This window comes from Ornithorhynchus anatinus, chromosome 9 (assembly GCF_004115215.2).
Source record: "Ornithorhynchus anatinus isolate Pmale09 chromosome 9, mOrnAna1.pri.v4, whole genome shotgun sequence".
NCBI classification, from domain to species: domain Eukaryota; kingdom Metazoa; phylum Chordata; class Mammalia; order Monotremata; family Ornithorhynchidae; genus Ornithorhynchus; species Ornithorhynchus anatinus.
In genome coordinates this window covers 15453718-15590862 of record NC_041736.1, presented here as the reverse complement: position 1 = coordinate 15590862, position 137145 = coordinate 15453718, and the positions used below count along the sequence as shown (strand labels likewise).

Here is a 137145-nt window from a genome sequence, read left to right as displayed (position 1 = left end):
GCTTAATTTATATATTACAGGAGGGAGTAATAGGTTTAGATTAAGATCCAGTTATCCCTGAATTGGGTGCCCCCTGAAGTATAGAAGCAGCAGCAGCACGGCCTAGTGGATAGAGCATGGACCTGGGAATCAGAAGGACCTGGGTTCTGATCTTGGCTCTGCCACTTGTCTGCTGTGTGACCCTTGGGAAGTCACATCACTTCTCTGTGCCTCTTAGCTCATCTATAAAATGATTAAAACTGTGAGCTCCATGTGAGGTACACGCTGTGTCCAACCTGATCAAGTTGTATCTGTCCCAACACTTAGTACAATGTCTGGCACTTAGTAAGCACTTAACAAATACCACAAAAACAAAACAAAACTGTAAGGGAGTTTTATATAGCCCACAGATTCTGGCCCTTGGAGTTGCATTTTAGTTTGGTGGAGCGCTGATGGAAAGTAGTTCATTCTGGGAATGTGGCATGCCGCGGGAAGGGGGCCGCGACTGTGGGCATTATACTGATTATTTTGGCTTATGAGACTTTTTCTAAACACCACTGGCTGGCTGTTCCAGTCTGAGTAGCTCTCAAAGTGGAATATATTTACTTTTTTCCCCATTGATTTTGGTATAAAGCACGAATTGGTCAAATTCCAGTTTATGGCTATTTGGGGAGCGTGTTGGTCTATTACTCTAAGTAGCACTTTGGCTGGGCAATCTATACAGTGACTCATCACTCTCACAATAATAACCTAGAAAAATTGGGTTATAATGAAACTAGAAAACCCTAAGTTTGAAAGCAAAGAATGATTTCCAAGTGCTTCAGCCTAGGGCTCCCCTTCATGTGCCCCTGAGAATGAAAAAGGTTTTGCTAGATATTAGAAACTGGCAGGGCTGATGATTTCTAAAGGCCACGTAGGCCCATTAATAGATTGTAAGGTTATAATTGCCTCCAATTAGTAACCCCTCACGTGGCCATGCCGCTAGTTGCTGGTAGCAAATTGGATCTTTTTATTCCCCTGGCAAAACTGTTCCCTTTCTAACAGGAATTTGTTGCGGTGATTAGGAGAAATAAGAAATCAGATGCTGAATTCAATTCTTGGCTCTGCCACTCCATTTCTCTGAAGTCCCCCAACTATCTATACGCAGGCAGAAAAGCAAGAAACAGGGGTCATGAGAAGAAAGTCATCCACATGGCAGATTTGAAAGTTGACTATACTTAGCATGGTAGTGAATAATCTCACCTAGTGTTAAACTGTATGTTAGTTGGTAAGACACTGGAGTGCATCGTTTACTGATACAGAAAATGTAACTTTAATTCTGAGTTAAAAAAATAGCATATTCAGATCTGCCAGATTGCATGTCTTCACTACACCCTTTAGGGTAGAATGTGGTGAGAATCGGGAAGTGTTCTTCCAACAATGTGTGTTGGCTGGCTACAGTACAATGCGGTGTTAAAAGACATGGTTATGCAAGTATCTATAGTGTTGGACACACGGGAAGAGTTACAACATGATTCTGAAGGCTGTATTTTGTACGAGTGCCACCCATGTGTTCCATGAGAGCTGGGTGTAGCTGGAACTTCCTGTTAAGTTCGAATACCTTTAACTGGGAAGTTTCCCAAAAGTTAGGAAGCATAATGTGGACCAGCTCAAGCAGAATAACTGAGCTCGAGAGAAGTTTAATTGTACATAGTTAAATCCTATGAATAACTGATTTGCTGTTTAATAAAACCTGCAGTAGCTGGCTTGATTTATAAATGAAGATGCACAGCAATTCCCGTTAATCATGTTGAACAGTTCACCTTCTTTAGTCCCCTCTCGGACAGACTCCAAAATTTGGCCAATCCTGCTAGAGTCCATGTAGTCAGTAACTGGGAGTTCAGCTCAGGGAACATGCCAGCCTGTGGCTTTGGGGTCCTGTCTCAGGGCAGAAGCTGACAATGGTGCAAAATCCCTTTCATCAAACAAGTTCCCAAACTCCGCTGTCACATCCTATTAGAGATACATGCTTTCTTTTGGGCCTCTCCCTCTGAGCAATCAGACAATAGGAGAAAGGGTGGAAGCCAAAATGATTATCTGTGCCAGGTTGAAGAAATGGGAGAAACTGTATGAAAAGCCTGTTGGCAGTTAGTGGTCTGGCAAGTTTACAGCAACAATCTGAATCTCCTCCCAATTTCCCTGGAAACATCTATGAAGGCTTTGGTGGCGTTTAGCTTTTCATCTGTCATAGGAGCCCTGAAAAATGGAGCAAGTGAAGTTGATTGACAAAGACAGAACAATGCCCATTCATCCACCCGTGTGGTTTTGTAAACAAGGGGAGATGAAAATGTCTTCAGTGGTTAGCCATTACAGCCGTCAGGATGAAACCTCCATCTAGTCTGGATTCGGGGGGAGAAAGGTCAGTTGAGATACAGTGGCAGGCCAAGACACTTGGGAGCAAGGGGAATAAAACACGAATCATGAGTGGTAGCTGTATTAAGGACAAAAAGTCTGGAGTAAAGTGTGTGTTGGGGTGTGGGGGAGTGCATGACGGGACTTGGTATCCTTATTTGCACACTAATGCCAGAACAGTCTGCCAATGCCTGGTCACGTCAAAGACAAGTTGCTGGGAGCTCTAAATTGAAAGGCCTCAATCGCAGTGCATCCAGATTCATTTAATGTGTGCTTCCTAACTGGAAGAATGAGGCTGGTGGAATTTCTCTGTGCCATGGGGTCAGGGAGAGTGCCTGCTAACCCTTTTTTGCATATGCCAAGTGCTTAGTAGAGTTCAGTGCACAGAGTAAGTGCTCAAATGCTATTGATTGGTTTCTTTTTTAATCACATGGAAAGCAGAATGCTGCTGCTTGTCCTTTCCCATTACCCAAGGGCTGCTCTTGGTTCTGTCCATAAGCAGCAGTGAAGGGTCTGCTTTAGCATGGGATACCCAGCTTCTGGATATTGAGTGTTCCATAAAATGATGCTCAGGAAATACTGATCGTGACAATCATATGGACTCTCTAGGGGTGATATTTTTATTTTGCATTTCAGATCACAGTCGTTCCTTAAGTTACTTCAATCAATCATATTTATTGAGCCCTTACTGTGTGTATAACACTGTACTAAGAGCTTGGGAGAGTTCAATATAGCACTATTACAGATATATTCCATGTCCACGCTGAACTTAGAGTCTAGAAGGGGAGATATTTTAATGTAAATAAATGAATTATGGCCATATGCATAAATGCTGTTGGGCTGAGAGGGAGAATGAATAAAAGGAACAGGTCAGGGCGTTGCAAAAGGGAGTGGAAGAAAAGAAAAAGAGGGCTTAGTCAGGGAAGGCCTCTTGGAGGAGTTGTGCCTTCAGTAAGACTTTGAAGTGGGGGAAAGTAATTGTCAGATATGAGGGGGAAGGGCATTCCAGTCCAGAGGCAGGATGTGTGTGAGAGGTTAGCTGTGAGATAGATGAGATTGAGGTACAGACAGGAGGTTGGTATTAGAGGAGCAAAGTGTGTGGGTTTGCTTGTAGTAGGAAAGTAGCAAGGTGAGGTAGGAGGGAGCAGGGTTAACTTGTCGACAGTAGATTGAGCCTCCTTTAATCAGTGACGTTAACACCAGAGGCAGGTAGCCTTGTGGAGGAGGTTGTATAGGGTGATGAGGCTAGGGCTAAAATGAAGAGGAGGCTAACCAGCTGTTCTCCCCTTCTCTCTCTCTGCGGGTAGCACATCCCTAGTGACTAGGGATTGAGGCCGCAGGAGGCGTGTAGCTTTTTGTCCCAAAACCCTTCCAGCCTTCAGATTCTCTGAAGAGAAACCAACCTGGTGGTTAATTGTGGATTTAAGTGCTTAGAAACTGTGTGCTTCAGGCATATGTCCTATAAATTTCATCAGAATGAGGTGTGGCTTGCGGGTAAAACATGAATGATCTCTTATTTCTCTTTGCTTCAGTGTTTTAATGATAATTCCTTAAACTTCAATAATGTCTTGTTCCCAAAGTGATTTTTTTTTATCACTTAGTGGTTTTCAAGTCAACTCTGTTAGATAAGAGACAGGTATTATACTTACATTGGGATAGCGTGCCCATGCCTCAGTTTCTTGGGTGGCTCGATCAGTGTCACACAACTGGGCAGGGACAGAGAACCCAGGACTCTTGACTCCCAGGCCATTCACGCTTTCAACTTAACCAAATAACTTCTCTGTTCCTAGTGGTGGAGATGTACTTAAAGTGATATGTTCTGAAGGCCTCTCTAATGGATCATTTGGGAGGTTAGTACTTAATAACTCTAACTGGTTATTAATATTAACAAATCAGGGGAGGCATAGATAGTTTTAGGTTGAGATTTTCTAGATTATATAAAATATCCTCTTCATAAATATTTTGATTCCAAATGTTAGGTGAATAATGTTTGCAGTTGCCATGATAAGATGCAGAAAAACTGTACTATTATGTATGAAACTCTAGCCTTTACTGTAGAAAGCTAGATTAAATTGAATTTACCCATAAATACAGTTTTAAAACTGCTCCACTTCTCTCTGCTTTTGCTTTTTGTTACCTTGTTGCATTCTCTGAGGGTCTGGCTCTTATAATAACACTATAATAATAATTGTGGTTTTTGTTGAGCAGTGGGGTAGATACAAGATAGTTCAGACACAGTTTCTGCCCTACGTGGGGTTCACAGTCTAATGAGGAGGGAGAACAGTTATTTAATCCCCATTTCAGAGATGAAGAAGCTGAGGCCCTGAAGTCAGGTGATTTGCAGTTAAAGGTCATAGGCAGGATTAGAGCGTGGGGCTCCTAATCCCCCAAATCCTGTGCTCTTTTTACTATGCCCTGTTGCTTCTGGTGCTGCCAGAGGGTCTAGATATGGTGGGAGTAGAACACTGGAGGGGACCTGGGGGAGTTTGAATGGAAGAAGTCAATGGGCCAGCCCTATAGAAGGGTGACCGTGGCTAAGGTCATCCCAGAGAATATAAATGGGGCTGGGGGTCAGCCATGGTTGGAAAACAAGTGTAAAAAGTGGTGTGGGGAAATTATGGGAGAATAGGGTGCAGTGGATTCAAGGGCATTAGGGCTTGGGATGTTGGATATAAAACTGTAAGCTTGTTGTGGGCAGAGAATATGTCTGTTGTTGCATTGTAGTCTCCCAAGTGCTTAGTACAGTGTTCTTCACACAGTAAGCACCCAGTAAGTATGATGGAATGACTGGATGGAAGCTGCTGGTAAATGGAAAAGTATAACAACCACATGGATAGTGCAGGGCTGCAGTGCTCTGGGATGGGGCAGGATCACGGGTTTTCAGCGGGAGGAGGAAAAGGCAGAGCTATTGTACTGCCACCGAACTAAAGCCCTCTCTCGCTGTCTAGAACTGACATATCATCTTGGAAAAAATAATTGTGGTGGTAATTCTACCATCTGACCAAAAATGATAAATTGGGAATTTATTGTGTTCAGAAAATGACTATTCAAATTGAGTAGAAATGTTGAATTTTTTAATGTGTGACAGATTCAGAGTGTTTGCCATGCAATATGAAAAATTTTTGTTATCTTGAGACTGGTAAAGCTTACTACTAGTAAAGCTAAATCACCATTATTGGCCAGTAGCATATGAAATTCAGCTTTAATATTTGCACAGAAAAATCTGAGAACTAATGAAAAAATGAAGGGGAAATAAAATTGGATCAGACTTTTCTCATACAACTGGAAATCGACTAATATGATCATGGTCTTTTCCAAAAGCAGGTTATGCAATGTTTAGAAAAGCAAGTTTGAGTGCTGACCTTGTACAATGAGAGACTGTATTTCTCTGTTTCTGGGGGGCCGTATGTGCTGTCCATGAATCTGTTGAACCCATCTTAGAGAGAAAGTGGAATTATCTTTGGGATATTTCAGCTAATGATGCCTATTTTTCAAACTTTATTGTGTAAAAGTTCATGGAACCAGTTTTGATTTAGTTGGAATCCTTTAGTATTTCAAAGTTGTTTGAAACTGCTGACTCATCTCCTCTCTGGAGACACACAAACAGAAAATTCTGAATTTGGCAGGAACTGCTAATAGGTGACCCAGAAGTCAGTGTGCAAAGAGGTTCCAGACAATAGCATCTTTATTTCTTGCTGATTTAGGGCTTCCAGTCTCACTAAAAGAGGGAGCAAAGGTGTAAAAAGAGTTTTTGGTGGCCTGTTGTAACACAAAAACAATAAATTTAGGAAAGGCTCAAATAATCCTTTATACTTTAATTTTCTCTCAGTCACTGGCTCATCTTTGGCTGTTTTCCGGCACAGACTAAGGTGGCCTAATTGGAAGCTCCTCTTCTCACCTGCACTTATTTTAATTGTAGAAAATCTATCCATTAGTGGTATTTAGTAAGCACTCTCTGTTTACAGAGTCCTATACTAGCCCCTTGGAGGAGAACAATACAATAGAGTTTATAGGCATGTAACCTGCCTTTAAGGAGCTCAGTCTAGAAAGGATATAGACTTTAAAATATATTATTGATAGGGGAAGTGCAAGAGTATAAGGATATGTACAAAAATGTTATTGGGGTGGGGTGAGTATCAAGTACTTAAGGGGTGCATATCCAAGTGCATAAGAAATATGGAAGGGAGGGCAAATAGGTGAGATGAGGGGCTCATCAGGGAAGGCCTCTTGGAAGAGCTTGAAGGTGGGGAGAGAGATCATCTCTTAGATAGGAGGGAGAGGAGGTAGGCAAGCTGTTGGAAGTGAGACAGATGAGATGAAGGTGCAGTGAATATGATGGCATTAGAGGAGCCCTCTAGACTATAGAGGCAGCATGTAGATGCTGTAGAAGCGGCATGCCTTAGTGGAAAGAGCATAGGCTTGGGAGTCAGAGGACATGGGTTCTACTCCCAGCTCTGCCACTTGTCTGCTGTATGACCTTGGGCAAGTCACTTAACTTCTCTGTACTGCAGTTACCTCATCTGTAAAATGGGGATTAAAAGTGTGAGCCCCACGTGGGACAACCTGATTACCCTGTATCTACCCCAGCATTTAGGACATAGTTTGGCACATAGTAAGCACTTAAATACTATAGTTATTATCATTATTACTCAGCTCCTCCCTCTAATCTGTAAGCTTGATGTGGATGGGGAATGTGTCTACCAATTCTCTATTCTCCCAAGCATTTAGTACAGGGCTCTGCACACAGTAACTGCTCGATACATGGCATTGGTTGATTTAGGAGCGAAATGTGTGGGCAGGTTGCAGTAGGAGATTAATGAATAAGGTAGGAGTGGAAGAGCTGTATTGAGTGCTTTAATACTCATGGTAAGGAGTTTCTGTTTGATGTGGAGGTAGATGGGCAACTAAAGAATCTTTTGAAGAGTGAAGAGACATGGACTGAACTTTTTTCTTTTTAAAAGAAAAATGATCATAGCAGAATTTAAGTGGAGAAGGAAAAGACAGGAGGCAGGGTGGTCAATGACACGGCTGATGGAGTAGTTGAGATGTAAGAGGATAAGAGCTCAGATCAGCATGTTGGTTGTTTGGATGGAGGGGAAAGGGAGGATGCTAGAAATGTTGTGACGGTAGAACTGATAAGGTTTGGTGACAAACTGGCTATGTGGGTTTTAGTTTTTTTAAATGGTATTGGTTAAGCACTTACTAGGTGCCAGGCACTGTACTAAGCACTGGGGTGGATACAAGCAAATCGGGATGGACACAGCCCCTGTCCCACGTGGGGTTCAGTCTTGATCACCATTTTATAGGGGCACAGAGGAGTGAAGTGACTTGCCCAAGGTCACTTAGCAGACAAGTGGTGGAGCCAAGATTAGAACCTGTGACCTTCTGACTCCCAGTCCCGTGTTATATCCACTAGGCCACTAAGAGAGATGAGTTATGGATAATAAAAAGGTTATAGGCTACAGTGAAAAAGTTGGAGGGAGGACAGAGATTAGATAGGAAGATGAATTCTGTTTTAAACATGTTAAGTTTGAGGTATTGATGGAATATCCAAGTAGAAATGTCCTAAAGGCAGGAGGAAATGAGAAGGAGAAAGGTCAGGGCTGGAGAAGTAAATTTAGGAGTCATCTCTATAACGATGGTAGTTGACACTGTGGGATTTGAATGAATTATCCAAGGGAGTGGGTGTAGGTGGAGAATAAAAAGGGACGCAGAACTGAGTGTGGAAGTCTGAGGAGGAGCCGGCGAAAGACTGAAAGGAGCAACAGAGAGCTAGGAGGAGAACCAGGAGAAGATAGTTTAAAAAAAGCTGAAGATAAAGACTTGAGGAGTCCTTGAGGAGCTTTATGGGGAGGGGGATGTCTTACAGATCTATTTTATTCTTCTCCTACAGTGTGACTACTAAAGTCAGAGGGAACACAAATAGGTCTTAAGGGAAATGTTTAGTTTCTACTTTTATTTTTTTTCGTCCTCCGCTTCTTTCTGAAGTGACTTTTGCAAGTCCCCTAGTGGCTTACAGAAATGCAGATTAGCCAACAGTAGGGCTTACTTCACATCGTGTTGAAATGGCCTGAATATTGTAACTGTCTCCAATCGTGTAATTGCCGGGGTTCACTATCCTCCGGTCCCCATTGTGTCCAGGAGTGGGGCCCACTGAGGCCAATCTAAATGCATCCTCACTATGTTCTCCCCGTTCCCACACTCGCTTGCTGCTGCTTCAGTGGCAGAAATTAACTTCATGCCAAGAGCCCTCAGCCTCCTGGGAATGGCTGGGTTCCCTGGCTGTGCAGCTCCCCTGGCTTTGTCTCAGACCCGCAACAGTTTCGATTGGGTTTTTTTTTCCCTGCATTACCACTCCTGTCTGTAGAACTTACGTTGTTTCCTTCCTACCTCAGCTTTTTCTCACACTCCCTTGTCGGCTCTCCTCCTCCTTCCACCCTTCAGTTTTGTGTGACATATTAATCAGGGGTATTTATGGAACACTTATTGGGTGCAGAGAACTGCATTAAGTGCTTGGGAGAGTACGATACAATAGGTAGGCAGAATTCCTGCCCCCAAGATATTTGCCCATAAGGCTAAATTCCACACCCTCTACCCTTTCTCTGCTCCTTTTTTGGTCTTAATGAGCTCAGACACTGGCATGATTTGAGATACTACTTTGTGCAGACAACTCTCCAGCCTCCCTCACCAGCTCTGTTCTCTCATCTGCTTTACAAGTCTGATACCTCTTCCTGCCCCAAGGACAACATGGATGACCCATCCTGAGTGAAGTGAAGTGAGTGAGTGAACTCTCAAGACACCTCTTGGTTAAAGAGGCATAAACACTTGAGCCGAGTTGGGCAAATATAGCCCCAGAGGTTGGGATTTGACCTGACTAGGAGCCATCTGTCCCTGCTTATGGGGGCTCCTCTTTAACACCAAGCCAACCACAGGGGTGGTCAACACATGACCCTCTGAAAACAGTGGTGTGTGGCGTGAGTCCATCCTCAGCTAGTTTGGGGCCAAAGTGAAGGGGCAGCAATGGAAGTAGTCTGTTTCCATCTCCCAAACCCTCCCCTGCTCTTCCTGGGTGGGGGTCCCCATGGCAGTTGGTGTCTCCACAGGCTCTCAGTCCTGCACCTCTGCCTTGGGTGGATTTGCTTTCTTTTTTTCACTCATAACAGACTAGAAAAGTTGATGGAGAAAATGTATATCAAAGACCAAGGATTTAAGTTCTACTTCAAAGCTGAGAAGTCTGGGGAAATGGGTGCCTTGCTATTTGGTCATGAGCCTATATAAAGAAACAGTCAGTGACTCTCAAGGTTTTGATCACCTTGCCTGAAATACTTCTGTGAAATTAAACACATGGAAATTTGAGGGAGCCTCTTAGAGTTTCAAAGAGTTTCTGGTAATACTCCAATTGCAGAACTTCTAGCAATACTGATCGGAGTAAAGTGTTTGCTGGACTGGGTAAATACTGCTACAGGAACCTCTGACTCCATCTGTCCGTGGTTTGGGTGGGACGGGCCTGAAACCCTGTGATCTATTTCCAGATTATTGGAAGATTTGGAAGATATTCTCTGTGGTTCTTGGAAGGTTGATTTCTTTACTATCCTATTGCCAATACATGAAGCAGATGAAAGGGCTGGGCAGCAGAGTCCTGGATACTGTTTTGTCATGTGGTTCATATTCAATGTCTTCCACTCAGGCAGCTTTTCTTGTAATAATAATGTTGATATTTGTTAAGCGCTTACTATGTGCAGAGCACTGTTCTAAGCGCTGTATGGCAGGGATGGTTTCCGGTGCCCCATGATTCCTGGAGATGATGGTGCTGACTGTGTGTAGAGGTTGGAGAAGATGCCGAGTGAGCGTAACTTCTTTCTGCTGCTTCTCTGCTGTGTGACCTTGTGCAAGTCACTTTACTTTTCTGTGCCTGTTACCTCATCTATAAAATGGGGATTGAGACTGTGAACCCCACAGGGACTGTGTCCAACTTGATTTGCTTGTATTTACCCCAGTGCTTAGTACAGTGCCTGGCACATAATAAGTTCTTAATAAATACCATAACTAATTAATTTTCCCATTGCCTACACACAGATATTGTCCTCTGTGCTGTTCAGGCTTTCTTTATACCAAAAATAGAGCCTATGAATTAGCTCTAGGGTATAAGGTGGGCGAAGGTGATGCTTTAATGTAGGTTGCTGGGGCTGGAGGGCTGGGAACAGCTGTTTGGAGGACACGAGCAGCTTTACAAAGCTTCCTCCATCCACCTGTTGTTGTATTTTTCCCTAGATACCTAGGTGTTTGCCTTCCTAGTGTTGGCATGCACTGAACACCTTCTGAGGGCCTCACAACTCTTCCAGTATGGCAATCACAGTCATGCTTTAAGTGCTTACTATGGCCCTAGCACTGTACTAAGCACTAAGGTAGATGCAAGATACTCAGGTTGGAAAAAGTCCCTGTCCCATATTGGGCTCACAAGCTGATATCAGAAATGCTGGTATGTTCAAACAATGGTATTTATTGAGTGCTTACTTAGCAGTTGGGAGAGTACAGTAGAGTTGGTAGACACCACCTCTGTACTCTAGGAACTTAAAATATTCCTCCAGAGAGAGGCTCTGGTGGGCCCTCACAGAAAAATGTGCTCCAAACTCTCACTAAATGATTCTGAGAGGTTCCCTCCTCCCTGTGCCCTGCCTCTGGGGACTTGCCCTCAAATGTAATTCCAGCACTCCCCCGTGTCCAGGCACTGGTTGCTTGTCAATGAATCAAGTTTCCATTTTTTATCTCCAATAACCTATCTTGATGCCCGAGTGTACCCAGCTGGCAGGAGGTGTCAAATTCCAGGTTTGTGACTCACTTAAGTCATGTGTTGGGATTATACTATGCCAGCACTGTTTTGTCCCTAATCAAGCAAACCATTTTATAAAAAGATAGCCTAGATGCCCTAAATCAGGGTGGAAACTGCATAATTTCCCTTCTTGATTATGCAGTTTTACCTGCACTAGTAATTGAAAATTGCAGAATCGGTAAGAGATATAGGGTAGATTGTTAGCCTTCCGTCAGACAGGGGCTGTTAATAATAATAATAATAATGTTGGTATTTGTTAAGCGCTTACTATGTGCCGAGCACTGTTCTAAGCGCTGGGCTAGATACAGGGTAATCAGGTTGTCCCACGTGAGGCTCACAGTTAATCCCCATTCTACAGATGAGGTAACTGAGGCACAGAGAAGTTAAGTGACTTGCCCACAGTCACACAGCTGACAAGTGGCAGATCCAGGATTCAGACTCATGACCTCTGACTCTCAAGCCCGGGCTCTTTCCACTGAGCCACGCTGCTTCTCTACTGCTGCTGTTGGATTTGCCAATCTTGTATCTATGTGAACTTAAAAAAATCACACAGTGCAATCTTCAAAAAACTAGTGTCTGTCTCCGTTAAACCAGGAAATGTCAGTCAATTACAGTAGACTGCTAAAACCCCTTTGTAATAAGACATTTTCAAGGATCACTTTTCTGCTGTGTGACCTTGACCAAGTCACTTAACTTCTCTGTGCTTGTTACCTCATCTGTAAAATAGGGTTTAACACTGTGAGATCCATGTGGGACTGTGTCTAACCTGATTAGCTTGTATCCGCCCCAGCACTTAGAATAATGCTTGACACATAATTAGCAATTAAATATCGTCATTATTATTATTATGATCATTGATCTGGATCTATTTTTGGAGACGTAGAGAGGATGTACTAGGGATTGAGCCATAGGCTAGAATGAGGATTAAACTGCGGCTCTTTAAGGCCCTAATTTCAGGGCACAGAAATTACCCTCCACCCACTCCCCAGCCCCCATGAATTGGAAAAAGCAAATGCAGTTGAATTTAGACTGGAGTATTATAATTGCTTTTTAATGCCCTGAAATAAGAAAAAAAATGCTCTTCAGATTCATTATTGTCAGATCTGTCCTAGATTGCAGTGACACATAGCAACCCGAGTGAATGTTTTTGATGTTTTGTAAGCAAACTCCTTTGTTCTGATCCATGGGACTGTTATCTCTTAGAATGAATGCATTTAGCAGAGGGAGAAAATTTAGTGTGTTTTATTTTGGGAACTGCTAATAGGAAATCTTTCTCTCTTCATTTATGAGCTAGTCAAAAGCAGTGCATTTATTCTGCATAAAGCTGCTTTCTGTAAACTCAAAGATTCAGTATAGAGCCCGAATACCCTGTGGCCATTGGTTCATACAACCACGTTACCCGAGCTTGTTCAAAGAGGGCAGGGGCCTTATCTGCAACCCCCATAACTCTGGGCAGGTAGAAATTGACAATGATGATGGTGATGTTGATGACCATCTTGGTGCAGTGCATTTCTGCCATGCAGATCCAGGTTACCATGGCCAGGCCTACTTCTATCTTTACTTGGAATTGACTAATATTTCTCAGTTTTGCCAGCAGAGGGAGGGTTGCCCAGCCTTGCTCTCGAACTCGACCCCTACCTTTCCTCCCTCTCCCGCCCCCCCCCCCCCCCCCCAAAAAAACACACCCTAGTTCAAAGGATCTAGGTACATTGCCTTTCCTCCCATTTAAGACCTGGGCAATTTGATTACATTATGATACTGCAGAAAGAGCAGCCACACTTTGTATAGTCTGTAACAGTTAACCTCTCACGTTTTTTGTGTTACTACATTTGTCGCAATTCTGTATTTAGCTATTGACTCAGCTGTTGGTTCGGCGGAAAGAGCGAGGCTCTGGAAATCAGGCGACCTAGGTAGTTTTGTGATCCGGAACTGGAGCTATTTTAACAGTGGTGAAGGTCTCTGACCAAAGACCATCCAGTGGATAGACCCAGCAAGAAGCCCGAAAAAATATTTGGCAGCTCTGAGACTTAGAGGCCACCGAGACTACCAGGGCAATTCCCTACTGGGTTATGGAGCTCTAGCCCAACCATAGCAGTTCTGTGATCTGTTACCTTAAATAGTGTCTGCACATGAAAAATACGAATCAACACTGTGGGTTGATAATCACCAGACTGAGTTACTGCAGAGATTATGGAGTCTCCTCTTCTCTTAAGAAAGGATGTTTTCACCTGCTGCTCCCATCTGGGAGGTTTAGGTAGGTGCCCATTAGAAATCAGGGAGGATGGAGTAGAGTGGGAATTTGCAACCCAAGTGCATGCAGTGATCTCCCCATTCCCCTCCTGCCAAAGGCTCCAATCATGTCAGGCACCTCAATGTGTAAGACTGGGCCCCTTCTGGTTTGGAGTAGGCACTCTGGAGATCTTCCCTGCCAACTAGAATATTTAGAGAATACTCTTAGAGAAGCAGTGTGGCTTAGTGGAAAGAGCACAGGCTTGGGAATCAGGGGATGTAGGTTCTAATCCCAGCTCCGCTACCTATCTGCTGTGTGACGAGCCACTTAACTTCTCTGTGCCTGTTACTTCATCTATAAAATGGGGACTGAATCTGTGAGCCCCACATGGGACAACCTGATTACCTTGTATCTGCCCCAGCACTTAGAACAGTGCGTGGCACATAGTAAGTGCTTAACAAATACCATTATGACTACTATTATTAACCAGTGTCTCTCCCACTTCCCTTCCCTCAGCCCTCCTTTTCCCCTCCGACCTCTGCTTTGTTTCCCTCTGAAAAACTTGGACAATTTCATTTTTCAAATGACTTCATTTTAATTGCTTGATTTTGATGATTTGTCGTGGAGCCTCATGACCAGTCAGGAGATCATTTTTATTGAGATGGGGACCAGAGAAACGTGAACTCTTAAAACAGACATTAAGGGTTCCTCCTGCTCGGCTCTAATATTCCAGTGCCTGCCCCTGCACCTCTAGGCTTTTGCTGCTGAATGCTCAGCTCACTGAGTCACCACAGGGTCCAGTCTGTGTGCTGCCTCGGTGCCCAGACCCAGGCCTAGACAGGCACCTAGATGGAGAGTCAGTCTCACTGCCTTAGGAAAGTGTATCTGAACCCATTCAGGCCAGTTGATCTGTTTGGGCCATCTGCACCCAGCGTGGGCTAAGACCCAACTGGCTCTTTCAAGAATGATGGCCTGCTGGAAGAAAAGGGAGGCAAAAGGGGCCCAATGTGATCTGGGAGTCCGTCTCCCAGCTGACTGAAGTGCTTGGGAAAGGCCCAGGTGTGATATCTCCTGGAGGCTCACTGGAGGCTCTCCAGTCTGGACCCACCTCTAGGGGTACTTTCAGGATGGATTAAGGTCCCCTACCCCTAACTTGACCTGAAAAAGTGAAGTGGCCACCAGTATCAGGGCTGGTCTAGCCTCAGGGGGAAGTGGACGGCCTGGAGCTGTGCTGAAGAATATTTTCAGAAGAAAATTGTGTATCTCATGGGAGGGGTTAGAAGGAAGTACACTGCTAAGCCCTTCCTAACCAAACCCTTTACTTTCTAGGGTTGCCAGTTGCTCACCGGCTTTCAAGAAGCAGCGTGGCTCAGTGGAAAGAGCACAGGCTTGGGAGTCAGAGGGCAAGGGTTCTAATCCCGGCTCCGACACTTGTCAGCTGTGTGACTTTGGGCAAGTCACTTAGCTTCTCTGGGCCTCAGTTACCCCATCGGTAAAATGGGATGAATACTGTGAGCCCCATGAGGGACAACCTGGTCACCTTGTATCCCCCTAGTGCTTAGAACAGTGCTTTGCACATAGTAGGCTCTTAACAAATACCAACGTTATTATTATTATTATTATTATTTCAACGCATCCGTTTCCCAGATATTGCCCAGAAACCTTTGATATTTTAATAATAATTATTGTGGTATTAAGCACTTGCCCTGTGCCAAGCAACTGTTCTAAATGCTGGATTAGGTACAAGGTAACCAGATTGAACCCAGTCCTTGACCCCCTTGGGGATCGTAGTGTAAGTAGGAGGGAGAACACCTCCTCATCTCCCTTTGTCTTGGCTCCTGCCAGCACATTCTTCTGCTTAAAGCATTATCAGAGGGATCTGGGAGCAGGGGGGATGACGAGGTTCAAGAACTGGAGCATTCACACTTCCACAAAACACAGCATATGCTGTATGCCTGGCTGAGCACATTTGAGGTCAGTCCTTGTCCTTGCCTAGTATTTGCCGGACCCACCAGTGGCCATCCTGTTAGTACCAGGCTGGGAGGTGGTCCTCAGCAGAATCGTAGCTCCCCTTTCTCTAATGCTTCTCTGGTCAGGCTCTGGGATTCTCCCATCACCAGTTAACTGTCCTCTATATGACACTCTCTCTGGATAAGCAACTAGGGCAGAGCAGAGAGGCCTCTGGGAAATCTCCAGTGAGCTAGGGCTGGAGGGGGCATGCCTCACCTATGAAATGCAGCTTCTAAAGTAGGTCCAGATTGGTTTGGAGCAGACACGTGAGGCTGAAATTCACAAATGTTTTTGATCAACAAACTTCCCAGCCTCAGGCCTTGTTAAATAGAAGCCCTGGTCCACGTGGACACCTGAGTCAGACAGCTGTCGGATCAGCGAGCTCCACTTTCTCTTTCTGCAGCAAAAAGTCTTGCAAAACCGTTGGCATGTGAGACAGAGGGATCCAAAAGGTCTTGGCGTCGATGCCCGCGCTGTAGCGGGACTGAGGAAAGAGGCTCGTCAGGGCATGTTCCATGCACTGCACAACCAAGGAGAGGTCCACGTTCTGAAAAGGCTTATTGGGTCCCCTTTTGGCCAGGGCTGTGTGGAAAGGAAGAAAAAGAAATCTTTAGTCTTTGGTAACAAGGAAGGCATGGAAAATAAAAATGAAAAGTCCCACTCTCTTAGTTACCAGCCTATCTGTGCTGGTCACTCTCGGTTGGCCTTTTTTTAAAAAAAAAAACCCCAAAAAACAACAACCAAAAAACAAAGTAGTATTTGTTAAGTGCTTACCATATGCCAGACTCTACACTAAGTTGGTATTTAAATGCTTACTATGTGCAGAGCACTGTTCTAAGTGCTGGGGTAGATACAGGGTAATCAGGTTGTCCCATGTGGGGCTCACAGTTAATCCCCATTTTACAGATGAGGTAACTGAGGCACAAAGAAGTTAAGTGACTTGCCCACCGTCACACAGCTGACAAGTGGCAGAGCCGGGAGTCAAACTCATGACCCCTGACTCCAAAGCCCAGGCTCTTCCACTGAGCCACGCTGCTTCCCATGATAAGATAATCAGGTTGGACACAGTCTAAGTCCCACATAGGGCTCAGAGTCTTCTCTCCGCTCTGGATGGTAAACTTATGGTGCTCAGGGACTGTGTCTGGTAATTGTTGTATTGTACTCTCCCAAGCACGTAAAGTGCTGTGCAAACAGTAATCATTCAATAAATACGATCGATTAATCCCAATTTTATAGATGAGGTAACTGAAGTACAGAGAAGGTAAGTGATGGAACTTCTGTTTTCCAGGCCAGTGCTTAATCCACCAGGCCACACTGCTGTTGGAGGGTTTGCGTCAAATCAAGTAGTAACAAGGATTTTCAGAAGGCAGAGCACCAGCTATTCCTGGGAAGCTGAAAGACTGGCTACCTAGTAGGTAAAGGGTGTGTGTGTACGTGTCAGCATGTACGGGTGCATGAATAGGCATCATGCTATATGAGTAACCGTGTGTAAACCAAAGGAGAGGTTAGGAATGCTTCTGGGCAAGTTTAAGAAGTTATCCAAGTTCAAGGCGGGTGACTTACCAATTCTTTACTCAGTATTTTTAGTATCAGATGGGAGGCGGTGTGACCTTGTGGGACTGAGTTTGGGATTGGAACTCAGGAGACTTGGCCTTCACGACTTGCCTGCTTTGTGACCACAGGCAAGTCAGTTAACCTCCCTCTGCTTCATTTCCGTCATCCGTAAAATGAGTCTAATGGACAGTAAACCCCTTTTGGGACTGAGTGTGTTTAATCTGGTTATCTTGTATCTACCCCAGAGTTAGCATAGCACTAAATACATAGGAAGAGCTTTGAAAAATAGTGATCATTAGGACTGTCAGCTTGCCATTTGGAGTACAGCTTAGATGGAAGCGGGCTTCCAGAGACTTTGAGAAAGAAGAGGCACAAGGAATAGAGAGAGAGAGAGAGAGAGAGAGAGTATGAGCAGGGAAAAAGAGGCAGAGAAGAGAGAACCAGAGAGGAGAACAGAGGAAGGCAGTGGAGGCTGTGAAAACCCAAGCCCCCAAACTCTCCAGGTTAGTTAGCCAGAAGCAAGGCCATTGAGGATGGGTCACAATCTATGCCTGATCTGGTCTCAGAGCTGAATAGCAGTTTACAAACTCTTCAATCCAGTCTCAGGTCAGGTAGGGGGCCATAAAGCCCTGGTTCTGATTTGAAATGGCTGCGGGACCTCAAAACCCGGGCACCAGATCAGGGTAGGAGTCATTCTGTGGGAGCTGTCCCTGGAGCTGTCTGAAGGCCCCTCACATACCCCCTCGGCCCCAGTCATGCCTGGGCGTGAGCTTTCAGGGCTTCCTTTCAGTTGAGAGGGTCTCTTGTGCTCGGTGGGCTGGGGATCGTGTGTGCCCCTGCCTGGCTCTGGGACAGCCCTTGGGTGCGTGGCTTTTGGCGGGAAAGAACCTGATCCCTCACAGAGCAGTTCAGTTCCTGCTGAAGAAAGCCTATCCCTCACAGCAGCAGGAAGCAGGAGAGCGCTTGTCTGCTGCCTGCTAGAAAGAAAAGTGGGACTGCTATTCCACTTCTGACCAGCACAGACATGACCACACACCCCAGGGCAGTTGGAACTATGAAATTTGGGTTTTCTTTCTTTCCGAGTTTTCTTCTGCTGCCGTAGTTGTTTCGGTCCTTGCCTGAGACATCACTTTAAGCAGTCTGCCTTTCTATCCTGCTCCCTATGGTCCAGGAACTGTCTTGAAGAAAATTAGAGAAAACGATTTGTGTGCCAGCAAACAAGTCCTAAGGTTTTTCTCTATGGTATTCCCAGTCTCCCTGCCATTGAAACCAAGCTTAATCGTGGCGAATCCTAGAGGAATGTACACTGTGAGGCCCAAACTTGGAAGGGGTAGATCTCCTTAGAGTAGGAGCTAGACTAGTCTGACCCCCTCCATCTTTTGGACCCTGAGGGCCCGGAAGACTCATGGTGGAACCAGGGGACCAAAATCGTGGAGAGTAAGTATGTCTGTTCTGGTTCTGGCCCCTTCATGTCCAACACCTAATTGTTTTCCCTTTAAGACTGCATGGAGCATCCTTTATACACGTGCCAACTGCCCCCTGAGACATGTGCTGTTACACAATGCAGAGCAGCAGAGCAGTAGGTGTTTAGGATCCTGTCAATATGGTGAGGACACTGACAAACACTTTAGGTCAGAGGGTATTCAATCTCTGCTTCTTCTCAAGGAACAGTTCCGGTAGCCATTAGGGACAGGTGATGGGAGTTCAAGGGTAGGTGAAAGAGGCACACTGGGGATTGTTTTCTTTTGACGCTTGTTCTGGTCAAAAAGGCAACTCAGCTGTGCTGTGGGTGTGAGGGTGGGGATAGAGAGTGAGGGGAAGGTAGATGGGAAAAGAGGTACTTCTGATAAAGTTTTTGGACACCACAGAGGCATAATTACTAAAGAAAGTTGAAAATCCCTGCTGTAGACTCTTGCTGCAAAAAATTGTGCCATGGACAATCAGGCAGAGACTCACATTTTTCGATGTATCCTTCTCCGTACTGCTGCTTGATATCTGGGGGCAGTTGATTCCAAATGGCCAGTTTTTTTTCTGTGGCCTTGACTGGATCAGTCAGTCCTGTTTTGAACAATCCAGGTTCAATGCATGAAACTTTCACACCAAATGCTTTCATGTCCCGCCTGGGAAAAGAGAATTTCATTCTTATTATTTTTGAACAGTTGAACGAATGCATTCTTCACAGAAGAAAACTCTGGTGAGATCAAACCTTTTTTTTTCTCCTGGTGATTCTATATACAATTGTAAGATTTCAAAGAAGCCTGACTTCTAAGAAGTAAATCCTTTGTAGAAATAATCTTAAATCTTCCTCTCCGATAGGAGGTGGACGGTTATCACTCTTTTAGAAATGCCTAGTGGACGGAACACAGGACTAGGGGACTGGGTTCTAAACCCAGTTCTACCACTTACTTGCTGTGTGATCTTGGGCAAGTCACAACTTCTGTACTTCAGTTTCCTCATCTGCAAAATGGAGATTAAATACGTTCTCCTTCCCCATTACACTGTGAGCTCTACACATGACGGGACTGGTTCTGATCTGATTGTATCTTACCCCAGTGCTTAAAACAGCCCTTGGCACATATCATGTCACTGTTAATACTCTCTGCCATGAACAGGAAAAAAATATATACAATTAATAAGCTTTAGATGGCTCTTTTCCCCATAACTTTGCTTAGTGTGCTGCTCCCCTGCAGGGCATCAAGATGTGCAGAGTGTACAGCTGATGGCAGCATCCCCACTTCTCACACCTGCATGCCTGTCTGGTCACCTGCAAAGTCTTTGCACTCTTTGACTACAGAGTCTTTGACTCTGCAAAGACCCTCCCCCCCTTGTTTCTTTAGCCCAGAGTCTCTGCTGGCTTTAAGGACTCACATCTCCCTTGTCTGGGATGCCCGCCCTCCCCACCCCAAGAACACATCTCCCTCCCTCACAAGTGCACTGGTTCCTGCTTTCCCACGTGGGATGTATCTGCCAGACTCCAAGTGGGTGGCAACTCTGCCATGCACCATGCTTGGCAGCCCTCTCTTTGGGATTTTGTCAGGCAAAGCTAAAAATGTGGCACAATTCATTAATGTTCCCAACTTTGTTCATCCAAAGAAAGAAATTGGGTGGCCTCATTACAGTGTTACCCCACAAAAAGAGTGGGTTTTCTTTGATTTAGAGAATGAAATTAATTACTATGTGACTATTTCATCTACTACAGAGTTAGTGAGGCCTAGGACTCTGAACCTAAAAAGAAGTCTTGATTTTTATTGACAAATTGCACCTTATCCTCATCTTAGAGGAATTTTATGACCTCTAATTAATAGTCTATAGGTAGACTAATATCCTAGGTAGTATGATCCATTAAACAGTCAATATCTAAAAGCTGTGATGACCAAGGTGAAATTTATGGAAAAGGGAGGCAGGAAGCACAGAATTCTCTGTACAGTTAGTCCTCATATCCAAGAATTGTGTTCTTGGAGGAACTCACTAAGGAGAAGTTGTGTTCTCATTCTCACGCCGTGACTGAGGCCTCAGGCACATAACCATTTCTCCAGACAGCACATCATGTTCTATCCAGACAGTTGCTCCTTGTCGGAAGAACATTCCTTAATTACTTAATAGCGCTCAAGCCAGAACAACTAATGAAAACTCGTGTTTTGGCTGGACTATCTGTACTTAGCATTACAACCATAGAGAAGCAGCATAGCCTAGTGGATGTTGCACAGGCTTGGGAATAAGAAGGACCTAGGTTCTCATCCTTAATCCACCACTTGCCTGTGGTGTGTCCTTGGGCAAATCACTTAACTTCTCTGTTCCAGTTACCTCATCTATAAAATGGGAACTAAGACTGTAAGCCCCATGTGAGACAAGGACTTTGTCCAACCTAATTATAACTGTGCCGATGCTTAGTACAGTGCCTGCATGTAGTAAGCACTTAACAAATGCTACTTGAAAAAAAATGCAGATTTTACAATAAATCTTCCTTCCAGGGTTCCATGTTAGCAGTCATGTTAGAGGTAGGTATAAGAAAAAGAATTTGAAGATAATTTTCTCAATTTTTTTAAAAGTCCTCCTTTAGCTCCCTTTAATTATTGCTCCGTGACAACACGGGGACAACCATTACTGGGTCCCTCCCAGCATCCTTTGCAGCTACTGTTGGAACCAGAGTCCTGGGCTGTTTGGAGCATTGACTGAACAGTAACAACATTTCATATGTCCTTAATCTCGCAGGACCCTGGTCTGGTCAGTCCATTGAGATCCAACACCCTTTTTGACAGTAGTGAGAAGAGAGGCTCAGGCCCTGCTTCAGATGGTAAGCAAAAGGGGCATCTGCCTCAGAGAGCCTCCTCAAGGTGGCTGGGGAGTGGGGAGGTGGTGACTCAAAATTTGAAAAGTTTGCAACTCTGAAAATTTAATGACCCACTGTCTGAACTCTGAACTGAAGAAGTCTTTTGGCCAGCCCCAGTCTGGATGCCTCCAGCACACAAACACAGGAGTTGTTTTAAGTTTGACATAGTAAGAGGTGAAATTTATAATTGTGGAAAAGGAAAAGTTGCTATTTACTCAAGAGGACATGTGAAAAATTAAAAAAAAGTAATTTCTAGAGTTGTCATCATCAGTTTGTGATGACATTTATCTTACCAAACCGTTGCTGGGCTCTGTTTCGACCAGATGGAGCCCTGAGCACCTAGATCTACTTTGTCTCTTTAGCATATTTCTCCATGGTAAAGGGAAACATCTGTTTAAGGAAAATAGGTCCCCAAGGAAACACCTCTGAGTTTCCTCCCTTGAGGTTGCTTTACCTTAGACTATCAGTGAATCCTTCCACCGCATACTTGGAAGGGGCATAGCCTCCTCCAGCGAAAGCTAGCCGGCCCCCAACACTGGAGACATTGATGACCCTCCCTCTGGCCTTCTTGACCAAGGGAAGCATGTTCAAAGTCACGTCGATGAGGCCGAAGAGGTTCACTTCGACTGGTTCTCTGAAGTGTTCCAGTGTCAGCCAGTCGGTTGGGGCAAGGACTCCGAGAATGCCAGCATTGTTGATCAGACCCCACAGACCTGTGGAGGAGGAGAGGAGTCAAGAGCTAGTCCCACATCAATTATTTATTTTATTTTGTAATATTTGTTAGATGCTTACTATGTGCTAGATACTACTCATTGACTAGATACAAGCTAATCAGATTGGACACATGGGGCTCAAGCTTAACCTCCATTGTACAGATGAGGAAATGGAAATAAAGTGACTTGCCCAAGGTCACACAGCAGACAGGTGGTGGAAGCAGGATTAGAACTCAGGATTAGGTCCTCTGATTCCCAAGCCCGTGCTCTTTCCACTAGGCCATATGGCTTCTCAAGACATCAACATCCACCAGACTTCAAGCTCCTTAAGGGTAGGAATTTTTATCTACCAACTCTGTTGCACTCTCCCAAGTGCTTAATAGAGTGATCTCCCCAGAGTATAAATTCTCAATAAATACCACTGACTGATCAAGACCCTTATTGAGGGACTGCAGGTGAGTGCAACTTTGAACTGGGCCCTGGAGAAGTATCAGAGAGAAAATGGAACTGAAGCCAGTGTCTGCTCCCAGAGAACTCACAAGCTAAGAGCAGTAAACAACATAATAAACATTTCAGCTATAGAGGGTGGCTAAATAGGTCTGGAGGAGAATGAGTGTAGACCTCAGTTTCTGGTTCTGATACCTGAAAATGAGCTAAGACTGCTTCCCCATCTTGCTGGGAGCAGGGGAAAGATTTCATTAGCCAGTGGCCATGTTGGGATGGGGCTGAGTTATCTTTATGAAGAATGTTTTAATAATAATGTTGGTATTTGTTAAGCGCTTACTATGTGCAGAACACTGTTCTAAGCGCTGGGATGGATACAGGATAATCAGGTTGTCCAACGTGAGGCTCACAGTGAATCCCTATTTTACAGATGAAGTTAAGTGACTTGCCCACAGTCACACAGCTGACAAGTGGCAAAGCTGGGAGTCGAACCCATGACCTCTGACTCCGAAGCCCAGGCTCTTTCCACTGAGCCACGCTGCTTCCCCTCACTTATACCCCAGTATTCATTCAATAGTATTTATTGAGTGCTTACTATGTGCAGAGCACTGTACTAAGCGCTTGGAATGTACAAATCGGCAACAGATAGAGACAGTCCCTGCCCTTGGACGGGCTTACAGTCTGATACACAGGCCCCATCTGCAGACAGCATCCCAGTAGAAGGAACTGCATTATTCAGGCAGGACAGAGTCTAGTGGAGCCAGTTCTACCAGTGGTTTCACGTTACAGTTGGGAGTCCCCTGGCTGAAGGACTTCTCTTTTGTCATCTAGGTGGGGTTAGAAGCAAATCATTTCTAGTCTCTGTGAGGAACCTTGTGCCTAGCCCATTCAGTCAACAACATTTATCGAGCACCTAGTGTGCAGAGCTCTGTACTAAACCCTTGTGATCTCCCCTGTAAAACAGAGTTAGAAGATGCAATCTCTGACCTTGGGGAGTGCAGAATGTAGTGGGAAACCAACTCCTGTTGTATTATACTGCTCCCAAGTGCTTAGTATAGTGTACCACACACAGGAAGCGCTCAATAAATACCATTGATTGACTGATTCAGACAGCTAAATAATTGGGCTGTGTTCCAAGATCCTAAGCATGTTACATATTTACAATTTATCCCCTGCTGCTTGTCTGAGGGAATTTCATCGAGCAGTAGGCCCACCTCACGGCGTCTCCTGGAAGGCCTGAGAGCAGCACTTCCCCCTGATAGCCCTTTTCTGCCTGCCGTCCCCAACCCCACCGTCACTGAGGGAATCTGAAATCAGGTTCCGAAAGGTGAGGTGAGGTGAGCTCCCAGAACCTCACAGGCAGCAGTGATCAGCACTATGTATATATCCGTAATTTATTTACTTATATTGTCTGTCTCCCCCCACTAGATTGTAAGCTCATTGTAGGGCAGGGAATGTGTCTATTTGTTGTTTGTCTTCTCCCAAGTGCTTAGTACAGTGCTCTGCACACAGTAGGTGCTTAATAAATACAGTTGAATAAATGAATGGAGTCTCCTGACAGACCCACCCCAAAAATGAAAAAAATTGCCCAATCCATACCCAAGCTCCCAAGCTGTTCCTTACTGAATTGCAACAAAAAGTAACAAATTCCCAAACTGGCTAGAGCCCTCCTTAAGACACAGGTGGAATCTCTGAATATTTTGCAATCTGTTATTAAAGTTCCCCTGTGCAGGTATTTCCATTGGTTGCAACATATTCTTTAGGGAGGAAAGAATGTGAAATACAGCACTGTATGTGGTGCTATGTAAATCAAAATCTCTCAAATTGCCCTAAGCAGAAAAGCTTGCACCTTTTGGGTACTGTGCAATTAAAAAAAAATGCAAACACAAGAGCCTGCAGTCTCTCTCAAAACATCATTGCCTCCAGTGATATTAAAAGCCTCCATGACAGACTTAAGAATTGAGTAAGTACTCAGAGCCATAAATTAATGAATTATAATCTCTCTCTCTCCTTGATACTACTAGAGCTGAATTATTTTTTGCTGGGTGGGATTCAGGAGGATTAGTACTCTATTACTCTCCTAGACCACTGTGATTACTGGGGACTTTGAATCCTGTTACAATACGATAGTTTTGGACCTGTGTTCATTTTGAAGAATGGACAAGCAACTTATATTGGGCAAGTTTCTTTCATTTTTCTTTCTTTTCAACTTCCTATTCACTTCAGAGTGTGGTTTCTGAGTTAGTTATTTTAGGACATGACTCTCTACTATTGTATTTGTTACTTCATCTTTACAGCCTCCTCCTCTCATGTCTCCTGTCTTTGTCACCCCATAAGCTTGTCCCCTTCGTGTGTGTTCCCTTAAATTGTATAATGAGCTCCTGAGGACTGACTGGAAGTGGGAAGTCCCATTATCTCATTCTGAAACCAGTCTGGTAATAAAAAGATTGCTTTGGTTCATTTACATCCCTGGGTGACTCTATCTGGACTTGTTCATTCTCCACCTCCAAAGCCATTCTACCTTTCCATCCTACATTTTGGTGCCTGATTCCGAGTCATTTAAATGGCATCAACACCTGAAAGTGCCAGCCTTTGCCCATAAATGGCACTGGGGAGGGGCCGCTCTGAGCCTGAAGGCAGTCTTTGAGCCCAATTTAGAGAGGCGTGACGGGAGAATCCCAGATGAACGCACAGCAGGTGCCAGCTCCCTGCGACAGCTCATTGGAACTGCGTGGGGTACGGGTCCTGGTTACAGGTTTGGCAGTCCAGTTACATGTGGATGCCGATCAGAATGCATTTGCTCAGTTTGGGAAATAGGCGGGGCTGGAGTAAAGATGGGTGGAACCAGGCTCATCTCTCTTTGCCTTACTTGCTAAAGACTGGCAGTGTGGCTTCTAGATAGGACCCAACCTGTGTGCGTGGGCTATGGGGATTGGGGCCACAGGTCTAATTGTGACCTAGGCCTTGTGTCAGGCTCACCCACTCAACCTCCAGCGTCACCTCCTACTTCTCTAATGTTCTCCGGTGCCTCCCAAGGACTTCCTCTTCCCAGGAACTCTTCCGCTCTTGTGGCTCATTTTTACCCATGGGATATTAAGGCCATGGATAGGCAGGCTATTGTTATCTGCTTGGGAGATCATGGGGTCTAGTGGAAGAAGCAAAGAAGTGGGGAGTAAGGCGACATGGGTTCTAGTTATACCTCCGCCACTTGCCTTACTGTGTGATCTTTGGCAAGTCACTTAACTTGTCTGGTCTCAGTTTCCTCATTTGTAAAATTGAGGATTCTCCCTACTACTTGGACTTGGAGCCCCTTGAAGCTATGTCTCACTGACTATCTTTTATCAACCCCAGCATTGCGCTTGGCCCATAGAAAGCACTTAACTGAATAGCAAAATGATTATTTTGATTATCATTTTTCACATAAGCTTGGATAATTCAGGGAATTTGGGTGAAACAAATTCAAAGAAGCACCTACAAGAACAGCTTTTGTGCCACTGTTGATAGAGTCACTGATGTGCCCCTGCAGGGACACTGCATACAACCAACACATAAGCTAGAAAATGGTTAGTGGAGGGAGAGGATGTTTTTAACCATTTACCCTAGCCCCTTGTCATCAAATAGCTATCCAGAGCTCTATGATTTGGTTTATGATACTAGAATTTGACCTTTTCTATAGGACAAAAAGCAATGAGACATTCATGTTCTGTCGCTGTTGCGAGAGAGTTTGAGAAGTTTCCAGAGAGAAGTCTTATTTTGGGCAGCAATTTAAAATCCAGAGGCTGTCTTATTTCACTCACCTTTCTCCCCAACTTCTGCTCTAACCCACTGGGCTGTCTTCTTGACACTGTCCGAGTCTGTGACATCCAGGAGTACTGTCTGAAGCCTCTCTGATGCTTCTTCTTTTAGCACTGCGGATCCTGTTTCAGTCAGGCAAGCAGCAAGAACACGAAATCCTTTTTTATCAAATGTTTTAGCTGCCAGATTTCCAAATCCCGTGTCACACCCAGTGATGAAAATGTATTTATCGGTGACACCTTCAACCTTTAGACGTCCTTTGTAACTCCACACCAGGGAGCATATGATGAGGAGGAAGATTAATGCCCAGATGAACATTTTCACAGTCACAGTCAGGATGTGTTTTCCCTGCAATGAAGGAAAATAGGTCATAAACATGTGTTGAATCAACAAACATATCGACGTTACTGCCCAATAAGCAAAAGTACAAGAGATTTCCATGGACACCTCCCTGAATTTGAGGTCAATGAGCAGGAGGAAAAACAACCTACTGGAAAGAAAAGTATTTACATCTCTTCGTACCTTCAAAATCCTCCTAAAATCACATCTCTTCCAAGAGGCCTTCCCAGACAAAGCCCTTTTTTCCCCAACCCACTCCCCTCTGCATCGACTATGAACTTGGCTGTGTACCCTATAAACACTTGATACCCCAACCCCCAGTACTTATGAAATATTCTTATCCTCTACTAATTTCTCTACATGTAATGTTTTAGTGTCTGTCTCCCCTTGTAGATTGGAAGCTCCTTGTGGGCAGGGTGCACATCTACCAACTCTGTTTTATTGTACTGTCCAAAACGTTTAGTAGCACTCAAAAAATACCACTGATTGATTAAATCAAAATCATCAGCACCTTATAAGTGGATGGTTATGAATGTTCAGTCCTGGTTAAGAGGACTCAAGTGAAAGAATAAGAAGAAATGACAAAATCTCAAATGGAAGTTGGTAGGATGACATAAGGGCTAGAAAGGGGGTGGGTATTTTCAAATAACCAGGCAGTGTTGTGATACAGCTGTTAGTGAAGATAGAAGAAGAAAGAAGTGAAACAGCAGAGGTCAAACAAACACCAGACAATGAGCCACCTAGAACGCTTCTAGCAGTCAGAGCCCTGGATGACTCTATTTCAGTTTGTCCAACAATTTCAGGGTGCTAATACAATGCTCCCATGCTGAGGAATGTTAGACTGTGAAATTAGCTGGCTCTAAACTGCAAAAGTTTTTTTTAGGGATCTTGGTGTCAATTCACACAGGTTGACCCATTACCCTGTTCTTCAGAATTATGGTAGAAGGTGTATTGTTAATGATGTGAGTTGGAGACAACAGAATGGCAGAAATGGGGAATGTTCTTGGCTCCGTACCTCTGTCTGATTAGAACAAGAAGTGGATGGATTATGTTAGAATGAACTACATGTGGTAGGTGTCCTACAAATTGAGTGCCACAGCCGGAGCCTTTCTCAGTGAGGGACTGTCCAAGAATGCATTTTCTGTGCTTTAGGAGAACTGAATAAGTGGAAATTAAGCAGGAGCACTTAGGTGGACTCCAGAGACCCTCGCTCTGTGATACACGTTTAGGTTACTAAATGCCCTCCAGTGCCACCAATCAAGGAGTGGTATTTATTGAGCACTTACTGTGTGCAGAGCACTGTACTTGGCAAAGTACAATATAACAGAGTTGGTAGACCGGTTCCCTGCCCACAACAAATTTCACCTAAGCGGGTGGCTCAGGCCACTCATGGCTGCCACGAGGACTGCTGTCTCGTGGGAATTTACCCATGTGGACTGGAGGTTCTCCAGAAGGCCAAAAAGCAGGTCTGATATGCAGTCTCAGCATGCGGGCTGGTTCTCACCCTGGGATTTCATTCCTTCTCCACCCTTATAAGGCAGGCTGGTCCCAGTCAAAGGAGCAAAAGGATCGAGCTGGATACCAGCCCACAGTGCGGCCAGTCAACTTGGCAGGTGAGTTCCGTACTACCGGACTGATGACACACAAGAACCGATGGAGCTGCTCCCAAATACACAGATGTCTAAGAAGGCCAACCAAAGCCTATTTATATGGTTGCAATAAGGCTCTTCTACATAGGGATGTTAGCATCGTTGCTACCTATTATACAGCCTACCCTAACTTGAAGAGAATTTGTCCTAATCTCAAAAATAACATAAAGGAGAAAAATCAGTTAGTGCACTTTGTGTGCTTACTCCATGCAGAGCAGTGTACTAACCCTTCAGAAGGGTAAATAGAGTAACTAGAAGTAATCTATGCCCTTGAGCTACAGTCTAGTAGAGGACTTTACTTGTGTGTGTTTGTGTGGTTGTGGCTGGTCAGGGAACTGGGTCGAAGATTTTCATTGCAGTGGATCAACTTTGTATTCCATGGGAAACACTCCATTTTTTTTTATTTTTTTGGAAATAATGAGAAACTGAAGGCAAAACTTCAGGTCTCTGAAGTTTTGGGTATGGCTCTCTCCAAAAACCTTTCCTCTCTAGGGATGGCTCCTATGCTAGAAATCTCTGTGCAACAGAATTTCCTTTTCCCCAGTGCTGCTCAATATATAATTACTGGAGTGTCAATCTCTTGTGAAATCACATATTTAGGCAATTTTGTAAACATGTGCTAATGACTGTAAATTATCCAGGGAGAAGGGGCCCCTGCATCTTCCACCAAATTGGATAAATGCTCCAGGTTTGAGGAGCCTGATGACCACCACAAATGCTAATCTTTCTCCTCCCCACAAATAATGCTTCCCAGAAGGGAAAGAGTTTATCCTGTTCTCTAAACCCACATTGCACTAGGCTTTGAAACCATGTCTGCCACAGGCCAACCTAAACCTTTTGGACTCCAAAACTCCTTTAGAGACAAAGATATTGTCACTGCAATAGGAGGCCCTGGTCAGGAGCCAAATTGAAGCTCTGATCTGGAGACAGAGGAAACTGTTGTCAGTTGTTTCACAGTTAGTACTGTGAGGTAAATGAGTAACAGCAGCAATGATCTGATGTTCCCAGGTCATCCAACTTCCAGCCTTTGGTTTGGGATGCTCACCACTGACTGAGGATTCGTAGACCCAGATATTGAGCGTGGGTTGGCTTGTTTTAAGGTGGTGTGGATTTGCTTTTCTAATTTTTATCATATGGCAAAGTACCACATGGGTCATTGGTGTATGTGGGTCAACGGCTGCATCTGCGTAAGGTGATTTGTTAGAACTTTAAGACTTCAGAAACACTTGCTAAGGAATAGATTCGTTCCCCACCCTCATCACTATGAATTATCCATCAACCTGTCGCGTTCAAACCTACCAAACTAAGGCCACCTGGGAACTTCTTTCATTCTGTTCCCACAGTAGGTTTAACTTTATCAGTGGTTAGTTTTCCGTTCCTCTTTTTATGCACCTTATTTAAAGGGTTATTTCCTACGCTTACTTAAAGCCTGCTTCTGGAAGTTTCTATATTTGTGGTACTGTATGCTTTTGAAAAAACACAATTTTGACATTTTTCTTTTACCTGCCTTGCTGTAAGGTTGATGGCAATGTTGCTCAGTATCTGCAATTGCTGTCCAGGCTCACTCCTACTTATTTTAAACTTTTTCTTTCTGCATTCTTTCTTGTCCCCTTAAAAAAATCAATCCTTACACTTTCACTTCCTATCAGCCACATGTTTTAGTTATTTGTAACATGAAAAAAAAGACATTTATCAAACCCTAATTTGCCTTTTTCATGAAGTTTTCCGAATTTCGTTTTACAAACAGTTCTGACAACTCTTCTTGTCTTTTGATTTTCACATAATTGAATTTAAAACTTTAAAAAGATGCTCAATTGCCTTTTAAAAAATGTTTGGAAACAATATTTTTTGTCTATTCACAGTTTTATGCATATTCCCTGAGTCCCTATATCATTAAAAAACTGTTCTTTGTATTCATCTTACCCTTTCCACTGACAAGGAATATTCTTACCTATTGTTTGGAAGAATTGTGCTGACATTGGTGCTGATCTATCCTTGTGTGCAAAAGTGTCCCCAAAACACTAGTGCTTTGCTAACGTCATCCCTCCTACTTTACAAATGTGGAAATATATGCTTCTTGGTGCACATCTGCAACTCATATTTACAGAATCGGCACCCCTTTCCAACTTCACTCAGGGGTTCATGTTCTTCCCCACCTCGTCAATCTAAAAGAATCACGCCACTCTAGATTACTGCTATTTCTCAGAATTCCAGCTAGGCCAGGTCACGTGAAATTGTTCTCCCAAGTGCCTTTTTATAGCATTTTTTCTGCTCACCCTCAGTGTGGTGATCCCATTTCAGCCCTCCAGGATTCTTTCTCTCCACAAGTAAATGAGAGATGGAGCCCAGGGATCATTTATGAAATGTAGTATTCTGGCAATTTGAAAAACATGTGTGTTCTATAATAGACTTCCAGAGAAGGGGGTGGATCTTACAGTCTTTATCCCAATGCAAGTGGGTTTCCCGATTTCATCTTTGTCCCTGAGAAGAGCTCAAATGCTTTTGCCCCTTTAAAATATTTACTTTGTGGAAATAAAAGGCTCTATTTTGTGGGGAAATTTTCTTATGAAAAATCTCTACAACTATAGAATTCAACTCACATAGAAACAGCAGCCTTAACTAACGTTTCACTAGTTTAATAACATTGTTGGACTGTTGAAACAGCATGGCCTAGTGGCAAAAGCACAGGCTTGGGAGTCAGAGGTCGTGGGTTCTAAGCCCGTCTCTGCCACTTATCTGTGTGATTTTGGGCAAGTAACTTAACTTCTCTGTGCCTCAGTTACCTCATCTGTAAAATGGGGATTAAGTCTGTGAGCCCCCCGTGAGACAACTTGATTATCTTGTATCTACCCCAGCTCTTAGGACAGTGCTTGTCACATAGGAAGCACTTAACAAATACCATGATTATTATTATTATCTAGTACATTGGCTCCTACAGATGGCAACAGGAAGCAGAAGCAGTGGACTTAGTGGAAAGAACACGGGCCTTGGAGTCAGAGAACCTGGGTTCTAATCTTGTCTCTGTCCCTTGTCTGCTATATGACCTTTGGCAAAGCAGTACACTTCTCTGGGCTGCTATTGCCTCATCTGTAAAATGGGAATTAAAACAGTGAGCTCATGTGGGACAGGGACTGTGTCCAACCTGATGGCATAGTGGCTAGAGCACAGGCCTGGGAGTCAGAAGGTTATGGGTTCTAAACCCGACCCCGTCACTTGTCTGCTGTGTGACCTTGGGCAAGTCACTTAACTTATCTTTGCCTTAGTTACCTCATCTGTAAAATGGGTATTGAGAGCCCCAGGGACTGCATCTAAACTGATTTGCTTGTTTCCACCACAGCGCTTAGTACAGTGCCTGGTACATAGTAGGTGCTTCACAAATACCACAGTTTATTTTTGTTTTAATTTTATATGGACTGTGTCCAATCTGATTAGCTTCCGGCTACCTCAGAGCTTAGCACAGTGTCTGGTACATAGTAAGCACTTGACAAATACCATAAAAAACCCAACCCCCACCTCCTCCAAAAAAAATAACTTTGAAGGAACCCTGGGGTAGCTGTGAAAGCCATCCTAACGCTTAGGAATGTGCTAATATCCCTAACGTTTTCCCTTTTACCTCCCCAGATTTCTTTCTAGTAACCCATTATGGATCTCTTGTTCATGAATGTATCCAAAATTCTCTTTAATCTATTGGTATTTTTAATCTGCACAACATCCTGTAGCACCGATTTCCTTTTCTTTGCACTGTTTCCTTTTGATCTCAGAAATGAGCGAGGGTTACCACACCATTTAAAAGAAACAAATGACAAAAAAACATGACTTTACAGCTGCCTCAAACTTCATCTAGGCAGGAAACAGTTTTGAAAGAATCCGATGCTATAGAGGGTTTCTTTTACCACCAGTTTCATGGCCGAAAATGCAGGCATGAATCAAATCGTGACAGCATTTCCACTTCAACTCCATTAATCAGACATATTTATTGAGCATTTACTGTGTGCAGAGCACTGTACCAAGAATTTGGGAGAGTACAAATAAAAAAGAATTGGTAGACACACTCCCTGCCAGAGCGAACTTACAGTCTTAGAGGAACGTTCCAAAAAAACATAATCATGGTTCAACAACTAAAGAAACTGGTTTTAGTTCACTATCCAATATTTCTTCTCTGTCCCATTTTGGTAAAATTACAACTGATTCCCCTCAGGAAAAATTTTATGGAAGAAGATTTGTGTTGTTGCTGGGTCCAAATCTAAGTGCAAAGACTCTAGTAGGATGTAAGCCCCTAAAGGAACTTTATTGCTCCCTTCCCATTTTCCAGGAGTCAAATCTATACTGGCATTAAGATGCTCCTTTACTTGCTAGGAAGCTTTCATATTAGCTGCTTGGACTTGATCGTAGAGTGATACTGGAAACATAAGAATGTTGGCAAAATAGGTAGATGAGACTTAATTCAGTAAGGCATGTCCCTATGAGTCTGACAAAAGCCATGACCTGAATATTATTTTCCTGAATCTTACCCTTCTGTGGCCAGGGCTCTAGACAGGAAGCTGCTTGTGGGCAGAGAACATGTCTAATTACTCTGTTATACTGTACTTGCCCAAGAGTGCAGTACAGTGCCCTGCACACAATGTGCTCAATAAATATGATTAATTGCCTGATTTCACCTGCCAGGACATCTACACCTGCTGTTCATCAGCAGTCTCCTGGCCACCCTTTCTCCTTCCCACCTTCCTTAGTTTTCCTGCCCCTGGGGCACTTGCTCTTTTACAATAGCCTTGGAAGTGTAAAGGCAAAGCCTGGGTGAAGCAAGGCCTGTGAAGGACTCAGAAGGCAGAATATGTGGACAGACTTTAACCTGGGAGCCATAACTCCCACTATATAGGGTCCATCAGAGCCTTAATCTGGCCCACACACTGAGTCACCTTTCTTTTTTCTAGAAGAAGCAGCGTGGCCTAGTGGAAAGAGCACGGGCCTGTGAGTCAGAGGACCTGGATTCTAATCCTTGCTCTGTCACTTGCCTGCCGTGTGACCTTGAGCCAGTCACTTAATGTCTCTGGCTCAGTTTCTTCATCAGTAAAATGGGGATTCAATAGCTGTTCTTCCTCCCCTTTACACCGTGAGTTCCAAGTGGGACAGGGACTGTGTCCAGCCTGATTATCTTGTATCTACCTCAGTGCTTAGTACAGTGCTTGGCACACAGTAAGCACTTAACAAATATTGCTAATATTTTCTACATCAATGGGAGATGCTCATTTTCAGTTTTAGCTGAAGTACAAACACTTCATTGTAAAGAACCCTGTGACCATAAAATAGCAGAGTGGCTTAATGGAAAGAGCACGGGCTTGGGAGTCAGAAGTTGTGGGTTCTAATCCCGCCTCCACCACTTGTCTGCTGTGTGATCTTGGGCAAGTCACTTAACTTCTCTGTGCCTCAGTTACCTCATCTGTAAAATGGGGATTAAAAGTTTGAGCCCCAAATGGGACAACCAGATAACCCTGTATCTACCCCAGTGCTTAGAACAGTGCTTGGCATGTAGTAAGCACTTAACAAATACCATCATTATTATTATTATTGTTATTAGAGAGGGAGAGGAAGAGAAAAAAGGAGCAGAAGATACAAATCCTGAACAAGCCTTGAACCTTTTTCTCAAGTCAAGAGACCCGTTTGTCATCTGTACTCCCTTGACTGTAAAGTGCAGTCGTGTTTAAAGCAATAATTACTTGGCTTGTAAAAAGATTTGCTTTCAAGAAGGCTAGAGTTCCCCCTGTTAACCAAAGAAAGTTTGAAGAAAGAAGGAATAAATGAAATGCTGCTCTGGGAATTACCTTATTGAAAGATAAAGCTGTGAGGAGCTGTTCATTGACTTGCTTCAGACTTCTTCCTTCCTCGGGTGGAAGAATGCACCCCACAGTGACAGCAGGAGAGAATTGCTTGAGGCTGAAGCTGCTTTATGTATAGGACCGAGCTCCCGGTTTCCTCCTTTACATGAGTCAGATTGCTTGTGACAGTTATGACTAAACCCTTCTGTTGGGTGAATGAAATCAAACAGCTGTTGTCCATGTGGGGAAAAAGGAAACATTTTTACTCTATTTACTATTATTGGAGTATTTAGGAATCGAATGAAAAAAACCACATTTCATTGTGGCATTTCTTAAATTTGGGAATCAAATAACATCGACTCAGTTGTTGAGAACTAACTATCTGTTCTGTGGATTATCCATGTCTCTTCCGTCTACTGTTCCCTCTGCCTTCCTTATCTTTGGTTCTATTCATAATTTATAAGTTAACGATGATGATAGTAATAATGATACTCGTTAAAGGTTTACTATGTGCCAAGCACCTCACTAAGCACTGGGGTAGATACAAGATAAGTCCTTGGCCGGTGTGGGGCTCACAGTCTGAGAAGAATGGAGAACAAGTATTGAATCCCCATTTTACAAAACAGATACCCAGAGAAATTAAGTGATTTACCCATGGTCACACAGTAGGCAAGTGGTAAGGCTGGGATTAGAACCCTGTTTTCCTAACTCCCAGACCTATGCCGTTGAAAAGAGTTGAGGGACGATTTATGTTTGAATATTGGAGGTTTACTGTATTTCTCCTGGCCCACTCCTTCATTAGGCTTACGGTCTCTTTGCCACTTTAGTTAAGGTGATCATATTTTCCAGAGCACAAAGGGGGATGAGATTTGGAAGAGGGATTATGCCCCTCTGAGGAGGTGGGGATGGAAAGTCTGAGAAAGAAAGACCGTGAGAGAGACAGCATCAGGGAAAGAGAAAGTGAGAGAGGTTGAGATACAGGGACAGAACAAGGGCAGTAGTGCAGACCCTCACACATTTGTACACATAGAAGCACTCATACATCCCTTGCAGCAGCCTGTAAGGCATTTTTACTGTTGCCACCCCTGCTGCTTTTTCTGTGGCAGCTCTAAGTGCAATGAATGACTTTCAGCAGTTTCTAGCACAACCGCACTGCGTGCAGTTTACCACACCGGAAACCCTCACGGGACAACAAGTATTAAGGGTTCTTGTGCTGGCGTTAACTGTGGTGGAGAGGGAGGAGGAAGGGGCGGGAAAGAGATGGAGAAAAAGCAGCAGCCTCTACTAATCTTCATCTCCACTGCCGCTGCTGTCACGTACCTTATTGCTGACCCAATCAAAAAAGCAAGACTTTCAGGAATAATGAGATAGGACCCCAAAGGTTGTTCCAGTTCAGCCAAAATTGTACCTTGTGAGCAGTACGTGGGAATTCACATGCCACTGACTGACCGAAACCCAAACTGACATTTTGTCAGTAAAGCTCTTCAACAAAGGTTCAAACGATTTAAAACAAAATGTGGGGTTAAATTCTGGGTTTACTTACCAAGGCTCTCCTAGTTCCCCATTATGACGGATTCCCGAGAGTTGACTTTATATCTGTTAAGGTTGTGCATGGGGCAGTCACGGAATTATTGTTCACAAAGTTCCACTATGGCCGGAAGAAGGAACCCCCTCTGAAGCTTGAAGGTGGTAGAATGAAAACAAGGAAGCACTATTTCACACAGTGGGTGCTAAGCATATGAAATTTGTTCCCTCAGGAACTTGCACAGGCCGAAAAGAGGAATAGACTCAGGAGGGGGTTGGATACATTCAGGGACAGTTTGAGGGAAAATAAGGGATATTAGTTGCTACGTCCCACACCACCAGGAGGTCATTGAATAACAGGCACTCAATAAATACTGAAGATGATGATGATCTCTTAAGTGTTCAGAGCACTGTACTAGGCCCTTGGGGGGCATTTTTCTATGCCTCTTTGGTTATTCTCCCTGGTACCAAGTATAGTGCTTTGTGTACAGTAGGTGTGTCAAAGTTCTGTTCATGATTATGATTGGGAAGGCAACTCATTATACCATTCCTGCTTTCCCTACAGCAGATTGATCTTTGCTGTTGGTCAGTTGATCTTTGCTGTTGGTCAGAGGAAGGAGTGCAGCTCTGGAAATCAGGACACCTGGGTTCTATTTCAAGCTCTGCAATTAGGGGAATGCCAATTTGGGTTTTCGGATTGAAGAACCACCTAGGCGGTTCTACAGTGTAGACAGACCCAGTGGAATACTGAAAAACGTCCGCCTAATGGTAGAGACCAAGGCCACAGCAGCTACTAACTCAACTGCTTGCTGAGATATGGGGATTTCTAGTCACTAAACTGTGGTTGCTTTGGCCATGGATGGGTCATGTCCATAAAATACCCTTGCATTGTGCCACACTATTGCCTGCCTCCTTGCTTAGTGCACTCTGTGCCCCAGTGGGGAACGTGACAGCCGGGGGTGAGGGAGTGGGTGGTGGTTCACTCATTCATCCCTGTCCATAACAGGCTCACAGTCTAGAAGAGGGGAGACAGACATCAAACCAGCAATGCCATTAGCACTGAAGCCAACTCCTCACACAGTCTCTTGGCTCTTGTACCTTCAGGATTGAGGTACATCAGTAGTCCTCATTGGGAGACTCCATTAGCTATAGAGAGTACATGGCTGGATGGACTATAGGCCTGCCCATGAAATGGAATCTTTTATCGTTTCATGTTGGTATGGCCTTCTGGGTTGCCACAGGTGTGCAGTGAAACTGGTTAGAATTCCCACTGGGTGGCATGCCCCTAGAGCAAAGTGTGCTCCTGCGTGTTCCTTTGTTCATCACTGTTAACAGGAAAAGGGAAGGGTGAGGAGGAGGAGGGCAGATGGCTACTGGTGCCAGTGGCTGAGTTACAGTTGAGCGTGTCCCTTGCGAACCCAGGCCAGGGCCACATGTAAAATGGGGCCGGTAGGGTAGGATCAGCAGAACACTGTAAGCGTTGGAAGGAACAGGTAGAGGCCATGTTGGCTGGAAGGAGACAGGAGCAGGGCAAGACAGGCAGGCTAGGCAAGAAAGCCAGAAGGTGAGTGGGAGCTGAAGTGGGAGCAGGGCCAGACTGCTAGGATGGTAGATGGAACTGAGAGTTAGGGTGTGGGTGGGGGAGGCCTTAAAAACCAGAACAAACCAGCAGACAATCCTATTCTGCCTGTCAGCACGCCTCTGCTCTCTTTCCTAAGAATTTCTCTTTTTCTTCTCGGAAACAGGGCAAGGAAAATATAAACAGAAGGCAAACACCCTCTGCTATCCAGGGCTCCGTCTTTGTCTTCGTTGTTTGTTGAAAACCCATATTCATTCAATAGTATTTGAGTGCTTACTATGTGCAGAGCACTGTACTAAGTGCTTGGAATGTACAAATCGGTAACAGAGACAGTCCCTGCCCTTTGACGGGCTTACAGTCTAATCGGGGGAGACAGACAAGAACAATGGCAATAAATAGAATCAAGGGGAAATTTCCACAGCTTGAATCGATGTTAGGAGATGAAATGGAAGTGTCAGTGGAGAGTCATGTCTTTTTGCTATTTCTGGGCTGTTTTTTCAAGGAGCCACATGAGAATGGATATTTGATTTGAAAATTGTCAGGGCTCACAAAGTGGAATAACAAAGTGATTGTTGAAAGAAGTAGTCAAGGGAAAGCTGCCTGTTTAAAACAATGGCATTTACTTGAGCATCTGTGAGACCATGAGACCATTGTATTTAGTCCAAGGCCACCTGCACTTCTTTGTTAACGTTTTTTGTATTTGAGCATCAGTATGTGGGTGGTATTTGAAAATTAATAGTTCCTGACACTGGGGTGACTCCAGAAACCACCCCTTCCCCACCTCCCTCAGCCAGGTTGGAAATGTATTCCTTGTTCCTAGTTAGTCTAAAGCATTTTCCCGGGAACTCCTGACTAGCATTCTCACTCCAGATCCATTGTGCCCCCTGTTACATCCCTGTTATCCCAGCTGCTGCTTCTGAGCCATGAGACTTGGCAGCAGGAGCCAAGTGGGGGAGAAGTGGGGAATTTAAAAGTAAAAAGATTTGTCGTACTGGTATCTGATGTCATATCAGGGCTAAACAGCTAGAAAACAGACTGTCTAAAATAGGACAAGACATATGGCCAGTCTTCAGTCTAGTCCAGGCCTCTAGTCCCCTTCAACCAGCTACATTATTAGAGCACTAATGGAGACCTGTGTTGCTGTAAAACAAGTATCTGGTCCTACTCAGATATTGCCGTACCTTTATAGACCAATATGCACCAAGTTGTACAATGTGTTTAGCCCAGAAACTTAGATCTCTCCTAAGTCCAGAAGACAGTTTGATTACCTGGAAAAAATAAAAAAATTCTGAAGAAATTTTAATTTCTCAGAGGAAACATTCAACCCCAAGGACACGGACATTATGTATAAAGTTTCCTCCCTAAATTGAACGCCCTCAAGAAAAATCATGGATGGAGTAAATTCAAATAACATCCTAAGGTAATTAATGCTCATAGTATTTCAGGGGACACAGATGTTTAACATCGCAAAGATTTAAAGTGCATTTACTCATGTGTTGGATGACTCTTAAAACCCTTTGAGAACCAGTGAATAGTTAGGACAGTGTTTACCAAAATATAAATTAGTATCTCTGAGATTCTATAGAGAATTTCTCCCACAAATGGGCCAACACTAAATGATAGCTGCCATAGGAATATGAGGCAGAAAAGACAGGTGAGTGAGAACAGTATTACAATTCACACGTAATACTGGTCAGAACTGTTGGGAGCTACTACACTGTCAAACCTCATAAAGTTTTCATAGCAGTGTTTATGACTAAGTTGATAGGACTTGTAAACTGATCCCATATTGAGGAATGACCGGAAAATCACTTAAAATACCATTTGCATGAGCCTAAACTGTGATATTTTAAAATATCTGAGCTCAGATGAAAGAGACAAGATGAAAGAGCAAGGAACGGAGCCCTTCGGAAAATGTTAATGATTCATATTCCCAGCTGATGTGGCTTACACTTAGCAAAGGAAAATTCTATTATATGGGGCAGTGATAAGACAGGCATTAATGCAGTGGGTTGTGTGGCTCAGCTTGGGGCAGCCTGGAACCCAGGTTACCTGTGGGAGTCAAAAAACTGTCCAATGCTGGGCACTGAAATAGAAAATGTTACAGAGAAAGAAGTCCGAGACTCTGCCATTGAAGTATTTACCATTTAATGGCAGAGAAAGAACACCTGAAATGCATTTGTGTGCATTTAGCCCTCAATCTCAAGTAACAGGACCCAGGACATTAAGGCAGTATGAACAACAGAGGCACATGCATATAATTCACTGAGGATATTTAAGCACATACCCATCTGACGGATCACTGTGAAGTAAACAAAGTAATCAGTCAGGTAGGGTTACTCTGAGAAGGCTTCATGGAGGAAATAATAACAGCTGGGCACTTGTAATGCCTTCAAGATTTCAGGGGTCCCAGTCCCTTTCTTATGCCACTCTTCCCATCAGCACCACCACTATCATAAGTACATTTATCGAACAAGTATTGCGTGCTTGGTGAGCATAGAGAAGAAATGTAAGGTGTGACCCCTACTCTTGTGGAGCTTGCAGTCTAATCGAAGGCTGATATAAAGGGGCAAAAATGAAATGGTGTGAGGGAGATTATAAATAATAAATCTATATTGGTGAATAAATTGAAAATACAGATAGATACAAAAGGCTGAGGAGGATGAAGGCGGAGAGGAATCATGTGACTGGTAAAATAAGGAATGAATAAGGGAATGTCTCTGGGCAGAGGTGACCTTGATGGAGGGATGTCTTTCCCTGAAAGAAGCAGCATGGCCTACTGGAAAGAGCATAGGCCTGGGAGTCAGAGGCCCTGGGTTCTAATCCCAGCTCTGCCCTTTGCCTGTTGTGTGACCTTGGGTAAATTGCTTAACTCCAGTCCCTTAGTTTCCTCATCTGTAAGATGGGGATTCAGTACCAGTTTGCCCTCTTTAGACTGTGCTCCCTGACTCCTCCCAATGTGGGAAAGAGACTGTGCCTGTCTTGATTATCTTTTATCTCCCCCAGTGCTTAGTTCAGTGCTTGGCACATAAGCTTTAAAACAGACATCATAATTATTATTATTATTATTGTGCCCTCAGGCTCTCCCAGAGGAGGAACTGTGTCTATTAGATTGGAACCCAAGGATCACTGATCTACCTTGACCCTCAAAAGTGCCGCCTCCTAGGAGGGACCAACTAAGGAAGGTAGGTTTGAAAGAGAAGAGAAAAACTCAAGGAATATCTTACCCAGCTCAGCAGCTTGTGGAAGGTGTGAGGTTCTTGAGCCATTGCTGACCCTTATAAAGCCCCTAATGGCATAATGAGACTGTGGGTATGGATCAGTCTCTTGTGGCAGCAGCATAATTTCTTTGCTGGTGTTTGCACGGGTTTGGATAGTCACATGGGATTCAATTCTATGGGCGCCCATTTATGAATGATTGTGACTAGAGTCACAACTTGTCACTACTTTAGAATTTTTCCTTGTTTTTCTTTTCCCTGCCTTCCCCCTTCCTCACCCATAATGCTTCAGATTCCTTCACTAAAACCACCCTTGGCCTGTATTTCCTGGGCTTCCTCCTTTACCCCCTACATTTTTTCTGTTCTTACAAGCCATATGAGCCTGGGTACCATACAATGCGTGCTGTATACATCACTGACCTGCTTTGTGGTTGATTTTCCTTTTCATTGCCTCCTCCACCCCCACCCACCCCTCATCCCTGTGCTAAAGTTCATTCAGGCAAGTCTTTTGTAATGGGAATAAAGCCTAGTGGGGTATGTTCAGAACTCGGAACTGGTTCTGCCAGGTGAATTAAGAGTCATGGCAACCGTTGACAGTTTCTTCTTGATGTTTTAGTTATTGGATTGATCACACACCTATACTCTTAAGTTGCTCAACTAGACTGATGATGGGAACAACGGGTCTTCAGACCGTTGAGCTGTATTTGACCTATGACTGGGGGACTGAGATGTCATGGGAATTTGGGGCCGCCTTCTCTTTGGGCTGTAGTTGAGCCTAGTTTAAGGCATCTGGGGAATTTTGTGATGATGTACAATTCTTGAGGGTGTGGACAGTGTCACTTTCTTGCTTTGGAAAATGGAGAGCAGTGAAATTTAGGACCATTCATGTTCTGGACTAAAGCGCACAGTGTCTTTCTGAAATCAGTTCTGGTCCAAGTGAGAATTCCCTTCATGCCCGTATGATGCTGATTTTCTTCCTTGCCATGTCTGAAATGACTTTTGCTTACCACAAGCAGTCAAGTGTCAGTAGCCTTCCTGCTTCCTTAAAGGAGGGCTGTGAGCACTCAACTTGAACGTAGTCTGCATATTGGTTCACCTGACCAGCCCCCAGCTGCCATTTGCTGCTGCATCCTTGAGCCTCCGGGATTGCCTCAGTGGGTTGGTGTGGGCATGAACCTCTGACTAGGACAGATGTCTCAGATCAACCCAGTCTAGAGGGAAATAGCTTTGGGAGGTTGGTGGGGAGGCTGGGCAGAGCTGATCCTAACTAGGGTCCTTGCTCCTAAACTAGAGGCTGCTGACACTGCAACAGAAACTGCTCTTGATGCCTCTCTAGGTCCTGTGAAAATACTGGAAGGGGGTTAGGTCTCTCTGGGTGCCTTTCTTCAGCTCCCTTCTTTCATCGTACAACATGGATGCAAAGAATGGAGAGTAACTCTGTTAGAGTGGATTCAGTCACTCTCCCCACCTTCAAACCCTTATTGAAAGCTCATCTCCAAGAGGGCTTCCCTGACTAAGCCCTCATTTCCTCTTCTCCCACTCCCTTCTGTGTCTCCCTTGCACTTAGATTTGCCCTTCATTCACCCCACCCTCAGCCCTGTAGAATGCAGTACAGTACTCTGCACGCAATAAGCACTCAGTAAATACCTCCAAATGACTGATAGGACTGGAAAGGTGTAGAATCAGCCTTTCATGGAAACGTGAATTTGCGGAAAGCCCTTGTGTACAGTCTGGGTGACCAGAGAACTGCTCTGAGGCTGGTGAGGAAATGTTGACCAGAAAGAAACTGCATTGTCTAACACCGACACTCCTAACAAGCCAGTCAGAACTTCTTCAGAGGGCCAGGAGTTCAGGGGGTACATAGGCAAGGGAAGGGGATATAAGGCATATGAGTGGGTTGTAGAACCAAGCATTGTCAACCCTCAGTGGCCAGCCTGAGTGAACAATAGCCATCCTATTATTATTATTATGGTAGTTGGTAAGTTTTTACTATGTGTCAAGCATTGTTCTAAGCTCTGGGTTAGACAGAAGTTAATCAGGTTGGACACAGTCCCTTTTCCACATGGGACTCAATCTAAGTAGGAAGGCAAAGAGTTATTTAATCCCCATTTTGCAGTTGAGGAAACTGAGGCATAGAGAAGTTAAGTGATGCCCAAGGTCACAAAGCAAGTATATGGCAGAACAGGGTTGGAACCCAGGTCCTTTGACTCCCAGGCCCGTGCTCCTTCCACTAGGCCATTCTTCCTACCTATCCTTTTGAGATGTCTGATATTTTATTAATGAAGTTACTTATTCAGACTCCACCAGAGTCTGAGATTGCTCTGCAAATATCTTGTGAACTTTGTGCTCCTGCTATGGAGCTCTTCCAGGAGTCTGCTCTCTCTAGTTTCTTTTCTGAAGGAGCAGAACCTATTTGAACTTCAGGAGAATGAAAGGGGGCTGATCCACTACCTGCCTTTTCCAAATCACCTCCACTTGCTTCGCAAGTAAGGTTGCCCTTAATGGCCTTCACTGGTAGTTTATCCAAATGTTTCTTCTAACCAGAGGAGAGACGGCTCCTTAAGCAAGTGTTCCTAGCCCGGGTACTCAGCCAGTTCTCCTGCCTGTGGTGTCAGGTTCCGGTTCTTACGATGGTAAGAGGCTCACTGACCTCCTCTTGGACAGGAACAAAATCCAATGACCCCGACTGAGTATGGTGAACTTAGAAGAATTCATTAGTAGTTGAGTGCCAAAAGAGTATTCCGAACTGTTTACAGCGCTAGCCAGAGCTTGAGCTGAAATGCTGGGATGTGGTGAACTGGTGACAGTGTGACACTCTGAGCAGTAAATACCCCTGATTGATTAGTGCTTACTGTGTGCAGTTAAAGTGCTTGGGAGAGGAGTTGGTAGACATGATCCCTGCCCACAACCAAAAGGGAAGCAGTGTGAACTTGTGGATAGAGCACAGGGTTGGGATTCAGAAGGACCTGGGTTCTAATCCTGTCTCTGCCATCTGTCTGCTGTGTGTCCTTGGGCAAGTCACTTAACTTCTCTGTGCCTCACTTACCTCATCTGTAAAATGGGAATTAAAACTATAATAATAACAATTATGGTATTTATTAAGCACTTACTATGTGCTGAGTACTGTTCTAAGCACTGGGGGGGATACAGGGTAATCAGATTGTCCCACGTGGGGCTCACGTTTTTTAATCCCCATTTTTTACAGATGTGGTCACTGAGGCACAGAGAAGTTAAGTGACTTGCCCAAGGTCACACAGCAGACTAGTGGCGGAGCTGGGATTAGAACCCACGACCTCTGTCTCCCAAAGACCGGGCTCTTTCCACTGAGCCGCGTAAGCCCCATGTCGCACAGGGACTGTGTCCAGTGTGATTAGCTGGCATCTACCCAGCACTTAGAAGAGCACATAGTAAATGCTTAACAAAGAACAGAACAAAAAAACGAATGAGCCTTAGGAACAGAAAGCCAGTATGAGGTGCTTTTGGCTATGTGACTGCCTGAAAGCTTGCTTGGGAAAAACAGGGTTTAGTCTAACACAATCCTCAAGTTAACTCACCTTAGTTTTCTTTTTACCCCAAGTATAGCTTAGACTGATAGAAAAACTTTTAGTTTGGGTATCAGAGGAGCAGGCAGCCCAACAAGGCCCCACACTGAACCCTCTTGCCAAGTTCTCCCTGATGAAAACTTGAGACTGACCCCAGGGTGGAAGAGCTTTCTAATTATTGGCAGACTCCCCCTCCTCCTCCCAACATGTTCCAGTAAATTTCTGGGAAGTGTTAGTTCTCTGCTCTAGAAACTTTTGAGCCTTTCTACCCTTCACCTACATATGGGGCTAGAGCAGGGTAAATTGTTGCAGAAAAGTACAAGATTCTTGCATCTGTCTCTCCACTGCTCAGTGTTCCTAATCAGTGAGACCTTTCAGTGGCAGCCAGACTCCAACACTTCTGTTTTCTACACAAACCCCCACCACAAAAAAACCCAAAACCTGTAAATATGATTCTGAATGGTAATAATTGTGGCATTTGTTAAACGCTTACTATGTGCCAGGTACTGTCCTAAGCGCTGGAGTGGATGCAAGCAAATAGGGTTGGACACAATATCGAGAGAAAGCAGAGATGGACACATTAGAAAAAATGGGCCACTGAAAGCCAGACCAGGATGGTCACCTATCAGACCTTGCGTGTCAGTTAGTCATCTGAACTGAGAAACCCATTTAAAAAACTCAGCTTTTGTTTGACTTAGCGTTTGAAGATATTTCTTGGCTTACTGCCAAGGACACCTTTGACTCACGGTACTGAATATAACCAGGGCACGGTGAATGCCGAACGAACTGCCCTGCTTTGAGAACGAGAGAGTACCAGGCAACACCCAAACTTTCTTTTTACATCATTTGGCCTGGGTTCAGTATCCTATTCACGATTATTTCTGGGGGCCTAGTAATTCCCTCCCTGCTGTTTCATAGATATAACTCTGAAGGAGGTCCAAAGGCTGATGTGTTATTTTTCTGGGAAAGGGAGTGGCCCTGAAAGCTTAAACAGGTTAGCCTGAACCTCCTCATGGCTGGAAGGACTAGTAATTGCAAACTGTAAATGATATTAACTGGCAGCTCAAGTCAACCTCCTCATCAAAGAGTCACAGCGCAGCATTGATAAGTATTTGGTGCAACTGTAATGCCTCCCCCTCCTATTGTCCCATTATACTCGTCCGCCAGTTTTTGCTCTCTTTCTTTCCCTGATTATTGATTTTTTTTTTCATGGAAATGCTGAATTTGGTCCTAATTGGAAAAAATGGTGTTATTCAATATAAAAAGCTGATCTTTGTCTGCTCTATTCTCACCTATTAGAAAATAAGTTGAAGAAGTTAGAGAAGCGGCATGACTTAGGGAATAGAACATGGGCCCAGGAGTCTGAGGGACCTGCATTCTCATCCAAGTCCCTCCACTTCTCTGCTGTGTGACCTTGGGCAAGTCACTTAACTTCTCTGTGCCTCAGCTACCTCATCTGTAAAATGGGGATTAAGATTGTGAGCCCTATGTGGGACAGGGACTGTGTCCCCATTGTGGGCAGTGAATGTGTCTGTTTATTGTTATTCTGCACTCACCCAAGTGCTTAGTACAGTGCTCATGCACACAGTAAGCACTCCATAAAAACTATTGAATGAATGGACCTGAATAACTTAAGTCTACCCCAGCACTTAGTACAGTGCCTGGCACATAGTAAGTGCTTAACATAAGGACATACAGGCAGTAAATGGTGAAGGGGAAAACCCTTCATGACCATCCATTATTCAGTGTGGGACCCGATGCCTCAGATTCAAAGCAAGGTGAAGGGAGCAGAACTGCCACACCTCCTTCACGTATGAAGTACCCATGCTGACTGAAGTAATGCAAAATGGACCGGGACTCAATTCTGAAGAAAGGAAAAACCCCATAATGGGGGTTCTGGTCTGGAAATTATTTTGCCCTGTGGGTCCTTTTGGTTGGCTGAGGCCGGGGAGGAGCAAGGAGTCCATCTCTACTCCCAGCCCCTGTTGTCCTTTGGTTGCCAGCACCCACAGCTCCCTCCCTACCACACCCTCCCCCCAGTTTTACTGTGCCACATGGACCCTTGGAGCCAGAAGGGGCTGAGATGCTGGGGATGGGAGGGAAAACCAAGGGAGCAGCTTTACTCCTTGCCTTTTGAGGGGGTGGAGGGGGCTTATAAAGATTTGAGAGTGCTATGCTATTAATCAAGTTGTTGGGGTTTTTTTTCCCAATTTGAAATCACATAATGTCTTGAAGTGCCTTTGCTTAAGGGGACTAGTACTCAGAGCTGTAACACGATAGCCAAGGCTTCAACTTTGAAGACTTCTTTTAATCAAAGGCATTTATTGTCCACTTATTGTGGGCAGAGCACTATGTAAACCCTTCATGTGGGCAAGAAATGTAAAGGTAACCTCCAACTCTATGTATGGTATGGAGAAGCAGCGTGGATCAGTGGGAAGAGCCCGGGCTTGGGAGTCAGAGGTCATGGGTTCGAATCCTAGCTCTTCCACTTGTCAGCTGTGTGACTGTGGGCAAGTCACTTCACTTCTCTGTGCCTCAGTTCCCTCATCTGTAAAATGGGGATTAACTGTGAGCCTCACATGGGACAATCTGATTACCCTGTATCTACCCCAGCGCTTAGAACAGTGTTCTGCAAATAGTAAGCGCTTAACAAATACCAACATTATTATTATTATTATGATCCCAAACAGTACAGTTCTCTGCACACAGCTCCAGCTCTGCCATTAAGCTGCTATGTAGCCTCAGGAAAGTCACTTCATTTCTCTGTGCCTCATTTACCTCATTTGTAAAATGGGGATTAAGAATGTGAGCCCAATGTGGGGCAGGGACTGTGTCCAACCCAATTATTTTGTATCACCCCAACATTACCTGGTACGCAGTTAATTGCTTAACAAATACCATTTTTTTAAAAAAAAAGGTACACAATAAACATTGTCTGATCTATTGGGTGAGTACAGTAGAGTAAGTAGATATGATGCCTATCCTCAAGGAGTGTACAGTCTAGTGGGAATGCCATTTAATTTAATATCCTTTCAGTAACAGCATGACCTAATCTGAAATGGTGTCCAGGCAGTGCTAAAAAAAAATATGGAAAATAAGCTAGAAAAGTCACCTTTTTTTTGGCACCACTTTCTTAAAAATGGCATAGTAGCTAGAGCATAAGTCTGGGGATCAGAAGGTCATTGGTTCTAATCCCGGCTCCACCACTAGTCTTCTGTGTGGCTTTGGGCAAGTCACTTCTCTGTGCCTGAGTTCCCTCATCTGTAAAATGGGGTTTGAGACCATGAGCCCCATGTGGAACAGGAACTGTGTCCAACCCGATTTGCTTGTATCCACTCCAGGGCTTAGAACACTGCCTAGCACATAGTAAGCACTTAACAAGTACCATTGTTTTAATAGTATTAAAATGAGTACTAGAAGAGTTTCATTTGGAAACTGTGGTCTCTGCTGAGCCTTTGCGAGAGACTGGGTTGATCCAGGTATCCTGGGTTCTCTCACTTAAAATGGGTATTTGGACTCCATCATGCTTTTCAGGATGGATTGCACTGCAGCGAGACTGCAAACAGATGGTTTATGTGGCCACATTTGTCTTTTATGCTTGAATAGGTAGTAGATTCATGACTGCTAAGAACACCTGCTCATCATCCTAGGGTGATTAAATAATAGTCTCTAAGAAGAGCCTGATTCTGAGAAAGATGAAATGGACTGAAATTGCAGCAGGAGGGATTTAGGTTAGACATGAGGGATCATTTCCTGACAATAAACTTTGGACAACATTGAAATGGCTTTTCGAGAAAGGAGAGATTGGATCAATCAATTGATGATATTTCTTGAGCATTTAATGTACGCAGAGCTCTGTACTAAGTGCTTATGGAGAGTATAATACGCTGCTTAGAGAAGCAGCATGGCTCAGTGGAAAGAGCCCAGGCTTAGGAGTCAGAGGTCATGGGTTTTAATCCCGGATCTGCCACCTGTCAGCTGTGTGACTGTGGGTAAGTCACTTCACTTCTCAGGGCCTCAGTTACCTCATCTATAAAATGGGGATTAAGACTGTGAGCCTCACGTGGGACAACCTGATTACCCTGTTTCTACCCCAGCGCTTAGAACAGTGCTCAGCATATGGTAAGCGCTTCACAAATACCAATGTTATTATTATTATTATAATACTACAGTGTCGGTAGACATGTTCCCTGCCCACAATGATTTAACAATCAAGGGGGGAGACCAACATCAATATAAATAATTTTGTGGGACTGAGGGTGGGGTGATTGGATGCTTTAAATGTAGTCTTGCCCAAAAGCAAGGCACAAACTAGGGGACCATTCACGGTCGCTTTTATCCTTGAGACCCTATAATATATGAGGGCAAATGGGCAGAGCCACTGGGAGGAATTTGAGGACCTAGGGACACGTGGTCTGTCATGCACTTTCTGCAGTATGGTATTTAATAATTATGTGGTAGTTAAGCACTTACTATGTGCCAAACACTGCACTAAGCATTGAGGTAGATACCAGATAATCAAGTCCTACGTGAGGCTCACAGTCTAAGTAGAACCCAGGTCCTCTGACTCCTGGGACCTTACTCTTTCCACTAGATCATGCTGCTTCCTAGCAGTGCTGCTGATCAAAATGGATGAGACTTTCTAGAGGCCCAGGACCAACTCAAAACGATTTCACTGTGCTCAGGGCTCAATAAGAATGGATTCCTCCTGCTTTTCTCTGTATGTGCTCAGGATGGTTCAGCACCATTTGTTAGTGGGGAGATTCCCCACTGTTGTGTGAGTCAGTCACACCAAAGATTGGCTAACTTCCCCTGCTTGAAGCGAGATACTCAGAGCCCCACCAAACTGCCTTTCTTTCTTTTTGGCTTCCCCCAACCCACCCTCTTCCCCATGGTTCTTCCTGCTCTTTCAGTCCTTGGTAACTTGGTAACTAGATAACTAGAGTAGCAGTGTGGCTTTGTGGATAAAACATGGGTTTCTGCCACTTGCCCCCTGTGTGATCTTGGGCTGTTCACTTAACTTTTCTGTGCCTCAGTTACCTAACCTGTAAAATAGGGATTAAGACCGTGAGCCCCATGTGGAACATGGACTATGTCTAATCTGATTAGCTTGTATCTATCCCAGTGCGTAGTACAGTGCCTGGCACATAGTAGTGCTCAACAAATGCCATTTAAAAAAAAAAAAAACCTTGAATCCCCCTCCTTTGCCTCTGTCTTTGCAGTTTAGTTTGGTTCTCTGGATCTCTCTGAATCCAGGACACCCCACGTTATTCTTCGGCCTGGTGGGGATCTCAGCCTGAAGATCCAGTTTCACCCTTACAGGCCTTGTTGTCCCTGAGTACTGCATCCTCATATGGCTTAGAATGACCTTTAGTCATTACTCGAATCCTGCAAGAGGGTCAGGTCTGGAAGGGTGGAGCAGGAGATCGCTGGAGGAGGGGGAACTGAGGCTGGGAGGGTCACATAATAATAAAAATTGTGGTGTTTGTTAAGCAATTGCTGTACTAAGCACTGGGGTAGATACAAGATAATCAGGTCCTACAAGGGGCTCACAGTCTCACAGTAGGAGGGAGAAGAGAAAGTTATTGAATTCCCATTCTGCAGTTGAGGAAACTGAGGCACATAGAAATTAAGTGATTTGCCCAAGGTCAACCAGCAGGGAAATGGTGGATCTGGGATTAGAACCCAGGTCCTCTGACTCCCAGACCTAAGCTCTTTCCACTAAACCATGCTGCTTCATCAAGGAGGTTGGGAAACCCTTGGGTTGAAGGCCAGCTACATTGCTAATTTCTTGCAGGCAAGAGGAAGAGAGAAAGAAAAGAGGGTGAGGGAGGCAGAGAAGAAAGGTGAACGGGCAACCACTGGAATAGTTGCTTGCTTTGGGACTCTTAGTTGACCCTTATTTTTGCCTGTTTGAACCTTTTTTTCACCAATCAATACTGACATGGTGCAGGCCCTGGGGGGGACAAAACCTGAGTTCACTGACCTTCAGGATACAGAGCAAGGGTTGCCGACTTACTCTGGTTTTTTTGAGTACAAAGCTGATTTGGAAGGAGCCCTTCGAGACCAACGCTTGTCAACAATCCTTTTTAAAAGCTGTTACCGATGGGGCCTTGTTTGAGGATTTTATGTAAAAGAAGGCATTTTGATCGTCATTTCAGTTTAAAACAATGACTTTCTCAAAAGCAACCAGAGTTCGGTGTGAACCAGTCTGATTGCTGAGCCATGCTGCTGTAGGCTGACAGCACTTTCACAAGTCGAATGTATAGGTTATTTCAAAAGCATATTGACAGCCCTCAAACTGCCGTTCAAGTACTCACAGTGTTTGGTGTTATTGCTTTGAGCAAGTTCAACCGTTCAGCTAATGTCACTGAACTGTGGAGAGGGTTGCCCTCAGGGACATTGACCTGTGTACAAATAGATAATGTTCACTAAAAAGCTTGAATTCTGATCGATGCTTCAAAATCACGAAAACGGTTGCTGAGAAAGGATGTAAAAGCCATTGACTCCTTGCGACAGATAGGGTTGGTTCTCACAACGTTCCAGCATTTTATCACAGGTAAGAGACTTCAGTCATCTCTTCCAGGATTTGATGGCCACATTGAGCCGATCGCAGCCCTTTAGAGTAATAGAGGTGTTTTCTAGTGGCTTTTTCTGGTTCTGATGTTCTAGAAGAACATGAGAAGTGTCATGTTGGGTTTGGAATGGTGGAAAATAGAAATGATTAGTGATGTGGGGAAGAATTCCCTGCTCTTCTGCTGAAGAGAGACAGACCTAAATCTTCAGAAAGCTCCAGAGTAGGTGCAAGATATTGGGATTCAGTTTATTATCGTGCTCTGTACACAGTAAGTGCTCAGTAAATATGATTGATTGAGTCACAGGAAATTGTCCTGAATGATGTAGGTATTTGCTAAGTGTTCACTGTGTGACAAACACCTTTCTAAGCACTAGGGTAGATAACGAGCTAATCAGGTTGCACACAGTCCCTGACCCACAAGTCTCACTGTCTTAGTCCTCATTTTATAGATAAGGTAACCGAGGCACAAAAAAGTTAAGTGACTTGACCAAGGTCACACAGCAGACAAAGCGGTGGAGCTGGGATTAGAACTCAGGTCCTTCTGACTCCCAGGCCCGTGCCGAGAAAAACATGTCACTTTGTGTCTCTTCTCTGCTGATCTTAACTTAATAATTAATTCCCAGTGCTTGCATATTAATCATTTGTTAATATTTTACAAAATAAATTTTTGTCTTTTAAGTATTACACTTCTTATTTGCCCTATTTACTGTCTGATACCGAAAAAGAGAAGAATCCCCAGAGATGGGTATTGCCCAAGTATTCTTGCATGATAACTTATAAATGAGAAGTGAAATGAATTTATAATTGCCATCTCAGTTGTGAAAAGTAACTTCTCAAGGGATTTAGTCTTCAAGAAGGAGGTGGGAGTAGCCTTATTTTCTGGGAACTGGGCAAGGAAAAACTTTCTGTTCAGAAAGAGTTTTCATAGAAGTCCAATGGGTCACAGTTTGGGAGGCCACCCCTTCTCCTGGAGGCCTAAAACAGGGCAACTGAGACTTCTACCATGAGCTGAGATGTAGGGCGAGAAATTCCCTCAGCTGCCCATTCGCTTCTTCAAGAGCAGAAGCTGTAGTCGAGGCTGCTGCGGCTGCTGCCCCTGCTAACCCATCTGAACGGTTCCTTCCACACCAAAAATGGAAGTTTCTGGCCACCCTGGAAACTCCCATCACTGGTTTGTTGATTGAGTGGCAGGAAGGCTATGGTGACTGCTGTCACCACCTACGCATGTTCTAAGCATTTTATTGTTCCCATGTTGGTCCTGCCAATGGGGCATTCTGTAACAACTGTCATAGGCTGTAACTTCCCAGAGAGCAGGTATTACGTTCACCAACTCTACTGTATTATTCTCTCCTAAGTGCTCAATACGGTGTGCCGTAGACAGTAAGCACTTAATAAACACCATTGATTGTTATGGGTGCTATTGTCCCTTCCTTTCTCTGTCCCCCTTCTAAATCTTTTCCTATTTCTACTTTCCTTTCTTCAATCTTCTATCCTCTCTCTGATTCTGTCTCTTCCCATCCCCACTTCCCTTCAGTTCCTCTTGCTGATTTTTCTTTTTCTTTCCCTTGCTCTATGCCTGGAACATCTCATGGTGTGTCTCTGTCTCCCTCTCCTTCTCTCTCTCTCTCTCTCTCTCTTTTTCTCTCCCCCCGACCCCAAAACACATTGCAGGCCCTGCCTTTTCAGCCACATCCCAGATGTGCCACCCCATCCCCGTCCATGCCCCACTTGGACTCCCCAGAGCCGGTCCTCCTGGTGTTCCGGCCAGACCGACTCTCCCATGGGAACAATCCTGGTGCTCCCATGCTGAGATTGCAGGCAATAACCAGAGGGGCGTGGAAGGCTAAAGGGGAGAGCTCGTTCCCCAATTTCAGGCATTAGGCAAATTGTCACACACCCCCCCCAATTCTTTCTTTCCATGTTTCCTATCGGTGCTGTCACTAACTTTGAACTATTTGTTGCCTGAACCTTCCCTTTCCTGTAAATCCACCATATTTCTTCATAAATATTTCCTTAACTTTGTAATTGCTTAATTGTTTAATATACCGACATTGCTCTGTATCAATCAGTGGTATTTATTGAGCCCTTAATGTGTGTAGAGTACTATACAAAGAGCTTGGGAAAGTACAGTGTAACAGAGTTGATAAACCTGTTCCTGGCATCATAAGTTTACTGTCTAGAGGGGGAGAAAGGCATTAAAATAAAATACAGATAAGTGTATAAGTTCTGTGGGACTGAGGGTGGGGTGCATATCAAGTGCCTAGAGGGTACTAACCCAAGTGCAAGGGTGAGACAGAGGGAGAGGGAGTAGGGGAAATGAGATGGGATTTTAATAAGGCTTTGAGGGTGGGGAGAGTGATTACCTTTAGGATGAGAAGGGGTAGGGATGCGGGTGAGGGGTAGGCAGTGAGACAGACAAGATCCAAGTAAAGTGAGTAGGTTGGAGGATGGATTGGTGCTTCATTTTAATTACTCTAACTAGAGCTTCACAGCATAAGAACTTTAGTGATTACTTTGATTTTACAGGCTCTCCAAGAGAAAGTGTGTGCCCATGCCTGAATCCGTTGTTCTACGCAGTGTTAAGAAATTTGGAGAGGAGAACAGGACCTTTGAGTCCGATGGACCATGTAAGCAGCATTTTTTGTTCTTGTTCTATATCTGTTGTGTAAGGGGAGATAGAACCAAAAGGTGGTAAAGTTAATGAGGCAGCAACTGCTACAATTAACCATGAAAGATGAATGCTGCACAGAATTTCCTTCTGAGGAGTGATGTGTGCTCTCTTTTTTTAGCACTTGTAAATGTTAACCGACAGACCTACTGGAGGTTTAGATGTATGTCTGTTTGCATTAACAGAACCCCTTATTGTCTCGTAGCAATACCAAGACACAGTGCTACCTGATCTCCCAGTGCAGGTGCTTAAATTCAACTTGCCTGTAGGCTGTAGTCTGATGATTAGCTATACAACCTATAATATGACACGTAAAATAATTATACAGTGTCTTTTTTTGGAGGATTGTTGAATTATCACTTGTGTTTTTACTGCCGCACAACCAAATGCAACAAAATTAGCTGTCCGAGTCTGCAACGCTTGTAGTGTACCTGCTGTCGAGTACAGGCCCCCTGGCAGTATGAGTCAACTTCTTGACTAAAATGACCCCTCAACAGAAATATCAGCGCCAATCCCCTTTCCCAAACTAACATAGCTAAATGATGATTTTTGAAAGAGTAAATGATATTTTAATTTTTTTAATTATTAAAGAAGTCCTTCACAATTTAATGCTGCTAGATTAATTCCTTGAGGTCAAGATCACATCTACTAATTCATTTGTCCTCTCCCAAGTACTTACAACAGTGCTGTGCACACAGTAAGCGCTTAATAATACTATTGATTAGTGCTAGAGGTTTAGACTCATCGTTCATGGTGGGTTTTTTTGACATAAGCAATGTCAATTTTTTTCTGGGAAGTATATGTTTTTCTTTAGTATTAAGCTTTCATTGACCTCTGTGTCATGGCTGAGCTACCAATCCTGTTGTTTATTTTATTTTTTTCAGCACAAGGAAAGTGTTAGTAGTCACGAGGCAGACACTGGGTGGTGAAACTGGTAGAAATGAGCAGAATTTGAGTTTTCAGATAGGGTTGATGTTGGAGGAAAAGGGAACTGGAATATTTGGAATGAGAAAGGTACCTGATGCCTGGTGTTTGAGGCATCAAGAACAAGTGGTAAACATATCAGATAATTATTTATTGAGCGACTATAGGGTGCATGACCCTCTGCTTGGGGACATGTTAAAAACAAAAACAAAAAAACTTGTCCTGGAGTAATTTAGCGTTTAACAGGGAGGAGGGACAAACATATATATGTTATATATGATAACATAAATATGATGTATCATAGAATTATTCCTTCTTCAAATGGGTTAAATTGAAGTTTGGTTCAGTTTCTTGCTTCTGAAGTAATTTTTGCTTTCTTTCCATTCTTTAGTAAATAATTTTCCCTTCCACTTTGCCTAGACCACATAGATAGATGCAGACACTCAGGGAAGCAGGCAATTGTCCTTGTCAGGGAGTTGAGCAAAAGCAGCAGGTAAGGTGAGAAACAGGACCTAAGTGCAGTCCATTCTGTTTCTCAGTTCCCAACATGATTGCCTGATGGAGGGCAGGGGAGCCGTTAGCCACTAATTTCTGTAACTTCACATTTTCCCCTACTGCTGCTTAGCTCCTCCCGGCCAGCTCTTTGTGGGCAGGGAACGTGTCTGTTTATTGTTGCATTGTCCTCTCCCAAGAGCTTCCAACAGTGCTCTGCATGCAGTAAGTGCTCCATAAATACAGTTGACTTACCTACCCGCATCTCGAACCTCTCATTTCCTGTGGGTGGCAATACTTGACTGGCCTCCAAAAGCAGGTTGGTGTTCTTGGCCAGGGCCTCTCTAACCAATCTGCTGCCTCTGTTTTAGGCTAGCTGAATCGCCCAGCCAGCTTCTCCTTCTGCAAATGCAAGCCACATCCCCACCAGAGAGATGCTTACCTTTCCCACTTTGCTGCCTGTGTTTTGACTGGAAATTGTCCTTAGGAACTTTTGACTTATGACCAGATTGATCAAGATCACTATGGTAGCCTTAACAGGAAAAATGATCTTTTTTCTATATAAATCAGTAGAGGGGAAAAATGAAAGCCAATTTCTATAAATTTACTTTAGCCTGCCTTTGGTCCAGTTGAAAGGTCAGCGCAGTGGGCATCGGAAGACCTGGTAGTGGTTGAGGGTGCCTGCTTGGGGCTATGCCATGCGTGTAAAAGTTTTTGACCTTGAAGAGGACAGACCCAGAGGAATAGATGGTTAACGAGGTTAGGAAAACTACAGTAGCTACCCAGGCAACCTCCTGCTGGGTTATGGTGGGATGAACAGCATCCCCACTAAGCTGCAGGGGATTGTTCCATGTATAAGGAACAACTTGGACAAAGGCCCAGGGAAAGCAGAGGGAGGGTTGAGTACAGGAAGTCTCTGATTTACTGCCCTGTATGTCTAAATTTGTCCCATTTCAGCTTTACAACACTCAGTTTTGACTTTACAGCTCTAGCCTCCTTTATGGAACTTGCTCTGGGGGACCGGTGGACTCCCAGCGGAGCAGGAGAGACTTGGGGGTAAAGAGAAGTTGCCCTTTTTACTTTCAGTGAAGTCAGCATCAACTACCCTTTTGCAGAACCCCTCTGACTCTAGAAATACATTAATGTAGCTATATTACAAATCTGCAGTTGATTGTGTTCACAATCCTGGGTAATTTGGGTAAAAACAGAGTACCATTGTTTTCCCCCATTCATAATGCTGTTCCTGTGGGAAAATTGATTCCCACTTACAATGTTTTAACTTGTAAGAGGCAGCTTTTAGGAATCACTTGTAAATCTGAGTTTTTCTTCAAGAGCTACAGGAAGGCAAGTTTGGATGGATAATAGGAGGTGTGCAGAGTTGGGGTGTGCGGGTAAGAGCTGATGAAAGGGGTGAGGAAATGTATGTTTTGAAGACATATATTAGGGCATGTCCTCTCCTACTGGCCTCTTGGTCCCTTCCTACCCTCAGGCATGTGTCTGTATAGCCTGAAACTATATGCCTGGATACAGATCATAATACAGGTTGTTTGTAAGGTGTTCTCTCATCTAGAGAAATGTTGGGCACAGTAGTTCGCAGAGGCATTCAGAGAAACAAACCTAAAGCACAGAATGCTTTCTTGGTAGGATATGACTTGAGAGTGTAGAATATAACACACTATGAGGAAAAAGCAATTTGAATATGAATTGTGCACAAGAGCAAGAATTAGGCAGGGAAACGCTGAAGCTACATTTTTAGTGGTCACTGGTGAAAAATCAGTCTGAAAAAAGAAATCTCCTTTTAGCCACTCTTCTGTTTCTACAGAAAAGTAGTCTCAGGAATAATCTAGAATCTTGAAAACAGAAGACGTTACCACCCAGGAATCTTGAAGATTAGATATACCCATCAGGTGCAACACCAGGAATTACGTGCCATCAGGTCACTGCACTATGAGCTGTACTTAGTTGCTGGAACAGACTGGTCATGAGTCAGTTACAGAGGGAAAAAAAACCAACCCTAGCAACCTTAACCCTTTCAGGGAAGGGCCCCAATGAGGCAAACTTCAAGGACAGGAGGAGAAGATGGCAAAGCAGCAGATTAGTGAGAAATATTGAGGAAATAATAATGATAATAAAAATAATAGTATTTGTTAAACACTTACTATGGGCCAGGCAGTGTGCTAAGCATTGCGGTAGACACAAGATAATCAGGTCAAGCATGGTCCCTGACCCTCGTGGGTCTTGCAGTCTGAGGAGGGAGAACAGGTATTGAATCCCTGTTTTACGGATGTGGAAACTGAGGTACTGAGAAGTTCAGTGACTTAAACTGTGAGCCCCTTGAGGGACAGGGATTGTGTCTGACCTGATTAACTTGTATCTACCCCAGTGCTTAGAACAGTGCTTGTCATGCAATAAGCGCTTAACAAATACCATTTTTTTAAAAGTGACTTGCCCAAGGTCACACAGTAGGCCAGTGGTGGAACTGGGAGTCAGGTCCTCTTAGTACCAGGCCTGTGCTCTTTCACTGACCTGGATTCTTCTCAGAACAATTTAAACAAAACAAAGAGGAGGGTACTGAATATTCAATGATGAAATTCCCTACTCCTTTGCTCACTCTCAGAACTTGACCCAACAGCCAACCCTGGTCAGCTATCCCTGGGGAAACCACCCTCTGCCTGTCTTGTTCATGCAACAGGTGTGTGGAGAGGGAGAGAGAGCAAGGGACATAGAGAGAGAGAAAAACAACAGAGCAAGGACAAGTAGTGCTCTCCCCAGCCTCCCTACACCTGCATTTTCTTAAACTGAAAATTTTTCTCTTTAATGAAACAGCCATAAAAGACACATGAAAGAATTAATATGGAAAAGGAACAGTGTACTAATGCTAAATAACTTAGTTCTTGGACAAAGATACCAAACATCCCACATCGAATCTGCTTAGTATGGTATTTTGCACACAGTAAACGCTCAAGAAATACTATCAACTGACGACCCTTGCTAGTAGAGAAACATAATGTCATCATACAAAACAGACTGGGGGAGCGGGAATCAGGTTACCCCTTATCAGAATGGTCTAATGACTGAAGCTAGCCCTGTTCCCCACCTCCCCAAAGCCATCCCCAGTTAATCAGAAGCAATTCCCTCAAAGGGTAATGGTCATGAACCATTTTCAGTCTTCACACCCGCTATGTGACCTTGGCCAGATGACTTAATTTCTCTAAACCGTGGTTCCCTCATCTGTGGAATGGGAACAAAACACCTGCTTTCCCTCTGATTTAGGCTGTAAGCCTAGGGTGGATAGCCTTGTGTTTCTGAACTGATCATCTTGTATCTACCCTAGTGTTAAGCACAGTGTTTAACACACAATAAAAGCTTAACAATAAATCTCATCATTGTTAACACTGTTATTCTAATAACACTGTATGTGACAAAAATGTAAATATTTGTTTAGCATAGATATTTTCTCAATGTCTCCATTTTTTTCTGAATCCTTAAAATATCAGTATGCAACACTGTTGTCCCAAAGCAGAGTCTGTTTTGGTTAATCTGTTTTATTTGTGGGATTTATCCCAGCACATTGCACAAAATGGAGTTTATTAACTGTTTTTGATAATTTTTATATATTATTTTTGTCCCAACAGATAACAATGTTAAGAAACAAAGGTAAGTGAATTTGTGTTCTGGTACAATTAGTGAGTCAGTATTGCAGTTAGTATAATTTCTAGGATATACACTATTGCTTTTATGACCACATATGTTTTATATTTCATGTTATCTTTTTTTGCTATATAAACCCATTCCCCACCTCTCCTGTCCGACATGGGAAAGCTCCTTTTTCTCAGTCCTTTAAGATGAGGGATTACAAAGGGTTTCAAACAATAGCAGAATTAAGGCAAGAGTATCCTATAGTTGTCATTGGCTTCATTGCATTTAGTGGTTCAAGAAGCAGAAGAATAAAATAAAGCTCTGAAATGTAATTGTGAAGGAAAAAAAATGATTCATCAATATCTGACTGTCTCCATCCCACACTTGAATTGGTACTAGTCAGGCATGTCTTTCCTAACCCTCTGTCAAAGCAGCTAGGATTGCATGTGGAAAACTTACATGAGCATAGAAAGTTTCAGTCTGGAAGAAGTTTCGTTAACTTCTCAGATCTTGAAACTTTTCCCATACTGGTACTCTTCATTCTCTCCTTCCCCATAATGACCCCCCTTCCCTATCGTAGGTCTTGGTGAGCATCAGAACACTTTTCTCTTTTCTCAGCACAAATCCCTGGCTACCCGAGACCTTACTAAGACTCCCCCCACCCCCCCACTACACACACACAAATTAAACCCAAACCTGAAATGCAAAACTATGCCAAAGTACACAAAACTCAAACCAAGAAGAAACATCCAAGCAAAGCTGTTAACATGAAAAACAACACTGGACTATTCACAGTAAAAGCCTGAATTCAGAAAGTCCTTGTGTAAGGCTGTTCCTTCATAGAGTAATAGGAAAAAGGACCAGTCTGCATGCGGTGTCATGAACCATAGGGGGTGAAGATTTGTCGTTTGATTGGAAAGGATGTTTTCATTCTGCATTTTCTTCTCCCAAAGGTCACCAGATGAGAATAACAATGACAGCATTCGAGTCAGCTACTTTCAACTGGTAATAAAAGTCTTGCACATGGTCATGGAAGGGAATATTTATGGCTTTGATTGGGTAACTGTGACTCAACAATCTTTAGGAAGCATCAAAACTTTGAAATTTATTGATAGGTTTCAGGTGAATCCAGCGAAGCCTTTTTTTTTTTTTCAGTCTGCTTAAAAAAAGGATACCAGTCTCAGGAACAAGGAGAAGCAGTGTGGCTCAGTGGAAAGAGCACGGGCTTAGGAGTCAGAGGTCATGGGTTCTAATCCCGGCTCCGCCACCTGTCAGCTGTGTGACTTTGGGCAAGTCACTTAACTTCTCAGTGCCTCAGTTACCTCATCTATAAAATGGGAATTAAGACTGTGAGCCTCACATGGGACAACCTGATTACCCTGTATCTACCCCAGCACTTAGAACAGTGCTCGGCACATAGTAAGAGCTTAATAAATACCATCATCATTATTATTATTATTTACAAGGGTGAATACATTATTGTCCGAGCTCCCAAATCTTACCTAGGAGTTCAAACAAGGTCATACTAAAATTCATACTAAAGTCAAATACCTAAGAATCTCTTATTTATCCTTTTGGCAAGTGAAATAGTGCCCTAGTGAAAGGTGCTTCTCTGTTCACCCGCTCCTGTTTCAAACTATCTGAAACCTTCAGGTGCCTCTTCCTCACACAAGGGACTCTCCACCATGGTCTAGATATTTTTCCAAAACTACATTTTTTCCTAGCCAACATAAGAAACAGGCTGAATTTTAGTGGATCCCTCCAAAGTCTTGGTTTTACTTGTCAGTGCTTACCAGTCTGTTGGATTTTTCTATCTCTGGGCCAACAGCCTTGAAGCAAGTACAGCTTCAGAGTGATCGGAAGTTCAGATAAATTGGACAGAGACAAGCAATAAAGTAGAAAACAGGAGATAATGCCAGATGACTGCACTCTTGAGTAGACCAGAGGTTTCAGTTTTGATTCAATTTGGGATTGCATTATACATCTGAATAAAGACACTTTTGTGAAAGATATTGGGATTAAAATATGAAAAATGGCATTTCTGAAGCCAGACTCTAGTAGTAGACTCCACAGTGCATACCAACATAGGGCTTAACCATTTCTGGTTTTTATTTTCAAGTTTCGCTTTTCCTCGTCAACTGAGATTTGCCTGATGATCATGGGGAGTTTCTGTGCAATCCTGCATGGAGCAGCCCAGCCGGCCATGTTGCTTATCTTCGGCATGATGACTGACACTTTCATTGCCTATGACATTGAATTAAAAGAGCTTAGCCTCCCTGGGAGGGTGTGCGTAAACAACACCATAATATGGCAGAACGGCTCTCTTGACCATAATGAGACGAGTGGGACCACATGTGGGTGAGTTGTCTCTTACTGTACGCTCTGTCCTCTTCTGCAGTCCACTTTCCAGTCTAAATTAAGAGTTTGCAAGAGGTGCTTTAGTGGCGTGGGGACAGCCTTGGAGACTAGAGAGCCTTCTGCAGCGCAAACATCAGCCTGTCTTCCGGCTCCTCCGAGAAATCGCCCGTTCGATTGGGTCCCACCCTCCAAGCTATCCTTGGTTTCTCATCTGAGCTGGCGTCCCCTCACTCCTCGTCGACTAGGCCAACCGGGCAGCCATCAGCTGATAACAGCTGGGTTGAATATCCTGCCTGAGCAGGAAGTGCACGAGTGACTGAAGCCTTTGCTGGGGGTGGTCACCTTCTACGGATGTACCTGATGGACTATGAGTCATGTGTGTGACCTTAGCAATCAGAGATGACATTCCCCATTATGTAAGTCCTCCCACAGGCTTCCAAGAAAGGACTATTTGGGCCTTTTTTGTATTGCGAGCTTGTCAAATAAACCAGTTTGACAATCTCAGTCTATGGGAGAACCTCTGGAAACCGGGCCCTGGCTCGGTTTCCGTGATTAGCTAGTGGTGAGAGAAAAAACGGCTACCGAAGCCGCCTGCCGTGTTTCTAGGGTTGGGGCAGTTTGAGGGTTAGACTTCCTCCTGGAAGTTGTCTATCAATAGACTTTGCTTTGAGGCCGTCACTGAGACTGACTCACTTTAATCAGTGAGTCCACAGGGTGCATAATGCTGACTCAGTACAGAGCAGAAAGCTTTGCTGTGCAGTTCCCAAAGGGCTGCTGCTCCTTCCTGGGCGAGACAGGCTCATTGCCACATGCACATACAAGGAGAACCAAGGGTGGGGCACCTCTTTGCTCTGAATCTGGGAGTGAAATCCCTCCTGAACTAGGATATTAAGTGGGGTGGATCCTTCTCTGTTGTTCCAGAAGGAGAGGAAAAAAAAAAGATTGAGGAAGCCTGACCCAGTGACACACAGAAACTGGCAAGTTGCTACTTACTTCCTCAGCCGAAGAATTTTCACCTTCCACCTGGTTCTTTCACACAGGAATTCCCTGCCTAGAAGGAGCCTGAGCTCCAAAGGGAGTGACAGATGTCTAAGGAATCTATCACGTCTGGGGCACCTACCCTCTGGGCTCCTCAGAAAGTCAGTGAAGTCTGGGCCTGAGCAAGGGACTCAGATCTGGGTTCTAGTCACGGCTGAACCACTGGGTCTGCTGGATGACCTTGAATCAGTCAGTCAATTGTATTTATTGAGCACTTACGGAGCGCAGAGCACTGTACTTGGGAGAGTACAGTATTACAATATAACAGAACCAGTCCCTGCCCACAACAATTTTACAGTCGACAAGGCACTTAATATCTCTGTGCCTCAGTTTCCACATCCTGCTTCTCCCTACCTCAAAGGGGTGTTATGCGGGTAAATTAAAATAACTGATATGAAAGTGCTTTGGGGGAACAAAGCACCACAGAAATTCAAGTTGTTGTTATTAGAAATGGTAGTAGTAAAAATAATACTTCCATCATAATCTTGTTTCACCACAGTCTGTGCCATCCGTACTATTGGGTCGGGTGCTAATAGGGTCCTGGATGAGTTGTGAAACCGTGCCGTGGGCATGAAAAGTGGGTCTAGACCTAAGTCTGGCTAGTGCAGCTGTAGGTTTTCCACACCAGGTTTGTTTGCACTCAGTCTCAGGGGTTCCAGAAAGCTGTGTTGGCCTTTTAGGAAAAGGAAAAGTTTAGCAAACTCGAGGAAAAGCTGTGGGTCCCTCCTGAAATGGAGGTTGGGCCTGGCTGATGGCAGGTTCTGAGTGTGTCCTACACCACTAGGGCTTGAGTGAGGCCTCTGGTTTCTCCCTTCTGTAGTGTTCTGTCAGGCAAATTCTCTTCTCTCTAGGTGAACATTAGGTAATTTTGGAAATCCATTACTTCTCTCAGGCCTCTAAAGTTCCATGAACATCTTGATAAGGAATATCCTGTGAATTATGAATGGTCTCCATTACTGGATTATGCATATGATTTGATTTACATGTTCAAATGGTAAAATGGGTGCAGGTAGAATCCACTCACCTGTGGACTGCTCAGGCACTGGAAAAGCTCAAGACACTACTTTTCTTTTGAATTCCCACCACCGGTTTCCATTAAGATATACTGCTTTTAAGCATGTACTGAATGCCCAGCACTGTACAAAGTACTGAGTAGACACAAGAAAATCAAGTTGGACAGTCTGTGTCCCACAGTCTAAATAAGGCAAAGGGAGATCCAGTTTTGAATCCCTGTTTAAAGATAAGGAACCCAAGGCCTGGAGAACTGAAATGATTTGTCTGTGGTTAGGTAGCTGGCAGGTGGTTGATCTGAGATTACAATCCAGATTAATAGGTTCTAAAATACATGTTCTTCCATCTACTTAGAATATGAGCCCCGTGTGGGACAGGGCCGTGGCCAATCTGGTTATCTTGTATTTATCCCAGCACCTAGTACAGTGTTTGGAACATAGTAAGCGCTTATTAACAGGGTGGCCTGGTGGATGGAGCGTGGGCCTGAACATCAGAAGGAACTAGGTTCTAATCCCGGTTCTGCCACTGGCCTGCAGTGTGACCTTGGGAAAGTCACTTCACTTCTCTGGGCCTGAGTTACCTTATCTGTAAAATGGAGATTAAGACTGTGAGCCCCATGTGGGACATGGGCTGTATTCAACCTATATCTACACCAGCACTTAGGACAGTTCCTGGAACATAGTAAGTGCTTAACAAATACCTCAGAAAAACAAAACAAAACAAAAAGACTCCCAGGACTATGGTTTTTTTCTACTAGGCCACACTGTTTATCAAGATTTAATACACTCAATTCTGCCCTACCACATGCTTTGGCAAGAAGGTGATAAAGGAATTAGAGAGCATTCTTCCTATGTTTGCCTCGGAGGGTCCGCATCTTTGACATCCCCAACTGTTCCTTCAGTTCTTCTATTCCACTTGCACACTTCAGGACTCACAACCACCCATAGCACTTATGGTCATACCTTCTATACCCTTATACTTAAACACCTACTCCCTTTTTATCTTTGGTGTATTTTTTTAGCTTCTGTCTCCCCCACTATAGTGTAAGATCCTTGAGGGTGGGGATTATGTCTTCTTTAGTCTATTATACCATCTCAAGAGCTTAATATAGAACTCCACTCAGGCACTCAATAAATATGATTGATTGCTTTCTGTGTGCAAGTGGCCTCAGAATGGGCAATACAACCGTGTGAGTTTTTCTCAACGTGAGGTTTTGCAAGAACACAACCCTGACATTTTCAGAGAACAGGATGTACACCCCAGAAAGGGCCCAAATCATACTTCACCAGCCAACCACCTCGAGAGCAGTTTAAGAATCTGGAATGATCTGGCCAACTGTTTTCTAGTCCATTTGGAAGCATTTCCTGAGAAGTGACTGAGTGCTTAGTTCCTTCTGACTCAGATCTCTAGCAATGCTCCTTGATTGCAGTGACTAGATTTCCCAGAAGGAAAAAAAACCAACTGGTATGCTGAAGTCATCAGCACCCCTTGCCCATGGGTTTATCATCACCATTACCTTCATTAGCAATTCATTGTTCACCTACTGTGTTCAGGGCTATATACTAGACTCTGAGGGAAATTTCAAAAGAAGCAGTGTTTCCTAGTGGAAAGACAGCCTTCACATTGAGGTTCTCTTCCCACCCCATCTACCCTTCAAGTCCTTCTGCCACACCTAAGGTGATGTTGATGGTCTAAATTTCCTAGTGTAGAAGTAGGAGTTTCTGGCAACCAATCCATCCTTGTTGAGACATATAATATATTTTATTGTCCTCTGTCCAACTTTCTCTCTTAATTTTCCCTTCAGCAGAAGTCCAAGGGCTCTAGTCTTCTTGTTTTTTTCTTTTAAAATGGGATGCATCCTAAGAATCGTTCTGCCTGTGTCTTTGGCAAAGTTTGGCAGGACAAAAAAAAATTACGTTTTTATTTCCTGGTCCTCTGACTTGGGTTGTTTTGGGAAGGGAGTTAATGTCACTTTGAGGTCTGAGTCCTCTTTTCCCTAGGCACGTAGCCACCCTGGAAGCAGCAGGGCTGTGCCCTGACAAGTGGCTTGTCCTGTTGTGATGATAGGCGTTACCTCAGAGGTGAGGTACTGTGTACTGACGGAGCTCTAGGAGTTGAGTCAGTGATGGATGGAAATAGGCCAGCTAATGGTGCACATTTTGACACTGTGTGTCGTCAATAACGCAAATGTGTTATTCTGTGAATTGGTTGAGATAAACAATAAGAGGCATTTCTCAGAGTTTTATCATCATGATAATGTCACAGGGCGTTGTCTCAATGTGAATTGTGAGTTGTTTATGGAAAATATGCCTTCAGTGTGGACACTGGTAATTTAGTCTCATGCCTCTTCTTTTCAACTTCTGTCAGGTGTTTTCTTATATTATCAATGAAGCAAGAGGAGTCTTAATTTCTCTGCTTATCTTTAAACTGTTTCTGGTTGATGTTTGTTTTATTGAATATTGTTCTATTTGGGTGCAAAACCTAGGATTTTGAGTGTTTTAGAGTATCCTAATTCATAGATAGTATGATCACAGATTGTAAAATGCATTAATAAGAAACACAGTTTTAATAGTATTTGTTAAACACACACTATGCGCCAAGCCCTGTATTAGGTGCTGGGGTAGTTACAAAACAGTCAGGTTGGACATAATCCCTTTCCCACAGAGGGCTCACAGTCTTAATCCTCATTTTACAGAAGAGGTAACTGAGGCACAGAGAAGATAAGTGACTTGCTTAAGGTCACACAGCAGACAAGTGGCAGAGCTGAAATTAGAACCCAGGTCCTGTGACTCCCAGGCCTGTGCTATAGGCCACACTGCTTCTCAAGAAGTTTACAAGAAACTGTGAAATAGATATGAATAGGGGAAGCAGCGTGGCTCAGTGGAAAGAGCCCGGGTTTCGGAGTCAGAGGTCATGGGTTCGACTCCCGGCTCTGCCACTTGGCAGCTGTGTGACTGTGGGCAAGTCACTTCACTTCTCCGGGCCTCAGTTACCTCATCTGTCAAATGGGGATTAACTGTGAGCCTCACATGGGACAACCTGATGACCCTGTATCTCCTCCAGCGCTTAGAACAGTGCTCTGCACGTAGTAAGCGCTTAACAAATACCAACGTTAAATGAATCTATCACTACAGTGTTTCCTGGTCCATAGATTTCCCAATACATATTGTGGCAAGATCATGTTTAGACCTTGTTCATCTTGCTCTTCTGAGGTAGCATGGCCTAATCAATCAATTATATTTTTTGAATATTTACTGGGTACAGAGCACTGAACTAAGTGCTTGGCAGAGTATGGTATAACAGAGTTGGTAGACATGTTTTATGCCCACAAGAGCTGGTCAGGAGGCCTAGGAAGAAGAACGGAGGTCTGGGAATCAAGAAACCTGCATCTAGTCTCTGCTTTGCCACTAGTCTGCTGTATGATCACATAACTTATTTGGGCCTCAGTTTCCTCATCTGAAGAATACGGATAAAATACCTGTTTTCCTTCTCTCTTTGACTGTGAGCTTCATATGGGACAGAAGCTGTCTGATCTAATTATCTTGATTTTCTCTCATTGCTTAGCACATAGAAAGTACTTAAAGAATGGCATTATTATTATTATAGTTATCTTGTCCACGATACTGGGAAACTCCAGTTTAAAATAAGGCTGTTGCATATTACCAGTTGGTGGTTACTGTGAGTCCAGAGGCAGGAGTTGAGGCTTGGGGTAGTGATCACTCGCCACATCACCGAGAGTTAGAAATCTGTATCGAATTGGAATAAAGAAGGCAGTTTGCCAGTGAGGAGGGGCTCAGGGTGGGGCATAGAGACAGCGAGGAATGCCCGGCCCTTTCTGCTTTGAAAGAAACCTCCCCCTTCTCCCATCATCTTGTTCCTCCTCTGAGAAACAGGGACCTCATGAGTTTAGTGGTTTATAGTCTAGTTCCCAAATCCCTGTTCCCCCTGGAAGTAATTCCGGAATGTTTTCTATCCCCTGGTTTCAGAGGGCTTGTAATTACATCGCTAAAATGCCTAAGTGCCTTTCTGCTACCATTTACTCCAAGTGCTATTGGCAGCAGCACAGGGATTACCCTTGTAAACTGGAACCGCATGGGCTACGTTCCTCGGAATGCCGACAGGGCTAATAAAACCCATTTTTAATGGAAAGGTGACAAACACATTTTCAAAGCTTCGCCCCGAGATGGAGGAGCTATAAAATTGGTTCAGATTACTGGAAGAGGCCCCATTAAGCCTGGTGAATTACGGCCTACATTATTCTACTGCAGAGTCACTGCAGATATCCTGTTGGGGATTTGCAAACCTTCCTGCTTTCAACTGCTCTATCCCAGCTGATGGGGCCCAAGTGAGAGGGTGACGGCAGTCACGGGACTGGATTGGGAGTTGGGGGACACTGCTGGGAGGCGAAAGAGAGCAGGCTTCACTTTCCAAGCTCCTGACTGCTTCATCTGTAAAATGGGAATAGGGATAAATATTTGCTTCCAGATCAGATGTGAAAGGCACTCAAGACCCTTCAGTGAAATGAGTTTGTTTTCCACATGAATTTAATGCTGCATGATAAAGAGGCTTCCAAGAGCTCTGACTTCCACCTGATGCTGAAACAATATAAATTTAATTCCGGTGGGGAAGTACCTCAATTCTGAGCCCTTTTCACTCTCATTAATGTGATGGTTAACAGTATCATTTCATCTCTCGTGAAGGTTGCTGGACATTGACAGCGAAATGACCAAATTTGCCAGTTATTATGCCGGAGTTGGTTTTGCAGTGTTTATCGTCGGATACTTCCAAGTCAGTATCTCCCATCCCTATTTTATTTATAAGTGAAACTCTTGAAGTTAAGAATTTACAACAGAGACTTCTCACTAATTTATATTGACATCTGTCTCTCCCTCTAGACTGTAAGCTCGTTGTGGGAAGGGAACATGTCTGTTTATTGTTATATTGTACTCTCCCAAGTGCTTAGTACAGTGCTCGGCACCCAGTAAGCACTCAGTGAATACAAACGAATGAATGAACTAACTGTTCATTTGTCAGAAAATGCATATGGCAAATCCCTGGCATGTACTTGGCTCTGTACCCCCTCAGCACTTGATATTCCACCCACCTAGTGCTTGATAGTCATCCCACCCTCACCCCCACAGCACTTAAATGCAGAGCCTTACACTTTGCCATTTCCCCTCTCTGTAGTTTATTTTAATATGTCTCCCTGACTAGATGCTAAATTCCTTGTGGGCAGGGATTATGCCTATCAACTCTGTTGTACTATACTCTCCCAAGGGCTTAGTACATTGTCCTGTATGCAGTAAGCGCTCAGCAAATACCACTGATCGGTTGACTTTTTGTCTAGTCCCATGTGTATCTCTTTGAAGCCCAGAATTCTTCTCTCATCCCTATAACCACTTCAGATTAATGTGAGGGGAAGGAAATGAGGGCCGTACAGCCAGACTAGTGAGAAGGCGGGAATCACCTAGGCCATTGGGTCCAAAGACCTGTCCTCCTCTACCAGCGCTTAGAACAGTGCTCTAGCACTTAGAACAGTGCTTGGCACATAGTAAGCACTTAACCAACGCCATCATTATTATTAATGTCCAGACTGTCTCACTGTCTTTGTTCCTATGGGAAGTGTGCCCTCCACTGGCCTGGGGTAGAAATACAAGGGGAAGGGAAATTGCCTTTCTTTTCCTTTATAACTGAAAGCAGTGCAATAAGATTGATATTCTCCTTTTGTGTTTTATTGAAAATTCCCCTTATGTTGTTCAAATGATTTACTAAGACGCTTTCACTAAATTCAGTCCGTCAATTGTATTTATTGAGCACCTGCTGTGGGCAGAGCACTGTACTAAGTGCATGGGAGAGTACATCGGGATTAGCAGACACGCTCCCTGGCCATAACGAGCCTACAGTCTAAAGGGAGAGACAGACATTCATACTGAATAAATAAGTAATTTATATCATAGAAAACACCACACACTTAAAACTCAATCGTAATCCCATAGAGATTATTTTTGAAGTTTGAATGACTGATGGTCTCCTATGTAATTTCCTGGACCAATAAATGGAATGCAATGATAATAATAGTGGTAATTGTTCAGTGTTTTTTATGTCCCACACACTGTATTAAACACTGGAGTACATACAGTATATGCAGATCGTTACCACATTTTCGTTTGGAGATGATGTTCTTGGCTTCCATTCATATGCTTTGTCTGTGGAGCTCTGTCCATGTGGAATAATTGTATTTCTGTATTTAGTAATGGGCTGTATATGATCCAGACTTATCTCATGCCCCCTGAAAAGCCACCCTACCTTACACTCTCCTAGAGGCTATTCAAGAACAGATTAGTAGATATTCCATTTGAAGCTGGGCTCCAATTTCTCTGATTTCTTACCAAACTGGCTTCTCATTACTTGCATTTCTCAGGCACAAGATAATCCTAAAGAATTCAGCTATTGCAATTCTTTACTCATTTTGGAAAAATGAATAAGGAAAACTATTTTTGTCTATTTTTTTTCTACTTTGGAGGAAAAAAATATTAATTCCCCTCTGAAAGAGACTTCAGCTTCACTCTCAGAAGGGTTTACGCTTATCTGCACATGATACTGTGCTAGATGCTGTCCAGAGTGACTTCAACAGATAAAGAGCCTGATTCAAGTAGAAAATGTCTATATAGAAGACTTCCAGGGGTAATTGTAGTAATGAATTATTTGTTGTAACAAAGATTTGTGTTTGGAGACCTTCGAAGTATTTGTGACGTCTTCAGAAATAGAAGTGAAGTTAATAAAAGCAGCATGACAATAAGCAGCTGAGGGGTACCCTGTTCAGAGTAGATTTTGGAAAGGTTACAAAGTATTTGAGGTGCTAAAAATTTGCCTGATTTTTTTTTCTTCTAATCCAACCACAACTTTGATTTTTTTTTCCCTTATTAAAATGGAATTTGAAGAAATGATATGCTAACATGATATCTCCAACCTACCTTGATCCTTTCCCAGATTCGCTTTTGGGTCATTGCTGCAGCCCATCAGATTCAGAAAATAAGAAAAGCTTACTTTAGAAATGTGATGCGAATGGAAATTGGATGGTTTGACTGTATTTCAGTGGGAGAAATGAACACAAGAATCTCAGAGTAAGTAGATTACTTGAATTCATATGAACTTATAGATAAGCCCAATTTTGTATGATATTAAAAGTATTTAGCTGAGTTGGAACATGGTTTGAAGCTTATAAAAATGACAAAGGATGTGACAGGGAAAATATAAAATTGTAGTCCACAATACCTGGAAGCAGCGTGGCTCAGTGGAAAGAGCATGGGCTTTGGAGTCAGGGCTCATGAGTTCGAATCCCAGCTCTGCCACTTGTCAGCTGTGTGACTGTGGGCAAGTCACTTAACTTCTCTGTGCCTCATGTCCCTCATCTGTAAAATGGGGATTAAAACTGTGAGCCCCACGTGGGACAACCTGATTCCCCTGTGTCTACCCCAGCGCTTAGAACAGTGCTCTGCACATAGTAAGCGCTTAACAAATACCAACATCATCATCATCATCAATACCTACCTACACATGTGGGGACCCATCGAAGCTTGAAATCCACAGATTTAAAACAAACAAAAGTAAACACTCTTTCACACAGATGGCAATAGTAATGGCTAATGAGCACCAACTAAATGCAGTGCACTGTATGTTATTGAGCACCAACTTAAATGCAGTGCACTGCATGTTGAGCATTTACTAAATGCAGTGCTCTGTACTAAGGGCTTGGGAAGAACAACAGAAGCAGGTCAAGCTGTTGGAAATTAATTAACACTGAAATTTGGGCTGACCTATTTCAGGAGGACCTAGAAAGAGTTGGCTGTTTTCACTGTGGAATGGTATTAGAAGTAAAGTTAGGAATGTTAGAGGGAAACATTTGGGATGTTAGGAGGCTTTAGAAGGGTTAAATAGCTATGTGGGATATAGGTTTGGGTAACTAATTTATAGGGAAGAGCTGGAGATGTTAGCTGGTATATCTTCCATCAGAAGGATGGGTGTTAAGGCCACAAATGTGCTGGTCCCTGAAGCATCATTTGTTGGAGCTTTTTTACAAGGGAAAAAAGGCCTTTTATGTACAGTTAGTTTTAAGTATGATTCCAGATGAAATGATAAATTAAACTTAGCACTTCAGGAGAATTGGGACACCTTTAAATTCTAAGCTGCAAAGATGCTACTCGGCTCACAGAAGTCCATGTTCTGCTTTGACTGGTGTGGTAATCAAAATAATAAATGAAAAGGCAAACCATTGCCACAGATATAGTTCCCAAGTATGACAACAAAAGGATGTATAATAGTTTCCAAAAGAGTTATTTAGTGTAGACTAGAGAAGCATGCAACCTAATGGAAAGATCTTGGGTCTGGGAGTCAGAGGATTTAGGTTCTAATCCCAGCTCAGCCACTTACCTGCTGTGTGACCTTGGGGAAGTCACTTAATGTCTCTGTGTCTCATTTTCCTCAACCATAAAATGAGTGCCTGTTCTCCCTTCCACATAGACTGTGAGCCTCATATGGGACAGGGACTAGGTCTGATTAACTTGTATCTACTCCAGCACTTACAAATTTACAATTTACAAACTTACACTTTACAAATACAGTAAAAAACCCATAAAAAACTGTTTGAAGGAAGACAGTTTGAAGCTCCCAAGGATGAGATAGATATGGTGGAAGCCAGTTGCATCCTATTGGCCACCAAGTTGAAATAAGGGGAAATTGAACCCAGGGAAGTGGGCTTACACCACCTCAGGAGAGGTGGAGGCAGAGAACAGTCACGGATGGTTTAGAGGCTGCCTGCCTGGAGGTGGAGGGCTGAGCTCAGTGACATCCCCTGGCCCATTATGATCACTGGCGGGAAGATGGTGGGGTGGGGGCAGGAGAGCATGGTCCTAAAGCCAAGAAGATGGAAGTGGGAGAAGAAAGTGGAACCATTAAAAAGGGAAGAGCAGAAGTGTGGGAAAACAGCACTTGTAATCCATTAAATTGTTTGAGATTGCAGTTTTTCTTGTTTACAGCGACATTAACAAAATTAATGATGCCATGGCAGATCAAGTAGCCATCTTCCTACAGCGCATCACCACCTGCATTTGTGGATTCCTTTTGGGATTTTCTAGTGGTTGGAAACTGACCTTGGTCATCATATCTGTCAGTCCTTTCCTGGGGATTGGAGCAGCCATCATTGGCCTGGTGAGATTCTTCTTTCAGAAGCCTCTATTCAATTAGATGAGAAGGTTATTCTTAACATGAATTAAAGACTAGACTCTATTTGATTCCATAGTAATTACATCATTAGACCTACATTATCATTTTTATTCTATTAGATAATTTATGAACAAAATTACCCATTCTACTTCTGGGCTAGATGGACTCTTACTCTCACATTTAATCAATCTTTTAAATCATTTTAATCGACCAAATGTATTTATTGAGCACCTATTTTCTGCCAAGCACTGTATTAAGCATTTCACAGTGTATGATAGAAATCCTAGGTATGATCTATGCCTTCAAGGAATTTACAGCCTAGGAAGGGAGACAGGCTCTGACACTTCTCTTTTTTTACTCTGCAAGAGCTTTTATTCTGTCTGTCTTTTACCTCCAAGATAAGTAGTCTATTCTTCCCAACTGATTCATTGATCAAACTACACCCTATATCTGCATTACTTTTATTTTGCTTTTTCCATTCATGTTGGTATTGCTGATTTTTTTTTATTATTTTGTTTCCTACAAAAAAGGCTGCTCCTAGAGGATGATGGGCCCCGGGGTTAACTTACCTGGGCACACAAGAAGGAATCTATGTAGCAGGATGGCACTGTTTTGCCACCGCTGGAGGGGTGGCTGCTCTGGGCCCCCAGCCCTCCCGGTGTGAAGCCACTTTAGTATTCATTCAGTTGCATTTATTGAGCATTTACCGTGTGCAGAGTACACAGTACTCACTGTGTACTAAGCACTTGGGAAAGTACAATTCAGCAACATATAGAGATAATCCCAACCCAACAACGGGTTCACAATTAATTAGCACTGCCTTTCTCTTATCTCTGTTAGGGCCTAGAGTTGGGGAGGAAAATGTGGTTCCAGAGTCAGAAAGCCCCAGGGATGGTAGGAGGGGATGAACTTTGCCCTAAGGAAGGCCTTGAGCTGCTTCTGCAGCATGGCTCAGTGGAAAGAGCACAGGCTTAGGAGTCAGAGGTCATGGGTTCGAATGCCGGCTCCACCACCTGTCAGCTGTGTGACTTTGGGCAAGTCACTTAACTTCTCGGTGCCTCAGTTACCTCATCTGTAACATGGTGATTAAGACTGTGAGCCTCACGTGGGACAACCTGATTACCCTGTATCTACCCCAGCGCTTAGAAGAGTGCTCTGCAAATAGCACTTAACAAATACCAACATTATTATTATTGTTATTATTCTGCCCTGAACCCATGGAACCCCCTTGTGGCTCTTAGAGGACTGCCATAGGGCCCAAACAGGAGATCAAGAATAGACAAATTCAGATTGGGTAAATTCTGTTCCTGTTGGAGGAAGATAAAGTTAATAAAACTGAAAGGCTGCAGTTAGAAGTGCTGACTGGTCCCAGGCCTGATACACTAACAATGTTAAGTGGATTAACTGATGCATGAGAATGGAGGCTGTTTGACTAACTCTGGGTCTCTGTCCCATCCGGTCGCTATTAGAGTGTGGCAAAATTGACTGGCAAAGAGTTAAAGGCATACGCGAAAGCTGGAGCTGTGGCAGATGAAGTGCTTTCATCCATCAGGACCGTGGCTGCCTTTGGTGGGGAAAAGAAAGAAGCCAAAAGGTCGGTCTGCTTCATTTTTTCTGATTCTCTGAGGTTTTGCTTCCTTAATCTTCCCTTTCTTCTCCACTGGACTAGGATCTCTTTGGTCACTAACACACTGGCATAGATGTTCTTGTCAACACTCTCACCACTGTGGAACCCATAAAGAATTAAATGTAATGTTTATTACCAGGATTTTAATGGGGCCACCTGATTTATTAGAAAATGTCAGCATTGGGCCAACTGATGAATAATATGGAGTGCTTACTGGGTGCTGAGCACTCTACTAAGCACTTAGGAAAGTACAGTATAACAATAGAGCAAGCAGAGAAACGCTCTTGGACCCCATGACCAGTGCTCATCCCACTGAACTTCTGAACTGGCTGCAGGGCTCCAAGGCCTACTGACTAAGGAATGGGCAATAATGGTGGTGGTGCATGGGTCCCGCCATTTTAGTATCCCAGGATGTAGAAGTCTTCCTGGGAAGAAGTGGGGGGAGGGGGCTTCTGAAAGCAGCAGGGGGCCTAGTGGGAAGAGTACTTGCTTGGGAATCAGGGTACCCAGTTTCTCATCCTTGCCATTTGCCTGCTCGGTGACCTTGGACAAGTCTCTCTGTGCCTCAGTTTTCTCATCTGTAAAGTAGGGATTAAATATGTTTTCCCTCCTACTTACATCAAGCCCCATGTGGGACAGGGACTGTATTTGATCTGATTATCTGGTATCTACCCCTGCGGTTAGTGTGGTGCTTGGCACATAGTAAGCACTTGAGAAGAAAAACTATTATTATTGTTATATTATCATTGTTATTTTATTATTGTTATTAATAGAAAGCCACTGCTTCCCCCAGTGTCTCCCCACACCACTTCCCCTGCCTGACTGGTCTTCTCACCCCAAGGCGTTGATCTGGTGGGCTTCTATTACCACAGCAATGCCACCATCCAGCATGATGAGGCGTTTCTTACCTTGCTAGGGAGTGGAGGTGACAGCATGGGGGAAGACTTGAGGAGGGGACACTTTGGGGCATATGAAAACCCTGCAGGAGGGAGAACCCAGGTGAGGCCCTGCGAATACAGCCACCTCAAGCCTTGAATCACTCTCAAACCTGTCTTGAGGAGGTTATATGTCCCTTGATTCTCCCAGGTCGTTAGAAATACCAGTCACAAATTTGATATCCAACTCAGTCTCCTGGGCTACGTCTATTCTAGGCACAGATCCCATTTTAATAACTCCTGACTGATTTTAAAGAAGACATGGCATTTGCAGGGGGTCACCAGGGTGTGATTTAAATTAAATTGTGCCATATTCCTTTTGGATTTTAGACACAATTTATAGGCCAGTAAAAAACTCAATTTGGGGGTAGGCACTCATTCAAAAGATTAATTTGCAGTGTAAACAGATAAAATAAATCTTCATACGGCCCAAGGATAAGCACTAGTCATTACTCCGCAATGTAGACACAGACTTATATCATGCCTACAATAGAGAGTTGGCTTTTCCCAAGTAATTTTTCAATAGGAAGGTGTATTTTGGCAACAATGTGAGACTAGGGAAAGCCTGATACTTATCAGATGTCTGTAGTGAGCATTGTAGAAAGCAGGAAAGGAAACTTCTGCACTTGAATCTGTGCTTCCTAAATACTAGATATTCACCCTTCCAACCCCCATAGTAGTCATACACATGCCTTTAAACTAACTGAAGAGAGTATGCTCCTTGAAGGCAGGGACATATCTCTATTGTACTATCCCAAGTTCAATACTTTGCACATAGCAAGTGCTCCGTTAGTATTATTGATCAATCAATAATTATTGATAGTACCCTCCCCCATCCACCTACTCGCCAACCCAAGCTCATCCCAGGGACCCTTACATCCTTCTGAATAATAGAGCACATCTCAGGTTTGACCTCTCCCATCTATTCCACAAAGCAGCTACAGTCAGGTGTGCTCCTGAGCCAATCAGAGTTAGTGGGTAAAGCACAGACCTGGGAGTCAGAAGGATGTGGATTCTAATCCCTGCTCTGCCACTTGTCTGCTGTGTGACCTTGGACAAATCACTTAATGTCTCTGTGCCTCAGTTATCTCATCTGTAAAATGGGGATCAAGACTGTGAGCCCTTTGTGGGACAAGGACTGTAACCAACTTGATTTGCTTGTATCTACCCCAAGTGTGTAGTATAGGGCTTGATGCATCCTAAGCACTTAACAAATACCATAAAATAGCAAACAACAACAACAAAAACCCACTCCATCTCTCTACAGAGTGTTTTAGTCTGAATTATCTTGGTGGTTGCCTCAGCTCTCTATTCCTCACTGCCAGGGGAGTCACAGCTTTCATCAGGGCCATTGCTAAATACATCAAAGGGAAAATAGAGTAGATTTGACAACCCTTAGAGAGTCTTGTAGCTCTTGTACAAGTAACTGTCATCAGCCTAAATGATACCTTCCATATTGGCTATTTTTCAGTAACAACAAAAACAGTAAGAAAGTAAATTTAATGGTTTTTATTATTGTTTGCCCAGGGTGTACAAATCCTAGAAAAGACAACTGCTTTTTAGATGTAAGGGGCTAGCATGGAAATCACCCCCATTAATTGACTGTGCAATCTGCTGTGTGATTTTTTTTTTCATGGTATTTTTTAAGTGTTGACTATGTGCCAGGCTCTGTACTAAGCACTGGAGTCGATACAAGCTAATCAGGTTGGACACAGTCCATGTCCCACATGGGGCTCACAGGCTCAATCCACATCTTACAAATGAGGTGACTAGGCAAGGAGAAATTAAGTGATTTGCCCAAGGTCACACAACAGACAAGTGGAAGAGCAGAAATTAGAACCCAGGTTTTTCTGAGTTCCAGGCCCATGTTCTATCCATTAGGCCATGCTGCTTTGGTCAGGTTACTGAACTTACCTTTGCCTCAGCATTCCAGTTGTAAAATGTGGGGGCATGTGATGCATTTGAAAACCTTACTGAAATAAACTGTTAGGGTTCAGGGAATAGATGTGAGTCTGGCTTTGAGTTGTTCAAATGAAACAGTCCTCTAGAGAGTTTAGACTCTAGACTGTAAACTTATTATGGTCAGGGAACATGTCTGCTAACTCTGTTGTATTATACTCTTCCAAGTGCTTAGTACAGTGCTCTGCATATAGTAAGTACTCAATAAATACCATTGATTGAAAAGTGTTTATGTAATTCATTTTCAAATTATGATTCTTAAAGGTAAGTTTCCCTTGTATATCTTTGGAATTAAATGCATTTTCAGGGCTTCCAATTGCTGTAGTTATGTTAGAGTTGTTGTTCGAGCACAATTCTTTCATTTTTCTTGCTGCACGTCATTGCTAGTCCACCCCAGAAATCCCCCGGCCCCCTCATCTCTTCCTCCTCCATTCATTTTTTTTTTTTTATTTTCCTTTCCTAGATATGAGAATAACCTTGTCTATGCCCAGCGTTGGGGAATTAGAAAAGGGATAATAATGGGATTCTTCACTGGATATATCTGGTTTATGATCTTCCTGAGTTTTGCATTAGCCTTCTGGTACGGTTCCAAACTAGTCCTTGATGAGAGAGAATACACACCGGGAAGTCTCCTACAGGTACCATGCTTGCTTTTCATGAGGGCCTTTCTATCCTTTTCTTTCCATGTTGGTTTCTCAGGATGGCACACAGACCTGGTTGTTTTCTTGGATGCTGAGGAAGGAAAGGGTTAATAACTTTTCTAGCACTCAGTTCCCTCCATTTGTGAAAATGAGATGTGTTTGAGCATGTTTTGAGACGGAACACCAAACCCTTGAGTTGTCATGAAAATGAAAAGCCAGTGATGCCCTCATATGAAAATAAATTGGATTGTAGAGTCAAGCTTTATTATTGTTCCTATTAATGTCCTAATTGCCAACATAATAGGTTATTAAAAACCAGGCTAATATTACCCAAAACTGAGCAACAAATGTCAATGTGTAGCATTGACCATTTGTGCTAAGGAAAATTTTAGGAATTAGTGCCGTGTCATCTGGTACTTTTAATCAGAGCTATTCAAAACATTTGAGCTTGCAGGGCCGTTTAAGGAAAAAGGAGAAAAGAGTGGCCTTGTAAGTTCTGCTAAAATATGCTTTATAATTCAACACAATGTAGTTTAACCAGAGAAAAGACTAAAATTTGCTCACTAGACATTGGTTTAATATGGAATTCATGGTTTTGACCGTGCACACATTGATGGGTCCGCTCTCTGATAGTATTAGTTTGAAGTGATAAAATGGAGGTAATTTCAGGTTTGGGGTTTATACCCCTACTGAGTGATTGTAATTACGAGATAGAAACAGAATTCAGAGCTATTCTTTCATTGAGCTGTTCTGGGGACATGATCAGCCCTTTACTGGGATGACCTCAGCAGGAGGCTCCAGTCACAGGCCAGTTAATATGGAGATTAAGCAGATGGGGGTGCCAAGTCCATGGGGGTACTGCCCCCCACAGATTTTCGAGCTGGCCTCCCAGCCTCACTTATCCCATCGTTTCTGTCGAGTCTGAGAGTCTCCAATCTAGGCCCAAAGATCCAAAATGGTGGCTTTCTGCTGGAAGGTGGTCATCAATTTAAGGTGTGTGGACCAAAGGTGAAGTCACCAGACACCTACGCCGGCTCATATGATAAGATGAGGATAAGACCCTGGATCAGACTAGAGAGGACATTTGATCAGAAGCCTGGGGGCTTGTAAGCTAATTGCCCGTTTCTGGAAAAGCGGGAAGGAAGAGAGACGGTCAGATAAATCCCAGTGACCTCATTTGGGAGATTACCGATCTTCAAAAACCCAAAAGGCCTGCTCTCTTCAAGTGCTCCCTAACTGTTCATTTCCATGGGGGTTTGTCCCTGTCAGCACCACTACTGCAACTCATACTTAGAGAGTTAGCTCAGGGGCCGCAGGTCAGTTGTAATTCCTGTGAGAAGCAGTGTTGCCTAGTGGAAAGGGCATGGGCCTGGGTGGGATTAAGAAAGCCTAGGTTTTGGCCTTTGTCTTGGTTTTACCTACTGTGTGACCTTGGACAAGTAATTTAACTTCTCTGTGCTTCAGGTTCCTCATCTTTGAATGGAGATGAAACACCTGCTTTCCCTCCCCACCCCAGACTTTGAGTTCAGTGAGGGACAGGGACTGTGTCCAATCTGATTAATAGCACTTGATAGAGTTCTTGGTACTGTATTGAACAAATTCAAGAGCTTCACAAATATTCCGATTATTAAATACCACATCACCTAAGTAGGGCAAATTTAGCTCTTCTCCTTTTTGTGTCACCTGGGGAAAAGAGCAAGGAGGAGGGCCGATGCCAGAGAGGTCTGAGTGGGAAGTGGTATCACAGCTGAGCCACTTATTGTGTGCATTGGAAGACACCTTCCCTATTTACAGCTAAATGAGGAAGATAAATCATAATAAATGTGGAAGGAAATGAATATTGCTGAGTTGTTTGCCTTGAAAACACTTATTAGTGATGGTTGGTTAATTAGTTGGGGTCCAGAAACTTAAAACCCAAGCCAGAAAACTTTATATATTTGTTAATTATCTGCTCAGCTGAACAAAGAAAGATTTGCTGCTACAGCAAAACACATATCATGGTAATCGTGTCCCTTTATTTTGAGATGTTTTATTTTTCATGGGTTAAGTTCAGCCTCTGGGTAATTTTGTTTTTATTGCTAAGGATGGGTACATCTGTCACACTGTAATTCAGAGGACTATCTTGAACAGGAGTTTGATGCAAATGAAGCTGATTCATTAGGTACAGCTGGTCACTCCAATGAGGCAAATACATCCCATTTTTCTCATGCCTGACCACAATCAGCCTTTGTAGCAGAGTTCATGAATGTCAATGACCTTGCTAATGAGCTGCTCTTCAATCAGATGGGATTTTTCCAGTGCTTTTAAAGTTATTGGTCTCTCTGTTGTATTTTATTCTCCCAAGCACTTAGTACAGTATGTTCTTAATATGAGAAGCAGCTTGGCCTCGTGGAAAGAGCATGGGCCTGGGAGTCAGAGGACCTAATTCCAGCTCTGCCAATTGTTTGCTGTGTGACCTTGGGCAAGTCACTTAACTTCTCAGTGCTTCAATTTCTTCAACTGTAAAATGGGGATTCCATGCCTATTCCCCCTCCTATTTAGACTGTGAGCCCCTTGTGGGACAGGGATCATATCTAACCTGATTAACTTGGGTCTACCCCAGTGCTTAGAAGAGTGATTGACATATAGTAAGCGCTTAACAAATTCCATGATAAATACCATAATAGTAATAGTTATAAATACCATAATGTATTACTATTATGCATCATCAGTGGCATTTATCGAGCGCTTACAATATACAGAGCACTGTACTAAGCACTTGGGAAGGTACTAAACAACAGAGTTGGCGGATATGTTCCCTGCCCACAAGGAGCTAAGAGAATAGAGGAGGAGCTTTACAGTCTAGAAAAGGCACTCAATCAATACCATTCTCTTAAATAAATAAAATTCTCCTGAATTTTCTGTGACATCTCATGCAAGGGTCTCTCACTCCCAGCCACCAGGCTCTTTTGCCCACTCAGGGGGAAGAACAGCTTCGGGAAGGCTGCCATGCAAAATTAGAATCTTAGACAGTTTGGTGAAACTTCTTTGGTGAATGGTCTTGGGGCTTAAGAGGTGCTAACTAACATGGGTTTTTCTGACTACAGAGCAGAGAACATTTTTGGGTGATCCTCAGTGGGACTGAAGACCCAAGACTCAAATGTGGTGAGGAAGATTATTCAGAGCTGTAGAAAGGCTTGGTTTATAAATATGCTTCTATTCTATTTCAGGTTTTTTTGGGGGTCCTGGTGGCTGCCCTCAATCTCGGTCAGGCCTCTCCTTGTTTGGAGGCCTTTGCCACAGGACAGGGTGCTGCCACGAGCATCTTTAAAGTGATAGATCGGGTACGTACTGAGCAGCCTACAACCCATCTACTGATAAAGAATCACTATGAGCTTGATCTCCGAAGCTACACCTGATAGGGTATCTAGGGAACAGTTTAATGCATTGGGAAGCAAATCAACCTAGTGATTGACTGGGAATGAGGGAATGGTGGGAGGGGGAGGGAAGGAATAACGGAAGACGCATTCCAGTCCAAAGGTTAGATCTCCAAATTGATCAAGGACTTTCATGACCCTGGAATGACGACAAAAGGAAATCCATATAAGTCACAGTTTGTAAAATGAGATTTCTGTACAAAACTGAGCCCACTGCTGATCTGAAAAGCAATGTTAATATTTCAACAGTTCTCAGTGGGTGTGAAATTTTCAGTTAAATGCAGTTGGAAATATTTTATGAATGCTCTAGGGTACTGTTACATAGATCATCTTTTCCCACTCAGTTTTCTTAAGTCAAATCTCTGCTTCCTGCCACCGTGTCTTTGCGGCCTATTTAGTGGTAGGTCTGTAGCTATGGTGGAGTCCTGGATTCCCTGTCCCTTGAGGCCCTGTTTCATAATCAATCCATCAGTGGTATTTATTGAGCACTTACTGTGCACAGAGCACTGTACTCAGTGCTTGGGAAAGTACAGTACGGTTGGTAGATACCATCTCTGCCCACGAGGAGCTTACAGTCTAGAGAAGAAGTTTACAGTCATATGACAAAAGATTCTTTGTTCCCAGAGCTTAGGGCCGGATTTTGAGGAAGAATATTTCCAAAGACTCGATCCCCTCCCCAGTCTCCCTTACAAGCCCTAACCTTTCCAAATTCTCACCCTTATTTCCCAATGGAGAAAAGGGGTATTCTCAGAAGAAGAAGAAAAAGAAGGAAAAAAAGCGTGGCCTGGGCAACCTCAAAATAATAAAAAATATTTTGATTAGCCACTCATCACTAAGCTAGGCTAGCACATCCTCTCAAGCCCTTCCTTTCAGGCTTTTTCCTGGACCCTCATTTTTCTTCTTTTACAGCAGAGTTATGTGTAGGGAAGAATAAATATAAATGGAAGTGTTCATCGACTCTTTAATATTTTGTATTCTACTATAGGAACCAGCCATTGACTGCATGTCTGAAGATGGATACAAGCTGGATAGAATCAAGGGCGAAATTGAATTTCATAATGTAACATTCCGATATCCTTCAAGGCCAGAAGTGGAGGTGATTACCAACTCTTTATTTTTTTAATAGTATTTGTTAAGTACTTACTATGTGCCAGGTACTGTACTAAGCATTAGGGTAAATAGAAGCTAACCTGGTTGGACACAGTCCAACCACATGGGGTTCACAGTCTTAATCCCCATTTTACAGATGAAGTAACAGAGGCACAGAGAAGTTTAATGACTTTCCCAAGGTCACACAGCAGACAAGTAGCAGAACTGGGTTCTGGGAAAGACCCAGGTCCTTCTGACTCCCAGGCCTTGCTGTTTCGTATAATGATTGTTAGATAGCAGCACTTTAAAAAAAACTGTGTTTTTAGCAAATCATTTCCAGAATCCCAGATTGAAGTCAGCTTTTCTGAAAACTTGCTTTTGTCCTCGGAGTAAAATGCTGTTAGAAATTCCATAACTCCTTGGTGATTGGGTCTGTGCAAATTCCTTCTGTTAGAAATGGGCTGTTGGCAATTCATCTTAGGCCAGCTGTGTAATATTTCTAATAGTATAAATTACTCAGGCCTGGGATCCTATCGACTCACCTTAGGCAACCCAAGGAAGAATACACTAGAGATAGTTGGAGTCCATCTTCATTCTTTAACCCCAAAGTTATGTGTTGTGAAATGAGTTTTGCTGACCATTCCTTTTGCTGTTATTCTGCTGACAATGCAGGGTCTCTAAGTGCCATGAAAAACCAATGACCAGAGGAGTTTCTAGGCTGTGGCATTTCTGGTATATACATGTGGGTTGATCTGCTGCTGCCTCAGCCTGGGTTGGGGAGATCACCAGTCTGCCCCATTCATTTCTGCCTCCTTCTCCGTGGATGAATTCTCCCATGGTTGACACTGCCTGAGGGTTTGTGCGTGGCTCATTGGAAAGATCACGGGCTTAGGAGTCAAAGGTCATGGGTTCTAATCCCGACTCCGCCACCTGTCAGCTGTGTGACTTTAGGCAAGTCACTTAATTTCTCGGTGCTTCAGTTACCTCATCTGTAAAATGGGGATTAAGACTGTGAGCCTCACGTGGGACAACCTGATTATCCTGTATCTACCCCAGCACTTAGAACAGTGCTCGGCACATAATAAGCGCTTAATAAATACCAACATTATTATTAACATTGTTATTTACCACCCGGCATTCTTCAGAATGGACAAGATGATTCATGTGCATATTACAGCCAGTGGGATGGGTCATATAGGGAGGGAGACATATGTCCCATTGGTGGGTACCTTCCTCTCTTAATAGAGGAGGAGGAGGAGGCTGATGGAAAACACAATGAAAGCCCAGAGGTCCAGGGCTGAGAAAGCTATAGGCCCACAGGTGTGACTCTAGTGGCTGCCAGTGGCCCCAAGCTGGGAAACTACAGTTGGGCAAGCTTTGAAGCTTAGTAGGAATCCACAAACCCTGAAGCCGGTGTAGCAAATGCAAGGGACACCCTACCTAGGCTGAGCCAGGGCCAATACCACCACCACCACCACCATAAACTGAGCAGATGTGCCATTAACTCCGAGTTAAGTGGCCCAAATTGTATTGTAACTCATTAGTCGAATCTACTGAGCACTTACTGCGTGCAGAGCACTGTACTAAACATTTGGCAAGTACAATTCAGCAGCAAATAGAGACAGTCCCTGCCCACAACAGGCTCACAGTCTCCATTGGAGGGAGTTGACTGGAGTTCTGGGTGAAGTCATGGAAACCCCTGAGTCTAGCAAACTTTGCTGCTCAGCAAATATAAGTAGCAAAGAGGGCTGGCATATCCTGCAGACCTCCCCAAGGCTTCTGGAGAAATTATGCAATTGTCCTCTGGAGGCTTGCTCTATACCCCATCCTGGGCAGCTCTGACTCTTGGCTCACTGGCATGCAGAATTTGACTAAAAGACACCTTCTATGCCCCAGGCATGTCACAATACAAAACCTTTAACTGTATTTCTCATCTGTGAAGTGTACCAGTGTACTTTATATAGTAAAAACCTGCTTTTTCCTTTCCTTCCAGATTTTAGATGATCTCAGCATGGTGATTAAGTCAGGGGAGACGACAGCTTTCGTGGGACCCAGTGGTTCTGGGAAAAGTACGGCAGTGCAGCTCATTCAGAGATTCTACGACCCAAGCGAAGGCATGGTGGGTTTCGTCAGGAGATATCTTTTGCTTTGTGGAAGATTTGGAGGTCTGGGGACTGTTTGCCCTGAGAAGATAACAGAGTTGAGATGTTCTATTCACCTGGCTGCCTCTTCTACGATCTGTCGACCGCCCCTTTCATTATGCAATTTAAGAGTCCTCAATCAATCAATGATATTTATTGAGTGCTTGCCATGTGCAGAGCACTGTACTGAGCTGTGAGGAGAGCACAATGCAGTAGAGTTGGTAGACATACAATCCCTGCCCTCAAGGAGCTTGCCATTTAAGTGGGGAGGAAAACATTAAAATAAATTCAGATTCAGCAAGCAGCTGGTGTAAAGATATGTACATAAGTATTATGGGGTTGGGATTCCCAAATGCTTAGGGGATATGGACCCAGGTGCATAGGTGATGAAGAAGTGAGGAAGATTAGGGTGGAGAAAAGAGAGGTGAGTCAGGGAAGGATTCTTGGAGGAGATATGATTTTCCCAAAGTTCAAGCAATATACCTGCCCTTCAGAGATGACTCTCCTGAAGGTGGACTTCTGCCTGGAGGTGGTTGAAACCATCTACACTCCAGTTCCAACTGGATGTATGTAAAGATTGCTCTCCCACTTGATAGCCTCCTTGAGAGCAGAGATCATGTCTACTTTGTTGGACTCTCCCAAGTGGTTAGTACAATGTCCTGGACATATTAAGCACTCAGTATTTACCACTGAATGATTACTTGATTGCCTTCTCCCATACTGATACATTGGCTCCTAAAAATGTCTGTTATTTTTTAATCTACCTCTTGGCATCTTGAGCTTCTTGTTTGACTGACTGATTGATTGACGTCACAGATTAATAAGCACAACCTTTCCTCTAATCACTGCACTCCAGCGAAGCCTACTCAGAGGAAACCAGTTATAGCAAATGGAGATGATGGAAAAAATGCCTGGCCTGGAGGATGCTGGGCACAGTTCTTGATGGCTATTGCTAGTTTGAGAGGGTTTTGTGTAATATTTGGTTAAGCCGTAAGAACCTGATAGATCATTTTTCCTGCCAGTGATGCATAAAGTTGGCTAAAAATGGGGTAGCAACAAAAAGCTTGGTTTGCAAGTGAAACACTCTAGTTGCCTGGTGACGGAGAGAGTACATTTGAATGTTTTTTAGTAATGGGCCCTGAAAATAAATCACTAAATGAAGATGGCTTTGGATGACCCACAATCTGCGTAAACAGTCCTACGTGGTTCTCACTAACGTCATTTAAACCAATTACAGGTCTGAAGGTGGAGAGTGTTCATTTTCACCCATTGAAGGCCCCTTCCCCTTCTCTCTAATTTGGTGATGCATTCCTTGAAGTGGTATTCAGTAACACGGTCTTGTGTTCATGGTCTGTAGATTACTCTCGACGGCCACGACATTCGCTCTCTCAATATTCGGTGGCTTCGGTCCCAGGTTGGCATTGTCGAACAAGAGCCAGCCCTCTTCTCCACTACGATCGCCGAAAACATCCGCTTCGGCAGAGAAGATGCTACTATGGAAGATGTCATCAGAGCTGCCAAGGAAGCCAACGCCTACAACTTCATCATGAATATGCCACTGGTACTTTTTCCTTCTTGAACTATTTGGCAAGATCCTGAAAAAGATGAATTGCTCTCTTTCCATCTCAGTGTGAACCACCTCTTAGAGTTCTATCAATCATCAGTGATATTATTAACCACTTACTATATGCAGAACACTGTACTAAGCGCTTGAGAGACTACAGTACAACAGAATTAGCAGACATGTTCCTTGCCCTTAATGAGGCCTAGTGGAAAAGTGAAAGTCATAGCCCAGGGGAAAATACTAGCCAAAGAGAAGTCTTTCTTCTGAAGCTCAAGTTATGGTTCTTTCTTAGTGAAATTCATGTCAGATAGGGGGTGAACACAGCCCTCTTTCTTGACTGTGAAATATGTAATTTGACATAGATACATCAACAGAATCAAAGTAGGGGGCATTTCATTTCCCTGTCAAAATGTTAATGTCCCTTGCTAGCATCACAAAATGCAGTTCCCTGAAATTTTCACAAGTATTTGGAAAGCAGTCACCATAATAATACTTGGATGCCTTCCATTCATATTTTGGTTCAGATTTTGAAGGCTTGTGTTTGGGTAATGATCATAAGTCTCTGGGCACTAAATCTCCCGTTTTCAAGAAGTACTTTATTTCTCTTCTAAAAAAGAAGTTGAATGCATGCTAAAGAAATGTTTGTGTTTTTTTTAAGAAAGTATCTTAACTTTAGATTCCACACTTACAGTAAATGGGGTAGAGTCTCAGCCTAAAACAAACTCAAACAAAAATCACAATGGCTGCTGTTCGCTTTTCATGCTTTGCAAAATCTCATGTATTAAAGGTCTGCCCCGGGAAAAATTATGGCTTATTATAAAAGGAGATCACTTCTTATTGTTATTATTATAATTTTGGTATTTATTAAGCACTTTCTATGTGCCAAACACTGTACTTTACCCTGGGGTAAATATAATGTAAGCAGATCAGATGCAGTCCCTGTCCCTCTCGGGGCTCTCAGTCTTGATAGGAAGGAGAACAGCTACCGATTCCTCTTTTCACAGATGAGGAAACCAAGGCACAGAGAAATCAAATGACTTGTCCAAGGTTATACAGCAGACAAGTGGTGGCGTGGGAATTATAAACCAGGCTCCCTTATTCCCAGGCCTGAGCTCTTTCCACTAGGCCATGCTGCTTCCCTCTCCCGAATTTCTGTAGCTTTGCCTGTTTCCTGGATTAGTTAAATCTTTTCAAGACTGTTATTCTTTCTTATCCTATTTTTTCCAGAAGGCTCTAAACTTTATGAAAATGTAGTCTGCAAAGATTCTGGAAAATGTAGTTCCCAGACAGAAAGGGGTTCCTGGAATAAGCTGCTTCTTCAGTTTCATTGGTCTTAGTTCTGTCCAAAAGTGGAGCTGACCGTTTTCACCTCCAAATTCTAACCCAGGTTTAAAATAGCTTGCAATATGTACCTAGGGCTTTGCACGTTTGTCCCAACATCGTGCCTGATTGTTACACTTCGATGCAAGGTCAGAGTTTAGACAGTGAAATGTCTAAACAATTGTGAATACCTTAGGGCTTCAGAAATGTTTGATGAGGAATATTTTGGAAAACAGGATAAAGAAGACAGACCTTCCAGCTTTGAATTCTTTATGGTCGGTCACAAGAAAGGCAGTCTAGGAACTTGTGGTTTCACAACTAATAATGTGATGCTTAGGTTTTGTCTGTGTTGCATACTTATTTTGGGAAGTTAAGAGGATTTTTCAAGATGCAGAAAATTATTTTTCTTTTTAAAATGAAATTTTACTTTGAGGGTGGGCCAGTCTGGAACAGATACTTTTTATTCCCAAACCTAGCTGGGCTGCAAAAATACATTTTTACTACCAAAAATCAATTAGATTTATATCCTTTCTTTCTAGAAGAAGATTTTCTTTCCATTTTGGAGATATGAAAAAAACAACACATAGAACCTACAAATACATGTTTGAACCAGAAATTATTGTAGTAGTAGTCATGATACTATTTATTAACGCCCTACCGTGTGTGAAATCAAAACCTAAGTGTTGGGGAAAAAGACACAGTTGACAATTAGACATGTTCCCTGATCCCAAGGGATTCACATCCAAAATTTAGAGGATTAGGGGACTGGCGATAGACATTCAGGGAAGATGTGTGTGAGAGCAGATGTAAACCTTGACGATAGCGAAGGGTGGAAAAGATGACTATTTACTGTATTGCTGGTTTAATTTTTGTTCAGAAATTTGATACTCTTGTTGGAGAAGGTGGAAGTCAGATGAGTGGGGGACAGAAACAGAGACTAGCCATTGCTCGAGCTCTGGTCCGAAACCCAAAGATCCTGCTCCTGGACATGGCAACTTCAGCTCTGGACAATGAAAGTGAGGCCGTGGTGCAGGAAGCTCTCCACAAGGTTGGCAAACTCACTTGAATGTTGTTTTAATGGACCATGGTGATGTTTTTGAACCTTCTTTTTTCCTGTGGAATAAGTGATTATTTAATCCCTAGGCTCCCAAGAAAATTTTCATTATTATAGAACTAGAATGGGCTTAGAGAGATCATCTGGCTAAGCCTACCACCATAAAAATGGAAAAAACCTGGCTGGCTGCATGCTGCTTGTTCTGGGCAAGGGGGCTAAAGGACCAGGGTGGATGGCTTTCTAGTCTTTTCTTAATCTCTAGTTGTAGAATCACTATAAGCTCCTTTGGGACTTGTTCCTGGGTTTTATCCCATTAGTATGCCAAAAGATATCCTTCATGTCTAATTGAAGTATCTCCTGCTCTAACCCCATTTTATCTTGTTCTATGGCCTCTTCCCTGGAATGACTACATGAATTTCTGAAGAATCAGATGCAGGAAAAACAAAACCCAAAGTCATGCTTGCCTAGCTTTCAGAACTTGAAATCATACTCATTTGAACGGGTTCCTCTGCTTTGAGATCCTGCAAAAAGAGTGAAGTTTTCAAGGGGGATTTGGTATATTGTCAGAGGATGATTACTGATAAGCAGTTTAAAAATCTGACACCCAGATTGACAGGAAGAAATGCAATCATGAATGAAATAAGAGTTAAGAATATTTTCCCACCCTTTCTGGGCTCTACTTCAGGATCCAAAGCATCCCATGTCCACTGTGTCCCCAAAGAGCTTAGCTTAGCTGAAGTTTCCCATCTCATCCAGAAACAGAAATAAGAGCCTGCTGTTACTCACCATCACTCAGCTTGACATTGGGAAAACCCTTTTTTACTTTTTCAGACCCAGCAGGGGCGAACCATAATCTCAGTAGCTCATCGCTTGTCTACAGTCAAAACTGCGGATGTCATCATTGGGTTTGAACATGGAAAGGCTGTGGAGAGGGGCACCCATGAAGAACTGTTGAAAAGGAAAGGCGTTTACTTCACCCTGGTGACTTTGCAAAGTCAAGGCGACCAGGAGCTTCATAAGAAGACAGTGCAAAGCAAGTGTCTTTTGTTTTTCTCTTCTCTTGTGAAATGAAATGAACCTTTCCAAATGTTAGTTTAGATTTATAAATCAATCTGTGAGATTATCATTTTTACTGTCAGTTTCATATGCTAGCCTCCAGATTGCAGAAATTGTGGTTTAAGGTCCTTACATATTCAAGAGGTACGATTGTTGTTTGGGACAGAGATTTTTTTTCTTGTAGCTCTTGCCATTTTGCCAGTTCTGGAAGTCCGTGGCCTTACATTGTGGACCATATGGGGATAATTGCCACACATTCATTTTAACCAAATGTTTGGAAATTTGGAGGTGAAATGTGTGCATTCTCCATGATTTATTTTTTGTGCTATTAGTATAACCAACTCTAAATGATGTAGAGGAATAAAGAGGAGCAGGGGCATAGAGAACCTCAAATAGGTAATCCTCCAATCCAGTTATTGACCCACTTGGTGACTGATTTTGAGAGATTGGAGGGAGCTAGCACTAGGTTCCTGGTTATGGGAATTTGGGGTAGGAAAGAGAAGAAACATTTCAAGGAATGGAGATGCTAAATGATAAATAGAGTGATAGCCACATACAATAAGCTTGTTTGGATTCTTTACTTGGCACCTCTCCAAATGAGGAACTACTACTAATTAATGATATATGGCAATATCTCTTCTAGTGGGGAATTTGCATGTGGTTCCTAGTCCCCTTTTCCTTAATTTACAGTGTATGAAGCAATCTATCTTCTGCTCATTCACAGCTGTGGGACTGAGTGGAAAGTGAGGGACTATGTCTGTTTACTGTTGTACTCTCCCAAGCATTTAGTAGAGTGCTTTGCACACAGTAAGTGCCCAGTACAACTGAAGGAATGAACTCCCTGGTTGAGCTGGGCAGTGATCAGGATCATCTCATCGCTATTAGGCTGCACACACAGATCATCCCATCTCTATGCACATTCTAGCAGAGATCGTGTTTATTCTCTTGGATATATTATAATTCTTAGTGAACACTAAAGATCTGCTTGCGTCATGTTCCACAGGAAGAAGCAAGAAGGGGCTAGAAGATAAACTTGAGACCGAGCAGGCCTTCAGGAGAGGGAGCTATCAATCTAGTTTACGGTAAGCCTGGGGCTTGTCCGTATCCTCCTAAAATACGGTTCACACCAGGATTTCCCTAAGGGTCACACTCAAAGATTAATAAATAGGTGGACCCTACATGGATTTCTTAGAAACTGTGCAAAATTTGCACTGCTCTATATGAATTGTGCAATCTATTTTCAGACAGCTACAGGTTAAGATGTAATTGTTGCTGCCCTGATGATCGTTTCTTGATTTTTCCCCTCTCTGCTCAACTCCCCCAATGAATATCAAACAGTTGATGGTATTTATTGAGTGCTTAAGGTGCCTTTCTCCAGAAGTGAATGACAGAGAGGTGGGAAACAAAGGAGAAATAAATATGGATGTCCACTTCACTAGAATTTTCCTGAGGAATGGGAAAATGCAAAATGTAATCTTGAACTTGAATTAGGAGTATAAGTAAAATTGTTAATTTAGGAGGAAGGGTTTGACTGTGAAGATTGCTGACTGAGAGTGCTGTGCTTGGTTCAGTATGCTGCCACCCAGGATTTTGACTTCAGACTGGAGATCACACTACCTAAATGGCTATTAATAGGGAAAATAAAAATTCTGGAGAATGTCTCACATTGCCAGTTTTTTCTTAGGACATTGAATTCAAGGCCCCAGTCTTTGTCAAGCGGCATTTCTAACTGTTTATTGAAAAAGTGCTCAGAAGCTCAGTAAAAATATTGAGATATCTCTTGTGAAAGCTAAAAGGGAGAAGCTGGAGAGCAGATGGGGAAGGGGCCTAAGGACTGTTCATCAATACTATATATTGAGTGCTTATTCTGTGCAGAGCACTAAGCACTTGGGAGAGTACAGTAGCGTTGGTAGCCACAGTTCCTACCTTTAAGAAACTTACAATCTAGCAACTCCTTTAAGACAGACTGTCACATGTCACATCCAACAGGCACTGGAGCTGTCCAGAGTCTATAACAGGTTACCTGCTCCTTTCTCTGACTCTCCCCAAGGCCCTGGGACAGACCACAGAGATTTTCCCAGTATTCTGGTGGGCCAGTTTGGCCCTGGTCAAACTGGGTACAAAATTTCATTCATCAAAATGAATTTATACAGTCAACTTACAACAAACCCCCACTCATGTGCAGCCCCCCATTTCATGAAAATTGCAGAGACTCACTTCATAAGGTGTGTTTTCTATATGCCCACAGACCTGTTTTGTCCTTCCCCTTCTGGGAAGGAAAGCAATTCTTGATCTGAATGAGAAAGCTCTTGCTTTTCTCATGGTTAGCAAAACTTCAAGTAACTCTGAATTGTTCCTGTAAGCACCTTGGCATGGTACAGCTTCAGGAAAATCGATGGCAGCAGTGAGGAGAGGAGATGGAGAGTCTCTGTTTTTAATTTTTTTTAATTCAGAGGCACAAAGTTAAGTTTAAAAACAAAAAATTCTTAGAAAAACACACAAACAAGCCTTTCTGTCCAAAAACAACAATTTAAAGCACGACTTGGATAAGACACGTTGAAGGGATGGGGGAACACAGTACCATAAAGTGACCATGAATTAGTTGTAACCTGATGCGGCTCTGCTCATATCAAGCTGAATCAAATGATGGCTTGACTGTCTCCATCCACTCATTAACATCGCATGGCGAACCTATGGCAACATAGTTATCATTTGCTCCTGGATACTGAACTTTAAGCTGTTGTCAAGCTATGCCGGGACTAATTCAGTAGTATTTACTGAGGATCTATTGTGTACAGACCACTGGACTAAGTGCTTGGGAGAATGAAATTCAGAGATGTGTCAGGGAAAATGTCAGGCAATGTAGACTGCTTGTGAAACAAACTTTTTTTTCTTTTCTACCCTGGCTGAGAGAAGGAGCCATTTCCACTATTTTTGAGTCATGTCCCTGTTCTGTGCTTTTTTTTTCTTTTTTGATAAAACAATGATTTCCCAGATTCCTACTCCAGTGTTTTATCAGGAATATCTGTACCCTGACCCATGCACTTCTCCAGAAACCCACATAAATATATTTTCACCCAGCATTTATGCATACACAGTGCACTATAGTAAATTGCATTCAGTGATTGGTCAATAAATGCCATTACCACCATAAAGGTAAAAAAGGCATAGAGGCATACAAATCTATAGTCAGATGCATGTAAATAGCATCAGCCAATTTAGGAATGGTTTGTTATTAAAATCATGATGAATTATTAAAAAGTGAGATCTTGAGGATCTAGTCTTTTAATATCTGTTGATTTAGGGACTCCTGTGACATGTTTTATAAATAGATGGTGCTTTCCCAGAGGGACACCTATGCAGTGGTTGAGGTTTGCCTGCATTCTGAGGGTTACTGTTCTGCTTTGCTGTAAGAGGTTTTTCTCTCCATCTGGAGACAGAACTGAGATTTTACTCTCCATCTGGGAATAGAACTTTTCCAGGGGAAAAAATGCCCACAAAATATTATTTGATCTGAGTCTGTGACTCAAACCAAGAGTCACTCTGAATTAAAAGTCTAAAAGGCCAGAGGACCAAGGCTATTGGACTGTACTTGTATTGGAGAAGCAGCGTGGCTCAGTGGAAAGAGCCCGGGCTTGGGAGTCAGAGGTCATAGGTTCGAATGCCGGCTCTGCCGCTTGTCAGTGTGTGACTGTGGGCAAGTCACTTCACTTCTCTGTGCCTCAGTTACCTCATCTGTAAAATGGGGATTAAGACTGTGAGCCTCACATGGGACAACCGGATTACCCTGTATCTACCCCAGCGCTTAGAACAGTGCTCTGCACATAGTAAGCGCTTAACAAATACAAACAAATACCAACATTATTACTTTGTTGGCATCATATACTTTGATATTTCACCTTTTTGTGATGCAGCCCAAGGACTCATTTCTCCTATCCCATTTTTAAATGCTTTTGCTATCACTTTTTCACTGTTAGGCATTTGAGGGCACATATTAGTGGTAATTTGTATGGCCTTTTTCAGTAATACAAACCAGTCATGCTCTTTTGACAACATAATCTGAAGTTCAGTCTTTTCAGAGGTGCATTTGTATTCCTTGGATTTGGCTTGTTGGATTTAGAAAGAGAAGGTAAAAAAGACAGAATCTCACCTCAAAGTCTAAACATTTTGGAAAATGCAACCAAAATTACTCAGTTTTCCTCCAGTATTCAATAATTATGAAGCTCTCTGTGGTAATATATTTTCATTTCAGATGATCACAATTTTAACTTATTTTGTGATTGATACATACCCAAAACAAGCCTGGAAGTCATTTCACTTCCATTCCATCCTTTCACTGTTTTGTTTACAGAAATTCTATCCGGCAGCGCTCCCAGTCTCAACTCTCCAACTTGGTACCTGAGCCTCCATTCGCTGTTATGGAGATGCTCAATCCTTTTGAAGAAGACAGAAAGGTAAGGCCCATAACTATTGGTTGGAAAATTAAAGATAGAATTAACTCCATCCTCTAGACTGTGAGCTCATTTTGGGTAGGGACTGTCACTCTTTACTGCTGTATTGTACTTTCCCAAGCACTTAGTACAGCGCTCTGCACACAGTAAGCGCTTAATAAATACAATTGAATGAATGAACTTGTGATATATTTATAGGATTCAGGAACATTAGTAGACTATGCTTTTTTTCTGAAAAACAGAACACGAAACTGGTTTTATTGTTGGAAGCCCCTTCTGAGCTTTTTTTTCCTCTTTTACAGTTTTTCTGATTCTTTTGTCATACCAATTCTGAACAACATATTCATATGTTATTTAAATCATAGCACAGGCCAAGTGAAGAGGCGGGAAGGGGTAAAAAGGAGCTTATGCATATGAAGAAAGATATATTGATAGATATGGAGGGACAGAAAACAGTTATCTGAACACCAACTAATCTTTCAATAAACTGGAAGATCAACCAGCTTTCACAAAAAACTATTTGAGTAAAAGCAGTGACAGTTAGAAGGGTCCAGAAGGTGACCCACTATTGCTATTACCAATTCATCTTCAACTGTAGTGCTTGCAAGCATTTGACATTTTCTATGAGAAACCGAAAACAGGCTTCCTTTTTGTACAAGAAAATTGCATTGAAAAGAAATACAAAAATTCTTTCGAATAAAATTCCAAGGAAAATGGACCACAAAAACTATACTTCATTCCTTCACAATAATAATAATAGTTGTGATAAGCTTCTTGTTGGCAGGCATGTCTTTCAACTCTGTTACATTGTATGTCCATGTGCTCAGTACAGTGCTCTGCACACAATACGTGCTCAATAAATACCATTGATTGATTGATTAAACACTTATTGTGTGCCAAGCACTGTACCGAGCACTGGGTTATAGTCAAGAAATAATAATATTTGTTAAGCACTTACTATGTGACGAGCACTGTTCTAAGTGCTGGGATAGATGCAAGGCAATCAGGTTGGACCCAATCTTTGTCCCACATGGGGCTCACAGTCCCAATCCCCATTTTACAGATGAGGTAATTGAGCTTAAGACTCTCATCCTGCTCTGTTAACTCAGGTAGCAGTCTGGCCTAAGACGTTGTTTGTCATTCAGATGCCACCCCAATCCCTCTTAGGATGGAATGATGGAGTCCAGGGAATCCCACCTTTGAGTTAGAAAGGCCCAACCCAGTATAGCCTACAGCTGTGGACAAGCTCAGAGCGGGGCTTACTCCTCTTGTCAAAAAATGGTCCTGTAATATCGGGCAGGGCAAATCAGGTTGGACACAGATCCTGTCGACATGAGGCTCTCGGTCCAAGATGGGTGTAGAACAGTTATGCAGTCCCTATTTTACTGATGAAGAAACTGAGGCTCAGAGAAGTCAAGTCACTTGCCCAAGATCACACAACAAGCATGTAATAGAGCTGGGAATAGGACTCAGGTCCTCTGACCCCCAGGCCTATGTACTATCCATTAGGCCTCATTGCTTTCCCCTGGAGCCATCACCTGGGTGTCTCCTCCTTGGTCTCTATGATGAAACCGAGAGTCCTAGCTCTAGGAAGAACTAGCTCCTCAGGAAGAGCTAGAAGAAAGAAATTATCCTCTCAGTAAAGTCAAAGTACTAATTGAAAACAAATATTTCCACTCATGTTCAACCTTCATGGGTTTTTACTTTCCTCAGCTATTAAAATAGTTGGCATATTTTTTCTCGTTTCACACCTAAAAAGTTTAAAATATGTGGATTGTTCAGTTCTCACACTCCTCTTAATGCCATGTTGGGATTTTCCATACATCTCTAGCCATTGACTTTATTCATCTTTCTCCTCTGACCAGCTTTATCTGAGAATCTAGAAACTTGGTTTTTTTTTCCAGGATTGCTCAAAGTGTGCTTATTTGTTGTACAGCTCCATTTACCTTTTTCCTTTCTACTGTCATCTTTGGTGCCTCAGGTGAAAGAAGCACATATCAATGATCCAGGCTCTAATGATCAATTTGTGGTTTCCCCAGGCTCTTGGCTACTATCCTCCACTTTACTCTGGCTCCTTGCATGTGGCCATTTTCCTGTTCACTCTCAGCTCCTGTGGAGAGTAGCAGAGTAATTTAAAATATAACAAAACTCACATCAATCAATCTGTTCCTCATTAGCAGCTTTGGTAAAATAAAATTTGACAGAAAAGGGGGATAAAATGATGGGCTCAAATGAGACTTTTGGGTTTTCTAGGGTTTTCAATTATCTATATTATCTTGTTTTTCCCTGACCCTTGGCTTGAATAATTCACACACACTCACATCTTCTCAAATGCTTTTAGCACCTGAATGCAAATTGATTCTTCTAATAAAATGGCTTTGTAAGCCTAGGTTTTCAGAATAACCTTTGCAATGCCTGAGATAACCTGCTGCTAATAAGCTCTGCAAATAAAAAGAGGCTAAAGCAGGAAAAGAAGGTGAAAATGAGAAAGTCCTTACTAATAGAGCTTAGTGTGTCAGGAAAAAGTTTCCCCCTCCGCCTTCCAAGAAAATATGGAAAATCCATTTTTCTGGGGTAATTCACTGAGAGAGACTTCTCCACCTCTCCTTCCCCTGTGTCTTCTACAGGGTCTGATTCACTGCTTGGTTTGGGTACAGGGTTCTTTATTGTATCTTTGGGTTCAATCACATGACCACTCTGAATCATGGAATTCACTTCAATCCACAAATCAGTCCTGAGTGGTGACCCAATCTGTATTGAAAACAGAGGGATATACTTCTCTTAAATCTTTTTACAGCATTCTCTCCTATAAGCTAAATATTTCCAGAACCTCAGTTCCCCCTCAAGAAACATTGCCAGTGAAGTAAAAAGAATGCCTGCCAGTGATACTCTCTGGGGCACCCAGAGAGACATATAATGGCTCTTGCTACTCACCTTTAGGAAACCAAATCATATCATGTTGCAGTTTTGAGGAGATTGGGGGGCAAATGTGACAATGATAGTGCTTAGAGAAGGAGCTAACAAGCTTCTTATAAGCTTGTCTATTTTAACGATGTAATCTGTCTCCCCTTTCCCCCTCCCCCCTTCCTCCCAAGGACACCACTTTCCAAGAAGAAGAGATTGAGCCAGCACACGTAACCAGAATTTTGAAATACAATGCTCCGGAATGGCCTTACATGTTGGCAGGTTCTTTGGGTGCATCTGTCAATGGGGCTGTCACTCCCCTCTACGCTCTGCTATTCAGCCAAATTCTTGGGGTAAGAAATTGCTCATTTAATACTCTCACATTAGACACAATCAGCTGATAACCTGTTTTATCTGGAGAGATTGTACAGATCACGAGGGAGATACCTTTTTTTGTTGTCTTCCTCTTTTTTTCATTTAATCCACATTTCTATAGCAGAAGACTATCCTTGAGCTCCTCCCTCTCTTTCGGGAGAATAGTTACCTGGCACCTACGTAATGATCAGATCTATTCAGGAAATCACCACAGTAAATTAAGTGTAGAGACATGTTTGATATTTTTATTATAATAATAGTAACAATAACTGTGGTATTTAAGTGCTATGTTCCATGCACTGTACTAAGTGCTGGGGTGGATAAAAGCAAATCAGGTTGGACACAGTCCCTGCTCCACATGAGGCTCACAATCTTAATCCCCATTTTACAGAAGAGATAACTGAGACACAGAGAAGTGAAGTACAGAGCCTAAAGTCACCCTGCAGATAAGTGGCAGAGTGGGGATTAGAACCCAGATCTTTCTGACTCCCAGGCCTGTGCTCTATCCACTAGGCCACACTGCTTCCCTAAACATCTTCTTTATAACCATACTGAAGTAGGCAGTGAAGTGTGCAGGTTCGCTAACAGAAAATGCTCTCAGTATCCCTTTGTGGCAATTTTGTTTCCTATAAAAATTGATAGGTTGCAAAATATGACTCAAATTCATGTTGTCAATACACGTTGCATTTTCATTATGCTCTGTGGTAGTGGGTTAAAAAAAAGAATAGAATGGATCAGTAAAATCTCCAGATTCTTCTTGTTTCCAGTGGTTTCAATCTTTTCTGCCCGTAAACTTTCACAACTGCCAAGGTTGACCTAATTGAAATCAAATTGTTTTATATCACAGTCTAAATCACCTTTTAAATGACTAGTTGTTTGGTATGACCTCCCGGTCCAACATGAATTGTATGACCTACTGGATGTGAATAGATAGTCACTGGTAATGCTACCATACAGTCTTTAGTGGGGAAGCAGAGGAAGAAGAGAATGCAGTCTCACCACACACAGCACAGAGGGATGTTCTCACAGTACATATTTGGGGTCGTGCCTGGGGTGGACAGAGATTAGGGCAGAATACACCCATTTCTATAATTCTGGTATTAACACAGCCAGTACTGCCCAACATCCCATAGCATCTCAGCCTGGCTTGAGAAGTTTACCTGGGGAGAAGCAGAGCAGATGTCAGGCAGAGACACGGATAGAGAGACACACACCGAGAGACGGGGTTGGCTTTCACTAGTCAAGCTGATGGTGATGATGACGGATGATGGACATATTGTACAATTAAGACTTGATCGGCTTTTGGGAAAGTACTTAGAGCTTTTGAGAAGGCATTTGATATTAATTTTCTCCATATCCCATGCAGCAATTGGTGGAAACCTTTGCCCAAGTATTTCCATCATCGTCATCATCCCTACTAATACCGATTGAGATTGTAAGGCAGAGTTAAAAATTCAGCCTGGATCTACTGTCTGTCGGCCTTCTAAGTGAACAGTGCTTTTCCAACTTGGTTAATGCAGTGATCTGAGCCCCGACGGCCCATCCAGTTCCCTGCCTCTCCCTTCCTTGGCGTCTTACTGAGTGCAGAGCACCTTACTAAGTTAAAAGTATTATTTCTTTTTGTATCCGTGCTCTTGCTCTAGCATTGTAACTTTCTGTGTTGTTTAGGGCTTTGTAAGCAAGTAGGCCCATTTATACAAATGACTGTACTAATCTTTTCTGTTTTAGAAGGTAAGCCCGTAGAGAGAAAGGACCAGGCTTGTTTAAGTTGTCATAACACCTAGCATAGGTGCCATATATTCAAAGGGGCTTGGACTTAATATATATGAGTTGCTGGTGATATTATCTAGTCGGTATACATAGAATCTATGACTCTAAAGTATGATCATTGAAACGGAACCTGGGAAAATATGCATACACCATTATATCTTAAAAAAATTGATTAGAGGTTTATCTGTGCTGTTAAAGTAAAGCCACTACCAACTTAATGAGCATTAAATAAAGCTATAGTCCTTATGCATCATCACCACTTTCCCAAGAGCTACTGAGGAGCTACAAGCCCACAAAAATTGGTGTCCAGGCAAAATTAGCTGCAACTCTTTACCACTGGTTTGATAACTTGCTCTGCTTGATCATTTTCTCTTTCCAGCATAAAAAATTAAAGTTAGTATGAAAGTAAATTAAGCTTTTAGCCATTATTCAGCAATCAGTGATATGAAAGTAGAAGTATTTAACGTAGAGTGAAAAAGAAAACACATTTTATATATTGCAAAGTTACATGGCTTTACATTTACAATTAACTCCCTGCTCATTATTTTTCAAAGACCTTTTCACTTCTTAATGAAGAAGAGCAGAGATCCCAGATTGATGCTCTCTGCTTGTTCTTCGTTATCATTGGGGGCATATCATTCTTCACCCAATTTGTGCAGGTAATTGGAATTTTATTAAATAAAATAAATTGGCAATAATTCTTCCTTTCTTTGTATTGATGAGTCACTAGAATAATTGCCTTCGTGTGCTCTAGGGATACACATTTGCTAAATCTGGAGAGCTGCTCACAAAAAGGCTACGTAGAATTGGTTTCAGGACCATGTTAGGGCAAGACATTGGCTGGTTTGATGACATGAAAAACAGCCCCGGAGCACTAACGACAAGACTTGCCACAGATGCATCCCAAGTCCAAGGGGTAAGCTTGGTACCAGTGGAAAACCTTGGCTGTTTCAAGGTTTGGTTGATTGGATTATCATGCTTAAGGGGCTGGAGTCTTCTACAGTTATATTTCCTCAGCTAGCCATATGCAAATACTATACTGCATTTCTGGGGAAGAACCAGTGTCTAATGTTTTCTTTGACACTGATTCTCTGCTGGTTGTTTGAAAAGAACATTCTAGACCTAATGGGGGAAAAGGTTCTCTGTGTTTCCCACTGTGATGAGTGCACTCAGCAAGTCAGATTCTTCAAGTGTGTATGCTTCCCCCGGAAGGAAATTATATAGTGGGCCCTTCGTATTTGAAGAAGACATCACTGACGGTGAAGTTCTAGTGTAGCTGTGGCTGAAAAGGTCAATGAGGAATTCACAGTTCAGGACACTTTGAACACACAAAAAGTTATCCCTTGTTGTGTTGTGGTGTTTTTTGGCTCTAGCACCTGGCACTGTTCTTCTTTTGCCTCCTTGTCTCTCCATGTAAAGTTTTCTTCAAAGAGCCACTCCCTTCTGGATGGCTGTCAGTGTGACATGAAGGTCAGTCCTTAGCAGTTGATGCCCAGTTTTCATCTAGGATGGAGGATGGTTTGAGGCTTTGTTTTACTGTGTGTTTAGATCACTTCCTCTACCCTCTCAGCTTTTGGTTTCCCAATTTCAGCTCTCCATATGGCAGCTGTTTGGATATCCTGCTGTTGCTCATTCTCCTCACATGGCTCACCCAGCACAGCTGTATAAAGATGAGCATAGGGAAGTAACCTGGGCACTTTGGAAAGCCATGTTTAAGGCATCCATCAATAGTTCATAGTCCTCTCTAAGGCTTCCACATGGGCCCAATTTACTGTTGGAAATAATGATGTTCCACTGTGATCACCAGCAATCACCTCAGGCTCAGCCAGGGAGAAGGAGAGAAGGGTTTAAACAGAAGCTCTAATGTCTCAGAAGAACTGTTTTTTTGGGAAGCAGTGTGGAAAGAACACAGATCTAGGAGTTAGAAGACCTAGGTTCTAGCTCAGCTCCACCACTTGCTGTGTTGATCTTGTGCATGTTGCTTAATTTATATATGCCTCAATTTCCTCAACTGTTAAGTGGAGATAGAATACCAATTCTTCCTCTCCTCTAATCTGTGAGCCACATGTGGGAACGGGACTGTGCCTTACCTGATAATCCTGTATCTACCCCAGCACTTAACATGCACAGTGAGTTCTTCATGAATACTACAATCGCTGTTCTTATTGTTGACCAGATTCCTTTAAGACTCTCTCTCCTGGGATTTAGTCCAACTCTGGGTCTTCCACCTGAGGGATCTCAAACACATGTTTGTATTGAATTGTTTTCAGGTCATTAGGTCTCAGTGAAAAATGGAGAGAATAATAATAGTAATCGTGGCAATTGTTAAATACTATATATCAAGAACTGTACTAAGCATTGGTGTAAGTACAAGTTAATCAGCTCAAACACAGTCTAAGAGGGAAGGAGAACTGATATTTAATCCCCATTTTCCCATTGAAGAAACTGAGGCACAGAGTAATTAAGTGAGAGAATGATCTTTTGTCTGGCTTTTGTTTTAAGGCTACTGGAGCTCAGCTGGGAATGATCATCAGCTCCATCAGCAACATTGGGGTGTCCCTGATCATCGCTTTCTGCTTCAGCTGGAAACTCAGTCTAGTGGTATTATGCTTCATGCCCTTCTTAGCCTTGTCAGGGGCTATCCAGGCTAAACTGCTAACAGGATTTGCCATTGAAGATAAGAAAGCTTTGGAAATTTCTGGACAGGTGATTATTCTCTTTGGACTATTTCAAATTACTCAGATGGAAGCCAGTCAGATAGTTCCATATACGTGCCTTGCAGGTAACTTCAGGAAGTCTGTCAACTCACAGTTCTATTTACCAGCCCATAAAATTTTCACTGGTCCTTTATTCAGTCGTACAGCCAGGTTATAACTCCTTTTCCTGCCACCATCCTCCTGGCCCTTGCTGCCCTTGCCTTAAGGTCTCAACCCTCATTTCCCGACTCTCACTGGGGTGATCAATGGTTTGGAGTGAGATAACCAGAATTCCTACCCCTTTGCCTCAATTTCTCCTTTTCCTCCTCCAGATCACCAACGAAGCCATCAGTAATATCCGAACTGTAGCTGGGATGGGAAAGGAGATCCAGTTCATTGAAAAATACGAGAAGGAACTGGAGAAACCATTCAGGACAGCTCTCCGGAAAGCAAATATTTATGGACTCTGCTTTGGCTTTTCCCAGTGTATAGTGTTTATAGCCAATTCTGCCTCTTACAAGTATGGAGGTTATTTAGTTCTTAATGAAGAACTCCACTTCAGCTATGTATTCAGGTAAATATTCACTTCAAATCTGCTGGAGGGCAGCTTTCCATTCCATCTCTTTTTTCAGGGAAAATGTCTACCAACTCTGCTATATTGAACTCTTTTAAATGCTTAGTACAGTGCTTCACAAACAGTAAGTGCTCAGTAAATGTGATTGGGCACTGGAGAGGCCTAATAGAAAGAGCACAAAAATGGACAATCAGAGGCCTGAATTCTAATCCTAACTCTGCCACTTGCTTGCTGCATGTCCTTGGGCACATCACTTAACCTCTCTGTTGCTGTTTCCTCATCTATAGAATGGATCCTAAATACTTGTTCTCCCTCCCAGCTAGATTTTGAGCCTCAAGTGGGACAGGGACTTTGTCTGTGATTATATTTTATCTAATCCAGAACTTTGAACAGTGCTTGGCACATAGTAAGCACTTAACAAATGCCTCACATTATTAATGGTGAAACCAGACTGTCCACGCATTATCATATCATCTTATTTGTTGAGCACCTACCATAGACAGAGCACTGTCCTAGGTGCTTGGGAGCATTTACTAGCAGTAGAAGACCCTGCCCTTGGTCCAAGTTCAACATATTTTCTGAATGTGTTGCTTAGTTACAAGGGACGGTTTCCAGCTTCCCCCTTGGATTGCGGTCAGAAAAGGAATGAATTACTCTGGCTTCTAACTTGTGAGCAGAATATATGCAGCTTTGACTCTGTGCTGTTAAGGACCCAAAGAGTGACATCAGTCCCTTCAGTTCACTTACTCGTTTTGGCTAGCTTATGTTGTCAGAATTAGAAAGGGTTCCTGTGAAAATGAGAGTCCATCTGGATTCAGTGCAATGGTTGCATGTGTGGGCACAGGGCCACAGCACCAGACCAAGTGGGTATTATGATGAGTTTTTATTAATTCACATTATGGGTTAATTTGCTGTTCAGGGATCGAGGAGGAAAACTTGAGAGAGAATGAAGAGCCAAAAGGGAGCACTGGGGAAAGCAGTGGGACCTAGTGGATAGAGCACAGGCCTGGGAGTCAGAAGGACCTGGGTTCTAATTCTGACTCCTCCATTTGTATGCTGTGCGACCTTGGGCAAGGCACTTAACTTCTCTGTGCCTCACTTACCTCATATGTAAAATGGGGATTAAAACTGAGCCCCATGTGGCTCATTGTGTCCAAGCTAATTAGGTTGTATCTATCCCAGCACTTGTATAATGCATGACACAGAGTAAGCGCTCAACAGATACCATAAAAAAAAATCATTTCCACAGCCCTCTATCCCTTATTTCTTTTTTAAAGTCAATCCCTGGGTAGATTCAGCTGCTTGGTTCCTATCCCCATCTGCTCCTCCTTCCCCCTCACCGCCCCCCCCAATCAGGTCCTTATTCTCCTTCCTCCCAAGAAATCCTTCTGCTTGCCTATCATTTGGGGTTTAAAACCTATTGACCTACAACTCTCTGTCACCACCATTCCTACTAATGAGGTTTGTACAGTAAGATAAATATACCAAGGTAACTTTGTGTTTGCTCTCTTACTGGATATTGATTGTCTTCTTGACCTGAAAAGCAGTAGATGAGGAGAAAGGCATGGTGGGCGGACTACTGGAAGGCTTGGTGAACCTTCTTTGGGGTATTCACGTATGAGGGTCTAGGACGGGATGCCAGTGGCCTGGCTTGTTTGGTTTTTTCCCCGCAACATAATAGCTGCCTGCTTGATTATAGGGTAATCTCCTCCGTGGTGACCAGTGGAACTGCTCTGGGGAAAGCCTCCTCTTATACTCCGAATTACGCCAAAGCCAAAATATCAGCTGCACGTTTTTTTGAACTGATGGACCGGCATCCCCGGATCAGTACTTACGGCAACGAGGGAGAAAAGTGGGTAAGAATAGGGGTGGGGTGCCCCTTAATCTGACCCCTCAGCTCCAGGAGAAAAACCATAATTCTTTCTCTGAGTCAAGGGCTGAGCCAGGATCCATTGTATGAGGACATCCGAATACCAGCTCCCTTGGGAATTAAAGTGTATTTCTATTTGTGGTGGTAAAGTCAGTTGTATTTTGAGATTGTAGAACAGGGGAATGGGCGGCACCAGAAGGAGTTCCTTGGACAGTGTGGGGTCTGTTGGACCCTCCGCCCCCCACCTTCCCCACCCCAGGGTAGCTCTCCTCCTGGAGAATCCTAGCTCAGGCAGAAATGGTCTGCTGAAGCTGATCTGGACAAAAACTCAGAATTATGTTCATCTTCCTCCTCCCAAATCTGATTGAGGTTCCTCTCCCTTCATGCTTTAGCACCGCTGAACTTTCCAGGGTACCTCTTTGGTATATTTTAGTTCATATCCAAATATTTCACTAATGAGTTGGGATTTTCAGTTCTCTCTCTCATTCTAAGAAAGTTTCAATTTGCTGGAAGAGTTGGTACTTGACCCAAATCCTATGTGAGCACAATGACCTAATCAATGGTATTTATTGAGTGCTTACCGTGTGCAGAACGCTGAACTAAGTGCTTGGGAGAGTACAGTGCAATAGAATTGGTAGACACGATCCCTGCCCACAGCCAATTGGTGCTTTCTGATCTTGGTGAGTAATTCCTTGGGATCACCAGAAGCTCAAAATGAGTGAGGGTGGAGGGGCAGTAACCCTTTGCTCCAGGTTCTCTGGGGCCTGACCAAAGTATAAACTTTGTGTGAAGCCCAGATGGGAGAGTGAGGAAACAGACCACAGTCCCTGGTCCCTGGGCAACCAAGCGATTCACAGGGAAAGTAACTCACCTGTCCTTCACTCGAGACTGAGTTAAGTCCTCAGAAGAAGATCAAGAACTGAATGAGTGAGTCAGCTTTCCAACTCCTTGCCTTTCTGGATTGGTCTGGGAGTTGTGGACAGACCCTTCTAGACCGGGCCTGCTTTTTGCTTTTAGAACCGCAGAGGTCTACATTCTGACCTACTCTTGCATCCTAAGTGGGAAGGTAGTCTTCTTCCACAGTCAGATTCCGGCTGCCCTCATATTCATTTTTGACATCCAGAGCTCTATAAATCCATTTCCAAATCACTGTAAGTCTGTTGTGGTCAATCTGGAATCACATGGAAAGTCAGAATCCCTTGAATTCGCTTTGGGGGAAGAGATGTGGAAGTCTGTTCTCACTCTTTCTCAGGCCTTCCACGAGGGTCCAGGGTCAGGACCAAGAAGATGCTTTTCAAAGGACATGGAGAAAGATGTTAGGAAATAACCCTAATCTGGGATGGGGCTGAATAGGTTCCTGTTTTTTTCTCTAGCCAATTCTTCCTTTTTTCTGTCCTAGGTCCTCTAAGAGGGAAAGAGAAAGAGTTCAGTATACCTCTTCTGAATACTGAACTACAGATTCCTTCTGGGTCTTTGCTTCTCAGATTCTCGTAGGAACAGGACTAACACTTGATTCTCCCATCCGCAGGACAACTTCAAGGGAAAAGTTGACTTTGTTAACTGCACCTTTACCTACCCTTCTCGCCCTGATGTGCAAGTTCTGAATGGGCTCACTGTTTCTGTTGAGTCTGGACAGACTCTTGCATTTGTTGGAAGCAGCGGCTGTGGAAAAAGTACCAGCATTCAGCTCCTGGAGCGTTTCTATGATCCTGATCAAGGGAAAGTGGTAAGCGACTCACAGTCAGTCTCAGCAGAATCTCTGCAGTCCCTCTAAATTGTAAGCTCGTTGTGGGCAGAGAATGTGTCTGTTACACTGTTATATTGTACTCTCCCAAACGCGTAGGACAGAGCTTTGCACACAGTAAGCACACAATAAATTGACCGACTGAAAAATACGATTGATTGACTCCTAGGGCTTCCTCTGAATCTAAGACTGGCTAAACTGGTTCCTGGTTTCCTGGCTTGTACCCTTTTTCTCTCAGCCCCCCGCCCCTGGCAAATTATTTCCCTTAATCGTAATTGTTAGGGGAGCTGATCTTAGCTCAGCAGCCTCACACCTCCTGTTTTTCCCTGCTCCAGATGGTTTTCTGACAGCTGCCTTCTGTAATGCAAACTGGGCCCCCTGCAAACCTGTAAGCCTCTGTGAAGAAACATTAACTTATTTGTAAATGGAGCAGAAAGTGCAGTCCAAACGTGATTTTTTTTTAACGGGGCAGCAGTGGGGAAGGAAGCCGTGAGAGGTAGCATGGGACAGGGAGAGAACGGAGTGCATGGAAGCAGATGGAGTTGGCCTCAGTTCTGAGAGGCTTGGTTTAAGTCAAGCAAGACCAGTTTACTGTAAACTAGCAACAGAACAGATGTGAAATTCACAAATGAGGCATGTCTGACTTTCATGCTCTGATTTTTTGTTGTTGTTGTTGCTTTCTTGTTATTTAAGGAAGCTTGTTTGTTTTGGGGGAGCTTCGGTGGTGGCTTACCCAGAGAATCAATTTGAAAAGAGCAGAGGCAATTCAATCCATCAATCATTTATTGACCACTTACTGTGGGTAGAGCACAGTACTAAGCATTAGGGAGAGTACAGTGTAACAATACAACAGAGTTGGTACACACTTTCCCTGCCCGCAACTAGCTCAGAGTTTATGGCTTAGAGCATTGGCACAGAGAGTTCAGGCTTTTCACAAGAGGGTTAAACATGAGACACAGACGTTTCCCAGCATATATCTTAGGCACCATAAAGCCAAGTGTGCTTTATGAGGAATTGAGCAAAGAGAAACTTATCGTTGGCAAAAAGTGACTGAGAAGAGAGCCTCTTCCCTGTGGACCAGCTGATGTTTTTGTTCCTATGTAGAAAGGAATTGCAGTATAGAAGGCCTTTGCAGCTCTGGCCTTTAAGCATTTTAGACTTGTGAAAAAATTAATTGGTTCAGTCCTTCAGTTTCTTCCTGGTAATGAGAGGGGTGATGAAGAAGTGGCTTTTAATTCACTCAGGCCTTTAGGAAGCCATTGAGCTCATTACTACTCCATTGTTGCACAGCATAGTACAGTAATTCGTGCTGAGAAGCCTTTCCTTACCTAGAAGAGCAGGTTGTAGAATTTTTCAAGGGAGCAGAGTTGAAACTTGGGCAGGGATGAGGTCTCAGCTCCCTGACTCCAGGAAGAGGGTTTACAGGCTTGCCTAGTCTCAAGCAGAGATTTTATTGCTTACAGTCCAGAGTGGATAGACCATAGGGCCTGGGCGTCAGAGGACCTGGGTTCTAGTCCCAGCTCTGCCACTTGCCTGCTTTGGGGCCTTGGGCAAGTCATATCACAGTTACCTCACCCATAAAATGAGGATTAAGACAATGAACCCCAAGTGGGATTTGAATCTACCCTAGCACTTAGAACAATGCCTGGCACATAGTAAGTGCTTAACAAATACCAAAAAAAAGAAGAAAAAACAGGGGGAAGCAGACATTAAAATGGACCATGACTATCTACAAAGGTGTAATAGGACCCTTCAGAGGAATTCCCACTCGTAGTACAATGCAGGTAGACAACCTCTCTCTGAGACAATTCAAAATATGACTTGGGAGGAGAGGGAGGAAAGTAGCTGTATTGAGGGATTGTTAGCAGCTTGCTGCCACTACCTGGTTCAACAACCAATGGTCCTGGTGTCCACAAGGAACTTCCCAAAGGTCTTCTGCCCCTTCTCGTACTTCTACTTTTAACCATCTGTAATGTAATAGGGACCCCAGAAAATCTTCAACCAGCAAATACCAGCTAATTCTCTTCACATCACCAGTTGCCAGTTATCCAGTCAATTAACCAGTGGTATTTATTGAGCAGTAATAATAATAATAATGTTGGTATTTGTTAAGCGCTTACTATGTGCAGAGCACTGTTCTAAACGCTGGGGTAGACACAGGGAAATCAGGTTGTCCCATGTGGGGCTCACAGTCTTCATCCCCATTTTACAGATGAGGGAACTGAGGCACAGAGAAGTTAAGTGACTTGCCCACAGTCACACAGCTGACAAATGGCAGAGCTGGGATTCGAACTCATGACCTCTAACTCCAAAGCCCGTGCTCTTTCCACTGAGCCACGCTGCTTCAAGTACTGCTTCAAGCAGTACTATATGCTGAGCCCTGCCCACAAGAAGCTTACAGACTAGAGGGAGACAGGCATTAAAATAAAATACAGTTGGCTATCCATGTAAGTGTTATGGGGCTGGAGGAGGGGTGAATCAAAGAGCTTAAGGAGAACAGACTCTCCCTCCCCTGATCCAAAACCCCAGAGTGGGAGATGGAGCCAGGAGTTCTCACCCACTGGAAGCTCCACCCATTCCTGGCTCACTCCAGCTCTGCTCTGCTGCTTTGGAGAATGCCACAAGGTATCCGGGCCCCATAATCTACCCAGGTTAAGTCATTGCCTATCTTCCTGACCCCTACTGAATCTCAGTTAGATCCTTTCCTTTTGAGTACGCACAGTTTGTTTTTTTTAATGGTATTTGTTAAGTGCATATTTTGAGCCAGGCACTGTTCTGAGTGCTGGAGTAGATAATCAGGCTGGACACGGTCCCTGAACCACATTGGGCTCACAGTCTTAATCTCTATTTTACAGATGAGCTAACTGAGGCACAGAGAAGTGAAGTGACTTACCCAAGGTCACACAGCAGATGAGTGGCATTGCCGGGACTAGAACCCAGATCCTTCTGACTCCCAGGCCCATGCTCTATCCACTAGGCCATACTACTTCTCTACCAGTTACCCCTGGAAACTTTTAGAGTTGATTTGCTTATTTTTAGCAGAGAAGCAGCGTAGCCTAGTGGAAAAATTGTGGGACTGGAAGACAGATGACCTGGGTTCTAATCCCATCTCTGCCATTTTTCTGCCCCGTGACCTAAAGCAATTCACTTAACTTCTCTGTGCCTCAGTTTCCTCAACTGAAAAGTGGGGATTCAATATCTGTTCTCCCTCTACTTAAACTGTGAGGCCTATGTAGTAGGGAAGCAGCGTGGCTCAGTGGAAAGAGCCTGGGCTTCGGAGTCGGAGGTCATGAGTTCGACTCCCAGCTCTGCCACTTGTCAGCTGTGTGACTGTGGGCAAGTCACTTAACTTCTCTGTGCCTCAGTTACCTCATCTGTAAAATGGGAATTAACTGTGAGCCTCACGAGGGACAACCTGATTACCCTGTATCTACCCCAGCGCTTAGAACAGTTATCTGCACATAGTAAGCGCTTAATAAATACCAACATTATTACAGGGACACTGTCCTGGTGAAGTTGTATGTACCCCGGCGCTTAGAACGTTGCTTGACATATAGTAAGTGCTTAACAAATTCCATCTAAAAATGTCTGCTACAGGCTTACAGGAGCACATCTTCATCTTCAGTTTCTCTTCATTGTATCTTTTTAAAATGGATCGTATCGATTCCCGATACTTATTGGGCACATACTTTGTGTACTAAGTGCTTGGGAGAGTACAATACAAAAACATTGGTAGACATGATCTCTGCCCTCTAGGAGCTGTCAGTCTAGTTGGGGAGACAGATAAAATAAATTGCATCAAGTGAAGCAACTGAGTAGAAGAATATGCACATAATAAAGAGCAACATCTGATTATAAAGCAAGATATTCCAGCAGGTTAGTTTATGTTAACATTGAGTTGGATGCTTTTGTCTTATTACAATATAAGCCTGGGAAAGGGGAGAAACTTAAAAATACAGTTCTTTGCTGAGGTGGATTCAGAAATTGGCAATTTAGATGTTGGATTTTTAGGGATATAGGTTTATACCTACATAGGTATATAAGTATATGTAAGTATATACCTACTTAGGTATATACTTAGAAGACAATCTATTTGCAATTCTTCAGTAATTCAAGATCAGAGAGAATGAGAAAATCAGGTGGTTTATTTGAGTATTGGAATTTGCATGTCAGGAAGAATTCTGGGAAACACCACTTTTTTTTGTCATTTTTTTGGCAGGTAATAGATGGGCACGACAGCAAACATGTGAATATCCAGTTCCTTCGATCGAAAATTGGAATCGTATCTCAGGAGCCTGTGCTATTCAGCTGTAGCATTGCTGACAACATCAGATATGGGGACAATACCCAAGAGGTCCCAATGGAAAGAGTTATCGATGCAGCAAAGCAGGCTCAGCTGCACGATTTTGTCATGTCCCTCCCTGATGTGAGTACCCAGTGGGTGAGAGGTCGACTGTGGTCTGGTAGGTTTTCATCAGACCCAGAGCTCCATTTCAGGAGAGGCAAGCGGGTGAAGGAGAGCGGCCTGAATAGCTACCATTGTGGCTGGGCTTCCTGGGGCCTCTTAAGCTTCAGGATATCTGCAAGCATTAGCTCTCATGCCCCCCTAAGCTCCCCAGAAACAATTAGTGGGACTCACTGATGTCCTCTGTGCTGAGAGTAGTCATGGCAGAGAAGGCACCATTGGTGTGCTACCCTTGCCTGCTCTCCTGGGAGCTGGGCAGCTGCCACTGAATGGCAGAAACTTCTGGAAAGCAGCCTGCATTTGTGGCAAGGCAGCAGCAGGAGAGGGGTGGCCTCGGCAGCTTTTCTCCACTCTGAAGCTGCTGCTGCCCTTCCTGAAAAAGACAACTTGGTCGCTGTGTGTGTGTATATGTGTGTCTGTGTGTTTGACTATCATCCCTGCATCCTTATCATTCTATTTCTCTCTTTTTTCTTCCATCTCTCTCTCCCCTGCGGGGCTTGATTAGTGATACAAAGGGACCTGTTTTCCCTTACTTTCCTCAAGAGCAGGGAACAACACAAATTATCCAACTCACAAGTAAACAACATTGGTAGAATCATGGCGTATCTGCAGCCTTAAGGAATTTATGGTCTACTGTGCTTTTTTTTTTTCAGAAATATGACACAAACGTGGGGACTCAGGGGTCCCAGCTCTCTCGGGGTCAAAAACAACGTATTGCAATAGCTCGGGCCATTGTCCGAGATCCTAAAATTTTACTCCTGGATGAAGCAACTTCTGCCTTAGATACAGAGAGTGAAAAAGTAAGTATTGAGGATTTTGGGACACTCATAGCCATTTTTCAAGTCCTTCTGTTTAGGACTATACTTCATTTCAAAGAAACTCTGCTTCATGGCAGTCCACTACTGAAAACAAGGGTGTTTGGGGTTCTGCAAAAAAAAATAATTTTTAAATGGAAAAAATAACTTTTAAAAGGTAGATGATTGGAAACCACATCAGAATTCAAGATGTCCACGTGAAACCATTTTATTATCCTGGCCTAGCAGGTAGTATAAATGGGGAAGACTGGAAATCGGGAAGTCTAACTGTACTTTTGACCTTGTGTCAAGTCACTTAACTTCTCTGTAACTCTATCTTCATCTTTCAAAAAGGGATTGTTTAACATATTTTGACATTTTCAATGAAAGGTTTCAAGGCAAATATTCATAACTAGCATCATCATTGCTCTCTACTGAGCGTTCTCTGTTTTGAAACCATGAGGTTTTGTAGAGCCAAAGCAGATGGGAAGAAAAAAACACAAGAGAGGAGAAGATAATTCAAGGGAAGATAACTGAATATGCCTCCTTCTTCTCCTCCTCCTTGCCCAACTTCCCCCCATCAACTCTTTAAGAATCACTGCGATTAATGTGAGAACCTCAGTGGTCATTCTAGTTGATACTGTTCAGTGTTGATATTGTTGGAGATACATTATTTGGCATTACTATTCCAGTAATCCTCAGGTATCTGCTTAGTGTCACTTGAGGGAATTGTCAGGGCCGTAGTAATGAGGGTGGTGATTCACTGTATCCACCCTTATGGTAGCCACGGTAGTTTCCCGGATTGAGCGCTGGGACATTCACTCATCGTTATCGAGAAACCTTAATTTCACCCCTGTTGCTCAGTACGTGGGGATCCTGAGCTTAAAACTCTCCATCTTTGGTTTACAGACGGTACAAACCGCGTTGGATAAAGCCAGAGAGGGGAGGACCTGCATCGTCATTGCACATCGTCTCTCTACCATCCAGTCCTCCGATATCATAGCCGTCATGTCCCAAGGGATGGTGATTGAACAGGGGACTCACAATGAGCTTATGGATATGCAAGGAGCATATTACCAACTGGTCACTTCAGGAGCACCCATTAGTTGATTTTTCTTCTGGAACTTCAGGCCCTCGTGAAAGAGGTGCTCCCTTGGAAATGCTATACAGTTGCTGCAAAAATGATGATGATCCCATGCGGTTTACTAGGAAGTAAACCATTGTTCCATTTTTTCAGCTATTTTCATGGATTTGGATCAAGTCTGATATTGGAATTGCTTTCTAGGGTCATGGAGCTCGAAGGGGCAGAGCTAGGGATAGCCAAGTGAAGGGAGAGAATAAGAACATGCCCTGGTCCCGTAGATAAAGTCCTAAGAAATATGAGATCTTGAACCATTACTGAGTGTGTTTCCTCCCTGCAGGGGATCCAGCCTTTACCTCAACTCCTTTGAAACACTGTTGGTGGCCAAGGATGACACAGGGGTGGAGGTTGTGAATTCAAAAACATCAAAATCCTCTGGAATTTCCTTACTCAATTTTCTTCTGCTGCTAGAATGCACAAGCGATATTCTCCACCTCAAGCAGTCTCTTCCCTTATCCCGGCAAACTCCTCTTTTTCAGGAGAATTCTGATCAGCAGGGAAGAAAAATTTGATCTCATTTCTTCTCCTTGATATGCTCCACAAAGAAGCTGTGTGTTTGGCCCACTGGTCTCCTTTAACATTTCTCCCTGGTTGGCAGACAGGCAGGGTACAAAAATGGGTTGAGGAGGAGAGGAATCATCTGCTTTTGACCAATCCTTTCTTTCCCACTGGACCGACCTGCCCCCTGAGATCCCATCCCAAGACTCAACCAGAGTACACAGGTTTGGGGAGAGCATGGACCTCCAAATGGACCTTCAGCATCTGCAGAGAAATGTCTTCGGGCTAAACTGGGAAATTCACAAAGATTTTGTAGATCCTGATGCCAATCTGAATGGAAGATAGTCCACAAGGCAACCTCAAATTCCAAGACACAAATGAATTTGTTTGGCCATTCTTTGGCTATCCTCATTTCGTGTCACTCAGAGCTCTCGACTCTTAGTATATTTACACCAGGTCTTTTCTGGGTAAAATCATTTATAAATCTGTGTAATGGCTGTGCTCCCACTGAATCCAGATAATTGAAGCTCCCAGCCTGCACAGTAGTCTCTGACAGCAAATTAGGTATATTCGGAGGAGGTAGGGTTGTCTTAGATAATTAAGAGGGTCTCTTTAGGAAGTTTGAGTAAGGACAAACCCACAGTTACTCTGCTGGCCCTGGTGATTGGATACATATCTTCAAATGCTTAATTGACTGTTATGGAATATTGTTGCAATACCAGGAGTTTGCTGTTTATCTCACCTTCTAGTTAGGACTATGAAATAGAATCTAAAAACCCACTGTATTTTTGAAATTAGGAGGAGTTTCTTAAGTCACCAACTGTGGCAAATCTCTGGGAGGACCACTTCTCAAATTAACTACATAACCTGATGGCCCTCCCTGAAGGCAGGGTGGACTCTCTGCAGGTCGGTGTTATGCCTTCTTTGTTGAGGCCTTGATGCATTCCTCTGTTCCGGTCTGGCCTATTACCCACTCAGCAGTGACTAGAATTCTAACCAGTTCTGCTACCTAGCATCAAGAGTGAAAGCAGCAGTCCCGAGGGTTCTGTCCTACTGCAGGATAGCTCCCCCGGGTTTCCCAGTCTCTTTATGACTTGCTCCTTGACTCTGACCAAAAACCAAAACTCCAGCACCAAGCCCACAAGGATTCTATAATGGCAGCGGTTCAGAGTGTTCAGTTTTCCCCATTGCAGAATTTGAATTTTAGGAATGCAAGTAAGGAAGTTAAGGTAAGAAATCATGAAATTGTTGATGCTGTCTCTCTCACTGTTACTGAGCGTTTGATTCTGCGCTTCCAAAAATATTTTAGAGTTTTAAAGATTGTTATATTAATTTTTCCAATGAATATGTCTCTCCTCAAGGATTTTCCCACTAAAATAGTGAGTTATTTCATAAAGACCCATTTTATGAAAATGAACTACAAAAACTTAAAACCAACTCCAAAGCCAATTCCGATTTTTTTCACAGGGTGTTCAGCTAAATGTCCAATTAATTTAAATGAACAGACCGTAAATAAAGCACTGCTCGTGAACAACAACTAATTAGTGGTAGCCAGAATAGTAATGTGCTCATTAGCAAGTTGGGTAGCATCATAAGGCTCATAATATGTCATCAGTGGGCTGTACATGACGGGCATATAACATTACTGATGTGACTAGTCAACCCCCTAAATCAGAGTAAGTGCAATAAATACAATGAAAAGAAAAAAACTCAGCCATCTGGTGAAGCGGCTGCTTCCTTCTGAGAGAAGATTGTGAAGTTGAGGGTAACTGCCAGAACCAACCAGATATCCTGAAGAACCCTAGGATAACTGGAGGGAGGAAGAAAATGTTTCTCCATAGGGCCACCATCCAAATATACTGTTATTTTGAAAGTCTGAGGAAACAAAAATGTCTTTGTTGTCCTTTCAAATGGAAGAACTGTCTGATCCCCAAATCAATATAAAGCTGGCTTTGGCTCCTTCATGAAAGTATGGGGGAGGTGGGAGGGGGGAGGGCCAGGTAAAAATCAATAAGAAATCAAAATATTGTTTATATTTTGAACAAAGAGGCCAGGGGTTTGAAATGGGAGTAAGCAAGGAATTATGCTCTCAGGTATAGACAACATATCTTCATGAGAAGTCAGTTTATTAATAAAAAAAAATGCAATATGGGTATAGAAGCTTCTATTTTGACATTTACATGACCTTCAGTGTTTTCACAGGGGATCCTCTCAAAAGCAAAGACTTCACAGTTCAATTGGGAGATATTCCTGCCATTCGTGCCTTTCCTAGGATTTTCCAATGGATTCCCTTATGCCCAATTGTAGGATTCCCCAGTCTGATGTGGAGGAAGTCTAAATTTATTTGCCTTTCCCCAGGCAGAGAGCTAGCCTCAACCCTACCTGGAGCTCTGTGGGGCTGAGACAGAGCTGGGGATTGTGCAGGCTGGCTGTGAGTGTCAGCTTGGGTCCATTCATTCAGTTGTATTTATTGAGCACTTAGCGTGTGCAAAGCACTGAACTGAGGGCTTGGTCAAGGCCCAGAATAACTGCACTGCTCTTGGCCATGGGTGTGACCAACTCTGTCCACTTTTATATGATGTTTCAGAGGTTCCCTGCCCCTTTCTTTTCTCTTCATTACTCTTCAGTCCTGAAGCTGTAGTCCCTCTATTAAGGTACGGGGTTGCAACTATGTGTTTTTTGTCTTGTGGACGGGTTCTTGACCATGGACACTGCTGCTGTGAGGTTTGGATTTGTTTTTGACTAGGATGGGTGGTGTGAGTGCCACTTCTCTGTAATAGACGGGCCGCAGAAGTGTTGTGGGTCAAAGATGAAATAATCTGGCCATGAGGACCAGGACAGGATTTTAATTGGGAGCTTCTCCTTTCCCCTCTCTGGCCTCCCAAGTGTAACAGGAGAGGACAAAATGGAGGGGAGAGATTTGAATTATCTGGTACTCCTGTCACAGAACAGACATCTGGTGCATTTGGGCTCTTAAGTGGTTTCTAATGTACATGCTCTAGTCCCCAAATTTAATGTTCTGGCATTTTCAAAAGCTACTGTTCCACAGAGGTTGAGGGTTGCCATTTGAGCTTCTGGGCTCACCCGTAAGCACCAATGATTCTGCCTATAGAAGCCTAGGCATTTTAGAACTGGTTCTGGGCACAATCATCCTGACTGATCAAGCATGGCACCACCTCCGATGAAAGAACAATGTAGGGAGAAGTAAGAATTAGTGAACGCAGCTCTATTCCTCGCCTCCTGCTGAACCATCATGACCCACCACTCCAGCTTTGCAGGGAAATAAGAAGGGTGGGGAAGAGCAGGCTACTCTGCACCAGGTGATTTTTAGTTTGTATTGGAAATGAAAAATTGCCTCTTTGTAGAAACCTGAATCATGTATTCTGCACTCCAGTCCAACTAGTACTATTCCTAAGAGCAAAAGCATTGCCAGTTCAGGACCTAGCTGGTGGTCCATCGAGCTCAGAACCACATCTATGGCAGTGGCCACAAGGTGCTTGGAAGAACAGTGAGATGATAATAGGGGTATTTGTTAAGTGCTTACTATGTGCCAACAACTCTTCTGAGCGCTGGTGTAGATACAAGTCCCACATGGGGCTCACATTTGAGGTAGGAGTGAGAACAGGTTTTGAATCCCCATTTTGTAGATGAGGAAACTGAGACACAGAGATGTTAAGTGACTTGTTCAAGATCACCCAGCAGGTAAAGTGGTGGAGCTGGGATTAGAACCCAGCTCCTCTGACTCTGAGGTCCACATTCTTTCCCCTAGGCTACGCTGCTTCATGAGGTGGCTGCCTCTTTGACACCCCCTGCCCCAATTCAAAAGGTTCCAATTTTGCAGCTATGGAAACAGACCCATGAAGAAAGCAGGGTATAGAAAAGATGCTCCTTTTCATTTCTCAGTGTAGAAATGTCTGATAGTGGGTTATTGCTTTAAAACATTATGGATTTATCTGAGAGTACCACTGTTATTACTGTGGCAAACATTCTGAATCTCATGTTTGTTCTGCTTTGAAAATAGAGAAAAACAAGGCGGGGGGGGGGGGGGCCAATGGAGCACCAGAGAAAGGGATGGAAGAGGCTCTCTCAAAGGCCAGTATTGTGTTCTATCCCAGGGTGTCAAAGTTTTCAAAATCTATTCAATTTGATAGCTACTCAAATTCCATTTCTCCAAGAATTCCTCTGAAAACCAAAATCAGAAGGGAATGGAAAGAAGAGAGTTAAAAAGGCACTGCTGATTTCCAGTAAACCAGCTTTCTGATTTCCTTAAAGCTCTTTGCCCTTGGTCCATCTCCTATTTTCCTGTCAGCTTTAGCACATTACTGCTACTATTTGCCTAGAGGATGCTGATTCCACACCTCATGAAGCAGCCTGGCTAATGGATGGAACATAGACCGAGAAGTCAGAGGACCAAGGTTCTAATCCCCACTCCACCCCTTGCCTGCTGAGTAACCTTGGGCTTACTTTGTGCTAAGTACTGTTTGAAGCGCTTGGAGGAGTACACTACAGTTGAGTTGGTAGACCTGATCCCTGCAGACAGAGCTTACAGTCTAGAGGGAGTCACTTAACTTTTATTTGCTTCAGTTTTCTCATCTTTATGTGGGGATGAAACACCTGTTTTTTCTTCCACTCAGACTATCTTGTATCTAGCCTAGCACTTAGTACAAGTGCTTGGCATTTAATGTGTTTAACAAATGCCACTTAGTACTAGTATTATGTCCTAATGCAACTGTGTACCCCACCCCACCATGGTAACATTCTGGCCCAGATGAAAAGTATCAACTATATGCTAATCTGGTAAGCATAGGAAATAGTATAATAGTGAAAGTGGAAACTCTGTAAACACGAGGTTGCTTTATCACATGCCCCATTTAAAAAGAAAGCAGAAAGGAGGGGTTGGGTTTGAGGCTGAAGTGAGGCAGATGATGTATACTTAGTGGGGAATGCACAAAGGATACAAGCAGGTGGAGATATAACCATCTAAAAACCTCAAGCTATGAGTACGCATATACTCCTAGTCAGAAATGCATGAGAAAATAGAGGATACCTTGGATGCCTAATCTGAAGTTCTAAATTGTTAGGCCTAGAAAATAAACCTGAAGGTCCCTGGTCAGAATACTAAAACCTCAGAACTGTTGTCCAAACTTGGAGAAACCTAGGGATTCTTACTTTACAGGGGAAGACCATCAGAGTTCTTCATGAACACGCGTAGACCACTACTACTACCAAGCTGCTCATGAACAAGCCACACCAGGTAAGTTAAAGCATCTCTTACTTGGTCCAAAACACCCATGAGTGCTTTTGAGTCACACAGTAGAAATTAGTTCAGTACCACTTAGAAGAATTATTGTTTGACCTTTTGTGCCTCTGAAGTGATCTGATAATTCCCCATGGACACATGCTAGTGTGATTTACCAGGATGATCTCACTCTTCATTCTCTTTTGCCCTGGCAGCCTTTTCCGAGCATGCTGTTTTTTTAAATAGGAAAAAAGTTTCCGGTTTTTGGAAGAGATTAGGCTGTCATCCATTGTCTGGCACTGTCCTTCAGTAAAATATCCCCAGTAAAATACTTATGGATCTAGTTTTCCTGGTACTCAACTATACTTACTGGTTGTATTTAGACACCGTGGGGAGAAAATCCCCTCCCTTTCAGAACTGTAAGGGGTATTTAGTGCCATACAGGACCATATGCACATTTGAGACAGCAATGCACTGAACAGCTCATCATGACCAGGGAATGTGTCTGCTTCACTGTTATACTCTCCCATGTGCTTAGTACAGTGCTCTGCACACAGTAAACAAATAAGATTAATTGATTGATTGAATGGTTCCCATGGTGTCTGAAAGGGTTTAAACTCCTCCCAAAATTCCTGATGCCACTGGGAGAATTGAGTTCATTGTTTCTGGAAAAATCTAAAATATTTTCAAATTTGTAACAAATGATAATTATTGGGTTCACAGTAACCTATATAAACTTAGTTAACCTCATTTTCAGGCCTCTTATCCAGCCAGCTCCATATTGCCATAAGAAATGAAAGCCAATTCATTCGAGTCATTACTGATCTCTACCAAAGGCAGTCATTAGTATCTCAAAGTGAATTATAAACTGTGTTTTAGATGGCAGAGCTGACTCTTGGTAACTTGCAGTTCTATGAGTATAAATTTGTATTTGGCTAAACTGGTATATTTTTCAGTAAGATTTTCATGATATAGTTCTTTGGAAGGAATGTGTTCTAGAAATCCAAGTTGCTGTTATTAGAATACATTTGAAATTAGATTTAGCACTTACTATCTATCCTACAGCATTTCAGCTTGATTGGGTGTGAAGGAATAAATAGGAGTTTAAATTAGCCTGTGGTGAGTAAATGTAATACATTCCCAGATCTGCAATAAATTAAGAGCCTTATCAGGCCACTTTAGCTTGCAGTAAGAATATTTTATCCATTTGCCGTGGGTACAGATTTGTAGTGGTGCCAACTATACATTTATGCTCTCGCACCCACCCATAGCACTTCTGAATTTACCGATTTACATGCCCTACAATTTAAGCACTTTCTCATCTACATATCCATTTTTCGCATTTTCGTGCTGTACGGTGTGTGTGTGTGTGTGTGTGTGTGTGTGTGTGTGTGTGTGTGTATGTCCCCTCTGTATTGTAAACTCCTTTGTCTATCTTCTAACTCCACTGAGCTCTCTCAAGTGCTTAATACAGTGCTGGCCCACACACTTCACGCAAATGCTATTGTTTGAGTGATCATGTTGTTTTGGTCTAGGCAGAGGGTTTTCTCAATTCAAGGTTCTGCAGGGAAAAGAGATTCTACATTCTTCCTGGTACTTGGTTCCAGATTCATTTCTACTTGAGATTTATGTCCAATTGGATAAGAATTCAAGTACCATGCCTGGGTTTTCTTCTGCTGACATTGTAGACATTGGGAATATTTGCTTTTGGAAAGTCCAGGTTATGGAATTTTGGGTCAGTGCAGGAAATTCTCACTTTATTAATTAGAAAATATTTTTGTTTGGGCATAGCCCCTCTGTGCTGTTGTAAGGAAGGAAGTTGTAGAAGGCTACCTCCCTCCCCTTATCAGGAGGAGGATTTGGCTGGAAGAGTAGCAGGCTCTGCTAGGAGGATATGGGAATTGGAAAGACAAATTGCCTCAGGCCAGGTGGACCAATCTAGAGAAGCAGGATGGCATAGTGGATAGAACATGGGCCTGGGAGTCAGAAGATCGAGGGTTCTAATCCTGGTTCCGCCACTTGTCTGCTGTATGACCTTGGGCAAATCACTTAACTTCTCTGCGCCTCAGTTACCTCATCTGTAGAATGGAGATTGAAACTATGAGCCCCAAGTGGGACAGAGACTGTGTCCAACCTGATTTGTATCCACCCCAGTGCTTGGTGCAGTGCCTGGCACATAGTAAAGCACTTAACAAATTCCAGAATTATTATTATCATTTTTATTATTACCCTGAAGGAGAGTGTTGGAAAAAGGAAGGGACTGATTCTGAGAGAGGTCTTAACCTCTTCAATCTCTTCATCCCCTGGGATGGCGGTAGCGATTAGGGTAAACTGTCTTATGGTGTTTGGAAATTCTTCAAGTTATAAAATACTAGGGGCAGCCTATCCAGTCACACATTCTGCATTGGCAGCAGCTTCACCTGCACCAGAATGTAATCTACAAAAGGAAATCTGACCTAGCTGGACTCGATGGGCCAGGAGTCAGACACCTCTGAACATAAGTAAGGGACCGACGATGGTTTTCTATACATTCAGCCTTGAGATAAACATTAAAATTAAACAACAGACGGACCTTACATTAGGAATCATTTCCCTGCTCATTCTAATGAAAGCGGTCAAAATAGACACACTGGAGTTAAAGGAAAGCTTTTCTTCAAAGCAGTACCCTTCTCACAGCCTGTTGCCCTAGCTAATGAAAATCCCAAAGCAATAATCCAGTTTTGTTAGCCTTGGAAAAGTTTGGCTGCTACTGCAGAAAGGTGGCAGTCTGTTTTTTGAATTCTATGCCCTTAGAGGTGACCTGAATTCACGTTCTTTGACTTTCTTGGACTTGTTATCTTTCAAAGATTTTGCCAAATGGTGTCAATTGGAAATGTTATGCTTTCCATAAATATTTATAAGTATTTAATGGGAAAGTCAATTTAAATAATTCATAGACCTATTTATGATATTTTAAAATACCAGACAATATTTTTAGCTAATTAGAACTAACTCCAGCTTGCAGTTGCCCTATGTACAAAATAAACTTGATTTGACTCTGATCACATGGTAGCTTAGCCCCCATAATTCTACTAACTTGGGCCAGTCAAGGAAAACCCTGCTGAGAAATTGTCTGAAGAGACTCTAAAAAGAAATAATCTCACAAATAATTTGGGTCTAGTTTGATCACAGCACATAATTGGATTAATACAGTTAGCGGCTGGGCTGGTTTCATTTAACAGGGATCTGGAGATTAGGGTTCGTAGCTCTTGGAATGACTTTGATCAAGTTGCTTCACTTACCAATTTCTTTGATCGAGTAACTACACATCTCAGTTTATAAAACCAGGGTAAATGAATAACACCCTGCATAATCCAGGAGGGACCTTGTAGGAATGAGGATTTAAAATTAGTGAAGTGCTCTGAATCCTGGGATGAAAATCACATAATAAGCCCAAAGAATTGTTTTAATGAACCAAGGTCATCTTCAGCAGGTCTTCCTGTACATTTAGCAAAATGTTAGAAACTGTGAGCTATACACCCTTTTAAAAGAAAGCATCAACTAATTGAGAAGGTTAAAACTAACATCTGCCACCTTCAAATCTCTTTCTCACCTTTAAGGAAACTTGCATATTTACACCACGACACCTGAAAATGCTGTAGAGAAAAATGCCATCGGTTCTACTGATGGTAGAGGTGACACAAAGGACCTAGCAGCATTTGTTTGCTCCAGTGTTGAATGGAGGGACAGAAGAGAGCAAAATAGTCCTCCTTAAAGGACCACATGACATGAGAGAAGCAGTGTGGCCTAGTATGAGAAGTAGTGTTGTCTAGTGGATAGAGCACAAGTCTGAGAGTCAGAAGGATCTGGATTCTATTCTCGGCTCTGCCACTTGTCAGCTGTGTGGCCTTGGGCAAGTCACTTAACTTCTCTAGGCCTCAGTTATCTCATCTGTAAAATGGGGATTAAGACTGAGCCTCACATGGAACAGGATTTGTGTCCAACCTGATTAGCTTTTATCTACCCCAGCACTTAGTACGGTGTCTGACACATAATCAGCACTTAACAAATATCATTTAAAAAAAATCCTCAGTGTCTGGAGGCACAGAGGAGGTCAAGAAGTCCCTTTTCTCAGCATCCCTAATTAATCTTCTTTTCTGAAGGCCTCATTAACACGTGTATGCAGTAAGGAATCAAAGCAACCACAGCCAGTGGGATGGAGGCACTTTTACAGAAAGATAGCCCGTAAAATAAAAGCTCTGCCTGGGTTGGGATCTTGACAAGATTGTACAGCTGCAGGGTGGTCAGTGAAGTCACTATACATAGCAACCTAAAACTCAGTTTACAGCCACTTTTTCCCCTACAGCTCATGTGAAACATTTCAGAGTTGACTGCAAGACCTAGTCCAAAGAGAGCCCCCAAGTTTCTCACCAACCCGGCAAATGGCGTGGTGTCAATATGGATCCAGTCGGGATTAGCACACCATTTTTTAGCCTTGGGAACTGACCAGAGAAGATCAATGTCAAGAAGTTTGAGAAACAGATAAAAGCCAAGGGCAAATAAGAACAGGAACAGATTAGTCTTCATATAGGCACTCAAACTGGCTGTTTGGATAGCTGAAGTATGTTCAAATGCTTCTGCAACAAGCATGCCTGTGGATTAGAAAAAGAAATTGCAGATTATTAGTCAGTCTGCCCCTTCCCATCAGCCATTGACTAGACCTTTGCTTTCAAGTGCTACCAAAAAATTTAGACTTAAATCCACAAAGGAAAAGGGGAGAACTGGGAAGGATCTGTTGACATCCAACATTTCTTCCCAAGCTTCTTTTCTGAGAGAGAATACCACAGTTTTCAGGATGAAATGACTGGCTAGTCTCCAACCTGCTCAACCCACCCTCATTGGATTGTCAAGATACCCACTTGTTGAGTATCCCGAGAGTTCCTGGGTCTTGTTCTTAGAGACTCTGGTGGAGGAACCGGTGGTAGGAACTGTGGCAGAAATTCCAGTACCAGGCAAAGTAGTGAGCCATTAAAAGGAAGCTTGTAGATTTCACATAGGGATTCACTGATAGAGTGAGAAATGGGCCGTGTGGGTTGCACGCGTTTGAGTCTGCAGGGCCTGAAGCACAGAGAGCAGAGTCAGGGTGTCCCAAACTCAGTGCTCTCTCCTGCACCCCATTTCAGTTATCCTTGGGCTGCAGCAAGTGCTTATGTTGCAGTTCCTGTAGACCTATAAGTCTCATTAGCCCACAAGGGCAAGTGAGGAAATGTTGCCACCCCACCGACTCAGATATGAGGGCCAGTCCTCATTGCTGGGGCCAGTCCTCTCTTCTGTGACCTTTTTAGGGTTCTAAACCACACCCTTCTTAGGGTTCAAATTTTGGGTTTTGGAGTTTCTGAAGTGTGATTAAGGGATGGGATGCGGCTCTAATATAACCATGTTGGAAATCCCTGCTGCTATTTAAATACACTGGAATTTTCCAGGGAATACATTACTTCCAAGGAGTTAGGCCATTTGGGAGTCATCTTCACCTTTCAAGGGGCTGGGTGGCCATAATTTAGGAGCTAACCCTCCTGTCAAAGGCCAAACTTCCAAACAGGGAATAAGGTGCTTGCTAGAAGATAGACGTTATAAACCGAAAAGAACTTCAGCTACAAAACTAAAGGTAAGCCATTATATTTACCGCCAATTACTCCAAGAACAACTTGATGAGGAAAATGTGTTGCTATGAATACTCTGGAAATGCAGACACTGATTTGAATCAACCAAAAAACACTCCAAAGAAATGACCAGGTCAGTCTAAGATAGAAAGTCAGAGTCAGAGGGTTGTATTTTTTCCATTTTTGTTCTGTTTATTGCAAATTTAAATACTATTTATTGGACTGTTAGTGCTCACTGGTCTGCAGGCATTGGCAATAATAGGTAAAGGTGTTTTCTTCATTCCCAAAATAGCTTAAATGAATCAGTGTCTAATGGGGCAATTATGTTGACAGTGTGATTAGGAGGAAAACCGTGTCCAAGATTTCACTTCAAGTTAAGGGTTTTCTCCTGTCTTATGCCATTATGTTACAGAATCTACTTGCAATTAGGAAAACGTGTGGTATAAAAGTATTATCTGTTTTCAAGAACCCCATCCCTAGCTCAGAAAATGTATTCAAGGTGTTCTTCCTCACCAGCAGCAAGGATCTTGACATCATTATTATCTACACATTCTGGAGTGTAGCATCTGAGCCCATTCTCTTTATTTTCCAGGGTCACTCTGCTTACTGATACTCATACACTGTTTCTAAAGAAATAGAACCTGCTATTCAAAGAAAAAATGCCTGACTTCACTGAGAAAATGATCTTCCAAAATTTGAAAAAAAAATTCTCATAATTTCTAATTCAATGTAGGGAAATAAAATTACTGATTAGGTTATATGATATATATATATATATGTGTGTTATATATATATGATATGAGGATTATTTAACCAATAAAAAGAAATTGAGAACATAGTATCAGTGATCAGTTCCCTAGATTGTGGTAGCCCTTATTCTAAGATGAATTGAAACAATATCCTAATGCAAAATACAAGTTATCTTTTTGCTCATTGGCTGTTTATAGGATGGAATAAACACACATCAAGAACTAAAAAGAAACTGAACTAAAATAACTAAAAAGAAATGCTAATATTAAATGAGGGGAGATTTGAATGAGTCCAGAAATTAGAACAAAACTGACCTGTGCAGAGTAACTGATGATTTGTCTATTTGACTCAAGGTATAGCTCAGGGCTGCTGTTACCATTACATACCACACACAAGATGATCCCATAGCATGTCCTGATGGACTGCCTATTTAAAAAAAACCAGAACATTTTTTACAAAGCAAATCTGAGTGAAAAACTTTAGAAATCAACAGAACTACCCCTCTTCCAAATCCCACCCCACATCCCACAATCCATCCAAGAAAAGCAATAAATTACTGTAGTAAAGTCAGATTTCTAAGCAGCTTCTCAAAAGCCAAGTGAATTCCCTGGAAGCTGGCAAGTGATAGGGAAGGGAAAAAAATCAGATGCTTAGGACAAATACACATATCTTAGTTTAACCAAACATGATTAATTAATACATTCAATAGTTACTAAGCACTTGAGCATACAGAGAACTAATTCTATCACCTGTATTCACATTTAACTCACAAATGCCAACTATAAATCAAATTTAATACTTTTTTCGATTATAATAAGCCCACTTCCATAGTGGATAGATGTGATTATTCAGCAAATATTTGAAAAAAAGTTCTTATTCTTTCTTTATGGATGTTTAATTGCCACCTGAGCAGGTCTAATGACTGTCACTAAATAGTTTGGGTGAGCCAAAGAGATAGGAGTTGGCAAAAACAGATCAATAAATTCAATAGACACTTAAATGGTAAATTAGTGAGATTAAGTATATTTTCAAATTACATGGACAAAAAGTGTTATACATTTGATCCTCCATAATAGAGTAAGAATGTCCATATTTTATGTACCTACAAACTAAAATTGAATTGCAAAACACTTTAAAAGGACTCAGTTGCCTAAGTAGCCTATTTTCTATTCACAGAAAATAATGGCATGTATCAAGTGCTTATTGTGTCAAACATTGGGCTAAAAGTGCTGAGGTAGATATGAGAAAATCAGATCAGAGAGAGTGTCTAGCACACACTGGGCTCCTAATCTAATAGGTAGGGAGTGTATCATTCATATCCTCATTTTGCAGATAAAAACCAGACTCAGAGAGACCAAGCTCCTTGCCAAAAGTCACCCAGTAGGCCTCTAACTCAGGGCTGGAGCTAGAACTTGGGTCTCCTGACTCCTTGTTTTTCCACTAAACTATACTGCTGCCGGATGAGAAATTGAATCATAAATATGAGTGGAAATTATTAAGGCCCATGTGGGACCTGAACAACTTGAATCTACCCCTGTGCTTAATATAATGATTGACACAGAGTAAGCACTTAACAAATACTATAACTATTACTTTATTAAGAGCAGCAGGCTACCACTTAAGAGTTTGAAGACTGTTGTTCCCAGGATTACATAATTCTATAGATGCTGGTTACCAGTACTGGAGGGAGAACAGGTATTGAATCCCCATTTTGCAGGTGAGCCAACTGAGGCACAGAGAAGTTGTGACTTGCCCAAGGTCACATAGCAAACAAATGGCAGGGTCAGGATTAGAAACCAGGCCCTCTGACCTCCAGGCCCATGCTCTTTCCTCTAGCCATGCTGTTTGTCTAGTAAATATGAAAGATGCTTTTATAGAGGCACTAAATAATAATACAGATCTAAATTGCTCATGAAGAATATCTTCCTTTCTCTCCATTTCCCAAGGACCCATATTTGCACTCAGCCTTCTCATCCCAGGCTTTTTCAATTTATACTTCAGTAAGGTGTCAAAAAGTGGCTGGATTCTGATTTGTAACTTCCATGACCCTGAAGCTGCCCAAATTTCTTACCTGGTCCTGTTTCACAAGTTGTAGGAAACTGTTCAAGACATGGACTTGAGTGGTTAGTGTATATCAGAGTTTCTTGGACCCACCAGTAAGGGCGATGGCCGAATAAAATCCTGCAAAAAAAGAAACCTAGAATTAGCACTTGAAGGGGGAAGAGCATATTGTCATTGAAATGGTGCAAACACTGTAGTAAACAGAGAAGTTCCCAGTTCAGTGGATTGCCTGAAACAGGGTTTGATAAATATTGCTGATCATGGTGTTGAATCTCACCCACCTTTTTCTGTCTTCCTGAACCTTGGTTCTATGACCTATGTTTTTAACGCCTTATATTCCCTTCAAAGCAGAGACAAAAATTAACACTTTAAATCTTACCTGTGGATAAAGCCGTTCACTATCTTTGGGTGATGGACATTATGGAAGTTAAATTATTCTAAGGCTAATTCACTGTATTTATCAGTATGTGCGGCTGAGGGCTCAGCTTATTCATTTTTGGTTTATCATGAAAATGAGCATAAAATACATTTGAAATTTCACAAAGAATTAACCTTGAAAAAGCAATGTCAAAGCACTTAGTCACCTATATCAGAGGCTACATCAGTTAAAACTGTATTTGTGAACAAGCATTCTTTTTTTATCTCTAAGTAAACTATTTTCTGAATCTTACGATGGTTGAGACTTCAAGTCAGCAAAATTTTTAAAGATTCCAGGTCTCTTACCATTTAAATATGAGGTTGAACCAATCTCCAATGACAGCTACCCATATCATTTTAGTACCAACCGTTCGATTAAGTTGAAACCAAAGAGGGAAATAAATCGAGAATATATTCCGTGGGTCGCCAACATTTGACATGAAGTTTAGAAAATCTTGGTAGGCCCGGTAGTCTTTCTGTAAATGCTGAATGACAAGAACTCCATTCCTATGAAGGAAATCCATCTCCAGTGAGAAATGATTCTGAAGAGACAGGTTTCGGAAGCAAGGTGCGATGAGTTCCCGTGCTTTTATATGGTGCCTGAGTGGCATGTCTGGCTGTTAATGTGGCATGTGACTGGCCATCTGGGGATGGGGGGTGGGGGGGCACATCAACTCTCTACTGTTGAAAAGCTCATCTGTTTGTGATTTTAATTGGAGGCAAGGAGGTGAAGTACATGCTGATCCGCAGCAAATCAGGAGGAAAGTTTGGTAGAAACACAATACATTTCTTATGCAACCCTCTTTTGTGGGAACAGTTGGAACATGTTTGCTCAAATTTTTACACAGTTCATTTCTCCGAAGGTCAGACAGTACTAATTTCTATGCTTGACTTGAAAAATATGCAAATAATTGCTATATATCAACCAGCCTTCAGAGCAATGTATGTTAATTTGAAATAGAATATGGATATCTGGTTTCTAGAATAAAATGATGAACTGGAATAATAACAATAATAATAATAATAATAATGCTATTTGTTAAGCACTTTGTGCCAGGCACTGAACTAAGCACTGGGGTGGATACAAGCAAATCGGGTTGGACATAGACCCTGTCCTTTATGGGGCTCACAGTCTCAATCCCCATCTTACAGATGAGGTAACTGAGGCACAGAGAAGTGAAGTGACTTGCTTAAGGTCACACAGCAGACAAATGGCAGAGCAGGGATTAGAACCCATGACCTTCTGATTCCCAGGCACATGCTGTACACACTTTGCCATGTTGCTTCTTTGAAGAGATGAAAAACTTAGCCTGACAACATGTTTTCTAATAACAGGCTTTCAGTTTTTTTGTTTTGTTTTGTTTTTAAGGAAAGGTTTCTTACATTCCGTATTAAATTAAGCTAGTATGCAAAAGAAGCAAGTTTTGCTTTGGGGAATATGTTAAGTCTTATTAACTAAAAAAGCAGGGTAACGAAGACTAAAGATCATACCCAGGCCCAGAGAACTCTTATTGGAATTTAATATTTTTTCATGTGCCTTGACTGATGGAATTAAGGGCATACTCATCAAATTTACAGGTGACACCGAGTTTGGCAAGGACCCTACTAGCTTATAAATCGTAAATCAGAATTCAAAGTGATCCTGACAAACTAGAGTGGTCCAAGCTGCAATATTTATTGAATACCTTTGGGAAGATAAATAGAAGAGACAGTCCCTGCTCTCATAGAATTTACCATCTAACGGTGGTAGCAGTGCAAGGGGAAAAAATCAAATTCAGTAGAGACATTTAAAAGACTAAAATCCAACTACATGGATATAATAAGGAGAACGACTGACTGAGCCTAAGTCCTGCAAACTGAAAGACTCTAAGAGTGCTTTAAAAATGAGTAGTCTATCGAAGAACTTAAATTAGCTTGTGATGGTGAATGTTCGTACTAAATGATAGTATAGAGACCATCTTTCCCAACCTGGAAAAGGAGTTTGGTATCTAGTTGGTAAGACAGGCTGTGGCTAATAGTGGTCTCTTGATTTTGTTGGCTTACACGAACTGAGTGCTGAGGTAAAATTTGTACTGTTTAATGGTGAACCCATTTCAGTCTTCGGACCCTCTCAGCCTAGATAGCCCCATTACAAACTTTCCTCTCCTGCCTCATTAATGATCCTCAGTCTTGCTTTGGATGTCATAGCAGGTCCAGAAATAATTCCTTACAGGTGATCGACATGCATAATGGTGGGACATTTCCACCAGACCCTAACTTAACCCATTTTATTTTCATGCAACTGCTACCCAACTAGTCATTTAGAAAACCACTTTTACTCATCATCATCTTGACCCTCTGATTAGTTCTTTCACTCCAAAAAACTATGAGTTTGAATTCTGACTATAAAACTCATTTACTTTGACTCTATATAGACACTTTTCTTTGCAGTTTACCTTGTCAAGAGTCCAGACAGGTGGTCGGGGCATATGTTCTTAACCTTCTTTTACGGGCAAGGGGAAGTGAGTACTGATCACAGTTACCACCATTCTCACCTATCATCCGCTGTCCCTCTCCCTCTTTCAGTCACCTCGTCTGTCTCCACCTCCTCCCCTACCCCTGGTAGAGCCCAGGGGCTGGGAGTCAGAAGATTTGATTCTAGTCCTGGCCCTGCTTCTGGCCTTCCCCGTGACCTTGGGCAAACCCCTCTGGCCTTAGTTTTCTCATCTCTGCTTAGCACAGTGCTTTGACACTTAGGAAACTCTTAATAATTACCATTCTGTAATGATTGCTGAAGAAAAAGGGAAAACGACTCTCCAGAATGGCATACCAATCACCATGTAGAGGAGGGGCCATGAATTTGATGATCTCAAAAGGTCTCTGACAATTTTAAACCACCTGAATTATTGGACTGTGGTTTTCCTTCAAGGAAGCCCAGAGAGAAGCACTTCGATTGAGTTTGAGGCTACCTCTGATCTTTGGTTTGGTTTGCTTTGTCCAGTCAGTGTCTATGCTTCAAAGCCTTTTTTTTTTTTTTTTGCCGATTCAGATCCTAAACTGTTTGCAGAGTCTCCTTAATGAGCCATGGGGAAAGCCATAAAGTAAAAAGCTGTGGTCTAAGCTTCTTTTTGCTCTTTTCCAGTATCAGTACTACGTGATTTATAACGCTCATTTTCTGCTGCAATTCCTTTCCTTAAATCAGAACCTGAGTGATGCATTGAGGTTTACAGTGCACCATGTGTCAAATACATTTCCTACAGCAGAAGCTTCTTTAAAAAAAATTAAACTCATTCATTACTTAATATCTTACAGATTCTTCCAGGCACAAGGCTTGGAAATTAGCTCCAAAGCATCCACAGCAGATTTAGTATTTTTCTCAAAGAACATTTCGTTATTCAGACTACGGAGTAATTTACCTAGCCAAATGAGACTGAGGCTGTGGGGCACCTTGACTCGGAAAGCTAATTATGGGGGTCTGCTGCCTAACCAGATGCTTCGGGCTGTGGCGCATCACCTATTATTTAGCTGGAAGGACTGAAATCACCACATCCCCAGTGACCCAGATATCAGCTGCAGGCAGGAAGGTAGCAACATCATCCAGGGGCATCTTCCTGCCTTATCCTTCCCAGTCTGTTTTGGCTTTTCAAAAATGAAACTGGTCTCCAGCTGTTAGATGCCAGTTTGGAAGCACGGTGGATTTATTTTGCAACTCACTGTGTAGGCCTAACAGCGGTAGGTGGTAATTTAGCATTCACATTACAGTAGTTTTAGTGAGTTATTTGCTTTGAATACAGTTCAAAGAGATCATTCTACTTACTTCATACTATTTTCTTTCATCCTGTCTGCTTAGCATACCAATCTATTTTCTGACCTCTTTTCTAACTCATCCTCACTTTTCCAATATTTACTACTTCTTTCTTTCAAGCATAGTTCATCACAGTCCTCATCCTTCAGAACACCCTGTCTTTTCAGCTGCCCTCCTCTCCAGGATATCCACTTTAACATTTCATTCTGGTGGAATACAACACTTGCTTCTTCCACTTTTTGCAGTTTTCCCTAGAACTTTATTTCAATCCAAGAACATAAATTCTGTCATATCGGGTCAGACCTCGTGATCCATTTAAGATCGGTTTGTCAGAGTGGTGCCATAAAAGCTGCTTTAAGGAAGAGTGTGATGGTACCTCTATTTGTCGTCCTCCCTCGTGGTTAGGAGGTCCCATCTAATACCCCTAGTGTTCCCTTTGATATGCCTTTATGGGTCTCTCCTGCATTACTCTGTCCCATACCTTTCTGTCTGCACATATCTAAGTTGAAATGAATTCCATATTATCTGCTGTGTGAAAATTTCCTTGTTAATCTTGAACCAATTTCTTGGAATGGGTACCCCCAGTTCTGGTCTTGTGGGATTTGGTGAATTGCTCTGCCTTCACCCTAACCCTGCCTTTCATAATGTATATAATTCAGTCAAGTCTCCTGTCACTTACATCTCCCCTTAGCCTGAGCTTTGGAATTTGTCATTATTTGGAAGCTGTTCTATAAGCTTGTTGTGGGCAGGAATGTGTCTCAAATCGATGTGTTGTACTCTCAAGGGCTTAGTATAGTGCTCTTCCTTTTTTTCCACTTCCTTCTATCACCCTGACTTTCTCCCTTTATTCACCACCACATCCCCACAGCTCTTATGTACATATCATAATTTATTAATTTATATTATTGTCTGTCTTCTCCTCTAGACTGTAAGCTTGTTGTGGGCAGGGAATGTGTTTACTGTTACATTGTACTCTCCCAAATGCTTAGTACAGTGCTCTGCACATAGTAAGTGTTCAATAAATACAACTGACTGACTGAGGTCTCTTGAGGTATGGCTGGGAAAGATGCAGATAAAAGAGTGGGTCATAGGAGGGTGTGGTTTAAGAGGGACATCACAAAATGACACTAGCAGGCAGTTTCTAATATCCTTTTTGCTGATATCCAGTATTTTCTTGGCTGTTTTTGATTACTGCTATTTATGGGACCAGTGTGCTATTGTGTGCAGAGCACTGTTCTAAGAGCTTGGGAGAGTACAGTGCAACAGAATTAGCAAACATGGACCCTGCCCATAACAAGCTTACAGTCTAGAGAGTGCTCTCAATATTACCTGTGACATGTTAACATGCCTGGGCATGTTAATTGTAAAGGATTCTTTCCTTCTAGAATTTTCCTTTCTCCCTTGCAGCTACAATTTCATCTGCAGTAATAATTCTCCACCCTTTGAGACTCCTAGTTACACAGATGCCCCTCATGACCCACCCCCTGAGACAAGTTCAGAACTTGTATCTTACTTTTTATTTTATAATTTTTACCTGGGAAACACCTTCTAGTCCCACTTCTTGGGCTAGCACTTTTAGGATGGCAATGCTAAACTAACTTTTCTTGTCTGGTCTTTACTGTTCAAGTTCATACACTTACTGCTATTTTGCTCTTATTTGCCCTTAGACTCCGAACCTGTAGGTGGGGCAGAGATTATGCATTCATTCATATCTTATCCAAAACCAGTATTACAATGCTCTATAAAATGAATATGTCATAAAATGAATCTCCCCCTGTTGTTTCAAATCCTTCAAGTACTTTATTTCAACAGTAGATACTCTTTCAACAGTATGGCTTCAAACACGAAGAGGAAAGATGTTTTGGATGTACTACCCTGGAAAATCTCCCATTCAAGTTTAGTATTGGTTTACCACAAGCACCGGGAGTGATTTGTCCTTTTTAAATTGAATCCTATTCAAGGATAACTCCAGGTCCTCCATCTTTTTACCGCCCTTTGCAAAACAAGTGAATGCCTTTCACGCTGAGTTCAGATCCTAGTGACTTTTGGAAAATAATTACCTCCGTTCTGGCTAACATCACAGGAGTATTGGCACACATTGATGGCATTTTTATAAATGAGCCCCCTCCAACTGTTCCTGATAAATACCCCCCATTAGTCTCACCATACATTTGCTCTCTAGAGCTGATCATGATCAATGCTTCCATTAGCTTTTCCTTGGATTACCTAAGGACCCATCAAAGTCACACTTTAATAGGACAAGTCAGTTGCAAGCTTTCTTCTCAACTGAAAAATATATATTATGCTTTGGGGCCATTTTGCACATGTAGACAACAAAAGAAAGGGGAAGGTGCCATTGTAACCTCACATTTTCTTGGGTCAGGGTCAAGAAGAGTTCTGGTACAGAGCCCAGAATTGCATGTTCTTTTCTTTTGGTTTCCTATTGGAACACTTCACTCATCATAACTTCCAGCTCAAACATTTATTTTGTTGCATTATATATTCTCTCATAAACATTTGGATGTATATTATTTTTTCACTGTTACCCTCCCTGTGCTTTTTCATGAATGCTTTGAAATTGCCAGTCTAGAGAATAATTGGGGGAGGCTTATATTGAGGATCAGGGTTATTAGGATTTAGAATTGATTACCATGTCAGAGACCAACTCTGATGAGTTGTTATAAAGGTCACTTGCACATTGATAGTGTGGAGGTGAGAGGTGTTCTTTTCCTGTCTGTCTCAGCCCAGTCAAGTAGTTCATTGCGGATCTCTAGGTGGTGTTATTTATAGTGATGGGAAAGTCTGTGGGACTTCAGGTCTTGGGTAGGAAGACAAGGAGTTCTATTTTGAATATGTTAAGTTTGAGGCATTGGTGGGACATCCAGGTACAGATGTCCTGAAGGCAGAAAGAAATGTGGAACTGTAGAGGAGAGAAGTCAGGACTGGAGAGGTAGATGGTAGTTAAAGCTGTGAGACTGAATTAGTTCTCCAGAGAAGTGGGTATAGATGGGGAATAAAAGGGGATTCAGAACTGAGTTAAAATGTAGGAGGCAGAGGAAGAGCCTGCAAAAGAGACTGAGAAGGAGCAGCCAGAGATAAGGTGAACCAGGAAAGGCCAGTGTCAGTGAAACCAAAGTTGGATGATGTTTCCAGGAGAAGCGGGTGGGTGACAGTGCTGAAGGCAGCGGAGAGGTGTAGGAGGATTAGGATGGAGTAGAGGCTTTTGGATTTGACAAGAAATTTTTATGAAAAGTTTCTTTTCCAAACTTTCTTGATTAACTAAGGAAGGACCTGACATTAGCAATGATTAAAAACCTTTGAAGCAAACCCCTGGAACCTTTTAATTTTGTGACCCATCTGGGTACCCCTGACATCCTCTGTTTCCATCTTCGTTGTTAACAAGATACAGTGAGAACCTGGCAGTGTGTGTGAATCTCGTCTAATCCCAGAGCTACAGAATTCTGAGCTGACCCTCTCTTAAACTTTTGCACCAAAGCAAACACTGCCAGAATATCAAGATAACAGGTTGCTGAATAAATGTTTGCCAAGAGAAAGAACAGCCTGCAAAGCAAATTATTTCTCTAACCTTATTAACAGAAATCTCTGTGCTATGAGCTGATTTTCTGGTATATCTTGTCTTTTTTAATTCTGATAATAGGATTTTCCTGATTTTTATTGGCTTTAGATTAGTTGTCTTGGGTTTAATCCTCAGTAATTTATCCAAATATAGTAAATGCCATTTACACATGAAGCGGGTTGATTTCTAATTTCCATTTGATAATTGTGGTATTTGCTAAATGCTTGTGCCAAATATTGTGGCTAAGTGCTGAGAAGCAGCATGGCCTAGTGGACAGAGCACAGGCCTGGAAGTCAGAAGGCCATGGGTTCTAATCCCAGCGCCTCCACTTTTCTGCTGTGACCTTAGTCAAATCACTTAACTTCTTTGTAACTCAGTCTCCTCATCTGTAAAATGGGCATTAAGATAGTGAGCCCTATGTGGGACAGGGATTGTTTCAAACCCAATTATCTTGTATCTATCCCAGTGCGTAGAACAGTGCCTGGCACATAGTAAGCGCTTAACAAATACCATAATTATTCTTACTGAGTAGATGCAATTCAGTCAGATCAGACATTCACTGTCCCACGGGGCTCCTAGTCTAAAGGAATTGTTCCTCTATGACATTCTTTTGCATTATTAACAACCACAACAGTGACACACACTGCTCGTGGAAGCTGGACACCTATAGGCCTTGGAAAGCTAGCGAGAGAATCTTGGGCATGTTTCTTGCCCTCCAGAAGTTGAGAAAGAGCTGATACAGCTTTACTGCTAGAGTCCCTGGACCTCCAACTCAAAATTTACCATTTCATTAGGCCACTCTACCATTTCTCCAAAGGTTCATTTTGATTACTAGTAGATAAACTAGACAAGCCTGGGGGACCATGATAAAAACCTTATTTTTCAGATAAAGCACCCAGGCAATTTCAATAGTCCAAAGGCTCATCGGTGGATGTTAGGCAATTATCTGAACTGGTGAGAGCCAAAGCTTGTTCAGCTAGTAGCATTCAAGTCCAGCAATAGCTCATCAGGGAGTGATGGGGTGTAATCTGGTGATGTTCCTGGAATATTGAAACCAATTTACCCCAAATTTGAGGGGAAACAGAGAAGAAGGCACAGGGGTTTCTTTGGAGCTTCCTCTAGAGTGTAAATTCGTGGGTAGGAAACATGTCTGCCAACCCTGTTACATTTTACTCTCCCAAGTGCTCTTTACATGGTAAGCGCTCAATAAATACCACTGATTGACTACCTGTAAGTCTTTGCCCCTTTTTGCTACAAATTCCTGTCTAGGGCACAGGGGAGAAATGGCTTGCAGTAGGTGCCCTCCTCTATGGGTTTGTTACTGGGATGCGGAATAGTGAGAGAAGCATATTCAGGAGAGCTAAAGTTAGCGGTAACTTTAAAGTTTGAATAAGAAGAACAAATTGAATTTGCTAATCTCAAACAGGTACATGTCACTCTTTTATTTACTTGAACTTCTTTCCATGATTCAAAAAATCATGTTTTGATAACTGGTCAAACCTTATAACTCCTGTACAGATATTTGGCTTTTGGCTGTACATCTAGGTTATATGCCAAATCCTACATTGAGTTATATAAAAAAGAAAAACCTGAGTCTCACTTGAGTTTCTTTCCGTGTGAAATCTAAAATAATTATAACCACGACCCTGTCTTTATGTGGTTCTTTGGTCATCCCGCCAGAGCTGATGGGATTTCTGCTTTTGTGAAACTGCACGAACAGCATGGCTTAGTGGAAGGAGCCCTGGCTTGGGAGTCAGAGATCGTGAGTCCTAGTCCCGGCTCTGCCACTTGTCTGCTGTGTGATCTTGGGCAAGTCACTTAACCTCTCTGTGCCTCAGTTCCCTCATCTGGAAAATGGGGATTAAGTCTGTGAGCCCCACGTGGGACAACCTGACTACTTTGTATCTACCCCGGTGTTTAGAACAGTGCTTGGCACATAGTAAGCGCTTAATAAATACCAACATCATTATTATTATTATAGTGCAAAATATAACCACAGTAGGTTTTGAGCAGTGTGGTAGAGGGGCAGTGCAGGTGGCCTTGTAAGTTTGTGCAAGTGAGGGGGTGTGTTTGGAGGAAGCAGATTGCCTTTTCTCTAAAGTGAAGAAGAAAAGATGAATGTTGAGGTTCTCCTTGGCTAAAGATTTTAAAGCCTAGCATGGTGCTCCCAGAAAAACCTCTGTTGACACCTGTGGAAGTCCAGAGGAGGTCAGTTCAGAGTCCAGGGAGGAGCTCAGAAAGCCACGGAGAGCAAGAGGAGCTGGGGTGGAGGGGTTATCAGGTAATAACTCATTACAAAAAGGCTGAGAGCCCCTCCCTTCAGGGCTCGGGTTGGAGATTGGGCAGGGAATGTGTCTGTTAATTTTGTTGTAATGTACTCTCCCAAGCACTTAGTAAAGTGCTCTGCACATAATAAACACTCAATAAATACAGTTGATTGATTGATGAATGCTTATGTTCATCAGAACCCAACCTGGAGGAGACAGGCCAGATCATCTATTCTGCAAGAAGCAACGAGGCATGAAAGCCAGAGTGCTTGTGCTCATCATGATGCCGACCCCAACAAAGGACAGATGAGGTATAGCAGCACTTGTGACACTAAGGAGCTTCCTGTTATTTTGGGGGCTTGCTGTGGGTTGGTGGGGTTGGGGGCTGGGGGGCAGTCGTCATTATCAGTGGAGTCTGCAACTCCCTAAAGCAGGGGGCCTCCTGCTTGCAAATAAACCTTACTGTACCCCAATCTAAGACAACTGTTGGGGATTTCTAGGAAATCCTACAATGAGGTCTTCAAGAACACAACCCTACTTTATAGAAGAACACCCTGTACTGGGAAGAATATGTGGACATTGATTCAGACACAATCCCTGGGTCACAAGAGGCCACCATTTAAGGGAGATGAGGGAGAAGAGGAGGAAGACCACTACACAGAGACAGAGGGGAGGGAATGGTTAAAATAAGGATAGTAGCTGTTAGGTGCTTGTTATGTTTCAAACACTACACTTAATACAAAATAATCATATCTGACACAGTCCCTACCCCACAATCAGGAAGGGAGGGAGAACAGATAGTTTATCCCCATTTTACAGTTGAGGAAATTGACAGAGATAATTTAAGCGATTTGTCCAAGGTCTCACAGCAGGTAAGTGGTGGAGCCAGGACTAGAACCTAGGATGCAAAATTCGCAACCCAGGATTTTTCCACTAGGCTAGGAGGCAGCAACTTTCCCCTTCTCCCCATCCATCGCTTCTGTGGAGGACAGGACTTTCTCCCATAGTAATAGGCCAGAGGAAGTGAGGCTCTTCCTCTTTCCATTGCCCTCAAGACAATGATATAGGTGATATACTGGTTGCTAATGTCAACTCAATAGAAATATGATTTATGATGAAGAGCAGGTGGCTTATCTTTTTGAAGACAGAGATCCAAGTTAAAAAGATGTTAGGCCTCTCCAGCCCTTGTCCTGAAAGGATCCGATGTATTACGACTCCCACCATTGCAAAATTATTTTCTGCTAGAACAGAAACAGAGGAGCAAGGGTAATCAGAGCCATATATTCAAAGCCCCAGGCAAGAGCAACCTTCAGGCTGAGAGGACCTTAAAGAAATGAAGAATTGTGCTGGTGACCGACTGGATAATAGACTGAAAAATGAGCAAAATGAAATAATAAACAGTAGCTAAAAAATCCTAAGAACAGTATCAAAGGCAGGAGGCTCAAGCTTAAGCTAAAT

At 42.9% G+C, this 137145-nt stretch overlaps 3 protein-coding genes across 5 annotated transcripts; 1 reads left to right on the top strand and 2 right to left on the bottom strand.

The window, feature by feature from the left end:
• Nucleotides 1-14005: 14005 nt before the first annotated feature.
• Nucleotides 14006-34173, bottom strand: DHRS9 (dehydrogenase/reductase 9). Its single transcript, XM_001513858.5, has 5 exons — nt 34084-34173; nt 26279-26624; nt 21779-22037; nt 18951-19114; nt 14006-16022 (listed from the first exon to the last, which is right to left on the bottom strand). Exons 2-5 carry the CDS (start codon nt 26592-26594, stop codon nt 15799-15801), a joined length of 963 nt encoding a protein of 320 aa, XP_001513908.2. The 5' UTR covers nt 26595-26624; nt 34084-34173; the 3' UTR covers nt 14006-15798.
• A 16215-nt stretch (nt 34174-50388) lies between these two features.
• On the top strand, nt 50389-114104 carry ABCB11 (ATP binding cassette subfamily B member 11). 3 transcript variants are annotated; one of them, XM_007671196.3, is made up of 28 exons: nt 50389-50499; nt 53044-53144; nt 58237-58258; nt 59194-59245; nt 60360-60598; nt 67348-67435; nt 69638-69771; nt 71683-71854; nt 73339-73463; nt 76854-77028; nt 80241-80354; nt 81433-81543; nt 83530-83655; nt 85035-85238; nt 87439-87609; nt 88447-88648; nt 89675-89753; nt 93023-93125; nt 96218-96379; nt 98726-98830; nt 98926-99087; nt 100674-100877; nt 101200-101441; nt 103141-103297; nt 104840-105037; nt 109275-109481; nt 110174-110320; nt 111224-114104. In XM_007671196.3, exons 2-28 carry the CDS (start codon nt 53069-53071, stop codon nt 111422-111424), a joined length of 3978 nt encoding a protein of 1325 aa, XP_007669386.2. In that variant the 5' UTR covers nt 50389-50499; nt 53044-53068; the 3' UTR covers nt 111425-114104. The 3 variants fall into 3 exon arrangements, with proteins under 3 accessions (XP_007669386.2, XP_007669387.2, XP_039769032.1); XM_007671197.3 differs by lacking the exons at nt 98726-98830; nt 98926-99087; XM_039913098.1 differs by lacking the exons at nt 50389-50499; nt 60360-60598 and having other exon boundaries at nt 53055-53144.
• Nucleotides 114105-121243: 7139 nt separating this feature from the next.
• On the bottom strand, nt 121244-126583 carry G6PC2 (glucose-6-phosphatase catalytic subunit 2). Its single transcript, XM_001513825.3, has 5 exons — nt 126366-126583; nt 125653-125762; nt 123896-124007; nt 122855-122970; nt 121244-121823 (listed from the first exon to the last, which is right to left on the bottom strand). The coding sequence occupies exons 1-5, from the start codon at nt 126581-126583 to the stop codon at nt 121312-121314; spliced, it is 1068 nt and encodes a 355-aa protein (XP_001513875.1). The 3' UTR covers nt 121244-121311.
• Between the last annotated feature and the right edge of the window lie 10562 nt (nt 126584-137145).

What these genes read in the sequence shown, in the direction of transcription:
- G6PC2 (XM_001513825.3), bottom strand. Translation starts at nt 126,583, where the DNA reads ATGGATTTCCTTCATAGGAATGGAGTTCTTGTCATTCAGCATTTACAG. An exon ending in TTCAACCTCATATTTAAATG is followed by an intron (nt 125,763 to 126,365) that starts GTAAGAGACCTG and finishes CTTTTTTTGCAG; the next exon opens with GATTTTATTCGGCCATCGCC. An exon ending in AACTTGTGAAACAGGACCAG is followed by an intron (nt 124,008 to 125,652) that starts GTAAGAAATTTG and finishes TTTTTTAAATAG; the next exon opens with GCAGTCCATCAGGACATGCT.
- ABCB11 (XM_007671196.3), top strand. Translation starts at nt 53,069, where the DNA reads ATGCCTGAATCCGTTGTTCTACGCAGTGTTAAGAAATTTGGAGAGGAG. An exon ending in AGCTATCAATCTAGTTTACG is followed by an intron (nt 89,754 to 93,022) that starts GTAAGCCTGGGG and finishes TTTTGTTTACAG; the next exon opens with AAATTCTATCCGGCAGCGCT. An exon ending in GCAACGAGGGAGAAAAGTGG is followed by an intron (nt 103,298 to 104,839) that starts GTAAGAATAGGG and finishes TCCCATCCGCAG; the next exon opens with GACAACTTCAAGGGAAAAGT.
- DHRS9 (XM_001513858.5), bottom strand. Translation starts at nt 26,594, where the DNA reads ATGTTCATCTGGGCATTAATCTTCCTCCTCATCATATGCTCCCTGGTG. An exon ending in GGATTCACTGATAGTCTAAG is followed by an intron (nt 19,115 to 21,778) that starts GTAAAGCAACCT and finishes CTCTTTTCCCAG; the next exon opens with GCGGGACATGAAAGCATTTG. An exon ending in AGAAGGATACATCGAAAAAT is followed by an intron (nt 16,023 to 18,950) that starts GTGAGTCTCTGC and finishes CTTTCCACACAG; the next exon opens with CCCTGGCCAAAAGGGGACCC.